This window comes from Diabrotica undecimpunctata, chromosome 7 (assembly GCF_040954645.1).
Source record: "Diabrotica undecimpunctata isolate CICGRU chromosome 7, icDiaUnde3, whole genome shotgun sequence".
NCBI lineage: Eukaryota > Metazoa > Arthropoda > Insecta > Coleoptera > Chrysomelidae > Diabrotica > Diabrotica undecimpunctata.
In genome coordinates, this window is record NC_092809.1 from 147,781,609 (window position 1) to 147,925,787 (window position 144,179).

Below are 144,179 nucleotides of genomic sequence, written 5' to 3' on the forward strand. Positions count from 1 at the left end.
TCCCTCTTTTGCCTTTTTGCTCGATGGGAATGTCACTGTTGTAGACTGTGTACAATATTGGAGCTGAAATTGAGCGCTGGGATCTTCAGCTTATGGAGTAAATGGTGTGGATAGCGTGTTCGCAACTTTAATCTGGGTAGTTCGATTTGGGAGATAAGAATGTATTATTTTAACAAAACTTTTGGGCAGTCCAGGAAGGTGGAGTTATTCAATCAGACCTGTATGCCAGACCTAATCGGAAGCTTTCTGGAGGTCTATAAAGGTGTTTATGACGTATCTGTTTTCGTTAATTGGTTGTGATATAAAAGTTGCTGCTTTAATGAATGCATTATGAGTGGAATATTCAGCCCTGAATCTGAATTGAAAGTTTGGAATGTTGAAATGAGCGTCTAGGAATTCTATGAGTCTCTCCTTAAGAATCCTCTCGTATACTTTACCTAGGGTGCTTATTAGCGAAATAGGTCAATATGATTCAGGGTTGGTTAGGGTTTTCCCTGGTTTGGGAATCATGACTGTGCTGACCACCTTCCATGAAGTTGAAAAGTAGCTCAGCTTGAGACATGCATAGATTATATTAGTGAGCAGCGGGATTATTATTATCAACGTTTTTTGAGGAATCTTCTGTGGATGCCATCTGAGCCAGGAGATGTGTTTTACCTGAGTTTCACATCTGTTTGACTTGGTCCTCTATCACAGAAGCTACCTCGTATGAGGATGGGGACCTATGTGAGCTTGAGGGTAGTGGAATATATCTTCTACTCTCCATTTGACTACCCTTTTGAATCTTTCGTTAAAGTTTGGGTTATTTGCGGAAATAAGTGCAGCCTGAAGTGTATTTTTAAAAATTTCGGCCTTATCTTACGGATTGTTTATAATGATATCGTTGACTTTGAGATGTGCATGTAGTTGACTTTATTGTTTAGTTAGGATTTTGAATTGGTTCCAGAATCTGGTTCTGCTACAATCTGGTTCCAGAAATTGGTTCCTCTAATCCTCGTCTACTCTTTTTTTTAGCATAACACCTATGACAAATCGGTCTATTAGTAGGTCAGCTTTACGTGGTAAACAACGATTGAATTTTTTGCTAGTATGCAAACTCAAGTATTTTGTTAAACATGACACACTACGTGTGTCCCCGATTCTGATTGAAAACAGTTCCCATTAAAACAATAACGCAATGTAAAATATTAGTAATATTATTTTTTAATTCTAATATTTTATCAATTATTAAATATTTTCAATTCTACTTACAATATTTACATATATATAAATTGTCCTAAAATTTATCGCCTTAATTTTACCCGTCTTAATTATAAAAATGATTATCACTAAGTCTCTTATCTCTTTTCGCCTACTTATACAGTGATGAGTGTCTTACCACCCAGCAAAATAGCGGAAAGGATAGAAGACAGATTAAGTTGTCAGATAATATGAGATAAAGCTAGTTCTTGACGTGGCTATTTCACTTCAATCATAATTATACGGATGAACTCAAAAATATTTTATTTTAATAATTTCTGATGTTAGAATAAATGATTGAATAAATTAAGATATATTATAGTAAAAAACATTAATTATTAGCGATTTTAAATTATAAATCTTTAAGTTTATTTAATAATAAAAATAACTTAACTGAAATATTTGATTAAACTAAAGGTAGGTATGTTCAATCCGAAAACAATTATTGTATGTGGAATTGGCGTAATAGTTAGAGACGTGGTCTAGTGACAAGAAGATTGAGGTTCAATTCACACCAAGGATGAAATTTTTGTTTTACTCAATCAAAAAATAATAGAAAATATGATACATATTAGGTAAAAAGTTTTCGAAAAACTCATTATTTACAATTTATTCTTATTCCAATGTTAAAAAATAGAAATACAAAATAATTCAAATTCAATTTCAGTTTTACAGTCTTCAGTTGTGATTGCAAAATCATCCGGTTAAGACTGGTTAATGCCAAATCCATCACTAAATTGTCAGTGTTAATATCAATTCCTCTGTACAGGTAATGATTTTCAAAACAATTAACAATATTGTAATGGATGCGCGCGAACAGCTGCCTGCTTTACAGCTAACCAAATCATCAAGCCATCAAAAATAATAACATACCGAGAATTGTTTTTGCACGGTAAACAGAAACTTTTTATTGAAAAAACAATTCGTGAAAATGGTTTTAACGGTCGAGGAAAAAGTGCAAATTGTTGTCTGGCATGTGAATGGATTATCAGACAACATGATTAGACAACAATTTGTAAATATGTTTCCAAATAGGCCGGGTCCAGCACGATCAACAATTCAGTCTATTATACGTAATTTTTTTACTTATGGATCCGTGTTCACTCCAAGAGGAGTTCGTAGACGAAGGGAGGTAAATCCAGATTTGGAACTAAGGGACACTTTGATTTGTGCAAGTATTGAGCAAAATCCTACCCAATCAACATCTCGTCTCGGAGAACAATATGGAATTTTAAGATTTAGAGTAGGTAAAATTTTGAAAAGACATGGATACCGTCCCTATAAATTTCATAAATCCAACGAACAATTCCCTGGGGATCAATATAGACGTTTAGAATTTTGTCAAACTGCAATGGAAATGTCACATCAAGATGAACATTTTTTAGAGAACGTTTTGTTCACCGATGAATGTACGTTTTCATTGCAGGGCCGTCACAATTCAATGAATGCTCGGTATTGGTCTCGAGGAAATCCTCGTCAGATTTATGTCGCTCGTAGCCAGCATCCTCGAAAAGTAAATGTTTGGGGAGGCATAATAGGGAATCATGTCATTGGTTTATTTTTTATAAACGGTATGTTGACTGGGCGGAAATACTTGGAACTTCTGCAAAATCAAATTGTCCCAGCCCTTCGTAATTTACCAATACCTTTTGATTCCATATGGTTTCAACACGATGGTTGTCCCGCACATAATTCTCGCATCGTCAGTGAATATCTCAATGCGACTTTTCCTAATCGATTGATTAGTGGTCACGGAGATATTTTTTGGCCTGCAAGATCACCTGATCTTGAACCTTGTGATTTTTTTATGTGGGGATATATCAAGTCCAAGCTATATGGAATTGAAGACGATAGGCCTAATTCTCTCCAAGAATTAAGAGAAAAGATCTCTGATTCAATGAGAGGTATTAGTCCAGAAACATTAACTAATGTTAGACGAAACTTTTATAATAGATTATAAATTGGGTTATTGTTCTGCTGCTAATAGAGGCTTATTCGAACATTTATTGTAAATACATTTCATTAGAATAATTTTTTTTTATTTTTATAGAATTTCTACCTATTTAAATATTTTTGGAAGTACATTTATTTAGAACGTTCTTTTATGTATGAAGAATTATTACTTTATTTTCGAAAGTACGACATTGTTTTTTCAATAAGATTTTCATGTTTTACTATAAACACTTCTAATAAAAACTGAAATAAATGTCTAGTGATTTAATGCAAAACGATATAATATCTGCATAATTTCAAATTTTTAAAAAAGTAAAATCTTCATGTGGGATTTGAACCCTGAGCGCCTGCATGAGAACATCGTGACTTGAACTCTGATCCATCAAACTTTTATATTTCTTTAGTGACAGTTTGGGTTATTGTTCTGTTGCTAATGAAGGCTTATTTGAACATATTGTAAATACGTTTATTTACAATATTTTTTTTATTTTTGTAGAATTTTTACTTATTTAAACATTCTTTAAACGTTCTTTTAATTTTGAAGAGTTTTACTTTATTTTCGAAAGTACGACGATACTTTTTTTTTCAATAGGATATTTGTGTTTAACTTTAAACACTTCTAATACTAGTAACGACTGACATAAATGTTTAGCGATTCAAAGCAAAACGATCTCTGCATAATTTAAAATTATTAAAAAAAAAGAAAACCACATGTGGGTTTTGAACTCTAATCGTCTGCGACGTCTGTGTCGAATTCTTACCACTAATCCACGAAGGATAGTGATTATTCCGTGACAAGAGTGTATGAAACTCCTCACATCATAGTAGAAATTATTCTTGGTTAATAATTTAAAACTTTAGATTAAATAATTACTATTAATTAAATTATTTTATTCACATTTTTGCTTTATTGTGGTCAATCAGTTTTTACTTTATGTGAAATTAAAAAATGGAAATACGTCACACATACGTTACACATAATAATTATGACCGAGGTGATTTAGCTCGAAGCTATCGTCTAAAGGTGTGAGACTATCGATAATGGTAATGTAAATTATAGGTTTCTACCGATTATTTCCCACCTCTACGAGTTTCATCTCTTTTTATTTCACAAGGTAACTGTGTTTTCTATCTCTTACGTTAAAAAGCCGGGTGGTAAGACACTCATCACTGTATACAGTTTGTGAGTATAATATCTAAAAATGTGTTGCTTTATTTTGCTGAATATTTTCCGTAAATGTTCTACATATAAATTTGAAATTTAAATGTAAAACATTGACTTATATATTTTTTTTCAAACCACCATGTACTAGGGAAAAAAATGAAAAACAATTACAACAATCAGGATTTTATTGATCAACATAAAGTTTTCTACAGAAAATAATATCGAAAAAGTATATACATGTAATTAAAAACGTGGAAATAAACTATAACATTTTGACAAATATATATTTTATTGTTTATTCTTATTGGATATATCGTGGAAAAGTTTCAATAAATCATCGAAGTATATAGGGCAAAATTTTTTTGTAAAATGCGTTTTGCTTTTTATGATAAAGAAAAAGTGTATTATTTATGAAGAATATTTTTAATTCAACTTTGTTATCATGAACTCCAAATATTAACGCCAAATTATTTTTTTAATTTCAAAATTTTACTTATACATATTATAAGTAATCTTGTTCTTATTATGGAAATATTCATAAAATTGTTTTATGTATTCGCATTTTTATATTTTGAACAGTCCTATAAATAGATCACTGGGCGGTATCGTAATTGCAAGTATGTATAAAGGTATTTAATAAAAATATTGTAAACATATTTAATAATGTAATATTAAAAATAAGTTTATATTTTATGATGTTATATAAAACAATCTTCACATTAAATTGTAACTGTATATTTTCTATAATATTTTAGTCGTTTGATTTTACAGTTTTCTCCTGAACATCGTCTCTGCTCTTCACGTTTCTCTATGAATTGTTCTTTCCCATCGAATTTTATGCCCGCAAATACTTGATGTTCTCGATCTTTCTACTATATTTCTTGTACTAAGACTCAAGTTTAGGTAGGAAACTGCTACAGATGAACGAAAACCTAATAAATATTTCACTTATTGGCTCGTTTTTACAGAAGTGACCAATTTACTAATGCCACATCAATCATCCTTTAGCCAAGTACTATTCTTGATCATCATCATCATCTTTCTGGCTTTAAATCCTTGCGTATGTCCTAGCCTCCTCAAAAATGTCTCTCCAGCCGTCCCTATCCATCGCCTTCTTTCACCAAACACGTATTCCCATATTTCTCATGTCTTTATCGATATTATCAAGGAATCTTGTTCTATGGCTTCATCTTTTTATCTGGCCAATGTGTCTATCAAGAAGCGTTTTTCTAGCTGGGTCATTTTGTTCCATTCGCATTACATGCCCTATCCACCTCAGACGTCCTATCTTAATATGTCTTACGATATCTAGTTACTGGTATATTTTATAAAGTTCGAAGCTGTATCGTCTTCTTCACACTCCACTGGGATTCACTGCTCCATAAATTCACCTTAATACTTTTCTTTCGAAACATCCCAATATGTTTTCATTACTTTTTGTTAGAGTCCAGGTCTCTGAACCATAGGTTCAGATCGTATTGCTGGTCGTATTATTGTTTTGTAGATTTTTATTTTTGTATTTTTCGATATAATCGTGGATTTAAGCGGGAGATTGAGCCAAACTCTGTTGTCCATGAAAATTCTGTGGTTTATCTCTGCGGTACTATTATTTTGAGTGTTAATGATCGCTCCCAAGAATACAAATTTGTTCACTGCTTCGATGACGTCGTTTTCTATAGCAAGTGGTCGTAGGATTTGTGGTTGCGTGCTTATTTTCATATACTTAGTGTTGTTGGTGTTTATTATTAAACCCGTTTTTGTAGCTGGTTCTTTAATGCTACATACGCGTCTTGTACAGCGTTTTCCGTTCTCCCAACTATATTGATATCATCAGCATAGGCAAGGATTTTTATTGATTTTTATTGATTTATTATATGCGTATTATATGCGTATTGATTTGCGACATGCGTATTACTTTTTCCAGAGCCAGATTAAACAATATACAGGAGAGAAAGTCTCCCTGGCTCAGCCCGTTATTTGTTTTAAAAGGTTCAGACAGTTCCCACTGAATTCGTATTCCACATTCAACTTTTTTAATGATTAGTTTTGTTAAATTTAACAAACTGATTTTCTATTCCTAGCTCTTTCATTGCTTTGAACATTTCTCTTCTATTCACAGAGTCGTAGGCTGCTTTGTAGTCTATAAATATGTGATGAGTATTTATACCATATTCCAGTGTTTTTTCTAAAATTTGTCTCATGGTTTCTTCTTCTTATTCCTTGAGCCCTTGCCAGGGCGTGGTGAAACTAAATATTATTAGCTTGTTGCCTTCATTGCCTGCAATCCTCTACTATATGGACGGCTTTATGTAGGGATTTTCCCACCAGAATTTTTATTTGGTCTGCCCATAGTGTTGGAGATCTTCCGTTTTGGTCTTCGGCCTTACTGACATAGTACTGAGGAAACAGTCACATAATACTGAGGAAAATATTTTATGCCCTGCATTTAACAGCTTTATTCCTCTGTGGTTGGAGTATTCAATGATGTCTTCTTTTTGTGTATAGTGCAAAGTATTCCAATATTTCAATCATTATGGAGGGATTTCTGTGTGCATATTTCTTGTATGAGCTGCTGTAATGCTATTATGGTATCGTAGCCACCTTTTTTTATATAGATAGAGTATTTACACTTGTACCCGTAGCTTCTAGCAACTCATTTTATAGCATTCGAGCCATATTTTGACGATCTCTAATGGCTCATAGTTGTAAAAGTCGATTCTCTCTAGCTGTAGTCGTCCTTGCACGATGTGTATAAGGTTGTCTTTTAATCACTGCATACATGATACATTTAATGTCTATTACAGGCTCTATTTACCATTAACATTTAACATTTTTGCTGTACGGTGTCTTGAGTAAACTTCTTGAGTTAAAGTTATTGTCCTAGCAATTTAAATCTATGTGAAATACACTCTGCACCTCTGGTCCTTCCAAACCCATCAAAATCCATCATAAATTCTTAACAACTGTAACGTAAATATCGACAGAAATTCGATAATGGAATAAATGTGATTCCGAACTGTTATCAAGTTTTGCTTTGTTATTAAATACTAGATAAATGAAGATAAGAAACTTTTTTTTTTGTCAGTTCCTACCTTATGCAATTTACAATTTACATGCAATTAAGTTAGTGACTCGTCTTCGTTTTGGTCAGTAGAACAGTCTTTGTATGCCGTTTTCACTATATGCTGCTACCACAAGAATAATATTAATTCTATTTTGTACCCATTTAACTTCTTTTCGTCAGTTATATTTTGCCGTTTACCAAATTAAGCATGAGTGGGCTTTGGCTGTCATTAAGTATTATCTTTGTACTTATCAGTATTTGTTCAGTTAATTTTCCGTCACCTTTTATTTTAGTAAGGCAGTCAGAATTAAACTTTTCCATACTGGTTATCATGTTCATCATCATCATCATCAATCTCAGCATATTCTACCGATTATGGTGCAGCCTCTCTCACATATTCATTCTTCATTTCTGCACACAATTGTCTAAAATTCGCTTTTCTGTGCCATGTTGTTTGTTTTCGGGCTTGTTTCCGTCATAGTCCGATCTTAAATTTGGACATCTTCTGGGTCTCTTTACGCCACTTGGATACCACTGTAATTCTAGCGGACCACCTATTGTCAGTTCTTCTCGCTAAATGTTCCGCCCACTGCCATTTTAAGGAGTTAATTTTATGGATTACATCAGTAAACTTGGTTTTCTGTCTGATCCATTCTATTCTTTTAGATCCATTTGTTATACCTAGCATGCATCGCTCCATTGACCTTTGAGCGACTTTGAGTTTCGATATTATCTCTTTCTTTAGTGTCCAAGTTTCGCAGCCGTATGTCATGATTGGTAATATACACTGATCGAATGTTTTTTTCTTCAAATGGATTCGATTTGCATAAAACTGCATTTCTACCAAAAGATGCCCAAGCTAGTTTCATTCTTCTGTTGATTTCTGGAAGTAAAGAGCCATATTTAAACTTCATTCACTATACATATTCCCAATTGTCAACAGAAGTACGTAAAAGCCAAACAGGGTCGTACTACTATTAGTGTAAGAATTTCTTGAAATTTAATCATTAAATCACAATTAAACTTAACTCTAAAAAATAACACGACCAGTAAATAACTTAACAATAACTATAACATAAATATAACACAATATATTAACTTAAAAATCAACACGATACAATTTGAATTTAAACATGCTGGCAAGTTTGGATCTGTAACATGAGAATCTGTCTGGGTTAAGGCAATAAATTATATTTAATAGCCTCTTGACGAATGAGACGGCGAATATCAACACGTGCTCATGTTTACAGATGAGAATTTGCTAAACGAATGAACTTTATGTATTAAATGTCCCAGTTATACATACTCGTCTACTGTCTCAAGTGCAGTGTTGTTTATTCTTACATCTTAGAGATCCACTAGCTCGTTGTACATGGTTTTTCCTTTTTTTTGTCAAGTTCATTTTTAGGTCAACTACATTGCTAGCTGCATTTAGGTCGCTAATCAAGTTATTGTAGTTCTGCAGAATAATTAGCAATCAAAACGATGTCGTCTGCAAATCTTAGATGGCTGAAGTATTCTCCATCAAAGAATATTCCTTTGTTCTGCCAGTTCATTTTGCTGAATATATTTTCTAGAGTTGCAGTGAAGAGCTTTGTTGATATTGTGCCTCCTTGTCGGACGCCTCTGGTAGTGAAAAATTCTGGAGTGTTTTCATAAATTTTTAGCTTAGCTTTTGCTTGTCTGAATATATTTGCTAAAGTTTCTATGTACGTCATGTCAATGCTTTGGTTGGTCAAAGCTTCTGTTACTACCTTGAGATATACAGAATCAAAAGGCTTCTCGAAATCTATGAAGGTTAATGCTAGCGATATTTCATATTCTTTTTATTAGTTCTCGAAGTGTATGAATATGATCCATGGTACTGAATCCACTTCTGAAGCCAGCTTGTTCTCTCGGCTGTGCAGCATCTAATGCGTTTGTTAATCTGTTCTTGATGATGTTTGTGAATATTGCTACTTACATTCATTTCCCTCTTTTGTTTTAGCATTATTTTAGTTTTATCAGACAGTTTACTATGTTTATTATGTTGTTGCGGGCCTCCGATTTCTTTGGTCCTATCAAGGATGATTTCCATTCATTGAGAGCTGTCGATTTGGCCATGTAATCTTTCACCAATTGTCCTTTGGTAGTGATCTGAGTTTTCGTTTAGATTGTTAATGTTTATACTGGTTACTCTTGGTCTTGTGATTCATTTTATTCTTTCTAGTTTCAGTTGTAGAACAATTTTTGCTCTGATTAGTCTACGGTCGCTGCCTGTTTGAATTTTGGCTTTGATTAGTCTATGGTCGCTGCCTGGTTATCAAGTATTTCTTTAAATATCCTTACTGTCTTCTTTTTTGTTAAATATTCGATAATATGAAATCTAAGCTGTTTTATTCAGTGAACATTATTCGATGAATTATAAAGATGAAGTTTGTTATCGATCTGTTTTACTAAATCCCAGAAATCATTTTAAGTTTTTAATTATGATTTTGATGAAAATTTTTCATATTGTTTTTAGCAGTGGTATTCCCTTATAGCTTGCAGGGTTTTCATCGCTTTTATTGAATATGAATGTAAAAATGCTTGTTTTTCATTCTATTGGTACTTTCCCTTCTGTAATTATTCTATTTTATACTTTTGTTATCTTTCTTCGCGTCTTATTCTTACACTTTTCGGTTTTTCAGCTCCCGTATTAAATTTTCAACTTAATTCTGTTCTATTATCCACTTTTAGTGAAAAAAAAAGAAATATACAAGCTAGAAGATAAAGACGGAAAGGCAACAACAGATAAACAAAACATTCTGAAAATAACTAGAGAGTTTTATAAAGACCTCTATACCAGCCAAAGATCACAAGAAAATTTACCGACACGAGTAAAGACTCTCATAAATCAGGGATCGGAAATACTTTTACCCATTACTGTGTCAGAAGTAAGATCAGCTTTAAAGGAAATGAAGAACCATCGATCGCCTGGTGACGATGGACTCGTTATTGAGGCAATAAAAGCAGGAGGAGAAATTCTATTAAAATCAGTAAGCGAACTGTTTAATAAATGCTTACATGCGGGTACGATTCCTAAAGACTGGAACAATGCAGTGATAGTCTTGTTACACAAAAAAGGTGATATTACTAAATTAGAAAATTATAGGCCCATCAGCCTCTTGACACATATGAATAAACTCTTTATGAAAATCTTAACAAAGAGACTAACACCTAAACTAGATTTCTATCAGCCCAAAAAACAGGCAGGCTTTAGGAGAGGATATGGCACAAATGACCATTTGCACACCATAAAGATCTTAATTGAAAAATGCATCGAGTACAACATACCACTGGTTCTTGCATTTGTCGATTACGAGAAGGCTTTTGATACTGTAGAGTTTGAAACCGTACTGGAAGCCCTAAATCAAAGGCGAATAGATTACAGGTACACGTCACTAATCAAAAACATCTACGAGAACGCTACATCAAGTATACGACTACACGAAGACACAGAAAAATTCAGCTTAGGTCGAGGAGTAAGACAAGGAGACAATATTTCACCAAAATTGTTCACGGCAGCTCTAGAGTCAATATTTAAGAACACCCAATGGCAAGATATGGGCATCAATATAGATGGAGAAAGATTAAATCATCTGAGGTTTGCAGATGATGTCGTATTAATCGCAGATAACTTACAGGATACGGTTTCTATGCTACATTCGCTTAAAAGTCTGTCTGAAAGAGCAGGATTAAAGATAAACTTTGAGAAAACTAAACTTATGACAAATCTCGTAATGAGTGGAAATATAACTATCGACAATAATACCATACAACAAACAGACACTTACAAATATCTGGGACACGAGATCAAAATAAACAGAGACAATCAAACAAATGAAATACAGAGGCGAATAGGCCTGACATGGGCAGCATTTGGCAAACTAAGCCATATTCTAAAAAGTTTAATTCCCATGTGTCTCAAGCGAAAAGTTTATAACCAATGTGTTTTGCCTGTACAAACTTATGGAGCAGAGACTTTAACACTCACGCAGAAATCTGCGAATAAACTAAGAGTTACACAACGAGCCATGGAACGTGCAATGCTGAATGTGAGCCTCCGAGACCACATAACAAACCGACAAATCAGGCAAAGATCAGGAGTTCAAGACGTCATCGAAAGAACCACGAGACTTAAGTGGAACTGGGCAGGACACTTAGCCAGAACACAAGATGGACGATGGACAAGACGAATTATGGAATGGAGGCCCAGAAATTATAAAAGAAGCCGAGGACGACCACCGACTAGATGGACCGACGACATAAAAAGAGTAGCGGGAAACTGGCTACAAGCGGCCCAGTGTAGAGAACACTGGAAAGAACTGAGGGAGGCCTATGTCCAGCAGTGGACGGGATTGGCTGATTGATGATCCACTTTTATCCTTAAAGTCTTGCTTTTCTATGTACGTTTTGACATACCCATTTTTTAAATATTAATGACTTTATCAGTTTGTATTCTTGTATAGGTCTTTTTTGGGTCATAAATCGTGTATAGTCTGGTATAGTAAGCAGATTACGAGGTAAAAACTGAGACGGTCTTTCTTCTTCTTCTTCATGTGCCATCTCCTCTAAGAAGGCTGGCAACTATCATGGCAATTCGCACTTTCGATACCGCTAAAGAGGTCAGCAGAAGTGCAGTTAAACCAAGGTCTCAAATTGTTTAACCAGGAGATGCGTCTTCACCTACGACTCCTTCTACCCTGTATTCTTCCTTGTATTATTAATTGCAGCAAGTTATAACGCTCGCTGCTCATGACATGTTCCAGATATTGCAGTTTTCTGACTTTAATTGTATTTAAAACCTCTTTATCTTTTCCCATTCTTCTCAACGCCTCGACATTCGTGACTCTATCCACCCAACTTATTCTTAATCTCGAAGGCTTCTAATCTGTCCAAGACATCTTTCTTTAATATCCAAGCCTCCAACCCATAATATAATACGGAGAACACGTAGCATCGGAGCACACGGAGCACACGTAGACTCTCTTTAGGTCAAGTAAAAAAATTTAAAAAAAAATTTAAGCATAATATGTAATATCTGTTATTTCAAATGTCAACCTGCTAGAGAAAGAGTTAATAACCTTCGAATGATGGTCGAAAAAGTCTAATTGTCAAGTTCATTTATTTTTTCTAGTTTTTCTTTGTAATACTTTAATAAAAATTAAATAAAATATTTCCTAAAGATTAGAAAAAAACAGATATTTTTTTAACAATTGCTCTGAATTATGTATATAGGAATAATATTCATTAAAAAATAATGCCCTATAAAATGATTTCAAGAAAACACGATCCGTAACAAAAATTATCGCAAAACATTTTGTTGTATTATCGTAAAATAATATGAAGACTACAAATATTATAATGCTCATATGTGTGAAAATAAAATCTCCAAAATAGACCCTAAAAATGGCAAAAATTAAAGTTAGGCAGAGGAAAATAGAACGATCCATTTGGGGATGTCTTCGAGACAAATTTCTGAACTACGCCTTGAACACAAAGTTAAAAGCTATATCTAGTGTGTTATCACATCATCAGTTGTTTTGAGTACACTGCTGAACATATAGTTTCGAGATGTGGTCCTACCGTCGAATGCTGAAGATAAGTTGGGTTGAAAGAGTTACAAATTTTGAAGTAATGCGAAGGATAGGAAAAGACCCAGAAATTTTGTCAACGATCAAACGAAGAAAACTCGAATATCTGGGTCGCCTGATGAGAGGACATAAATACGCATTACTTCAAAATATAATGCAAGGAAAAATAGAAGGAAAACGGAATACAGGCCGTAGAAGAATGTCATGGCTGCGTAATTTGAGAGAGTGGTTTGGCTGTACCACTAATGAACTCTTTAGGTCAGCTGTAAACAAGGTCAGGATAGCCTTGATGATTTCCAATCTCCGATAGGAGTGGCACAAGAAGAAGAAGAAGCTGAACATGGGCCTCCCGTTAATAATTATATTGCATCAGATCTTGAAAACCTTGAATCCAGTTGTGCTGGATGTGCTTGATGCCGTCTTGTTCGAGGACGTCCTCGATTTTCTTGGTATATCTTCCATATGTGACTCTGGCAACATGTCCTGCCCAGTTCCATTTCTGCGTTGTAATTCTTTTAACTGCGCCTATAGCACTAGTTTTTTTCCTAATTATTTAATTTGAATTTCTGTCTCTAAGGGATATATTCAACATTGACATCTATATTGCACTTTGTGCCACTTATATCTTATTTACTAATTTTCTGGTAAGGGTGAATGTTTCTTCTTTATACGTTGGAACTGGGAGTACATATTGATCCCAGACCTTCCATTTCAAGCAGATGGGAATATCTGATCTAAAGACTTTCCTCAGTTTTCCGTAAGCTGCTCATGTTGGTCCTATTGTTCTGTTTAACTCTGTTATTTGATTGTCTCTTCCAATTTAATTTCGTGTCCCACATACTTATGGGTATACACAAGTTGCGTGCCATTAGTTAAAATGTTTGTGGCCAGTACAAGGTTGGTTATGTATTGTGTTTTGAAAAGTGAATTTTAAGGCCAACTTGTTTATAAAAACTCTGAAGGCCTTGAAAAAGTTAGCAGGCATGATCTACTAGGTCTGTAATGAGGACTGTGTCCTTTGCAAACCCCAAGTTATTCAGAAACTTCCCATTTTTGTTCACTTTAATATTTCCAAATTATTGTTTCTGGTAGCACTGCAATAAAGCAGTGAATAGTTTAGGAAATATGGTGTCTCCTTGTCCAATACCCTTCTCCAAGGAAAATGTGTTTGTGTGGCCATAGTATATTCTCACTGCTGCTGTTGCGCTAGTATATGTATTCAGAAAAAGAATCTGTAAAAGCTCTTAACTTGGCGCCATACTGGACTGGGTCAAATGCTTTTTTAAAGTCTACAAATATTAATATCATTGGCTTTTTGTATTTTATTACTTTCTCTATTAAATTTTTTATTACTTGTAGGCAGTCATTTGTACCAAAGCCACTCCTTTATCCGTCTTGTTCTAATGGTTGATAAACATCTAGCTTAGGTCCCAGTATATATATACAAGGATTTCCATAGTTTTCACTGTATTCCTTCTCTCAACCGTTTTCTCCAATTTTTCCTGTTTAGCCAGTCCCCTTCCTGTAGGTTTCTTCTACTCATTGCTTCGTCCATTTCATCTCTGAAAGATCTTCAGGGTCTGCCTCTCCTTGTTCTTCCTATCGGGCTCCACTCTGTTATTCTATTTATCCACCGATTTTGTAGTCTATTATGTCGGAGTTCATTCCCATTCTCCTTTTAATCTCCATGTTATTTATTCTATCTCTTCTTCTTGTTACTCTGCAGCTTCTCCTTAGGAATTCCATCTCTGTTGCTCTTATTTTGTTTTTGGTTTTCTTATTTATTGTCCAATTTTCACACCCATAAGTGAGGATACTTCTTGTCATGGTAGTATATATTTTTTTCTTTGTTTTCATGCTGATGTTCTTATCCCATAGTACCGGGTTCAATTTTCGTATGCAGTCTCTTGTTTGTCCTAGTCTATTTTTTATATCTTCCTCCGTTGTTCCTTTGTTTGATATTATGAAACCTAGATACTTATACTTGTCTGTTCCTTTGATTTGTTTACCTTCGTCTTCCTTACTGGTATACCCATTACTTTGCACTTTCTTTTCCATGGTTTCAGGGTTTTTTCCAAGAATATTTTGAACAGGGTGGGGGATGTGGAGCAGCCCTGTAGTAGTCCCTTTGTCGTCTTAAATGGACTGCATATTCTATTGGTCGTTTTGATAGCTACTTCGTTATTCTTGTAGAGTGCTTTTACCGCGTTTATTAATCTTCGTGGAACTTCGATGTCTTCCATTGCTTCCCATAGCTTGGTTCTAGATATTGAGTCATATGCCTTCTTAAGATCAACAAAAGCCAGATGGACGGATCTATTTTTGGCCATTCTTTTTTCTAATAGTTGTTCGACCGTGTAAATGTGATCTAAGCATGCTTTCCCCGCTGTGAAACCTGCCCGGTCTTCTCCGATTTTATCTTGTATAATATATTTCTAATTTTTCCTTTATGGTATTTCCATACAGTCTGCCTATAGACGATATAATGCTGATTCCCCGGGCTTCTTTCACTGCAAAACTGCCCCCCCCCCCCCGTATCCAATGGGGCTCCCTCCTTCAGAGGTGTGGGTTATCGCCCGGGGATTAATCTTTGTTTTTTTTCATTTTGCCCTTTGTTTTTCAGTCCTTGAGGTTTTTTCTATGTGCCAGGTTGCTAACGCCTGATAGGTCCCAGTCTGATAGTAATTATTCTCGTAAAGAGCTTATATTAATGAGATAACAAGCTGATAGATCTGTAGTTTCCAATTTCTGTTACACCTCCTGTTTTATTCAATATTAACATAATACCACTACCCCATTTTTCTGGTGTAATTCGTTCAAAGAGGCAGGTTTTATAAAGAGTTTTTAAATCCTTTATGAGCATTTGGCTCCTAGTTTTATGATTTTACTTACAATGCCATGATTACTGGAGATGTTTTGTTATTCTTCACACCATTTAACGCTGATTTAATTTCTTCTTCGGTTATATTTGTAAGTTTCTCTGATCCTTGATTTTGTATTGCTAGGATTTCTACGTGTAATATCTAAGCATCTCGACTATATAATGTTATATAGTACTCTTCGTTTATTTTCAGGATCTTTTGTTGTTCATATATGGTGCTCTCTCTTGTGGTTTCCCCTTTACTGAAGATCGTGATTTCTTCCAATATTCCTAACAATTTTTCTTCATTAGTCTCTATCTTCAGCTGCTCTGGAAGCTTTACAGAATAAGTTTCTAGCTGAATTCTTAATTTGGTCAAACCATCTAGTCGGTAATCGGCTTTTGATCTTCTCTCCGGAACATTTCCAGAAACAATTAATCTTTCCAAACTATCGTTACCTCTGCGAATCACGTGACTTAAAAATTACAGAATACGTTGAAGACATATTACGTACAGCTTTTTTTTTTAATCTCGAGTTGGTTTAAAATGGAAACGTTTATCCTTTGAGCTGTCCAAGGTATACGCAGCATTCTTCTCCAGCACCACATCTCAAAGGCATAAATGTTTTACTCTTGCGTCCGCGATTAGTCCAAGTCTCTGTTTCGTTTAAAAATACTGAGAATACAAGGGCATTCACCAGTCTCATCTTGATATTTTAAGAGATAGGTCTATCTGTCCAAACTTTAGTTAGGCGACTCTACGTCTCCCAACTTCTGCTTTACAGTTACCATCGTTAGGTATACTAGACTCGAGATAGACAAAACTTTCCACTATCTGGTATTCTGTAACATGTTAGTTAGTTGGATAGTGTGGAATCTGTCGACAATCATTATTTTTGTCTTGGCTTTATTGATTTTTAGACCAACTTTATTCCTTTCGTACTCAACTCTTCGCAGGAGATTAAAATTTTTTGATCATTTGCTGCTATAAGTGTAGTGTCATCAGCAAATCTTAAATTGGAGATTTTTCTACCAGCTACTATTACTTCACCGGCTCAGCCATCTAGAGCCATCCTCATGACATGTTTACCATAAATGTTAAATAAGTCAGGTGACAACACGCATCCCTGTCTAACACCTCTCTCTCATATATGGCATGCCCTTGTTTATCTTTTAACTTAAAAAGATATCTCGTTTGTGTCGTCAACTTTCGTCTGAGAAATTTTAGGTTTTGTTTTTTTTTGGTATTAGTTGTTTCTTTAGGTTAAAGTTTTTATGTCGTTCCTAGTGGCTTTTGAAATAGTTTTGTTTAAATTTCTTAGCTCTACAATGTTCGTTGTGTGCTTATCTTCCATTTTCCTTCTTTTTTCATTTTTGTTTCTTGTGTCTTCTGTGGTTTTTTTATTTTTCTTTGTTTGCTGGTCTTGGCACTTCTTCTGTGCCTTCTTTAGGGCATCCACCAATGTCTCGTTAAACTGTCCAATATTGGCTTCATCTTGCACTTTTTTCTGCAGGTTACTCTGTATTTCTTTTTGGTATGCTCTTGTGTTAGTAATCGCAGTAAATGGATATTTTTGGTCTTTATATGCTATATTTCTTCTTTGTGTATAATACTATCTTCGCTTTAACTATCCTATGGTCACTCCCGGTTGAAAATTGATTTAATACGGTTACATCTTGAACAGCGTCTTTTTGTGTTATATTACAACGAATTGTAATAAAAAATACGAACAAGAAAGGCAAATGTTAAACGGAAAAATACTAATTGGCGATTATCCACTTCTTCTTTTTTAAGTTCCATCTTCTATCGAAGGTTGGAAATTATCATGGATATGCGGACTCTGTTTATGTTTATGTATTTTTGCCATCTCATCACATGTCCTAAGTACTCAAGTTTTCGTCTTTTGATAGTTAATATTATTTCCGCCTCATTTCCTATCCTTCTAGTTACTTCCACGTTTGACATTCTTTGAATCCATGATATTCGCAGGATTCTTCTGTAACACCAAAATTCAAAGGCGGCCAACTTATTCAGATGGATTTCTTTTAGTGTCCACGCTTCCAAGGCATAAAGAATAGTAGAGAACACATAACATCGAAGCATTCTCAGGCGTAGTTCTAACCTTATATCCCGACAACAAAGAAACTTTTTAAATTTAATGAATGATGTACGTGCTATTTCAATGCGTGTCCTAATTTCTTTGGTTTGGTCTACATCACTGATGTTATCCATGTTCCTAAGTATTTATAGTTATTAACACTCTCACTTGCAGTATCTTCAATAGACAGTTGGATATTTGCATGTGCCGATTTAGTCCTGATCATGCATTAGTTCCATGATCATCCACTAGATTAAGTGAATACCTTGAATATTACATAAGAGACATTGATCAAAAAATTTATTGTTGTGTATGCCGAACATTAAAGGAGAAAAAAAACTATTTCAATAGCTTCAGAACAATATTAAAGGAGAAGATTAAAACCGATTTATGAAACTGTATAAGACAACAGCCTCATTTATTGATTGATTTGGTTATGATCGGCAGAAGATAGGATATCTAGAAAATTAATTCAAACTAAAGCAGGTAGGTATTTTCAAATATTTCAGCTTGTTCGTCGTTCAAAAGCAGAAAGTGGTATGGCCATGATTATTAACAAGATACATGTTTCTATTCCCCAGCTTTGTTTTCAATTCTAGTAATCTCTTATAGTATGACTGAAGACAGACCTTTAGAGAAAAAGCCGCCTAATACTCAGATCTATATGAAACAAATTACAGGAATTTCTTTTTAGAAGGTAGAGATAATATTTTTAAACATATATATATATATATATATATATATATATATATATATATATATATATATATTCAATTAATCAATTGTTTGTTTAAAAAAATCTAGAAAATTTACTAAAGTTTGTTCACGGACCAAGTTTTCCCAAAGAGTTATCGGTATTTGTTTTTTTATTAATTTAATAACATAACTAAATATCAAGATAACAAATTTTGTTAAAAATAAACTATGTACAATAATACTATATTCATATTAATACGGTCTCCATACATGCCTATTATTTTCCTTAGAACACTTAGTATTATCCCTATTACTAGAACTCACTTCGTCTTTATGTTTCACGAGAGTAACCGTAGCTTTCCGAACTTTACCACTCAAATTTACACCTTCACAAAGTTTATTTTCTTTAGGCGTGTCTTTGTTACCGTTTTTACTTACGTCACTTTCGATATCGTCCGAAAACTCTTTTATGGGTTCTTTAATGTCTTTATCTTCTGTTTCTTCTTCTATTTCTGTTACGTCCAGTTTCTCACTAGAACTATCTGGGTTTTGGAACGAGTCTTCCTGAATAGATATCCTAGACATCAGTTGGTTGTTTCTAAAACTCATCCAACTCCAATCGTGAGGATACAGCTGCGAGTAAAACCACTGGCCTGTAAATAAAAAAAACTTATGTTAGTTTCTTATATTTAAGTTTTACATATAAAAATTACATTAGAGAGTGATAAATTTATTTTACCCATAAATTTTTAAAGTATACAAACCTGGAGGAGGAATCAAGGGGGTGTTCAAAAATAGGCTGGCCGCCAAAGCATTGTTAAACAACTGGTTGTTCTGAATTTGTGGAGCAGGTATACCAGGAAATGCAGTTTGTGGCGGCGGAGAAGGGTTGGGAGAAGCAGTAACGGATATGTCGTCTTCTTGAGGTGATTGCGGTTCTCTCGCTGTCGTGAGAAGTCCTACTTGGGTGTTCGGCGAGGTTTTCGGTGAAGTTGTACTGTGTGCGCTGCTGCAGTTTATCGATATAGGCCCCAACGATGTTGAAGATGGTTCTGTAAGTTTAAAATATTTATATTAAATTTTATTTACTATTGAGAGAAAGTATAAATCTTAATTAAGTGGCTATTCTTTATTACAGTTTATTATATAATTTTTTACTACGAACTGTAACCGCAGGAATAAATAATAATGTGAATAAAATAATCAGAATGTATAAGAAATAGCCTACCAATACAGATCATATAATTTAAAACAATTGGAGCAATACACTAACTATTATCCTCATTTGGTAAGCAAACTTCAGAATTAGTCGATTAAAATCTTTAAAGGGGATGCATACATTCCTCCTAGTGATGGGATATGAGCAACAATGCATTGTCTTAAATTGCATCACACTAAAGACCCAGCGATATATATGGCGTAGAGGGCTGGACACTCAAAACGAGGGATATAAATAGATTAGAAGCTTTTAAAATGTGGCTCTATCGCCGCATCCTAAAAATACCATGGACAGCGAAAATCACAAATATAGATGTCCTTAAAAGAATAAACCAAGAACGCCAACTTTTCGAAACCATCAAGAAAAGGAAAACGGCGTATCTAGGTCACATCATGCGAAATGAAAAATACCAGTTCCTCCAACTTATAATCGGGTGGTAAAATTGAAGGCAAGAGAGGAGTGGGACGCAAGAAAATGTCCTGGCTCCGAAACATAAGGCAATGGACAGGGATTAACGACATACAATCTCTGATACATATTGCAGGAAATAGAGAATTAATGGAAAATGTGATCGCTAACATCCATTAGTGGATTTGCATCTGAAGAAGAAGAGATCCAGCCCTATATAGTATATTCTATAATATAATAACAATTATACTGAAATAATGCCCTCTCTTGAGGTTACATGTTACATGGATGGAATATACAATTTTTATTATGTAGAGAGAAGTAACACTAAGAATGGAGTTAGTATATTTAGTGGATATTACTATTTTATGGCTCGTTCTTACAACTTACTAAGAAATTGTAGTAAAGACACATAGAGTAATTGTCAGCCCTCTAAATGCCATGACGAAACCAGATCGCTACCCAATACCGCATATCTAGGATTTTGCTAATCAACTTTATGGCAAGAAAATTTTCTCATTTATTGATTTGACATGTGCTTTGTACCAACTTCCAGTCGACCCGGAGTATGTATAAAAGACGACTATTATAACACCCTTTGGCCTGTACGAGTTTCTTCGAATACTGTTCAGTTTGCGAAATGCTGCCCAGACATTCCAGAGATACCTCGACCACCTTTTTAGAGAGTGCTCGTATGTTATCATATATATTGACGATGTTTTGGTTGGCTCGAAAACTTGGACCAAGCATGAACAACACCTGGCATTAGTACTTTGAATTCTGGAAGCAAAGATAATGCCACCAACAGAGCTACTGTCTCAGCAAAAGAAGAGCAGCAAGAACTGACATTGACACCAATGGTGACAGCAACTTTCACCAAAGTTAAAGAACTTCTGGGTACTTTGACTGAATTGGTTTTCCCAGACAGTGTGTTGCAACACCTCGTAGGTGAACATCTACAGTCTATTTGTCTATCTATCTTTCTTGTCTCGAAAGCTTTCTACGAGAACGAAACACTTAAAACCCAGAGCTACTTGCCATATTCAGTGGCATACATCAGTTCCGACATTTGCTCGAGGGCATGCCGTTTACCATTTATACTGATCACAAGCCTTTACCATTTGCCTTTCAACATCGATATGAGTGACAGTCTCCTCGACAGATACGTCAACTAGAATTTATTGGCTAATTCTCGAAAGATATTTAGGGTGCAGACAATATCATTGCCGATTGTCTCTAAAGGCCTGAAGTAGTCACAACATCCATTATCATTGACTATGACCGGCTATGCGAAGCTCAGGCAACAGATGAGGGTCTTCAACAGACCCTGCCAGTTTCATACAAATTTAGAGCATAGATCTACTAGACAGCTAGCTATCCATTTTTGGTTCAGTCCAAGATGGTCGTATACGAGTTTGTGTGTCAGCTCTGTTCCAGAGAGATGTTTTCCTGAAGTTTCATACGATACGCAGTCCCACCCATGGTACGCTACTACATTATGAATGATTGCAGAACGATTTTTGTGTGGCATAACATAAATCGCAAGTCAAGTAATCCAATTCATCCAATGTCAGCGTGCCAAAATTGGACGTCACACTTTTACACCTGTGACACCTCTAGGAATGCCTGAAGATTGATTCGCATATACACATATCGAGATCGTGGGCCCACTTCTAGCAAGTCAGAGCTTTCGATACATACTTACAATCATCAATCGTTTCACGGGATGGCCAGAGGCCATACCTATCCCAGAGATTACAACCGAAGTAGTTGCACAGAAGCTTCTTGATGGATGGATATCCCGGTTTGGCGTGCCAGCGACTATAACTACAGACAGAGGTAGACAATTTGAGAGTCAGTTGTTTTGCCAGCTCAATACAATACTAGGAGTACATCATATTAAGACATGTACCTACCAACCACAGTCAAACGGGTGTATTGAACGTTATCACTGAATACTCAAAACTGCGCAGATAGCCGCTGACACAGTATCGTAGGTTGAATTTCTCCTTTTGGTCATGATGGGTTTTTAAAATACTTTCAAGAAGGACATTTCGTGTACAGCCTTTGAGTTAGTGTATGGTACCCCAGTGTGCCTCCCTGGACAGCTGCTTGTCCCTAGTGCTGGTACACCTGATGAATATAGTTTTGTCCGACTGCGTGAAACCAACCAGCCGGCTATACCAACAACCAACCACTCAGCTTTCGCTGCCTTTATTCATTTGGATCTGTAGACCTCGACTCATGTGTTTATTCGGGCTGATAAAGTGAAGCCTCTACTTAAACTATCCTTTACCAGCCTGTTTAGAGTTTTGAAACGTAGTTACAAGTTTCTCACATTAGATGTTCAAAATGTTTCTTAACGAATTTCTATGGACCGACTCAAACAAGCATATATTCCAGCGGCCCAACAGGTGCAGGAAGAACATGCATATGCCAACCGTCAGCTCCGCAACGCAGGTCAACAGAGCCGTTCGAAACCAGCAGGTTCCTGACTGGAGGAGTGCCCTGTGGCGGATTGACGCTTAATCGCCTGCCACATATGAATTGACTGCTGCTGAAGCAAGGGAACGCCGGCCTTCGCCAAAAGAGAGGCTGGCAAGAAAACAGAAGAAGACAGTCTCAGTTAGCTTATTTCCGCCAGAACACGATTTCAACTCCAAAAAAGAATTCTCATTGTTTTTTTACCTGTGTTAGTCTGTAGTTTATTGTTAATAAACTATTAAAGTAATTTAAAGTATTGCCTTCCCGTAAACAGGAATCCACAGATCGCTACAGGAGCAATGCGGTTAATTTGTGGCAACATAGTTAGAACACCCTGATGGTTTACAAGGCAACATATAAAATATATACATATATATATATATATATATATATATATATATATATATATATATATATATATATATATATATATATGCTTTCTTTGATTTATTATTATCTTAACTATGTTTAACAAACATTTAAACAAATTTATATCAATATAGTGTACATTACCATTTGCTATCCTTGGAGAAGAAACTGGACGGTCCAAAGCGGCAAACATATGATGGGGAAAGTGGGGGTGATGGTGACTCATGAACGGACCATGAGGATAGGAATGCCTTCCTCCTAGTAATGCCCATTCCGAAGGAGGACCCGGTAGACCTGCTAAATGGTGGGCAATGCCTGAAATAAATTATTAATATTAAATGAAAATTATATAAGTACTTAAATAGTTTATTTTATCTGTTAGTTTATCCAACGCCATTTTGTGGCGCTAAATTAGGGAAAACTTATAAGAAAAAGTAATGAGAAATTTATAGATAAGTGGTTTGTGTTTGAGATCTTTGGATTAAAATTGTGAATTAATCAGTTATAACTAATAACAATATCCTGTAAACAAAAAAATTGTTAGTTTTTATTCTTGATAGAAAACAAATTCAGTATTTTACAACTAAAGTATACTAAGTTACTACAAACTAGGACAGAAAATTGCGTAAGTGGTCCAAAATATACATATTGGAAATATGTTAAAGTTTAGAAAAATTGGTAAATAGCTTAGGCAATGTTTAAAAAAATAGACGGTAAAGTAAAACCAATAGAAATAGTAGATAATAGAATAGAATAGAATAAAACAATAAGGCATCATAGAAATAACATCAGTAATTAAGAAGTCACAGCACAAAACTCCTACAATAGCCAGCAAACAATTCTCAGCATTAAGAAATTCAGATGGCTCATGGGCTAGAACAGATCAAGAGAAAACAGAGACATTTGGAAAATAGCTTGAAGAAGTTTTTTAACCTCTACCCTCTATCAGTGCTGAAGAAGATGAAGCTACAGTATACTCCCTCTATAACGAACACGGTTATTACGAGGTTTCGCTTATAACGAGCTACATTAGATGTCCCGTGAAATTTCCATTGAACTATAACCGTCTATAGCGAGGCAAATTTGGTTATAACGAGAGAACATAAGATCCAAAAACGTGTTTTTTACGTTTTTGGTCAGGTCATGGCTATAAATAAATACCTTTTCAAACAGACCCTCAATAAACTTAACTGCAGCCCGCAATAAACTTCTTTACACTGAATAAATACAACTGTTTCACATCTTTAGAAAATATGAGGGAATGATACTGGACCATTTAAAGCAGTTAAAAATGACAGAGTTCTTAAAATTGCAGAAGCAATAGTTTATGATATCCTTGAAAATACGCTTTATACATTATGTAGTTGGAAAAAAATATAAGTACAGATTTTTTATTTTAACGTATATCATTGATAATAAAAGTAAACAACTCTTTTATGTTTTAATATATTTCATTGACGATAAAAGTAAATAACTTTTTTTCAAAAACGCCATTCAAACAATATTTATTAGCATCTTATATTGCTCCGAATGGCTTCACTATAGGAAGTTAATGGTTTAGAAAACTACAGATTCATATGTATGTACAGTATTATTATTGTCTGATATAACGAGATCAGCTTATAGAGGGAGTCTACTGTATTTACAAAAGTCTAGCAACTATCCAACATCCAGGTAAGCAAATTAAACCAGTATTAAACGGAGAAGTAAAAAGTGATATTAAATATAGATTAACAACCAAAAAAGCTCAAGGTTGCCCATGCAACATATGTCAAAGCTCAGCTCTTCCAACAAATAGCTTAGGTTAATTAGCTCGGCCCAAGTAGCCTGAACGCATGGGTGTGCTCCGAGATAAATATAAATGTCAAATTACTACGATGTGCTCACATCAGCAACCTTTTCATCATCCAACAGTTTTATTAATTGTTTGACTGGATCTAACTGTAATATTAAGTGGCCTCGGAGATTGGGAGATCTAGCTTCAAACTATTATTTTATCCAGGGTATCTAAATAAAAAAAATGATGAAATTAGATGTGAATTTTAAAATCAATTGGGATATAATGGCGGATTACTTGAGCATTTAAGTTTTATGCTTTGAAATTATCATAAATTATTTTTTATTTGTTTTTTAAATAATAAAAATATACAGCTACAATTGGGAATTACGGTCACAGTATTTTCATTTTTGTTTATGCTTTGAATTGTTGTATAACCTGAAATTGGTCTTTTAGGATACTGTAACGTTATAAACGTTACATCTTTATTAATTTAGATTTCAATAATTATTTTATTTTAATTTGTTTATTAATTTATTATTGCCTTTAACTTCAGCTTCGTTTTTACTATTTTTTCTTCAAAAAGTAGTTGGCGCACTCTGTCTTTCTTTTCTCTCTCTTTCTGTCCCGTAGAATAAATATTCGCCCTCTCTCTCTCTCTGTCCGGTAGACTAAATATTCTGTTCTATGTTGACAGAAAAGCTAATTCCATCATAGGCATACGTCTTATGCCATCTGTGCTAACTTCATTTTAGTCTCCCTACTTTCTGTCAATCAACTTTTTTAAACGTAGTGGGAATATAATTTTTTGCCTGTTTTTGAAATTTATAAAAGAAGGCAAAAATTATTATAAACTTTATTTCATGGTCTGCAGAATTCTTTTATGGTGAGTACTTTCATTGTAATCTATATTCTATAATTCTGACAGCATTTTCAATATTCGTAACCTCACTTCTTATAAAGTCACGTTTTTCGATTATATTTATGTAGTAATCGTAACAAAATTTAGTATTCATTCGTCGTAAATTCAATAGTAATTATTATTATTCTATCCTTGCCATCTGCTATTTGTTTCATTGTTATTTTGAAAAATGACAAGGGAGTTAAACCCCCTTTGACGTGTCTCTAATACAAGCTGTTCCTTATATTTTAGTTTATTGGCTGTATTATTAGTTTTATTGGCTTTATTGAAGAATTTATGGAATAACTGCAGCTGTCAGGAGGACCTAATCACCTAATTGGGACCAATTGGAACCACACAAGTATAATATGGAACACCTGCAGCTCAGGAGGACCTAACCATCTAATTGAAAGGCCACATAATCACCCATCGAAACCATAAGTATCTCCAAATTTATTTATTGTAAAGCATTGGCAGGGTTGATTGTTTTTATTTTTATTTTTAATAAATATGTCTAGTTAAATAATTGTTTTATTTGCTATCAGCTAGGGTTTCATGGTTTAATTCCTAGTTTAAGACAAGACGAATTCACACTTGAGATAAGATACTGAGCTAGGCGAAGCATAGACGATAAGCTCCCATGGTTGAATAAGGTATTATTGTTATAATAGTATTTCAATTCTCTTTGGTAGTCTTATTGCTACAATATCTTACGTAAATGAAGATCTTGTTGTGCTCGCACCATTGTCTGAATAAGACATTATTGCTAATTTTGCTTTAACTGAGTACATTTTATTAACTTAATTGCTTATTTAATAAAATAATAAATGAAATCAATCAAAATTAAAACAATAAATCATAAAAAAACTGTTTCAAATATGGTTAATATTTAACTTCATTGTGACCGAAAGCAACCCGTTGTACATATTCTGCACTACGTGTAGCTTACAGTTTACAACAATATTTTGGCAAATGTATTATATTTTTGCAAAATTTTATAATGTGTTTAATTCATAGAATAATGTTAACATAAGATAATTACTTTTGATGAAAAATAATTAGGGAAGCAACAATTCAACAGTTTTGAATTTATCATATCATTGAATTTAACAGTTTTGAGTTTACTAGGGCTGGTTTGACGATTCACCACTTTGTATAGATAACCTTACTGTTAAAAACTTTGTTTTTTTCAAAACCAGAATTTCAATTAAATAAATTAACATGATCCATAAGAAATATAGATCTACATAAATCATTTCAAAAACTTATAATTCTTTTTAATATCAACTTACAAAACACTCAAGAACACGACAAGAAACAATATATGTAGTTATAAAACTTTATGGGAAAATGTCCACACATTCTGTTTGTCTAATTATTTGTCAGGAATCTTTAATATCAAAAAATGCAACAAAGTCTATCTAAGTAAACCTCATTTATCTTCTGTCTGTTCTGAGTTTATGTAACCCATATTAAATCTTCAATTAGTGTTATGATTTTTCTTGTACATTTAAATAATTAATTTCTATTAAAAGTGATTTCTTTTTAATCGCATGAAATAAATGTTTAATTAATAACGTTAGTCGTATGACCGTTATACCAAAAACTTAAAAATACTGTGTCTATTAATGTATTTTAAATAATAACCCAGAAATTTGTTTCCGACGGCAAGTTCAAAATTAATTTATTTTCCTGTAAACTTCTGAAAGCGTAGCAGGAAGATAAAGAAACAGCGTCATGTGAGACCTGAAACGATATTCCAGCGGTCCTATTAAATATATCACGCTGTTTTCCTTCTAATGCCTCAGTTAGGTAAAGGGTTGACCTTAAGATGCTTCATTGGTTATGGTGGGGATACCTCAATCCTCATTGGCGGGCCACAGACTGTTGTGCAAACCTGCACTATCAAGATCTATACTTCAGCCGAGGACACGACGGTTTTCCTGCGAACTTCGCTTCGGAATGGATAATAGTACGGTTCAAGTTTAGAAAGAAATTACTTTTAATTTACGTCAACTTTATATAAATACAGGTAACTAAGAAATTGTTATTTTTATCAGACAAAACCGCTTTTGCAATTTTTCGTGGAGAATCTGTTATTATAAATATCTGTTCACGTAAATCAATAAATTCATTTTTACGGAATAAATTACTGGTAGCGATCATTTTAGTATTGTTGGTATTTTTTTTGTGTATATCTGCCCATCATAATTAATGCTGATTTAACGCTGGATTTTTGAAGCGAAGCTTCTATACTGGCGTTTTATTACTTTTTTCTTTATAATAAAATGCTGAGGCGATCGTCACGGCACTAGCGTTACAAGATGGCGTTGTCACGAGTATCGTTACGGAACTAGTGCTACAAAATGACGTCGTCGCGAGTAGCGAGTTACAGTACAATGACCGCTACCATCCAGTAAGTTCCACCACGTAGATTCCAACACGGGGCTACCGCTTGAACATTCTGGACTAAATTGCGACGTATTGAACAGCAAGATCAGCAATTAATAAATTATAAAAACACCATGTTAAAATCAATATTTTTTAGTCTGATTAATTAAAAGTCTGATTTAAAATATAGTCTGATTAATTAAAAGTCTGATTTAAATATAGTCTGATTTAAATTATTATTGTTGTTACTAAAATCTTTGTAAGTCGAAATAAAAGTTTTAATTGTGAAGTTCAGTTTTTAAAAAAGTGTTTTCCCAAGAACATTCATAATTGGCGCAGTCAGTAGAATAGTGGAAGAGTCTTTATAGATCTTCGTCACTTTCAAGTGTTTGTCCACTGTTCCAAGAACCAGCCCCAGGGAAACCGTCTGCAGAGTTCACCCGAGGGAATTAGAAGTTAGAAGAAGCCTTCAGGAGCAAAGGAATGCACATCGGCATCGTCTTTATCCTGTAAGCGATTTTATTATTACTTAGAATTAAGAAGATTAAATTTTGAAAGAATTCTTAATAAAACAGACTTCCTCCCAAACCAAAATTTATGGTTACACCAACTCCCACTAAACCACTGGAAATAGTTCACATTGATTTATTCCAGGCTGATGGACAGAAGTTTCTAACCATAATAGACGCATTTTCGAAATATGGGCAAGCCTACCCAATAAATGGAGGAAACGCAATCAATGTACTCAACGCCCTATTGATTTTTAAAACACATCATGGACTCCCAACAATGATAGTAGCCGATAATGGTACGGAATTTAAAAATGGAGTAATACAAGAATTTGTAGACTCTCATAAAATCTCAATCCACTATACAACACCAGAGAATCCGCAATCCAACGGGATGATTGAGAGATTTCATTCTACGTTAATCGAACATCTTCGAATCCTAAGGAACACCAAAGCAAAGCTCTCGATTAAAGAACAAATGCTATACGCTATAATTGGGTACAATAATTCCATACATTCAGCAACGAAGTTAAGACCCATCGACATATTAAACGGACATATCGACGCAAAAGATCCCTTTGACGTTGACATACAGAAAGTAATACTGAACAATTATATCCAAAATCATAGAGAGATAACAAAGGAATTATACAAGGAAGTAAACCAGCAAATACAAGAGAATAAAAATAAAGTCATTGAAAATAGAAATAAATCGAGACAAGACCCTATTACGTATAAACCAAGCACAAAAATCTATACACGAAAAACAGTTACCAGAAATAAATTACTTCCGCGATATTCCGCAAAACATATAAAAAGAAATAACGAAGTGACTGTAAAAACATCAAAAACTACAGTTCACAAGAAAAACATAAAACATCAACCTAAATCAAAAACTAATTCTAAACCGTCCGCACAGGATCACCCTGACGATGAGAGAAGTAGAGAAGATCAAGGACCTGAAAGACAACCCAGGATTAATTCCCCTCAACCTGGGACAAGCCAAGATTCATACTAGTATACACGATTTCATATACTTTTTCAAACTACTACCAATAAAAGAAGAATTTGACAGAATTGAAACCAGTATGACGCAAAGACCACAACAGTTTAAAATGGACTTAGCCATTACCTTTTTCGTGTAAATTGATTGAAAATGAAAATTTATCCTTCATTTTCTTGTCCTATCTTATTAATCTTAACTTATCCGTCCAAACTTATCTCATCAATCTTCCGCCCAGATACAAATTCAAAACCCCAATCCAGAGTTACATAAATTCGAGAACAACTATCTCAGAGCAACCGCTAATGCTTCCCAAAATAAGGACCATAGATATTCAAACAGCGATTAAATTCAAATCATTAAGGATTTGAATCATCAATTCTCTAAGGAAGATGAACATCTAGAGACAATTAATCCGAAATTATGGAACCATAGCCATAACCATTTTTGGATGACTCCTTTATATATCTTTATTACAATAATCTGCCTCTACATATGTTACAGGTATAAAACAAATAACAAAAAAACCCAACTCTAGCGACGAAACTCCAGAAGAGGCCAACTCAACAGTTCTGTTCGTCCCTCACAAAACTTCTTCAGGGGATAGAGTAGTTACAGTACAATGACCGCTACCATCCAGTAAGTTCCACCACGTGGATTCCAACACGGGGCTACCGCTTGAACATTCTGGACTAAATTGCGACGTATTGAACAGCAAGATCAGCAATTAATAAATTATAAAAACACCATGTTAAAATCAATATTTTTTAGTCTGATTAATTAAAAGTCTGATTTAAAATATAGTCTGATTTAAATATGGTCTGATTTAAATTATTATTGTTGTTACTAAAATCTTTGTAAGTCGAAATAAAAATTTTAATTGTGAAGTTCAGTTTTTAAAAAAGTGTTTTTCCCAAGAACATTCATAATTTTCACAAAATAGCGGTTCTTCATATCGATTTACTACTCTCGATCACACACACACACACACACACACACACACACACACACACACACACACACACACACACACACACACACACACACACACACACACACACAAAATTCAACCACTTGACAAGACATTCATGGCACCTCTAAAAACCATGTACAGCGAAGAAATTCGACAATAGTTACGATATAGTAATCGGCCTGTTAGTGCTTATGATGTAATGGAGCTTTTTTGAAGAGCCTACATTAAATGTCAGAAGGCTGAGATAGCTATCGATGACTTCAGAGTTACTGAAATTTTTCTATTAACCGAAACATATTCACAGAATATGAATACTTCGTGGAGGTACGTAAGAATCAACAGCTTGCTTCAAATTTTACCATTTCTCAGGAACTAGACGAGCAGGAAGAATTAAATCCCAGTGAAATTGAATTGAATGGTGTTGAAGTTGACCTGACTGTACCATCAACATCAAGATCATCTGAGTTGATTGGTGTTGAAGTTGACCTGGCTGTATTATCAACATCACGAGCATCTGATTTAGTTGTTCCGCCAAAGTCATCTGGATCCTGTCAAGCTTACCTGTTATCCCCAGAGATAACAAAATTCTACTCAGAGCCAACTTCAAAATGAACATGAAACACAGCAAAATTCTTTCCATACAAGCCCATTTCGTATCAATATTATACCAAAAATTAAGAAAGGAGCTTCTACTAGAGGACGTAAAGCAACCAGTTTAGCACTTATAACTTCTTCTCCTTACAATTAGAAGAGGCTGCAACAATTAGAGAGAAGAAAGAAGCTAAGGCCAGTAAATAACCGACACGTAGTAAAGGTCGTGGTTCAAAATGTCTCCCGTTGCAAAGAAAAGAGAAAGCTAAGAGAAGTCTTAAGTTTAAGTGAGAATCAAGCTCCGGAGCAGACTTAGACGACACCATATCCTCAAGTTCTTCTGAGTCAGAAATTTCACCAGGTGTATCTTCCGTCACATCTGAAGAGGACGCGGAGTGTTTCTTTTGTTGTGTTAAATTTTGAGATGACTGTAAAGGAGAGCGTTGGGTTAAATGCCTTATGTGTTCCCTCTGGGCTCACGTTGAGTGTGCAGGCAAGTTTTTCTTAAAATTTTCTCTATTTTTTTAGGGGCCCGGATTAGGAAATATTTCTCAAACAAACAAAAATGCAATGTTCAAAAAAAAATTGCACGCCAAAACTTAATAAAAAAATATAATAAAATAAACACCTATGTAAAACATATATTGAAAAACGTTTTATTATTTTTTTTTTTTCAAATTTTAATTTTTTAAAATTTAAAAACAAAGTGGGCGCCCGGGTTTAGGCAGCTTCCTTTACTGTTTCCGTTTTCTTTGCAAAGGTTTACAGTATACTTTTTCCAGTAGTAAACGATATCATTTTTAGAGAAAAGAGCATAACAAGATAAGGGAAATAAGTCTCCGAAAGGAAACCATAAGATATTTTAAAAATTTTAGAAGCTTTTATACCAGTTTTTGAGATTAATATTGTTACTTCATATACATTACATAAATCTTACGTATGTTACTTGAAATTTGAAGATACTTTTCTTTGTTGATTGGAGTTTTTGATATCGTGTATAGGAAATTTTAACAGAGAGTTAATAATTTTAGATGTCTATAATGCCTTCGATAGGAATACCCAGATGGATGGATGAAACTACCAAGATTGGAACACCAACGAACTACCAAGTTTGGAACAAAAAAAGGGTATATATAGTCTTTGATAGATAGTCTTTGAAGCTGATTCCTCGTTTCTAAATATTTGTAGAACAAAATATAATTTATATGTTTTTTAATTGAATGTTCGTCAGTATCTTAAGGGGAAAATTGACCATAATAATTATGCAAATAATAACTAAACCAGATTTTATTAATAACTTTTTTAACAGTACTGAATAATATAAGATCCACGATCTTTTTGTGACCCAGCTATCGCTAAAAACAGTTATCAGTCTTGAGCTTTTTTTGTCTCCTTTTCCCCTTTTGTATATAATATAATTATTATTGCTTAGAGCTAGTTAGGGTGCTTTTTGTAATATTTTATTAAAAAAGTTGCAAAGAATTTTTCTCGGTTCCCAAACATATCCAAGGTCACTTCATATTTTTCATATATTTATTTGTCATTTCGATTCCAATTTTTTATTTAATACATTTTTTACTGTTTAATTATGGTAAAGTATCAAATAACTTAACAAATATCTTTGGTTTATTAAACACTTTTTTTTATTGTTATCGTAGTAATAAATTAATAATCGTGAGCAAAAGTAGTCTCATTAGCGATATTCAATTAAAATGTTAAAGCATTTGGTGAAGGCGAGGAAATGCCTCAGATTTTACCCTTTTAAAGATAAACGTCATCCCACGGGTGATTGCCCAAACAATCAGTCCCTAAAATCTATCTTAAGACTTCGTAAAACTGCGAAAAATCCAACGGCTCATCGTTTACACCAAATTCAAGTCGCTGGCTGGCTGGTTAACGAAGTTTCCTGGCCGGGATTTTCTAACGAAGTATTTTACTTGTAAAAGGGATGTTTTTTACGCCCTCCCGGCTTATCTTTAAGGGCTACTTTAATTGTGAGCACATCTTAGGGAGCATTGGTGGAGAAAACTTTTTTCAAAAAAAAGTAATAACTTTAAATCTAATAGTAAATTGTAAATTGTAAAAGTAGTGTTCGTCAAAAGGCAAGCGTATTATTTGAAGTTAAATAAAATATTTGTTAGAAAGATTGTTCCATCAAATGGAAATAAGCAAATCCAATAAATTATCTTTATTTATTAAATATAATTATGTCAAACGGGCATTTTTATGCCAAAAATTTGAAATATCTGATATTTGATATTGTTATTATTATTATCTGATATTTGATATATTACCGTTCGTATTGTTATTTTTACAGGAACTCACGCAGTCCTCTTCCACCCAAAAGATACTTTATATTAGATAAAAAATTACCTTCTTCTTAATCTTAATATTTAATAACCCAAATATTTTTCTCTGGTGTTTCTTGGAAACAAAAATTTGATAATAAATGTTTTGAATATTCAGTTATACCTTTTAGAATCTTTAGTCTGTCATATTTACTTCTTCCGGGGGCTTTATCAGTCGATAATTTACGCTTACGTAATATTTTTTTTGTTTAAAATAATACAATTATTAAATCTTTTACGGTTATAGTTTATTATCAGGCCATGGATTTGTGGTATTTATATTGTAAAAATTACGTACACTCTATGCTATGGCATACTGGACGAGCCATAAAGGCTGTCTTGTGAAACACACCTTCACATTTTACTCTTTTTAAACTTGTCCTGAGTAAAATGTCTTTAATCTGTTAAATTAGGTTTCCAAGGACAGATTGGTGACTATATATGCTTCTACTACATACTCTAGGATCGGGAAACCACCTAGAGCCTAACTTTCCCAAGAAACAATCATGAAAATGGATGATGAATACAACGGCCCCAACTACGGGCGCTTCTTAAATAACACAAGCGTGCTGAGAGTTTAATGATAGCTAGAAGCCTAAATACATTTTCTACAGAAAGAAAAATAGATACATGGAATGTAAGAAGCATGTACAAACCTGTAAAGGTTTACAACATCATAAACGAAATGAAGCGCCTAAATATAAGTATCCTTAAAATAAGTGAAATGAGATGGAATTAGTCTGACAATGTAACTATAGACAATCGCATTATATACTATTTAGGAGAAGACAGTTCAACGAACAAAAAAAGGTATAGCAATAACTGTGACGAAGGAATTAGATAAAGTTGTAAAATAGTTGTATTTTATCCATGAATGTTTGTATCCTTGGAATAAGTAATAATAATAAAAAAATAAAATCATTAACCTCAAAAAATCTAATCTTGCCTATAAAAAAGATAAATTTCCATACTTCAGCTTCTATAAAAATAAGTCTCGGGTTAAATGTGCACAGACTGGTCTTACAAAAAGAGATTATTGGCGACAAAAGCATCCCTTGGTAAACAGTTACTATTTAATAAAATTAACTTTGATTATTATTAAAAAAAATAATTACCTTGAGAAAGAAAACTTAAATATTTTTAAATATACCACAAAAAATTATTATTATACAAACAAAAAAACAAAAATATTGAGATCCTACAGCAGTTTCAGTATACCTAAAGGGTCTCTTAAATGCGATAGCAGTGGAGGACCTTTCAACTTAACTCTAGTTATTGGTGAACTAAATCGAACCAATTGTTGGTGGAAAAAAAAGAATCAAATTTGGATAAGTATTCTTCTTCAAGGAGTAGTGGTGGGTGACTAAACAATATATCCTATTATTTATTATTATTTACCGTCCTCGTTATATAGCGAACAAGAGAGAGCACAAACAAAGGTTTTTAAACTAGTAGATAAGGATTTTCAAAAAAAATTATTTAGTGCAGAAAAAGGTCGTACCTAGCTATTGGCTTGTTGAAAATGCTGTAACCGTGGACACAATATAACAATTTTATGGTTTTTGGAATCAGTTACATAAATACAAATGCGTAGAAGACAGAAATAATAATTAGCAATGAAGCGATAGAAAAATATGACATAATCATTTAATTTTTTGGCAGGTGCATAGATTTTAAATTTACATATATTTTGTATAAAACCTAGTACATATATGTTTACCAACGAACATCTAACTTATTTATATATTCTATCGACTCTGGGGTCGCCATTAGGAAATCACCTGACCTGCCTTGATAGAATCTTGTGGTCGTTAAGTTGAACTCATTTTTCACAGCAATCTGTGCTGTTTTTATTGGTGGTCGTCTGGAGCGTAAACGGTTACCGTTGACAGAATGTATATTTTGATGAAGTGGCAGGATCTCGTTACTAAGTATCTTTTTGTACTCACTAGTGAGGGAGCGTATGCGCCGTAGTTTGGGTGGTGGAATGTGGCTCAATACTGGAAGCCATTGGGTAGGGATGGATTTGATAACACCAGCAATCATTCTCACTGTACTGTTCAATTGGGCATCTACTTTGTGTATATGTGGGCTGTTAAGCCAGGCTAAAGAGCAGTATTCCGCGGTTGAGAAGACAAGGCCCAGGGCAGATGATCGCAAGGTGAAAGCTGATGCTCCCTATGTTGTGCCGCGCAGCTTCTGGATGATATTGTTTCTGGATTTAAGTTTTTCCGCTGTTTTTGACAGATGTTACTTGAAAGACAGGGTTCTGTCAAGAGTCACCCCAAGGTACTTTGGTGTTTTAATGTAGGCGAGTGTAGTGATTTCGAATTGGATGTTCAGTGTTCTTCCTGCAAGCTTGTTATTTAGATGAAAACTGGAAGCCTCTGTTTTGGTAGGGTTTAGTTGGAGCCTCCATTTACGGAAATACTTTCCCACTATGTGTAAGTCTGCCGTAAGGATTTCCTCTGTTTGTTCAAATGACTTACACCTTGTTCCAAGGACCCAGTCATCGGTGTAATCAAACTTCCTTGATCTGGTTTCTGGTATATCAGCGATGTACAGGCTAAAGAGAAGAGGAGCTAGGACAGATCTCTGAGGCAGTCCATTCTTCAGTTTTCTTGGGGTCCTAATGTCGGTTCCCATGACTACTTGAATCGTTTGGTCGGCTAGCATGCTGTTGATTATTTGAGCGGTGGATTTACAGGAGATTGTACGGAGGAGCTTGTATATCATGCCTTCTCTCCAGACTGTATCGTAGGCCTGTTAGGTCTATGAATGCGGCTGCAGTTTTAAGTTTTCTCTGGAACCCTGCCTCAATAAATGTGGTAAGTGAAAGAACCTCATCTGCGCAGCTTCTTTGCGGTCGGAAACCTACCTGATCAACTGGTATTGATTCAAGTAGCTTTGGACTAATTCTGTTATAGATAAGTCGTTCTAGTAGCTTGAACGTTGCCGATAGTAGGGCTATTGATCTGTAGTTTTTAGGGTTGTTATGATCTTTGAGCGTTTCAGTTGCTGTGGTATGGTACCAGTCTTCATAATATCTGTGAAAAAGTGGGCCATCCATTCTCTGGCATATTTGCTGCTGTTAATTAAGAATTCGGGATGAATATTGTCAAAACCTGGGGCTTTACTTGGCTTTACATCCCTGAGAGCTATAGTGACTTTTTCGCAAGTGAAAGGGCGAGAGTATTCGGTTTCTGCAGATTGGAATTTTAAAGTTTTGAACTCTTGTTTTACCTTGATTGTATGTGGCTTGTCTTTTGGGGCCCTAGATATCGATACCAGATGTGAGGCAAATAGTGTTTGGGTTAATTGTTTTTTGTTCCTTGTTATGAGAGTTCCGCTTTCTAATTTTCTTAGTAGAGTACATGCTTGCCTACTTGATGTTTGAAAACTAAGACTTTCTACAGTTTCCGTCCATTTTTGTTGTCTCGCTGCATAGATTTTATAAAAAGAACATAGCAAAATGGCTGGCTAAGGAATGAACATTTTGGCTTACTGGGAAATTATGGATAAAACACCAACAAAACCACCAAATTTTAACAAACCGGTTTTAGCATCGCTGAATGTCAAATCTCACAAGTCGCGACAAAGCAAAGCCATAGTTGGAACACTTACTACCAACTTCAGTTACCTTAAGAATTTTCAGTTACCTATTCGGTAGGTGATAGGAATTGCCTATCCCTTAGTTATTATAAAGATTGAGAGTACGCGTTATTATTGGGGATTCTTATGGCAACAAACGTTTTAATAATTTATGAACATGACGGAACGTTACATATTCGCATTGACTGTTTATATCATAAAAGTTTTTTGGATTCTATTTTATCTGGGGTGTTGGTACTCCTTCCTGTTCTTCTTTTTGTTTCGTCATTTGAGATGCGATTAAGTCTGAAACTCCGAGATTATCTTCTTAGATAGTCTACTTCTACCACTTCCAGTTTTTACTTTTCTTTCATCGTCATTTGCCAACATTCACATCCGTACGTTAAACTTGGTTCTTTAACCGGCTTATAAATTGTGATTCTTGTTCGTAAACCAATTTTAGGGGATCATAGTATAGTAATATAAGTTTAGTGTCATCCCATTTTGGACCTGTTGTATTTTCTGCTAAATGTCCCATTTTGGTGTTTCTTTCTTTACTGTTACTGTCCTTAGGTAAACTAATTCTTCGCATTTTTTATGTATTTAATAGTTTTTCTTTGTCCTTATTCTTAGATATTCCGTGTTGTTAATGTTGATGGTGAGAATCTAATTTTATCGTTTGTCATAATCACCTGATCGTATGTAAAGAAAAAGTTTTTTATTTACTTGTTCTTACGTTTCATTCCCATTCACTGAAGTAAAGACTTGTAGTGTATAATGGTATATTTTATTAAAAATATATTTAAAAATTTTATCCAACAGGATTACAACTCAATTCAGTCCACTTGGACCATCATCAGTGAAACATTATAAAATTAATTGAAACTAGCTACGAGAATAAGAGTAAAAACCTTTGAATTAGGTACATGACAATCATGGTTAATTGTGACAATTATAATAATACGCGGTCTATGTTATAAGGTTTTACATGAAGGGAACCTACATCTTCCCTGTTCGAAAGGAGGACAATTTTGTCCAACGGTTAGAGCCAGCCAACAATTATAACACGTTTTATTAGTCTTTTACAGCATAACTAATAAACCAAATATAAAACTTATACTCAGAATAAATCAGGTATAGGCAAAATCACTAACAATAAACATGGAATAACTTAGATATAGGTTATACTTGATATAAGAATTTATTCCAAGATTATACCGACGCATACCCTTGTTTAAGTCTAGTATAACCGTGGTATAACTTATTTTATGAATGTCAAAGTCATCAGTGACAAGAATATATTATTTTTTGTATTGTTTTGTGAGTACTTATAGCTATATAAAACAAATGTGTTTAAGAGGTGTTGCGGCTGTCGACGAAGTTGATAATTTAATTAACATGATGGAAAATACACGAAAAAGAAAAACTTTCATAGAAAGAATAAATCCATTTTCAAAATACACTGGCAATTTTTGCAATTTTTTGCAATTTTAAAATACTCAAACTCAACATATAAGATAACAAATAAAAAAAAAGATATATTTGGTGTCAATTGTCAGTTTCAAAGAAAAATCAAAATTTACATATTTCACTCAATATGTCGTTGTTCTATGTATTTGTGTACAAGATTGCGACATTGCCAAACTATTGTTTAAATAAATAAAGTGTTTATTTATTTACATACCGAGTTTATTTGTAACAAATTATTTTAGTATTATATTTATCTTATACTTAGGATAACTATTCTAGATATAAATACGGAATAACCTTAGAATACGAGTGTTTTAGTAGTAAGACAGTTATATTATAACTTTATCAATAATAACAGAAAATAAAACACAATACAAAATAGAACATTTTAAAACATTCCTCAGAATATAAATATTTTCATGAGAATAACAAACTAACGACCTATTTTGTTAATTTTGAGGAAGAGGTTGTATAAAAAACTAGATAAAATCCAATAATATCTTTACTAACATCTAATTTAGTTACTTCTACAGTTCTCTCTTACTTTCTAACAGTTTTTAAAATATTTAAATCTACATCACGCACGCCTCTGCCGAATCTATTGAATTTTCTTTTCTTCGCAGCCTCGTGCCGTCCCTAAATTACCGTATTTATTTTAGACTAAGCTCTTTTCTTTTGAATTAGTCCTTTTGCAGCCGTTGATTATTTTCTGTATGGGGTTGGAGCCAATATTCTTCAATCAGCCTAAAGTATTTAGCAGGAATTACAATCTGAAACATAACAGAATATCCTGGTTCCTGGTTTAATTTTTTTAAAGACTCTCTAGTGGTGTGTTATGTGCATGAGAATTTTCATAGACTTAGTTTGCTATTAAAAACTAAAGATTTTGCTGCGGCTATTGTTATCCAACCTATAACTTTAAGATGCACGTTTAAATTAAATTTTAACAATTCTTTGATAGTATTATATCGACAAGCTAATTACGAATTAAATTTTTGTATTCAAAAATTAAATAAAACAATCTCATATTAAAATTTACATTTTCGAAAATGTTTTATATACATAAAAAATAGAAATGTGTTTTTTCAATATGTTTATTTACTACATATATTAGATATGCTCGACACTTTAATTATACATTTTAAATACGTTGTATTTATGGGAAACGAGATTAATATAACGACCAGCCCTATAATAAAAGTTTATGGCCTGGCTTTAAAAAAAAAGAACGCGTGTTCTGTGTTGAGTTTTAGTTTTTAGTAATCATTGAGACACAATTTGGATCGGTCCGTGATACATACAATTCCTTAGAGAATTATTTACGCTTTATGGTAATAAATATTATTAACAACTTTTTTCTACGTTTTATTCAATTTTATTTTTGTTTCCGTGTTAAATAAGTTTATCACACGCATCCACTCGCTCAGCCCATTGTTATTCAATATGGTAATGAATCAAATAATTCGCGAAGTAAGAAAACGACACAGATACCACATGGGAGCGCAAAAAATCACGATACTATGCTATGCCGATGATGCAGCACTAATTGCTGATAACGAAGATGACCTACAACGGCAGCTCCACACCTTCAATATCACAGCAAACAAACTTAATATGAGAATATCAGTAGAAAAAACTAAATGTATAGTGATCAGTAAAGAGCCGCGTAGATGCAAACTAGAAATAGACGGCAAAATATGCAATAGAACAAGTAATGAAATTCAATTACCAAGGAGTAGAGATCACTAGTGACAGGGATGTAAGAACAGAGATCACAAGGCAAGCATCAAAAGCGGCAAGAATAAGTGGTTGTCTCCGAGAAACCATATGGAGAAACAATTATCTGACTACGGAAAGCAAAATGAAAGTATACAAGACAACAGTAAGACCAATCCTAACATATGCAGCGGAGACAGGGACCAATACAAGAAAGACGAAACAACAAATCAACAATATCGAAATGAAAGTATTAAGATCAATAGCGGGCATATCATTAAGAGGCAGACAAACCAACAGAAGTATACGCGAACAATGCAAAATTCAAACTATTAACAGGTGGATAAAAACAAGAAAAAAAACTGGAACGAACATGTAAACCGAATGGGGCCAGATAGATTAGCGAACATCTGTAAAAATAACAAGCCGTATAGCAGAAGACCCGTTGGAAGGCCGCCAAAAAGGTGGAAAGATAATGTACAGTCAACAACGACTGAAACAGAATAAGAGGCAGACAAACAGGAGTAATCCTAGTCGCAAGAAGAAGAAGAAGAAGACACGCATCCACACAACCACGGAACAGTATTATTGATAGATAAAAAAGGTGATACAAAGACGAGATGAACAGAAACCAAAATATAACAACTTAGACTTAAAGGCGCATGTTATAGGCGCATCTTACGTATATCCTGGGTTGACAGAGTTACTAATGTGGAGGTCCTGCGTAGAATGGGGAAAGAATGTGAAATTCTCATGACCGTCAAAACTAAAAAGTTGGAATATCTAGGTCATGTAATGAGAAATCAAGAACGTTACGGCCTTCTCCAGCTGATTCTCCAAGGGAAAGTAAATGGTAAGAGAGGACCGGGAAGAAGACGCATTTCCTGGCTTCAAAATTTGCGAAAGTGGTATAACACGACTACCACTGAACTGTTCCGCGCTGCAATAAGCAAAGTAAAGATAGCCGTGATGATCGCCAACGTCCGGAACGGATAGGCACTTTAAGAAGAAGAAGACTTAAAGGCCATGATTAACATCTAAGCATACTTAGATAAGAACATTAAAATCACTACTTTTCTTGCGTCCACACATTAACGGAATCCCAACTTGATGTCATTAATGTCTAAGTTTTTAAGGTTTTACTTATCTTCAGTTTTGAGGCCGCCAGCTATTTTGTTTTAGTTTTACTTAGTTTAGTCTGTAGTTTAGTGCAATTACTAAAATGTTGTATATAGAGCCATAAGTGACAGCTGATGTCTTCTGAAGACTAGTTGTCTAAAATAATTTGCAGTCTGTGGAACTACATACGAACATGTTAAATAAAAATGCTATTGATAGTTAGATTTAATTAAAATTAGAATTAGAAATAAAGAGTTATAAATGTGGATTTATAGCGGGATGTTGCAAATATCTTGAAGGACAAAGAAAATTATCTAGAAAGTACTAAGAAAAGTCATCAAAGACAGAGAATTACCAAACACCGGAAAATATTTTATCTGGAACATATCGAGAAGCCTTCGTAATTGCAAATGTGGAATAATTTTCATATGACACGTAAAAAAGAAGAAGTTAGATTTAGATACTTAAGTTTATTTTGTAAATATGCAGTTCTATAAATTCAAGTGAAAGACCAACTTAAAGAAGAAGTTGCAATAAAGAGAGGAGTACGACAGGGCTGCATACTCTCTCCCCTATTATTTAACGTCTATTCGGAACACGTCATGAGTCAGGCCTTAGAGCATATCGAAGAGGGTATTCTCATAAATGGTGAGCGCCTGAATAACATCAGATATGCAGACGACATCATCCTCTTTGCAGACAGTTTAGAAGGTTTACAGACAGTAGTAACGCGATTGTGAAGAATCAGTCAAGAATACGGGCTTGATTTTAACGTCAATAAATTAAAGTACATGGTCATCAGTAAGAAGCATATTCCACCTAGTCAATTACTGGTAGATCAGCAACAAATACTACAAGCGCCCCGTTACTACTATTTAGAAACCACCATATACCACCAATGGGACCACTCAGTTGAGATTAAACAAAGAATTAAAAAGCCAGGTCAGCATTTGTCAGAATGAGCAAGATATTTAAGAGCCACGACCTACCCTTAAAAACGAAAATCCGTTTATTGAGATGCTACTTGTTTACAGTGCTGCTCTATGGGGTTGAATCATGGACACTAACCATAAAGGCATCCATGGGAAAACTCGAGGCGTTTGAGATGTGGTGTTATAGACGGATACTGAGAATCTCCTGGGTGGACCAAATAACAAACATTGAAGTTCTTCGTCGGATGGATAAAACATATGAAATTATATCCACAGTAAAACAGCGCAAGCTAGAATATCTTGGACATATAATACGAAACGATCATAGATATAACCTGCTGCAACTTATATTACGGGGAAAGGTATACGGAAAGAGGGGACCAGGAAGAACTTACGAAAATGGTTTTCCTTGACCACTTCAGGACTATTTCAAGCTGCGGTCAATAAAGTTAGAATTGCCATGCTAGTAGCCAACATCCGTAACGGATAGGCACCACAAGAAGAAGAAGAAGATAAATTCAAGATCTTACTGTACACAAAATGAATATCATATTAAATATATACAGATTTTGCATTGTTTTTATCGATTTTAAGGCCAATTAATATTTTTGAAAGCTGCATTTTAATCGAAGTATTAATATATTAGAAGAAGCATTGTATAAGTAGTCGAAAATGTTAATTAAGCCTAATCCATTCGAGTAAACTGAAGTTTACGTCTTAAAGATCCTTCAAACTCTCTAAAGATCCATCCAAGAAAATAATTTATGGCCCCAATGAAAGGGTATTATTGTTTTAATAGCCAGGTTTATTCCGCATTCAGCCTACACCTCCTCATTCTTATGGGATGAAGTGTATATAATTCTAGGAATTTATCCGTACACAGAACCGTACTGTCAGATTTGTAAATCCATAATTTGAGATGAAAATATTTACTTATTTGAACTTGATCATCATCAATATCAATGGGGTTACATTCTTATCTTTATTGTTAGAGTATTATTTTAGGATTAAACACTTTGAGCTGAAAAAATATTTAGATGTCAAAAATTTATAACTGTTTTTTCCGTCGACCGTTAATTTATGATCAATTTTAACACCCTCAAAATCATTGATTAATGACCCCTATTAATGAATGATTTTCTATTAATGGACGATTTTATTATAGGCAACACAACATACATTGCTTGCATAAATTAATTAAACGCTCTGTGATCGGCAGTGACCTGTGGTTTAGGCAACTAAACATATACCTATTTATATTACCACTAAAAAATTAATTTAAAATGAAGTAGCCGCTGTTAGTACTATCTGTCATTGTATGTCATTATTTACTTTATTGTTTAAAATACTGTGTATTTGAAAAATCAAAGGATGGATATTTACGAAGAGTTTAATTTAACTCTACCATAATTTAACTTCTTCTTTCACAGAAGTTACAGAGTTCCAAGAAGACTTAAATATAAAAGGTAAAAGAAATAATAAGTTAGACTTACTCACAATCAATTTAATTTAACTAATCGGACGACCGGTTTCGCTTTCTATAATATGCAAAGCATCTTCAGGTCACGATACAAAGTTAAAATGCTGAAAATAATAATCCCATATTAGGGTGTTGTCTAATAAAGATAAAAACAAAGATAAAAACATAGGTAGGTGATATAAATTATATAAATTACAGTAATTATGCCAATATTACATGTCTGTGGTTTTATAAATGAATAAAATGTTTAAGCAGACAAGGTACGACCCACAAATTGTGGGTCGTACCTTGTCTGCTTAAACATTTTATTCATTTATAAAACCACAGACATGTAATATTGGCATAATTACTGTAATTTATATAATTTATATCACCTACCTATGTTTTTATCTTTGTTTTTATCTTTATTAGACAACACCCTAATATGGGATTATTATTTTCAGCATTTTAACTTTGTATCGTGACCTGAAGATGCTTTGCATATTATAGAAAGCGAAACCGGTCGTCCGATTAGTTAAATTAAATTGATTGTGAGTAAGTCTAACTTATTATTTCTTTTACCTTTTGAAATGGACTCACACAAGCAACACATTCATGACTTAAATATAAATTTGTCAAAATGCTATACAGCAGATAATCATTTATCAATATCTTCTTTTAATTTCAGTAATTGCACCATTTCGAATATTAATGTTGACTATAATAAAACTACCACTAAGGAAACTTTGAATAAAGTCAATGAAAGCTGAAAAAATTGTTGTTTATCGTTAAGTAAATAAATATTTAAACTAAAATATCTTTATTTCTGAAAAGTACGGTCGACGGAAAAGTTTTAAAATGGCGATTAACAATCTCGAACATTAACGCGCTCAATTGTTAATCGCCTTTATTAATCCACTTGTTGGTTAAATAAGTTTTTTTATGAAATGATATTTGGATCTAAAATTTATATTTTCTTCATTCAAGCCACATAATCTTAATCTTAAAACGTGTTTACGCTTTGTTCATTTTTTATTTTCTCCTAATTTTTTCTTTAGTTTCTCTTTGTAATTACATACTACATTTTTAACTGTTTGTACTCTCTTATTATTTCTGCTTTTATTAGACTCATTTTTATTGCAGTTTTCGTCTATTTTTTCACTTTATTTCTTTTTATTTCAGTTTATTCTTGCATTCCATTATCTCGCACATATCCGTTTTATATTTTTATTGTTTCATTTTTTTTTTTATCTGTTAAGTTAAAATGATAAACTTAATTTTTGACGTTGTAACATTATAGAGCAGCACAAAAAGCTAGTAAGGAAAATATTGTTAAAAAAAGTATTCATATACTAGCAGCAACAAAAGAAGAAAAAAAAAACTAGGAATATTTTTCCTGCTTCTTCATTCCAGCTTTATAGGCCAATAAATGAACGTGAAATACTGCGAAACCTTGTAATTTTCCGTGTCACCAACATTAAATTGCAGGATAATTTGGGATTAGATTCTACTTACCCTCCACTTCACTCTTGGAGTTGTGCTATTGGTTGCTTTCTATTTTTTAGGGATAAAAACTACCCCTAACAGAAAAAAATCTTCTTCTTCTTAAGGTGCCTTCTCCATTACTAAAGGTTGGCTATAACTACAACAAATTGCTCTCTATCTTGAGCTGTTCTTAGTATCGAATGTGGGTCCATGCCTGTCCAGTCTCTTACATTCTTCAACCAGGAGCATTTTCTTCTTCCTGGACCTCTTCTTCCTTCCACTTTCCTTTTCATTATAAGTCGTAGGAAGTTGTATTTTTCTCCTCTGTAAATATGTCCTAGATAACTCGTTTTTCTGTTTTTTACAATATTTAGGAGTTCTCTTTCAGTACCCATTCTTCTTAGCACCTCGTTGTTGGTTAAGTACTCTGTCCAAGAGATCTTCAGCATCCTTCGAAAAACACACATCTTAAAGGCTAAAAAAATCTTATAATTATAAAAATTAAAGCGGGTAATTGATCCAAATCATCCTTTTAATGAAGTGAATGAATGTCAATTAACAATAAAGAATAAAATTTAAGATTTTATCATAATTTAACCCGTAAATCCTCCTATGGGCGTCGCGGCAACCAAACTGGTGTGTTGGGATCACTAAATAAATTTCGATGTCTTGTGATATTCTTTGTAGCAGAAGTCTTTCCAAGATTTTTGACATTATTGGAAGTAAGCTGATTGATCTATATAAAATAGTAATATTTGGTGGTTTATTTGGTTTACTAATCATAATTATTTGTGCGAACTTCCAATTAATCGGGTAGTGGGCTAATCTTATGATACTATTATATATCATTGTTAGTAGAGCAATTTCTTTCCTCGGTAATTTTTTTAATATTAGTCCGGTGATCATGTCGAAGTCTGGTGCTTTGTAGTTATTGCATCTAAAAATTTGTTCTATCACATTATTAGGAGTAAAGCATTTGATTAGTAGCATCATTATTCATGGAGTGTCTAAGAAGTTTCTAACTTGTTCTTCGTTATTATTGTTATTAAGTTCAGGTGCACCAAAAACGTGTGAGGAATGTGCAGCCAAAATGGATGCCTTTTCTTGTTTAGTTTTTCCCCAGCTTTCATCGGCTTTCCTTAGAGGTGGTATGTGCTGTATAGGCCTCATAAGTGATTTCGTTGTTTTCCAGATGCTGTGGTTTTTTTTGATAGGCTGTTGATGAATAGTTCAAATGTATATTTTCCCGCGTCTTGTAGAGCAGTTTTAAGTTGCTGTGTTAATCTATTGTATGTATTTTTATCTATAGGATTGCGACTTCTTTGCCATACGCGCCTGGCTTTTCTTTTTTGTGCAAAAAGACGTTCTATATATACGGGTATGTTGGTGTCACTTGGTTCTTTGTCATTCTGAGGGGTGTAGCTATTTCAGAGGCTGCATGTATAGTTTGGGTGAGAAGAAGCACAGAATTATCGATATGGTCTGCTTGCTTTAATCTTATATTTAAATTTAAATTTTCATTTATGTAAGACTCGAATACATTCCAGTTGGTCTTTGATGTTGTCAACTTTGGGATATTCAGACGTTTTATAATTTGCGTAGATAGTGTGACAATTATGGGAGTATGGTCGGTGGAGAGATCCCATAATGCTTGTATGTCAAAATAATTTAAGGCCATGCTATGGAAGATAAAGAAGTCAAATATATCTGGTATTGTGTTTGGATCTGTTGGCCAGTAGGTGGGTTACCCTGTAGATAAGTAAAAGCTGTTTGTGTTAGCTATGGCTTGTCTGGGATTTTTCCCTTTGTCGTACATAGTCTCGACCCCCAGTCTGTATGCTTGACATTCCAGTCACCTCCAATTAAGAATTTGTTTGATAGATGTTTTTGAAGAAGTCTTCATATTCTGCTGTGGTGATATTTTACCTTGGAGGGCTGTACATTGTCACAATGTCAAAAGACCATGACTGAGAACTGATACAGATTACTGAGCTTGTATTTTTTCCGTCTGATACATTGTTTCCTCATAGTGTGGTATAGTGTTACGTACAATAATAGCAGCGCCACCGTGTGCTGTTCCATCAGGATGGTTGATGTTGTAAATAGAATAATGAGGGAATAATTTTAATTTAATTAAATTTGTGTTACTAATAGTGTAAACTTTTTAGTTAAAATTTACCACAATTTTATTTCTCCGATGCTATTCCCCAATGTCACAAACTAGTAAAAGTTTTGTCTTTGCTTTTTGTTTCTCTTCTTTTTTTAACCCATCCCACCATTTACATTATACATTATTTTAAGTTTGTTTGATTATCTTAATTATTAAAATTAAAACGTTTTATTAAATGGTATTTACACTAATAATTCCATAATTTATTTAAATTACTTGACAATAAATAACAAAATGTTCACCTAATATTGACCGATTTGCTAATACGGTCCTTTTTCGCAGACACATGCAGCCGACGTGGAGTTGTTAATGCGGGATATCCATCTACGTCTTAAGAAGGGTAAAGGACTAAAGGACTAGGAAGTAGGCCATCTTCGAAGACTTATCCCTTACTATTCTCTTAATGTATTCCTTCTGTGTCAGAAGGATTTTGTCTTGGAGCACCAGGGATATGACTTTTCGGGTCTTATTAGCAGTGTTGGATTATTTATGAGGAGATCGGAGGTCAAGTGACAGAATAGGCAAGAACAAGGGGAGTAGATTTTGTTTTGTAATGAATAAGTAAAGGTTGAAATATAAACCAAAGAAATGATTTGAATCCTGAAACAATATTAAATATTGATGATCTTATAATATTAAAAACAGAATCAGTTATGTAAAGTTGACTAGACGTTAACAGATCTGTGATTTGTATTAACTCCTCATGGCTTATTATTTGTATGCCAAACGTCAAAAATTCCCTGGCGCATTCAGCAAATTTTTGACTCTTCTTAAATTCAAAATGTGTGAATTTTTGCATAGATTAAATCACAATTATAGTTTTTGACGTTTAGATTTCCAATTCGGAAATCGGTTTCAAAAGTTCCCAAATACAAGTTGATCTTAAACCTATAAAAATTGTTTGTAATTCATAATTTTTGATTGTAAATAAAATCGTCAAAAAGAAAATGAAAAATGTAATAGGCATTACAATAAGTTTTTGATTTTGTGTTAAACATGCCACAAGAAAATAGCTTTGAGAAGTATTTTAAATCATGTATTTTGTAATTGTTCATATTCACACATTAACAGTCTTGTATTATTAATGGGGAATTGGGGGTCAAAAGACTAAACTTAAAAGAGGAAAGATCAGTTATCCAAAGCCATTAATTGAATAAAAAAAAGAGGAAAGAATTAAATCATAAATTCAAAAAATAAAATTAAATGGTACGAATATACTAAGTAACATAGAAATCCGAACACCCAGTTTAAATGATTTTATTTTAATAAAATTTTGTATAAGTATTTAATGAAGCATAATAAGTAAATGATTAAAATTTCAAAATGATTGCATCGCTTTAAAGCCCTTTTACCTTTAATAATGTGTGGATGTACCCCGATGTGTTACGCGCCTAGGCATGCTTCTGATCAGGTGGTCAATGTCCTCTTGTGGTATCTCATTCTAGGCATCCACCAACTCCTCTCGAAGTGCTTGTAGAGTCTGAGGAGGACGTTGCAAATTGAGTAATCTCCTACCCATCATATCCCACACGTGCTCAATTGGTGATAAGTCGGGAGATCTTGGGGGCCATGCTAACAATGTGATATCATTATGTTGAAAGAAGTATATTGTGACTCTTGCAACATGTGGTCGGGCATTATCTTGTTGGAAAGTTGGATTTACCAGGGTGTCAAGATAGGGTAAAAGGTGGGGTTCTAGAACTTCTTGGATATAACGCTGCACGTTCATGTTACCTCTGATGAAGATTAAAGGTGACCTGGAACCATAAGCTATAGCACCTCAAACCATAATTCCAACAGTGTGATGAATATGTCATTCAACAAAAAACTGTGGATTCCTCCTTTCACCACGTCACCTTCTAACCCTCGCTCGACCATCGTGCATGCCTATACAAAATCGAGACTCGTCACTAAAGACAATACTGTTCCATTCCTGATTCCAGAGTGACCGTTCTCTGCACCACAAAAGGCGATTACGGCGGTGTTCTGGAGTTAAAGGGAGGACCCAGTGTGGTCGGTATGAAAACAAGCCAAAACTTCTCATTCGTCGGTAAACACTTCCCATGCCAATAGGTCTTCCGTGTTCTGCAAACCATTTATTTGCAATGGAGCTGGTAGTGGAGAAACGGTCTCTTAAGGCCAATAATCTTAGGCGGCGATCTTCACGGTCTGTTGTTCTACGGCGGCGTCCAGTGCTACTTGCTCTTTGTGTACGGCCTTCTTGAAGCCATGCCTGACAACACCTAACCACGGTGTCTACACTTCTTTGCACTCTAACTGCAACTTCCCGAAAAGAAAATCCAGCTTTCCGAAGTCCCATTATACGGCCCCTATCAAACTCACTAAGTTGACGAAATCGTACAGGTCTCCGTACTCTAGGCATCGTAACCAATCGTTAAGAATGTCAAGAACCACAATCCGCCAAATTTGGATCTTTACTGCGGCTGAAATATTCATTTTTAGATTGTTAGTGAATTTAAAAATAAAAAGTATAAAAACCGGAATCTCCCACTGATAAGGCTAAAAACTTTATCACTTGTTTTTTTTAGTAAGATAAATAAATTACACCAAATTTTATTGAAATAAAATCATTTAAAATGGGTGTTTGGATTTCTATGTCACTTAGTATATTTAATCATCTTTTTTTACTTAATAAACGGTTTTATTTTTATATCCAAGAAATTTATTTATTATATTTTTTTCTTTGTTGTGAGCTATACCGATTTCTACTAACTTTATCTCGCATTAATCTTTTCTGTAATTTCTGTAGAACTGTAGTTTCCAAAAAAGAGGGGTTCTAAATTGAGTAGGGGCTCTTCAGTACTTTTTCGAAACCACATTCAGAGAGGGTAGTTTTCAAGCTCAACACGGCGCGTCCCAATATCTGATCGGGAACGTTCTACAGATTTGTAAGACAGGTGTAAATAAGGCTTTGCCAAATAAACAAACGCGGATCAACTGAGAGCATAGCATAGGGCAGCAGCTAGGTTATTACAGGATCGGAGCGGTAGAGAAAAATCTCTTTACCGGTCAGATACTGAATAATCACAGGCGTTAATTATGATTTAACTAGTTGTGATACTGCGAAGTAAAGGAACGATTACCGGTAAAAGTAATCCCCCATTTTAAGCCCAACAGCTACGTGTGTAAGAACTGTGTGGTAGTCTACTTCATTGCCCTGGAGCTGAGAAATTTACTCCAAAGGCTGAAGAGCTAAATAAGGCAACGTCATTGAGATGCGGAAAGCCACGGGATGACTACCATATTAAAGATTCGTAAGGATATCCCCAAGACACCATAATGGCTGAAAATTCAAAAGTAACGGCCCTCAATACTGAAAACCTCTTATGTGGGAAGAGGGTGCTAAGAATCTTCCGGTCAGCCAATAATGTCCCAAAAGTTGAAATGATCGGTACTTGGAACATTCGAAGCATGTACTAAGCAGGCAAAGCCGCAAATAGTATTCAAGAAATGACTCGCCTGAACATAGATATTTTAGGATGCAGCGAAGTTCTATGGCCAAATTCTGGAATAAGAATTATAGATGAACATCATATGTATTATTCTGGAAACGACACAATAGAAAACACAATAGAAAAATCATTGAGGTCTACGCACCGACATCATAATCCACTGAAGAAGAAATAGAAAATTTCTATCAGACTCTAGAAGACTCTCTAAAACTGACCAAAAAATATGAACTTACTATTACCATAGGCGATTTCAATGCTAAAGTAGGACAAGGTACAGTTAAATAAGAAACGAAAGAGGAGAAAGACTGATCCAATTCTGCCAAGAGAATGGATACGGTTAAAACGAATACACTTTTTAAATTACCCTTAAGAAGGCTTTACACATGTAAAGCACTCGGTGATACTCCAGGGAAAATCATAAAAAAACCAAATTGATTTTATCAACATAATCAAAAGGTTTACAAATTCTATCACCTCAACAAAAACATATCCAGGCGCATTGGTTGCAAATATCAACATACGACTCAAAAGAATTTATAAGAAAATGAGGCCCAAGATAGATGTAATACTACTAAAGGAAAATGACATCCAGAAAAAAGTAAAAACAGAGATTTTTAGGAATTTTGCGAAAATAGTTGAAGACACTACTAGAGGCATAAAAAAGAGTGGAATGAAATGAAGACATATATTACCACAATTTTGCATGAATATCTAAAATCAAAAAGAGGAAAGAAGCAAAAATGGATGACAGATAAAATATTGCACATGATGGAAGAGCGAAGAAAATTAAAAGGTAGAAATGACAACGAATACAAAAAGTTGCATAAGACTAGATTAACCTTTAACTACGGGCGCCCAACCATGAATCTCAAATACGGGCGCGGTGTACTCTATACACCAGTTACAAATAGCTACAGAAACAAAATTTCTTTATTAATTAGAACTATATTAAATTGCACAACTTGTGTTTAATCAATAAGTAGTTATTATATAATAAAAAAATAAAACTAAAAAATAATTCAAAATGGTAAACCAGTGAGAAAAAAACGAAAACAGTAATTTATTACATATTGAAACACCAACCTAAAAAAATATGCGAAAATTTTTAAATTTTTAACTAGGTAGAAAAATAAACACATACGAGTATTTATTCACTTTGGTCTTATTCCTGCTTATTTGAGTTAATACACTCAGGATAAATAATGGTGGAATGTTCTTTGCAAACCATTCTCCTGCATGTCTGACACGAAATGGTTGTCACTCTATCTTTACGCCTTCCGCAGCAATAGCACCTTCCTCGTATTTTTGCTGGTGGTTCTTCTTCTTCTTGTTCCACTACAGTAGCTTTATATTTCTTCAGGAATAGTTTTAAATCTAAGGGTAAACTCTGTATTTCAGCTAGTTCTGAAAGGTGTGGTCTCAACAAAGATAAAGATAATTCCTTTAAAAATATCCTTCTATATTTTTGAGGATTGTTTATATTTGCAGTATTATACAGGATTTGGCTGTTAATTCCTGCGATGTTTAGGAGCTGAAAAAATATAATCATCGGTCACCTTTGCGTTTTCCTTGATACCGAGTACGTACAGTACAGTTTATCTATTGTGTTGACACACCTTTGTGAGAATTATAATCTAAAATTATATTTGGCTTTTTTTTCTCCGGATCTACTGCAAAATCATTATGCATGGTTGATATCAAAGGCACAGCTTTATTTTTTGCAGGGACATATGACACTATAGTTACCTCTTTTTGAAATCCGAAAAGGGACGATCCAACTTCTCTTTCTTTATGTGGTAGGAACTCCAAACGGCAGCTTCCGTTTATTTTTCTTTAGTGTGCCAACCATTGTTACTTTATCTTTCAAAAGATCATTGGCCAATGAGTAACTTGTGTACCAATTATCACATGTCAAGTTCCGGTTTTTGCCTTTCCAGTCTTAAAGTAAACGATGTACAATATCAGCAGGTTTATTTGATTTGTTGTAAGGTCCTTGTGGCTGATTGCCACAATACACCTCTAAATTTGTAACATAAAACGTCTGGGCATCACGCAATACAAATACTTTTAACCCATACTTTGCAGGCTTGGACGGGATATATTGAATAAAACTGCATCTACCTCTGAAAGGTATTAACATTTTGTCAATTGTTACTTCTTCTCCTAAACAGTAGTTATTGTTGCAGTACTCCACAAAACGATCCAGTGTAACTCGAATAGCAGCAAGCTTATCAGTTTTCTTGCGTATTCCTCTACTATTTTTGTCATCAAATCTTAGAGCAGCAAGCAAAAATAAAACTCGTTCAGCACTCATGCACGCTCTAAATATTTCTGAGCCGGTTCCGTGTTGAGTCCACAATTCAAGAAAATGTGTATGGTTTTGCTTTTTAGTTCCTGCAAGAAGTAGTAGTCGGATAAATGCCATAATTTCTGTTTTTGTTGTGTCTTTAGCCCGTCTTGGCCGGTTATACTTTATTCGCATATTTGTAATTTTCAAGTTTGTACACTCAACTATATTTTCAAATGTCATCACTAAAAATTTTTTCGAAAGCACTTCTCTCATTGGTAATATCTCTAGCACTTGGCCCAGGAAGTATTTTTACAATATTTTTGCTGGAAGTTTTGCTACATTTGCTTACCACTGAATATTTATACCACTTTGTTTGTTTATCTTTCGCTATAAAATACTCATCTTCATCACTTTCTAAACTCTCACCATCGTTTTCGTTATCTGAATCAGAAGACTCTTTATCATTTAGTTCTATCTCCGACTCAGTGTTATAATCGTTGTCTTCCGTAATTTCTTCCTCTTCTTCTGACGAACTAGCATCCTCTTCTCCACTAACTTCTTCCTCAGGTTCTTCTTCGAACAATGCTTCAGCCATAGCTCTAAGCTCATCTTGTGTGAGACTTTTAGGGTTTCTAACACGCAGTCGATCCCTATAAAAAATATTTCTCATTTTCTCAGTTTCCATTTCACATTTTTGTAAAAAAAGTACAATGTAACATTTATTACACAGCAAATAACTCGTTTGCAGGTAATTTAAAGTTTAACATTCGTTAAATTTACTTACATAACTATGTGCGTGGTGTACTGAAGGCACCGTTCGGGAACTCACTTTGATATTTTTTATCACAACTCAACTATTCGATCAAAAATTACGTATCGACTGTAACAGACAATGGTTGATACTATACTGATAGGTTACGTCGAGCGCCGTAAACTCAGAAAATAGTTTTAAGAAACGGCAACCAACTTAACACGCATGGTGTACTGTTACACCGTAGCCCGTAGTTAAAGGTTAAAGAAGATAAAAGGAGGAAAAGAAGCATGGCTGTCAATTTGGACTGGTTAATGTGGTCGCCAACATCTCTAGAAGATAGGAACATTTAGAAGAAGAAAGAAAAAGAACTGATATTGATAAATAAAGGAGAGAGGAGATATTCACCACTTATTGACAGGATAAATAGAAACTAAACTAAAAGACGTAGGAACAGAAATTGTAAAAATAAAAGGGTGAACACAATGTCAGATATGAGAGAAGGAGAAGTCTTATTGAGCAAAATTGTCAAAAATAGATAAATAAATGAAGAAGTGGACCATTTTGGTTTAAAGCTAGAATATCTATTTGCCTAGAGACCCATGTTTTTACATAGGCAATAGGCATTTCAGTCCTCCGCCAAATATTAAACTCCTATATATGTAGTAATCATCATAAACTGAAAATTTTGGCGTAGCTTTGAAAACAAAAAATAGTTACAATCCTGCAGTACTATAGACAAATTAACTCAATCGCAATTATAAAAAGATAAAGAAAAAAAACATTGAAATTTTGATGAAGGATAGAAAAATTAACTATTTCTATAATATTAAAATTAAGTTATTTCACCATTTATTTATTTTATTATGTCTTGATTACGTATTTTATAAAATACGTAATTAAATTTATAACAACATTTAACAATTATATAGTAAAAAAATATTTATTATTCTCAAAAATATTTTTAAAATTCAAACCACTCGGGTAAAATCAAAGTTTGTCCAGTGTTTCTAAGTTATAAATAAGCAAGCAAACCCAAGATTATTATACAGCTCGGGGTGAGACTGGTGACGTGTCTTGTAAAGTGTGTAATTGAGTTATATCCTCGCCTGCTGTTGTTGCTGATATCCCAGACGCGTCTTAGGAATAACAGCAGGAATAGAGTGAGAACAGGAATAGCAGGGTTGCCAATACCAATGACGGGGTGTTTTCGTGTTACTGACACTCGACAAATTCCCGAATTGACGTCGTTGAGGGGTAAACATATTAACCGAACTATATAAAGTGACTTTACTATTTTAAAAATGTAACTACCTCTTGCTAATTGTGTATTTGTATTGCATATAATACTCACATAATATAAGGTACCTACTTTGTTTAGCAAATTTCATTATTATTAATTAGAAATTTTGTAATACTTACCGAAACAACATTCTTAGCAAGAAAATAAACAATCGACATTTTTTTGAGTGAATAGAAAATAAATGTTATTAAAATATCTCTTTTAAACTTCCAGTAATCGCATAGATTTTCAGGACATGGACAGTGGCGTCAGTCCAAGAGACTGGTATTTATTGAACATTGTGTTTGGAAAAAAATATGATACCTTCTCATTATTGTACGTACACTTAGGCTTTTAACATTATTAATACACACACAGTACAAGAAACATATAGTAATTTTTATATTGAAATGTATATAAGACTATAATTATTAAACAATTGAGAAAAATGCCATTACTTCTGATGGATATTTTCATGACAAGATAGACAAATAAATGTAAGGTGTCGCAAACACATGTATTTATTTACTACAATTTACAACGGCATAAATTCTGGATAACATTACTTACTGAACAACGTAATAATTACGTATGCTTACATCTTGATTTCAATTACCGACTTGCTAAACTAAATTGTGATTATCAAATAATTGAATGACTGAACGAATAAACCCCGATTGCTTGTCTGTTTACTATATTTATAACATATTCACCCATGACGAACCAACACCATTTACTAGGCCAAATAATGTTTATATAAAAATGCTGAATCTTCAGGGTTAAGCTTAAAGGTGAAACAAAGGTATTTTGAAACTTGACACGCATATTATCAATATGTGTGCCTTAGATTTCTGATTGAAAACAATTTACGTTATTTATAATAAGTATTAGGTACTTATCTTTCGTGTTTTTTAAAAATCTTAATATCTCTAGAATATGTCTTTTTATATATTCCACTGGTAATTCGTTTTGAAGAAGGAAAAATGTTTTTATTGTTATTTGTTCTGGTTCTTTATATTCTTATGAACTGATGAGCGTTTTCTCCAATCTGTATGGAGCTTCGTCACTGTCCGTCATCTCCTCACATCAAATTTTTTTAAACTCTCCTGTTGTTTTTGTAATAATTCATGTCTGTTATCTATCTATAAAAAAGCTATGATAACAAGTCACACTGTTTGTCCAGTAAACTAACGACGCCATCTAGAAAAGAAATCTGAACTACCATTGACATTTCAATCATATTTTGTTTTTGAAACTGATTGAAATTAATAATACTGTATTAGTTACATATTAATATAATTAATAATTAATTTTAATAATATTTTTAAGGTAGAATTTACTACAAAATAATTTAAAGCTTTATGTTGGTATAAATTTAAAATCCTAACACCATCTGAACAAAGAAATCTGAACTATTGACATTTCAACCTATGAGTCGATTATATTTTGTTTTTGAAACGATACGTTAATTAATAATACAAATAAATAATACTGAACAGATAAACTGAAAGATAAAATAAATTAAAATTTTCTGACATATAAAATATAAAATATTTATTTGCCAAATAAAGTACTGAATAAAAATTTATCGGAAAAATAAATTATGTTTATTTTAGTTCATTATTATGTTGTAGGTTGTGGCGAAATCAAAAATATAACCTAAATATTGTTGTTTAGTGTAGGTTAGAGACATGGACATTAAAAGTTTTAATGAAATTACAAAATAATCAGTATCATCAGTTTAATGTGTATAAACTTAGTGCAAGAATATTCTGAGAAAATATTGTAAATAGTTGTTAATAAATGATTATAAAAGTAGTTGTATACATATTTTCATTTACTTAGTTTAGGGATTCAATATTTCATGATCATGATAATTAAAAAATGGATTAATTAACTTTTTCAAGAGATATTGGAGCTATTGATTCAATAATAGTAGTATCGGATTCCAAAATAAAAAATATGCACATCGTACCTAGGTTGTCAGATTCTTTTAATAATTATAAAATACATTTTAATTATATATAAAAAAGACTTAGAATAAGTATACAAAATATCCAGAGTGTAGTAGGAAATTTTCAAAACTTTCAATAAATCTTCTGTATAATATATGGAATATTGATTTTAAATTCTGGAAATTTCGTGTTACATCTTGGATATGTTTTTCTAGGTACCTACCAGGTAAGAATAAATAATTCTGTATTCTTGATACAAAGTTTAAATGGAGAAAATGGAAATGGGTTCTTACATAGAGATTCTGATTATAAAGCAAGGTCATTTTTAAGAAGTCCACTAAACAATTCAATTTGTATAATGAATTTCATATTAAAACCAGATAAGCAACATAACTTAGTTTCAAAATAAAAATTTTTTTTGCATTATCTCCTAAATTACTTGACATTTTGTAATAAAAATAAACATAAAGCACATGGTGTTCGTGTGTATTAAGGTATAAAAAATTCTTATGAAAAACTGTTAGCCCTAGATTCCAGCAGTTAGCCCTAGACTCCAGCACAGATCAGAGGTAATGTAAGTCGATAAAACCTCACCAGCTACAGGGGGTCATGTAAGATGCCCCCATTTTCAGTTTTTATTAATCAACAAGTTAATAGTCTATTGCATTTACCTTTATAAATACTATGAGGATTGTTTTTTAATACTGATGTCCTTCCAATGTTTTTATGTGGCCATACAATGTTTTTAACAACTTTTTATTAAACTGATGATGGAATGATTCAATTCCGAAAAGATCTTCTTTAAAATAAAAATTTTAAGCTTTTCATAAGCATTTTTTATACCTTAATACACACGAACACCACGTGCTTTGTATTCAACAGGTATACTAGCCACTCCTGGATATCTCCACTTCATGGTTTGTTCCAGTTTCCCTTTTAATTTTAAAAATGAACATGTTGCTTTCTTGTTCTGCAAGCATTTTTCATAAAAAAGGAACAACAAAATCTAAGCGCACAGAAAAATTTAAAGGGAGATGTGCTGCCCTAATTCCCCCCAAACTTTTGGGTACGTTTAAATCTTATAAATCTTGTGGCATCATTAGTTTAACACATTATTTTTTAAATTTTTTTGCCTCCTATCACTCAATAAAAACTGTTTTTCAAAAAACAGTTTTTATTGAGTTACGGCCCTTTTCATTTACCTCTAAAAAATTACGTGCAACTAAATAAAAGGCTTAAATGAATTAACACATACAAAAAATGTCTACAACCTCTATAAATATGATAAATAAATTACAATAAATGTTCAAAATGACCCCCATTTTCTTCAATACACATTAGGTATCGTTTTAATAAGGAAAACCGAATGAGCTGAAAAATCATATTCTTCTGACGAAATTGATTTGCAGCTTAAATTATTCCAACCCTCAATTGTTATTCGTCCTCTATTGTTACAGAATACACTTTCTCTTTTATAAACCCCCAAAAGCAAAAGTCCATGGGATTAAAACCTGGACTTCTTGGTGGCCAAGAAATAGGTTCGTCACGACCCCTTCCAATCCACCGACCAGGATACTGCCTGCAAAGGTATTCCCGGACTTCATTACTTTAATGCGGTGTAGCGCCATCTTGTAGCAACCACATATTTTGCCTTATTGCAATATTCACTTTTTTCAAATAGTCTTGTAAATCGTTTGCCAAGGACTGCAAAAAATTATAACCATTTAAATCGTTGGGAAGAAATACTGGGCCTATTAAATTGTTATCCACAATTCCTGCCCAAACATTAACTTTGAAAGTCGTTTGGTGATGAGTTGTTTTTTTGGCGTGAGGATTTTCGTCGGCCCAAATGTTCTTATTATGATGGTTTGTTATTCTATTTCTACTGAAGGTAGCCTCGTCGGTAAACAAAATATTTCTAATAAAATTAACATTTCGAGTGTTTTTCATTAACAACCAATCGCAAAATCCAATCCTTTTAGAATAATCTTCAACCAATAACTCTTGAACCGTTGTTAAGTAATAGGGTTTAAGCAGCTGATCCTTCAAACGCCTCCAAACCCTTACGTGAGGAACATTTAGTTGAGCAGCTATTACCCTTGTACTTATTTCAGGGACTTCTTCAGTGATTTCTAAAATGTCTTCATCACTTGCATCCATTATTGGACGACCACTATTTCAGCAACTTGCGGTTGGAATATACCCGTTTCCCGTAAACGAAGATCAATGGTCAGAAATAATCGTCTATCGGGTGTATTCCGATTGGGGTATTTTACTGCATAACGCCTTGCGGCTGCTGCACTATTTCCTTGACATTCACCTACGATATTCCCGATAAATTCATTTGATTTAAACGTACTCAAAAGTTTGGGTTTGCACACAAAAGATTTAGGGTTGCACACCCCCCTTAAAATTTTTTTGTGCTGTTAGATTTTGTTGTTTCTTTTGTATGAAAAATGTTTTTAGAACAGGAAAGTAACGTGTCCATTTTTATTACAAAATGTCAAGTAGTTTAGGAGATAAAAAAAATTTATTTTGTAACTTCAAAGGGCTGTAACTTTTTTTGTGTACACTTTTGTACTAAGGTAAGTTGGATTTAATCAATTTATTTTTGTCCCCGGAATGCGTGATTTAATTTATGACATACCTTTTTGAAACACACTGTATAAGGTGAAATCATTTAAAACAGGTATTTTAATTAAACTGCAATTATAAAAATATAAAAACAGTTAACAAAATGGTATCAATATAACGCAAATTACGATAGGGATGCAAATAATCCTCTCTTTTCTCTAATAAATACTCCGAACAAATTTTTAAACATGCCATAGAAGACTGGAGGGGCAAATTCTGACAAACGAAAAAAGACTCAACAAACTCAGAGATACAGACGATACAGTAGTTGTATTTGTAGATAGTGTAGAAGGGCTACAAACCAATAATGACTATATATCAATATGTACCAGTAAATCAACTATACGGTTTAGACTTGACTATAAAATCGACCAAATTTTCTTCACAGAATGGCAAAAGAAGTGCTTGTCACAATAACAAAAATAGTTATGAGAGTACTTTGGATATATTATAAGAAACATCTGGTACGGTTAGACATCACAAGAAAAAATGAATATTGCAGATATAATTTATGCAGCCTATAAAAAGTACACCGTGTTCTATTTCGTGAATTTTTAAGATGTTTAAACTATAAGTTTATGGAAAAATGGTAAAGATATCAATACATTAAATATCAAAAAAGCATTGGTCTCTACATACATGTTTAACAAACATTAAACAATATCTATGGCGCCACCTTTTGGCGAGTGGTAGAGTTACATCATATGTATACAAATTTCCACAACTCTATAGAAACGTGTAGAAAGGGTTGATGTGTCAGATGTGAGAGTAATCAATATTATCACAGAGCCGAATCAGTGACAGTGTGATTTAATGTCAAGAGTTACAGTTAAGTAATAGGAGCAATTAATAAAATAAAAATGTCGTTGTTTCATCCAACCATCAAAAAGTATTTCTAGATAAAGAAATGGATAATAAAAGTTACTCTAATTTTTCTTTAAATTAACCATAGTGATTTTATCTTGAGATGTTTGGTATTTTTTATTGATGGAAAATTGAGTGCAAATAAGAATTTAAACATGCTGGAAAATAATGTTTACTTTTGTTAAATTTATATACTTATGCAGCCAACGGATAGCTTTCGGAGAATACAATATGGATTCAAAAAGACAATACATTGCTATTTGCTATATTAAGTAATTAATGTCTGGCAGTACTTCGACCGAATATTTTCAAATTGGTGTATAGGGCTATGGTGTAGAGCTTACACTATTGGACCTCTTCTTATAGGCATATGTAAAAAGTGCCGTAAGTATACAAAACTAAACCAACACATTAAGTTTATTAAAAAGAAGAATAATAGGCTACGTTTAGGTCCAACCACAGCTATTATATAGCAATTAAAATTCAGTTTTATTTAAGATTAGAATGGTGCCAAATCACCTAAGGTCATCTTTTTGAATATCTGCGAATAGATAGTTGTATTATTTTTCTATTAATTTTTTTATTAGATTTAAAAACGATAACATTTTTGAATAGACAACAAAGTGATCTATTAACTGATGTGGCACAATTCCTTTCTCGCCATTTCAAAATTTAGAGATTTCAAATATCACCTTCAAGGTGGCTTGTTAACATCTTCTACTTCCTGTCAGTTTCTAATTTAGTATATTGTTTATTACACATATATAGTACTGTTTTGAAGCTATTTCCTTGTGGCATTTTAAAGTAATTACTATTTTAATGGGAATAAGCCACAATTTAAGGTGAAAATAAGTTTATTGGCGTTTTAATTTTCGCTTCGAAAATCGTTCTTAAAATACAAACTAATGTTTGTATTTATACGTCTTTATATACGTATATGTCTTTATATACACTTTAAATACATTCTTTATTTGATAGCAAGATTGGCAAAATGACTCAAAGATCAATAATCAAAGGATATGGTTATACTTCATAGATTAGAACTTGCTCTTTCTGTAAAGCTAAAGGGATGCGGCATCGGCACATTTTCTACGACTTTCTTTTTTTTTTTAGCCCTTCTCTCTGTTCGGATTGCCGAACATAGCCTCTCCTAATTCTCGACATTCATCTTTGTTGTTTGTAAGACATTTTCACATTGGTCCTACAGTTCTTTTAATATCGTCGCTCTAGCGCATTTGCGGCCTTCCTGGCGGTCTTTTGGCTTCATATGGTCGCCAATTACCGATTTCTTTATTCCATCAGCCATCCTTAAGACGTTCGTTATGTCCAGCCCATTTCCATTTCAGTTTAACTGCCTGTTCGACAGCATCTTTACTTTTGTTCTGTTACCAATGTTTTTATTGTTTTATGGTCTTTGAGTGAGATACCCAGCATCTTCGTTTCATAGCTCTCTGAGTTTTTCTGATCTTCTCCATGTTTATTTTAGTGAATGTCCAGGTTTGAGCTCCATATGTAAGTACAGGTAGGATACAGGAATTAAACATATTGGTTCGCAGTCTTTGAGCTATATTTTTATTTTTTAAGTACGTATGAAAGTCTTCCAATAGCTGCTCATCCCATTTTTACACGTCTGCTTATTTCGGTAGTTATTTTCTTTACTTACCTAGACAATTTGACCGACCCAAATATGTATATTTATCTACGTGTTCTATTTCTGTCCCTTGGATGTTTATCATAGATTTGTCATCTTTGTTTGACATTAGTTTAATTTTGCTGAAATTCATTTTCAGTCATTTTTTTTAGGGATTTTGTGTCTAGCTTCTCAATCATCGTATTCAGTGCATTCCAAGTGTCGGCTTTTAGTACTACATCATCTGTGTATCAAAAATGGTTCAAGTATCTTCCGTTCATATAGATTTCCTTATTTTCCCAGTATATTGACTTAAAGATATCGTCTAGGGCAGCTGTAAATAATTTTGGAGATATTGTGTCTCCTTGTTTTACGCCTTGGTTGATTTTTACTGGTCTTGTTTCGATTCCATTACCCAACGTCACTATCGTTTCACCGTGTTCGTAAATATTATGTATTAATATTCTGTACCTCCAGTCGACCCGGTTGTTGACTAATGCTTCTTCTATTGCCCACAGTTCTACGCTATCAAAAGCTTTTTCATAATCTATAAAAGCCAGACATAATGGGAGATTGTATTCGTTAATCTTTTCCGTTAGGATTTTTAAAGTATATAGATGGTCACAGGTGCTGTACCCTTTTTTAAATCCGGCTTGTTCTATTGGTTCATATCCATCAAATTTAATTGTTATTCTATTTGTAATAATCTTTTTAAGGGTTTTGTAAAGTTGTGAAAGAAGTGAAATTGGTCGATAATTTTTCAGGTCTGTAGGGTCTCCCTTTTTGTGTATTAGTATTGTTTTAACAGTATTCCATTGTTCGGGTATGTTGCTTTCGAATAGACATTTATTAAATAGTATTTTTTAGATATGTGATGGCTTCCTCTCTGCCTTCCCTCAGCATTTCTGCTATGATTCCTTCGCTTCCAGGAGGTTTATTCCTTTTTATTTTTTTTACTGCTCTTTTTATTTCTTCGTGGCTTATTTCGGGCATCACTTCTAAGTTGACATTCGTTATCTGTCTTTTCAATTTCTGCTTTGAGGAGTTAGGGAAATCGTTTCTGAAACGATACAGATCGGCGTAGGACTTTTCAATTGAGTTTGCTATATCAGATTTACTTTTTTCTAGTTGTCCTTATTCAGTTTTAATGGTTATTATGTTTTTCTTTCCTAGTTTCGGTTTAATGCATTTGAGACTTCAGTTTTTCTCTATGACTTGTTCTATACGGTCTTTTTGATGATTTTTAATGTCCTCTTTTATCTGTTTTCTTAATACTCGATTAAGTTCCTTAAATTTTGCAGTGTTTCTTTTGTTTTGTCTTAGTTTTGTCTAGTACCTAACTAATGTTTCTAATTTGAGAACGATTTCCGAAGTGGAAATTGAAACGTCAATAAACTTACTTTATCCTTTAATTGTGGCTTATTCCCATTTAAATAGTTATTACTTTAAAATGCTTTCGTTAGATTTATCTGCAAATCTAAAGTAATTGAACATTTTTTATTTTGTAAAGACCTCATTATCATCATCATCAATCAGCCCTGAGTTGTCCATTGTTGAACATAGGCCTCCTCTAGACTTTTCCATCTGCCTCTGTTCTGCGCCTCTGCTATCCAATTGGTCACGATTCTTTTGAGGTCGTCGGTCCATCGCGTTGGGGGTCTTCCTCGGCTTCGCTTGTCAGCCCGTGGTCTCCACTCAAGCAATTTTTTTTTGTTAAACTGTCGTCTTTCATTCTTGCAACATGTCCTGCGCATCTCCATTTTTGCCATGTAATATGTTCGATAATGTCTTCCACTCCTTCCACTCCGGTGCGTCTACGAACTTCCTCGTTTCTTATTCTATTTCTTAAGCTTATTCCAAGCATTGATCTCTTCATCTTTCGTTGTGTCCTTCTCAATTTTTCGGCTGATGTTTTTGTGAGAGTTAAGGTTTCTGCTCCGTATGTGAGAACTGGTAGAACGCACTGGTCAAAAGCTTTTCTTTTTAAATGGATCGGTATATTTATTTTAAATACGTCTCTCATTTTTCCGAATGCAGCCCAACCCAGACTTATTCTTCTGAGTAGCTCGCATGTTTGGTTATCTCGCGTTAACCTTATTTCATGACCCAAATACACATTTTTTCCAAAGTTCTATGGGCGACTTTTCGATTTCTATTAGCTCATTGGGGACGAGATTGGTCATCATTTTTGTTTTTCCATAGTTTTTGTAAAGACCTACCTACCTGAGAATACAACAGGACTAGACATTCTTCAGTTAGTGGACAGTTATTTTATCACTGCTGGTTTGTCTTGGCTGTCTTGTTTGAGTGTTTTCATAGACGGTTGCCCTGCGATGGTAGAACACAACACGGTTTCTGGCTTTATTCCAAAAGGAAAATCCAGATAAATTATTTTCACACATTGTTTTTTATACAGAGAAGCACTTGTTGCAAACAACTGAATGACGTTTTGCAAACTGTTGTGAATATGGTAAACTACATCAAAAGTAGGCCTTTAAAAACGAGATTATTTAACAGTTTGTGCTCTGCTATGGATTCTGAGCATACGCAGCTATTGTTGCATATAAAAGTGAGATGGTTATCCCGCGGACGTATCCTTTAAAGATTCTATGAACTTAAAGAGGAGGTGTTAGTATTTTTTACTTGTGAACAGTCTGAATATGCCAATTTCCTTAGTGATGACACCTGGTGCACCCAAGTTGCGTTTTTGGCAGATACTTTTGGAAAATTGTATGTTTTAAATAAATGAATGCAGGAAAAGCAAGAAAATATCCTCACCTCTACTGATAAAATAAGTTCCTTCCAGCAAAAGCTTTTACTGTGGATGAAGAAAGTTGAAAATCAAGCCACGTGGGCTATGTTTCAGATAACGAACAATTGCAATGTAGAACTGTAGAACCAAATCTGTCAGGCCTTTCTTTGAAAAGTAAGTTGAATGACAATATCAAAAAGTATTTTCCCTCCCTCGATACGTCATCGATGGACTGGGTGCGAAATCCATACATATAATATGAATATTTATAAAAATTTAAATATTTATATTGTATTTAAATTTTTACACATATTTTTATGTATTTTTATGTAAGTATAAAGAGTTTGTTCCTCCCGTTTTTTAATTGTGAATAAAACGTGATTCATCATTATATAAATTGACGAGTTTGTTCTCTTAATTACAAAAATTAATATTACTAATAACGGTAACATAGTAGACTTTTTATATTGCCAATTTAGGTCTATCGATATATTTACGCAGCGACTTGTTTAAAATAGTCGGTCATTAAATTTGAAAATTTACACGTCGCAACAGTAGCTTTGTATAGATAATATAGATAATGTGGACCTATCTGTTTCATGGTTTTAATTAGATTATTTTTGTTAATTAAATTTGCCTATCATTTTTTAGCCGGAAAAATCATTTTACGTTACGAGCATGTGAAGTATTAGAGAGATATTTTTGGTTTTTGTGCCTTTGAAGGATACAGTTTTTAATTAGAGTTCCAATCAAAGTGGAACGGGTGGTTAATTAAATCAGTTAATACTCAGCGACGAGAACTGCTTTTTGACACGTTTAGTTTTTATTTTATATTATTATATCAAAATAAAAATTGTATCAAATAGTTTAAATTGAAAGTATAACAAGATATGTTTTGGTTAGTTATTATCTTTGTATTTATTCCTTGAAATCAGCATAACTAATTATTTTTTTATACTTTTATCTTGACTCAATCCAGTTCAATCTTGTTCAAAGACATGTCTTGTCTAATGGTCCTTCTTTCCTTTTTCTGTCCCTCCTAGAAATTTGATACGCTTTGTTGTAATTCGACAGCAATGTTGATATTATGCTTATGAGGGGATAAGCGACAATTAATTGCAATTAAAATTAATTTTGAAATAACATTTGACGTTTCGATTTCCGAAATTTACATAATCGGCGCAGTTGGAAAAGTCTATCAAGTACTAGCAACACACAAAAAGGAAAAATATAGAGTGCTATGCAACAAGAAACTTAACAAAAGCTGAGGATTAAAAGCAAAAGTTGGTGAAGAGGAACTCAAAAATTTCAAAGCTCTAAAAGAAGATGATTCCATGATAATATTAACCGACAAGAATAACACAACCGTGGTTATGGAAAAAAGTAAATATTAGAAGAAAATTCAGGAATTGGTTACAAATTGAACTTACATCAAACTTAACCTACTGACTGACTACCAAAGAAAAGCATTAACACCACACTACAGCAGGATCGAGTACAGCACGCCAAGATGATGCAAATACTAAAAGAAACAGGAATTAACAACCACAATCTGAAAATAGTTAGAAATCTTTACTGGAATCAGACAGCAAATCTCAGAGTTAAAGGTGAACACACTGACTATGTGAAAATCATGCGTGGATTGAGGTAAGGCTGTATTTTGTCTCCTCTAATTTTCAATCTGTACTCTGAAAGAATATTTATCGAAGCTTTGCACGAAACTGAAAAAGGTATTCTACTAAATGGTTACCGGCTAAACAACATCAGATATGCACATGACACCATAGTATTTGCGGACAACTTAGAAGACCTATAAGTTCTTATGAACAAAATCACGTATTACAGTCAACGATATGGACTCAATGTAAACGTTAAGAAGCCAAAGCTTATGATAATTACCAAGAAAAGGATAACAGAAGGTCAACTCTACGTCAACTAATCCTTTGTAGAAAGAGTGACGCACTACTACTACCTTGGCACCATAATAAATGAAGAATGGACCAACAACCAGGAGATTAGACCACGCACGCATCGGAAAAGCTAGACCCACCTTCAATCGGATGGGGACCTTCTTCAAGAGTCACGGAGTCAAGAATCGTGGACTTTGAACGAAGAGATGTGCAGAAAACTGGAAGCATTTGAGATGTGGCTATATCGGAGAATGCTTAAGATCCCATGGACTGACCGAGTCACAAATAAGGAGGTCCTCAGAAGAATGAATAAGAGCCGAGAGGTACTGACCGCCATCAAATCTCGAAAGTTACAGTTCTTCGGACATACTATGCGAAATGAATACAGATATGCTCTCCTTCAAGCCATTTTGCAAGGAAAAATATTTGGAAAACGAGGTCCAGGAAGAAGAAGAACATCTTGGTTAAAGAACCTCAGAATCTGGTTCAATACAACATATGTGCAGCTTTTCCTCGCTGGTGCAGATAAGATAAAGGTTGCCATGATGATCGCCAACATTCGTAACGGATAGGCATATCAAGAAGAAGAAGAACAGCAGAACACCACACCTATAAGGAGTTCTAACTCGCAAAACGAATGTACCACTCAGACCAATTTGGTGTACTTAGTTCTCCTTGTAGCAGACTGTAAAAATTCCTTCTAGACATAATACAGGCTTTAGCACACAACTGGCATAGGGCGCTTTCGGCAAACTAGCATATATCTTGAAAATTACCTCCATTCCTGAAAACTTAAAGAAAAAGGTGTATAACACATGCACACTACCAGTTTGTACCTACGGCTTGGCGACAGTAGCCCTTACCAAAAAATCTGCTAAAAATTTAGAAACAACGCAAAGAGTAATGGAACGAATCATGCTTGGAATATCACTGAAAGACAAGATTAGAAACACCGAGATAAGACGTAGAACGAAGATTATTGTGAAAGAAATTACAAAAATGAAATGACGCTGGGCAGGTCACGTATATATAATGACAACAGGACGGAGAATTCTAGAATGGAGACCAACGAAGACAACAAGAAGCATGGGAAGAACTCAAAAAAGGCAGGCAAACAGTGGATTAGATTGGAGCAAGAAAGAGAAAGATGGAAGCAATTGGGAGATACTTACATTCAGGAGTTGATCGAAAATGGTTGACAAAGAGAGATTCGTCCATTATTCATAATATACATGTCCAGATAGTCGTAAATTGTTTTATTTCTTGTTGATAAACCTTAGGTACCGTGCTTTGTTATTCTCCGCCGACACACATGTATTCCATTTTGTCCATGTTTACCTCTAAGCTCCACTTTTTGTATTCTTCTATTCATTTTTGCATCAATATTTAGCATCTTCATAATACTGTGTAAGTACTACCTAGTCATCTACAAAGCATAATGTGAACATGGAAGAGACTCTTTTGATTTCATATTGGCGGTACTATTTTGGTACAGTTTCTGGGTGGCATTTATATTTATTTTTCTAGAGATTCCAAAGGTTTTTGTTGAGAATTGCTTCTACTTACGTTTTTGAGATACACATATGCAACGTGAGTTTCCTGGCTCTATTTATCTATTATTAGGGAGATCTATTGTGGATCGTCTCACTCTAAAGCTTACTCGTTCCTCTACTTCCTTTTTTTTTAATTTACCATTTATATGTTTATTTAAAAACTTTCGATATATTCAGAATTGTACTGACTGCAATTTCTCTATAATTATAACAGTTCTCTTTACTTTCCTTCTTATCAATTGTAGTTGCGTAGGAAATCTGCCACTATGAAAAAGAATGAAAAAAAAGACCATACCAGGAGTTTTTCTTTCTTTTATTTGTAAAAGTTTTATCAGACGTTCCAGTTTTTTAACTGGTTACATGTAATATGGTAGGTCAAATATTCAGCCATATAGGAAAAACAGTGAAAAAATAATCATAGCAGAAGTTATCTTTCTTTTATTTGTAAAAAGTTCATCGAACGTAGCAGTATTTTAACTGGTTACATATAATATTGTGGGATGATATACGGCGACCGTTAAGCAGACTAGTCACTATGGCAACCACACCACTAGACAAAATATTCCAATCGTGAAAACTGATCCGGAATCCGCTTAGCTCCAGATTAAATAGAATAATGGCCTCAATATAAACACAAATGAAAAATTTTCAAACCGACGAACGGCTGACGCTGAAATCGTAGTCAACTATGAAAATTAAAATCACTTTATTCCAATCACACACGTTTTTTCCGAAAATGCATGCACCTGAAATATGATTAGCTGCAATTTGGAATAAATTTTATAAAAATAACAATAACAAAAATCGGATAGAGAAGAATTTTATTCATACAAGAGATACAAAACATGTTTAACAATATGTTATGTATTATATAAATTTATATATATATATATATATATATATATATATATATATATACATATATATATATATATATATATATATATATATATGTACATATACGAATATATATATATATATATATATATATATATATATATATATATATATATATATATATATATATATATATATGTGTGTGTGTTCGGAAAGATTTCCGCGGTTAGTACAATTAAACCTAGAGCTAAGATTAATACTATTATAAAAATTAATATTAAACTCACCAGTCTTCCGGTTTGAACCGCGTCGATATCCATTGGGCCGAGCTTTCGACATCCTCTCTGATGTCGACCGTTTCTCGATGTTTTCTTAAAGAAAAACCAATCCCAAGGTTTTCATTACTCTGTCTATCGAAAACCCACACATACCAATCGTTACTTGCATGCCAACTCTCACCCACTTACCTTCACAAATTAATTCAGTCATTAATACCCTTGTCTCCAAATCAATACGCCTTTCCGATGATGCAAGTAAATACGCTGAGCTCTCTTGTTTAAAACAAGCCCTCATCCAAAACGGTTACCGAGAAAATCACATCAATAGGAGCATCCACAGACATCAATCTCCCACTCAATCTCAATCCAAAGACTAAGACCCTTATCATACGAAAGCTTTTCTTCCTTACATCAAAGGTGTCACTGACAAAATCGACAAAATTCTTAAACCAAGAGAAATAAAAACAATATTTACCCCCCAACAAAAACTTTCATCTCTTGTCCGATCAATCAAAGACAATATTCCAAATGAACAGCAAGGATTTTATCAAATTCCTTGTGCAGACTATTCCCGATCCTATATAGGCCAAACAAATCGTCAAATTCAAAATAGAATTTATGAACATTCTATTTCTGTTCGCAATTCCGATTCACGTTCAGCTCTCGGTCAACACTATCTTAATACAGGTCACAAAATTGATTTTGAAAACTCCAGAACCATAGCCCCCATCCGCTTCTATAAACCAAGAATTATCCGAGAAGCCATAGAAATAGAAAACAGACCAAATTGCCTTAATAAAAGAGATGATCCCATACGGTTACCTTCTACATGGAGACCTCTCACAAAGAAAATATCGCCCCCTCCATCCTTGAATCAAAATCTCACTGTCGGAAATGTTAGCGCCAACTCTCGCGCCAATCCCCACCCCAACCCCCACCTAGGCCACGTCAACATCAACGGTATAAATGAACCGTCCCCTGGTCCCAGTCGTAGTAGTGAAGTGACTAGTGAGTGCAGTAGTTTCAGGGGGCTCGTGAGACTGAGACCTCGGAAGCTCTAAAGAAGACGTCAGAGAGGATGTCGAAAGCTCGGCCCAATGGATATCGACGCAGTTCAACCCGAAAGACTGGTGAGTTTAATATTAATTTTTATAATATTATTAATCTTAGCTCTAGGTTTAATACACACACACATATATATATATATATATATATATATATATATATATATATATATATATATATATATATATATATATATATATATATATAAAAATACTGGATATCATTGACTGTCGATATAAACAAACAACACAGTTTATTAGGGCTGCAGTCAGTAGGTTTGGCCGGGATGTTATAGAAACACTCTTTTGACTTTTGGTCGAGCTTTCGGAATTCTTTTATTCCTTCTTCAAGACACTGTAATTAGAAGAAAGTGTAAATATTTACAACATATCTCAAATTGTCATTACAACTTACTAGTCGTTGAGATTATTTTTCTAATGCTACGACACTCAACATTAAAAACACACATATAAAATATAACATTTAAAATAATGGACAATATACATTTTAAAATTTAGTTGGAAAGGTAAAATTTTGTTAGTGACATCTTTTCATGGTGTGTTTTGACTGATCCATAGAGAACAGAAAAAAAACAAAAATAGTGTAATTAAAAAGTAATTAGGAGTTCCTGCTATTATATTAATGGAAGTAGTATCTTAAACCTGTCTTGATAGTATGCCACATGTTTTGTATGCAGGTGTATTACGGTGTGTATATGTAAAAGTAAATCTTTATATTATTTTTGATGTTTTGTCAGTAAGTAACAATAAATGTTGCCCAATTTATCTATGTCTGACTTTTTATTTATACAAGACGTATTAGATTTTATGAAACACATTAGAAAACACGTTTCAAAAATGTTAGTGGCTTAAAAATTGCAACTAAGAATGTAAAAACGGTATTGAAGTTGTACACAAAGACAAAGCATCCTTTCACAATACAGGAGTCATCGAATGTTGTTTATTCTATACCGTGTGCCAACTGTAAAAACGTGTATATCGGAGAATCATCTCGTAATTTTCACAATAGAGTAATATCACATCGCAGCGACATAAAAACCAAAAAGATAAACGCATGTGCGCTCACAAAACATGCATTAACTTTAAAACATGAATTTAATTTTGAGGATTCCTGTATTCTGGCTAAAGAAAAAAACCATTCAAAACGTGTTTTCTTGGAAATGTGTTTCATAAAATCTAATACGTCTTGTATAAATAAAAAGTCAGACATAGATAAATTGAGCAACATTTATTGTTACTTACTGACAAAACATCAAAAATAAAATAAAGATTTACTTTTACATATACACACCGTAATACACCAGCATACAAAACATGTTGCATACTATCAAGACAGGTTTAAGATACTACTTCCATTAATATAATAGCAGGAACTCCTAATTACTTTTTAATCACACTATTTTTGTTTTTTTTTTCTGTTTTCTATGGATCAGTCAAAACACACCATGAAAAGATGTCACTAACAAAATTTTAACTTTCCAACTAAATTTTAAAATCTATATGGTCCATTATTTTAAATGTTATATTTTATATGTGTGTTTTTAATGTTGAGTGTCGTAGCTTTAGAAAAATAATCTCAACGACTAGTAAGTTGTAATGACAATTTGGGATATGTTGTAAATATTTACACTTTCTTCTAATTACAGTGTCTTGAAGAAGGAATAAAAGAATTCCGAAAGCTCGACCAAAAGTCAAAAGAGTGTTTCTATAACATCCCGGCCAAACCTACTGACTGCAGCCCTAATAAACTGTGTTGTTTGTATATATATATATATATATATATATATATATATATATATATATATATATATATATATATATATATATATATATATATATATTGTTATGATTCTCGATATGATACAACTGATCATTCAAGGGAAAATAGACAGCAGAAGGGGTCCAGGGAGGAGAAGACACTCGTGGCTCCAAAACTTGCGGCAATGGTTCGGATTGTCATCTGCTGAACTATTCAGATCTGCCGTAAACAAAGTCAGAATAGCCATGTTGATTGCCAACGTTCGGAACGGACAAGGCACATGAAGAAGAAGATGATTCTCGATTTATAAATTTTAAAAAATCTTAAAAATTTAATATACAGGCATCTGTTTAAGATTTAAAATATATAAATAAGGATATTTTTGTACTTCGGTGAAAATTGAGTCATAGTATTTAAAGTGATTTCAGGAACTGGTAATCCTTTATAGATTTGAGATTAGAGAAAATTAAAATACGGTTTCGGATTTTTCCTAATATTAAAATTTATTTGTAGGCGATTGTACCTAGAGATAAGTAGTAAAAATTGGGATTTTAAGCAGTAATTTACATTTGTTTAGAAATAATAAAGATAAATTGATTTCTAGGACCTCCGACAGCAATAGTGTTTGACTTCCAAGTATTCCAAATGATTGTATGAGGTAGATTTGATTGTCAAGCCAGAAGGGTATGTTGGGTGTATAATAAAACGAAAGGAGGAGACACAGGAAGAGAATTGGACGAAAGAAATAGTGGGAAAGATATGTTTTTGATTGAAGTGTGCTGATTGGTTAAGGAAAAGATTTTAGGAAATGGTATGAAAGAAAACGAGAGGTGCAGCAGTGCAAAGTAGATAATTTCAAGCAAATTGTAAGTTTTTTTTTATTAAATACAACAAACTGTCTGAGACGAGACTGTCGATGTCTTTTTGAAAAGCCCCCAGATTTGCAGAGTTGTAAGCAGCACTTGATTGACAATATTTTATTTTGATCAGAACTAATTTATTTGGGCAACTATCGACCCAGGAGGAGAGTATCTTAAACAAGGAGAAGCAGGATTTTAAGAAGAGGAAACCTTGTTAATTTGCAGATTAAATTTTGATATGAAATTTTCAAAAGACAGTCAGAGGGAGATAGAGCCGTTTTTAAAAGTTATCGGTTTGTGAAGACAGTCAGAGGGAGATAGAGCCGTTTTTAAAAGGTATCGGTTTGAAAATAGAGACAGTTTTTCTTATCTGATTCCTAGAATTAACAAACGTTATGTTTTTGGATTTTTACAATTTAGATGTCATAATTTTGATCTGTTAGAACATTTTATTTATTTTATATAGCAGGTATATGAGTTTTGTATTGATCTTATTTGCGATATAATATATTGATGAAATTTACATTTGATACAGAGATACTGAGCCACGAGAATACAGCCTGAGACAAATTGAATTATAGGTTGTTGAAGTAATATATTATAAATAGATAAAAAGAAATAAAATAAGACTTACTCACAATCAATTTAATTTTACCACCAAAACGACCGGTTTCGCTAACTACAATTTGCTAAGCATCTTCAGGTCTAACGGTACCAGGTAAATGAAATGATGCCGGTACAAGAATTATTAATTAATGATTCGGAAAACTTAGTTCAAACTATTCTGGATGCTGGTGATGGGTAATCATTGGTACTATTTTGACAATTACTATTTTGACTATTTGACCTCGATTTCAATATTCTGATTCCCCATTCGAGTAATATTTCAAATAACGAAAAATGCGAGAAAACGAGAACGAGGTAAAAGGGCCGTAATTTAAAGTACACACACCAGTATATCTTTAATAATTTGTTATATTGCCTATCTTTACTTGTCTTGGTTGCTGTAAAGTTTGACTGTTCTCTCTATACACTATCGAGTCTCATTTGTTACTAATCTTACTTATTTAGTTTATTGTAAAATATGATTTCTCTTTCTATATAATATTCAGTCTTATAGTGGGTTACTTAGCTTTAGTCGGTTTACAACACATCATAAATTTTTCCGATCCACTAATCTTCGCATTTTAGCTTCGGTCCTTCCATTACTTTTAATAATTTATATATGGTTGTATACTATTTTTTGAATAGTACTAGCTAATTACCCTTTTATAAGATACTAACAATGTATTCAAGATAAACCGTAGACAAAATGTAATAATATTTGAAAAACTTAAATTCATTCTACGTAAAAGTAATTAATTTAATGATTTGGATGTGATTGTTCCGAAATAAACTAAAATCCTGTGTCAGAGATTAAACCCTAAAACTGTTATTTCATGTAACTTGCACAAACGGCAATCTACTCCTTAAAATTTATGACTCATTAATGCTTTTAAGGCAACAAGGTCATATGAAAACAGTAGCTGTACGAGTATGGGACATGGCTTTAAAATGCGTTTAAAAATGAGTTTCAATAAATTTTAGTGTTTAAGAACAAACTATTCAATATTTTGTTCTTGATCTAGATAAAAAATCAGAATGTTTTTATTTTTTTATTTTTTTTAAGATGATAGATATTATTCTAAAAGATTTCTACAAATTTCGTAGTGATTGATGAACGGTAGAATCTGGACGGGGACTAAAAAATGGAACACAAATCCAACGTCCCAACTAAGTGGTGTTGTGGAACATTTTAACCTGTCTCGGATCGTGATTTCGCGATTGTGGCTTCGATATAAACAATTTACTCACTAAAAGACATGGAGGTCGTAGACGTGCAACTACTCCTCGACAGGATCGGTATGTGGTAGGATTAGCTCATCGAAATGTGCATATAACTGCACCTGAACTCTGTGGGGCCTTAAAAAATGCCCACAACATTACTGTATGTAACCAAACTTTGAGGAATAGATTACATGAAGCTCGCCAGACGTCTATTAAAGGTACCCATGTTACGTCATGGAAATCGTGCACTCAGATTAAGGTGGACACAAAAACATGTGCATTGGGGCTTACAAGAATAAAGTTCTGTGTTATTCACAGATTAAGGCTAGGTTTTTCTCTATCCTGATACAAAAAAGGTGAGAGTTTCGAGAGCACCTGGTCTACAAGAGTGACTTAGGCATCTGCCACTGTTGCAGGTCCTGATTTGTTATATGCAGGGGAAAACAAGGCCACATACTGCAGCAACAGGAAGATATTGTTTTCATAATAAGGGTATTATATTTCTACTATAGCCAACACAATCGCCAGATATTAATCCTATCTATCATGTAGAAGATATGTTTTAGAGACAAATTGCTCTTCATTTGGACAATGTTTATACTAGACAAGTATTTTAAGATCTTCTAACATAGGAATGGATCTTATTGCCTCAAAACGAAATTGACAATTTAATTTTTAGCATGCCAAGGTGGTATCAAGCTGTACTTAACGCTACTGAAGGAAACACAGACAATTAAACACATTTTTTGTTAGATTTTTTTGTTTTACACTGTCTTCTTTCTTAAAAACTTAAATACTGCACTGCACTATAAATTACTGCTTTTCTTAACTTTTATTTAATTATTTCAAGATAGGGAAATCATATTACACCAAAATTAATATGAGTTCATTGCTGACTAATTAGACATTATAGCGATGTCACTTTTTAGAATCCAATTAAAATTTATGTATATATTGTTATAATTTGTTGTTCCCCAATTATGGTAATTAAGAGTTAGCGGTGAATTATTTATATACTTTTTTTTATTTAGAAAAAACATATAATCCACATCAACCACGCAGGTTATTAGTAAAGTAACATACACAAGAGTTCAGTTTATTTACATTAAATAGATGTATATAAACGTAAATCTTTTAAATAATTAATTACATGGTCAGTGTTTATTGTTAAAGTGGTTTTGATGTCATCTGAGATTCCATATTTTCTTCTTGTTTCATCGTGGTATTGGCAGTCAATCAGAATATGCTTCACCGTCAATGGGAGGGAACAGTTTCTGCAGGTTGGAGAAGATTCTTTGTTGATTAAGAATTTATGGGTCAGTGCAGTGTGTCCAATTCTTAATCGGTTAGTTATTACTTGGTCCCTTCTATTGGGTGGATTATTCGAGATGGTCTTCACAAGGGGATAAATCTCATATAGTTTGGTTTCTGAATCTTTCCAGTAGTCTTGCCATATGTTCATACAGTGGTCTTTAATTAGGTGTTTGAGATCGGAGTATGGGTAATTTCTTGATTTGGTTGTGTATTGTGAGTTTATTCGACGTATGTTTGCTAGGTTGCCAATTTTCTCATTTCCAGCTATTCCAGTTTATCTTATTTTTTATAGCCCGAAATATTGGATTTGTAGGGTATATTTGTTTTACACCTAATAGAGCATTTAATGTGTCAGTGATGATGACACATTTATTCTCACTACGCGTTGTGAAGAAAATTAAGGCTTCCAAAATGGCTGTGGTCTCGCCTGTGAGGATGCAGCAGTTTGTAGGTATGGATATAGTGTGAGTAGTGTATTTACAGTAGTATGCAGCAGCGTGTCCGTCATTAGCTTTAGAGGCATCACTGAAAATTTAAATACTTTATTCTAGAGAATAACTAAAACTAAACATGTGCTACATTCTAAAAAATAGGATTAAAATTGACAGTTGACAACCTTATTCACTACTGACATTGTGAACCAGTGTTGCCAGTTACAAAATTCCAATACTCCTCGATTTAAAATGTTGAAACATGAAAATCGCAACTACTATATTTAACAATATAATATTACAATTCATATAGCATAAATTTTATTTCTTAGATTTATGAAAGTCTCGGTACCTAAAGATTTATTCACAATACCAGCTTAATTTTGCTCAGTTGATATATAATCCATTACAACTTCTTTCTTAGAAATTAAGCCTTTTAAAAAATGATTTTTTATATCTATGTACATTTTTTGCTCTTTTGGAATTTTCATTACAGTTAGACATTAAAATCGTGCTTTTATTGTCACAGTATAAAATTGTTTTGACAATTACATGAAAATTTCCCGGTATACCCTTGACATTGATTAAGTCTTGAGCAGTTTGTGCTGCTGTAATATACTTCTGTATATCCTATCATTATGCAAGGTTGTGTCCTTCTTTCTAATTTGCTTTGATTTGGTAAGACTACACCTCATGCCAAACTGAATTTGATACAAGTTCATCCTTCTGCGGCGAATGCCGACGAAGAAGAAGTGGAATTATTTTACCGAGATATCGAAGAGGCACTTAAAATAACGAAAAGAAGAGAAATCACGATAGTCCTAGGTGATCTCAATGCAAAGATTGGAAAGGGACAAAGCGGAAAGTGTATAGGAAACTATGGTCTGGTAAATCGAAACGAGAGAGGAGATCGTCTGTTACAATTCTGTCAAGAGCATAACTTAATTATTTTAAACACATTTTTCAAGTTATGAAACAGACGACTGTATACATGGCGATCTCCAACAGATACATCGGAGAAGGTAGTCAGGAACCAGAGAGACTACATTATGATCAATTAAAGATACCGTAATACTGTTAAAGCCGTGAAAGCATATCCTGGATCAGACGTGGCCTCAGATCACAATTCACTTACTGCCAAGATTACACTCACCCTTAAAAATATTAAAAGACATCAAAGAATCCCTACAATAGACACAAAAAAACTTAAATAACCTAAAGCAAAAGAACGCCTCCAACATGAACTGTATGTGAACTGCAGCAAATTGAACACAAACATCAATGATATTGACGAGTACTGGGATCGACTAAAACATTGTCTACTTGAACCCTGTAAAGAAATACTAAAGACTTCCGCAAGGAGAAAAGAAGAATGTATGGATGATACTCAATATGATGGAATAACGGAGACAATTTATAAACAAAGACAACAATAAATACCTACAGAGAGATAAACCATGAGATCAGGAAGATGATAAAGCAGGCAAAAGAAAAATACTTTGAAGAGAAATGCAAAGAGATCGAAGACCTTCAAAATAAATATGATCTGTTTCACCTACATAAGAAAGTTAAAGAACTGTCAGGACTAAGAAAACAAAATCCCACTCGTGCAATTCTGGATAGACACGGGACTACTATAACACATACGGACGAGAAAGTACAAATATGGGCAGAATATATCGACGAATTGTTCGATGATGAAAGAGAAGATCTGGAACACATAGAACTTACGTCAGAAGAAATAGGTCCATATATTACAAAAGAAGAAATATTGGACGCATAAAAGTCGGTTTTCAGTTTCAATGTTAACAATTTACGTTTCAATGTTAATATTGTAAATACACTTTTTCTTTCGAATATGTTTTATAGAGCTTTAACCATTTCTTTTGTATTTATTGAATCCTTAACTAACTCCAAGTATTTGTCTGTTAAACGTTGTACTATGATGCTTTTACTTTTGGAATCTTGTAGTTTAAACTCTGCTTATTTTTTTGTTTCACTGTAATCTTACTCTGTTTTCTTCACTACATCTGATAATTTATTTTTTGTCTGCCTGGGCGTTCATAACCTGTTAGAATTTGTTGTTCCCCAGTTATGGTAATTAAAAGTTAGCAGTGAATTATTTAACTACTTTATTTTACAGAATAATTAAAGCTAAACATGTGCTATATATATATATATATATTTGCGTTATGTAGCTATATATATAAAACGTTATGCATTTTTTATGGGTAAAGGACCTACTTAACTTATGATTAAATTGGATTTTCATACAAGTCTGAAACTTTATCTAGTCTAACTAATAATACACACTGTACATAAACCCCCCAATTTAGTTGACAGTACGTCACTGTGTTCAATATAGCAGTTTCATTATCGCTGTAATCTTAGACGAGATAATGTAATAACCTACTGATACTCGCCTCCCACTACACAACCATTGCTCATTAATTTTATTTGCTAATTATCAATTAAAACACTAGAGTGAATCACTTTAATGACTCTGCAATTACTGTTCTCCATTTCTACGCTATCATCTTAGTTACTTGGTGACTACTCTGTCTCAACGAGGAGTAATGCAGATTCTTTGCGAAGACTGATAAGTAAAAAAAACAAAAATATGTAGCGTTTTTCAAGCTAAATTCTCCATTTCTTACACGTTATTATGCATCAAGCAATCAGTATCATGAACATTTCAATGTATAGCATTTTTTATATAAAAATGCGTGCACGTCACAATTTATATAAAGCGACGTCACTCATATTTAAAATTTCCAAAACGTCTTAGACAAAAACCAAAACCTTAGAGTTTAAATTTTCCTAATACAGCTAATAATACGAAACCCATACGGAACTTTCATAGGCGTCAACATGATATAATAATCAGAAAAATAAAATCATCATTATATTGGAAATTTTTGAATTATATTGATTAAATAACCAAAAACATTTATTATTATTAATAATATAAATTTTATGAAATAACTCTGTAAGTCTAATATTCCACAAAATAATAATTATAATTAAATATATTAGCTAATTGTACGCGACTGATACGGGAATACTTCAAATTTTATTGACATTTTAGCGTGTGGCAAAAGTGTATAAAGTGTTGCCGCTTGTTAGAGTAAGAATTTTGTTTATGTTTTGATTTCTTACACAATTTGATCATAATTTAATGTATATTAATAAATTGTATTTATAAATACATATTAAATTTAGATTAATAGCTTTAAAAACTAATTATTGTTGTGTATTGTGATTGTGCTATGCCAAAACAAATAAATAGTCTGTAGAAAGCTGATAAGCTTTCATATAAAATAGATTATTTTGAACAAGAAATAATGACGGGACGTTTTTACTATTAAAGCCCTAAAAGAGGTAAGTTTAAAATTTAGAATATATAATCTTGTATTAAAATGTTTTCTAATGGATTTTAGTGTGTTGCAGTAGTCTTAAAACTAAGTGTATTTACTGTTAATATAATAGTTTGACAAATAGTTGACATTTTAAAAATTTCTAACTTACTAACTATTCTGATGTTTTGGCAACGCTGTGGGGTTCTGACTTCGTAAATCTTGAATGACGTGCAAGCATTTTTATATGAAAAATGCTATATATGTTGTTAAAATGGTATTGTATGTATTTTTGAGTTGTATTTCTGCGGCTTCTGTAATTGAGGATAGTTCGTTTTATTACATGAAATCAACATTTGCTCAAGACAAATATTCATAGAATGTGATTAGTTTTTGTCATTATTCAACATTTTATTATATTCTATCATTATAGAAACAATATGTCAATGTGCCATTACAAATTATGAGAAAAATAAAATCTATTGTTCTATTAATATTTTTAGGCATTAGTAAATACACGCTATTTGGTTTAAAATTTGATTAACTGTCAATACAGATACCAAATAGTATTTTATTTAATTTTGGTTTTACCAAAAGAGATTAAAAGATCTCTAGAAAAGAAAGATTAAGAGATTAAAATAATCTCTTATAGTTTTCATCCATTTGCATCCAGCTACAACGTTTAACCCATATTCGTCAGATGTGGGAGTGCTTCTTTAGACATTTCCACTAGTACACAAACTAAAATAGAATTGGGGAGAAAGAAAAGAAAAGAACACAAGATAATAGCTACTAGAGCAAAACCATAAATATTGAATGAACAGAATGAACGGAACAAAAAAACAAATACAGATACAACAAGCTATGCGCTCCCGAAGAAGCTAAAGCTTTTTTCACTTAAAGATTCTTTTTGTTTGGAGATCATCCCTTTCTGGGTTTGGTTTTATGGTTTCTGGTGTCTTTCTTTATATCTAAGTTATTAAAACATAGATATTAAATATAATTATACTTACAGCGAAACAAGTACATACTAAAAAAACAAACTATTTGCGTAGAGATTTAATAGAATTATTACCTTTTACCTTTTTTTTTTTCGTTTTTATAGAGAGGGGTCTGGAATCTTCAAAAGACATCTCAGTCCAGGACGCCGCCTGACTGACCTTAGTGCAGGATTCGTTTTTCTTACTCCTGGCGATAGTTTCCGCGGTACTTTAAATGCCCTCTCGTCGCCGAGTCTACGCTGAACCCCTACCTGCTAAACCAGACCCTCCTCTGTCATACAATGATCTGGAAGCGGAATGGCCACTGTAAAGCAGGCATCGCTTCCGAAGCACTACCTTTATTCATTCATCCTCCATTCATACACACTCCATTCATCAGCAAGCAGGCTCATTGTCTCGTTCCAGGTAGCGCGTAGAAGACCCTCATCGCTCCTGGTACGGCATCATTCCCAGATGGGCATTTCCTCCTTCCCAACAGTCTGACTCACGCATTCTAACTCATACAGTCTGACCCACATTTCTAGCTTCAACTTTCAGCGTTTTTCACTCTTGCCTTTCCTCTTCTTCCTTTTTCTTAATCACTACACGGATATAGCTGTGTATGTTAGTGCAACCTGATTTATTTTCAATCGGTCTCTCAATCATTTCTCTCACTGTAACAAAATTCAGAGCTGTCTCTCTCTCCATTCTGTTCCTTTCTACTATCCATCTGCTGCAATCTAACATCTTATGTGTCACAGTGTCTGAGTATCCACTGTATAGGCATTCATCCCTGTCAGCCTTTCCGAACTTAGAGAGGTAGGCCCTAAAACATCCGTATCCTGTGAGCACCTGCGTCAGGAAATAAATCATTCTCCTATGGCCACGATTCACCCAATCTCTTATGTTCGGGATCAGCATTTTCGTCCACTGTGCCACATCCTCCGTGTTGTTCCATTCTTCTTTATATCTTTCAATTGAATTTTCCCTTTCCTGTCTTCTCTCGGCCACAGTTAGGTTTGGGCCTATTATCTTATAGAGCTCTTTTCTTTCCACCGCCAAAACATGCAACGGAACACATCCAGTGATGGTCCACAAGGCTGCCGCAGACACAGTCCTGTAGGCGCATGCCACGCGCAACAAACTTGTTCTGTCCACGTGTGTCATGAGCCTCCTATAGGCCGTTAGTAAAAGTAGTAACATTTCAAATTGTAATTCAATTTTTTTTATCTATTATCATTTTAAAATAACAAAATAAGCATTCATGAAGATTTAAATCCTCCTACTCCTAAGTGCCTTCTCTGTTGAGGTTGGCGATCAATATTTCGGAATATTAATTATATCCATGTCTTAAGTATGACTTACGTACATAACAAGGGTATTTCAATTACCAAACAAGGCAGCGAAATATTTAAAGATGTTTATTGGGACTGTAAGTGTTTCTTTTAGACTAAAAGACCGATAATATGATAAGATCTAAACAAATATTAAAAAAACGTACCTGGTGGATTTTATCGGAAAACCCAACAATAGTTAGCCACTCATAGCTTGGCTAATATAAAGTGAAGCCGTGATTCTCATTGACTGGCTTTCTGTCGTTATTATGAGAAATGTGCTCATCGTTCGATTGAGTTAGCTTATTTAGAGAAAAAGTTTTATGAGATACTTATGTCATCCTTTGATAATCGTTTAAACAAAACAATCTTAATTACCCATATCTTCCAAGTCGCAATAAATTATAAAGAGTTGCATAAAAGTTACTACTTTCTGAATTAAATGGATTTCTAAAAAGAAATAATCTCTCTAATGAAATTATTTTGAATCGTAACTTGTCGAATCTAATTTTGTTATTCTGCATTTTATATTAAAACAAGCACGTACCTATACCTGAGACAGCTAGTGGAAGCCATTAGCTCTCTTTGAAAAGCCACTTGGAAGAGTTCTCTTATTACAAATTCTAAGGCCTGTCAATTTTGTAATAGATGACTGCATATTATGGAATATTTATTGATATAATATATAGACAAAATTTAATTTCAAACTTACCAGTTAGTTTAAAGGGCAAATTTCCAGTTAGAGGGTCCTGTCCAAAAGGCCTTGGTCCAAAGGGAAAATGGTGAAATCCTTGTTGTCGAGTCTTCGACCTTGGTTCCCTTGGCCCATCCACCGTAACTTTGATCGCTTTGCTGTAGGTTGCTACTTGGGGCGGTGATGTCGAGACGATTATCGTTAAGGTGAAACTTTTTCCTACAAAAAATATAGAAACATTGAAGAATTTTGATTTTTTTTACATTTGGTTAATAATGATTGGCAAGTTATACATTTTTTTATTAAATTAAACTTTTTTTGATGTTTTGAAAGCCAGAGATTGGTTAGGTGTATGTATATATTCTTCAAATTTAATGACAATTTCAAACTCAAAGACCTACAAGGTATATATTCATGCAGATACATATTTCTTTACTTTAATGACACAAAATGACGTCCTCTATTTTGACGACCTTATGAGTATTCTGTATTTCATTTTCCAAAAACCGAAAGGTAAAACAAAGATTCTTTTATAATAGTCAACAAAATACAAAGAAATGAAAAAATATTTAAGAAAGGAGATAGAAAACGATAAAAAACGATGCGAAAACTACAGAGGAATAAGCGTAATATCATCAATAGGAAGATTAAATGGGAAGATACTACGCGAAAAGATAGAGCAAGCGATAAAAGGCAAAATCGGGGAGGATCAGGCAGGCTTCACGGCAGGAAGATCATGCATAGATCACATATACACGCTGGAACAACTGTTGGAAAAGAAAAATGCAAAAAATAGAGATATACACTTGGCATTTGTGGACCTGAGAAAGGCGTATGACTCTGTTAATTCCATTAAAATGGAAACAAGAATCATAGGAGTCTTCACCACAATAAAAAGACTCCTGCAGGGTTGTTAGACATCTCCAACCCTATTCAAAATATACTTAGAGAAAGCCTCGACTACATGGAAAAGAATGCGAAGGCATGAGAGTACCGGTACGGAACGAATACCTATATACGTTAAGCTTTGCAGACGATCAAGTAGTGATTGCACAAGACCAAGACGACCTCAACTACATGATATTAACCTCTATTGGGGTTTATAATCACGAAAAAGGCAACAACAGAGGAAGAAATTACACAAAGATTAGGACAAACAAGAACAGCAAACCGACAACTTAACTCAGTGTGGTGGGATAGACACCTAAATATGAAGACAAAAATACAGATTTATAAAACATCAGTATTATGACATATGGGGCTGGACCATAAACAAGAAAAACAGCAGTAAGATAGTAGCAACAGAGATGGAATGTCTGCGAAGATGCTGCAGAGTAACAAGAATGGATAGGAGAAGTAATGACAAAATAAAGCAAAGAACATCAATAGAAACAGACATAGTAACATTATATAGAACGAAAAAGATTAAAGTGTTATGGACATGTAAGAAGAACTAGCGACAGCAGATAGATAAAGAAAATAACTGAATGGAGCCCCATAGGAAGGAGGAAAAGAAGACGACCCCTAAAGTCCTGGAGGAGCGAAGTAGACGACGCCATGGGTAAGAGAGGCCTAAACGATGGAGAATGGAACAACAGAGAGAGATGGAAACGGTTGAGCGAGGGAAGGCAGTGAATACTGTAGAATCCCTAAATACATAAATATATATATATATATATATATATATATATACATATATATATATATATATATATATATATATATATATATATATATAGGTGAAAATATATATATGAAAAAATAGTGTTACTTGGATTATCTTAATATAAGAGTATTATATAAATGTAACATCCAGAATATTGTATGGTGGAGAAGACAGAAAAGACGGATGAGGAACCAGATTGTTACATGAATAAATAGTACTATGTGACTATCAGCAGATGGCAGATTCTTTTGAAGAAAGAATCTTTAAAAGATAGCGAGATAAAGGTAATTTGAAATCGCAGATACGACTGGTTTAAGATGGGACAAAAATGTAGCTAAGACGTAATATACAGTGTGTAAAAGACAAATGGAATAAATTCATTATTTAGGTTACTGTACATATTTATAAAAAATCCCGAAACACGTCAAATTTAAATTATAACTTGACATTCTTTAACGTGAAAATGCAACCCCTACCTTCAACCCCTTAGAATGACAGGAACAACCAATTTTTAAAATAGGAAGTATAGGCTTGTGATATATCGTTTGAAAGGTCTTTTCATTCTCCATTCAAAAATGTTGTCGCTTTCAAGTTTATTAAGATTAATTAAGATAAAATCAATTAAAATCATGTGGTTACCGAAATTCGCTAAAATATACTCAAAACTTATTTCCCGTTTAGGTCTTGATAATGAGAAAGTGAACAAAAACCATAGCAATGTGGTTTTTAGATATTAACCATTAAAAAACTTAGAAGAATTTCCGTATCAACGTTATTTTAACACGCATTAGTAAATTGTTTTATTTAAGTTGTCAGTATTTTAATTTAAGTAAAAAGTTCGTTCAATTCAATTCTGAAAAATGGGTAGATTAACGAAAATGGATAAAATAACAGTTACAAATGATTGGTTACGGAGATAACACCCGAACACAACAGGAAGTAACTCGCCTATTTCATGAGAAATTTCCTAATTTACCGCCTATATCCCAAGGAACAATAAGTAAAATAGAGAAGCAGTTTCGCGAGTTTGGTCATGTAAGGCAGATAAAAAAAGCAGCTGCCAATGCACTGAGTGATGAACTCAAATTAGATGTGTTGCTTGAGTTTCAGGAAAATCCACATACATCGAGTAGAGAGGCATCCACTACATTCAATGCTAGCCATACCTCTATAGTAAACATAATATTTAAAGAAAATAAATTGCATCCCTATAAGATGATACCTATTCAGGAGCTCATGGAAGACGATTTTGATAGGAGAACTTTTTTTGTGAGCAAATGATGGACATCTTGGATAACAAAATTATCCAATTAGAAGACGTTATGTTTTCTGATAAGTGTACTTTTTTACTTAACGGTCATGCTAATCAGCAAAATTGCCGCTACTGGGCCACGGAAAATCCTCACTGGATGAGAGAAGAACACACTCAATACCCTCAAAAGGTTAATGTTTGGCAGGGATTGTAGGAAACAATATCATTGGTCCCTTTTTCGTTGAGGGCAACTTGAATGGCAACAATTATTTGGCACTACTTTAAAATGATGGCACTCCAACGTTGGCACATTTATATCCTAATCCAGGAAACCCTCAAGTTCCAGCGAATACGATATGGTTTCAGCAGGATGGAGCACCACCACATTACCAACTTAATGTCCGGCAGTACCTCGATACAATATTTCCCAATCGGTGGATAGGGAGGCGAGGATTGATTGAATGGCCAGCGCGATCACCTGATCTTACATTATTAGATTTTTTATGGGGATATGTGAAGAGCCATGTGTACAAAACTAAACCTTCTGATTTAAATGACTTAAAAAAACGAATAACGCTTGCGATTAGGTCGATCACGCCTATTATGTTAAATAATGTTAGAAGACAGTTTTATTTGAGATTAGGATGTTGCCAAGACGTTCGTGGTGAACATTTTGAACATCTACTTCATTAACATTCATAGTTCTTTTTCGTGTTCTACATTTTATTACGTTTTGCATTACATTTTAGTTTTTGATTGTATTGTAGCGAATTTCGGTAACCACATGATTTTAATTTATTTTATCTTAATTAATCTTAATAAACTTGAAAGCGACAACATTTTTGAATGGAGAATGAAAAGACCTTTCAAACGATATATCACAAGCCTATACTTCCTATTTTAAAAATTGGGGGTTGTACCTGTCATTCTAAGGGGGTTGAAGGTAGGGGTTGCATTTTCACGTTAAATAATGTCAAGTTATAATTTAAATTTGACGTGTTTAGGGATTTTTTATAAATATGTACAATAACCTAAATAATGAATTTATTACATTTGGCTTTTACACACTGTATAAACATGAAAGCACATTCCAAGTAATTCAAATAAACTCTTTAGTTTGTATTATTTAATTTCTAATATTCGCAGTATTTTCTCATATTTTATTTTACTTTAATTTTGAAAGTTTCTTCTTTTAACCACATGTTCTAGAACATCTACATTCATCCAAGCTTAATGTCCTTCCCGTTGAAATTGTAGATATTTATTTGCCCAAACACGTAAACATGCACAAATTATAAGTCTTAAATTATTAGAAAGTTTTCTACCTTCCCCAAAAACCGAGGTGCATCACCGAAGTTATTAAATTTTTCCAAGGGTGGAAAGAAAAGTCGACGCAAAAAAGAAAAGTGCCCAAATAATATTTTAATGCTCCACGTGAAATAATGTTGTGGCGTCCCGAATGTATATGTTTCCCTAGTCGATGGAAAAGCCGTAAAAAGGCAAAAATTACAAATGGAAATATTAATGGCTTCTCAGGTTTCTCTCTTCTTACATTCATATTTGGCTTTTAAATATACATGGCAGCTTCTTTTCGTGTTTATTTTAAAATTCCATTTGAAATTTAGAACTCTCCAAACACAAGGGGACAAAACGGCTTTATACATATGGATATATAACCTTTAAAGTTTTTTTGGGACGGTATTACAAGAAGCAAAAATCCAATATATTTTTAATAAAAAAACAAACTAAGCCAATAGGCAAATAAAAAAATTCTCATATTGGATTTATGGACCAAATTTCTTTATATTTCCAATGCAAAGCATGCAATTTTGTTTATAATTTTTTGTCCTTATTATTTTTGAAGTTATACTTCTATACGCACGGTCGGCGTTGGAAATTTGCATGAGAGTGAATCTGTGAAACCATTACATATGTAAGATAATGAGTAAGAGAGAGACACAAGATATATTCTCTCTTCCTTTCTCGAGAATAAAAATGTTCCTTTTGTATATATTATATACATAATATTGTATATATATATATAATATTATATATATATATTATATATAATATTATATATAATATGATATGTATTAATATTATTATTTATGTGATATGTTTTGTATTATTTAAAATTAAACGTTTATAATTATTTTAGGCTTTTGTATTTCAAAATAATCACTGTTTTACCGAGAACTGTCAATTTTGAAATCCGTTAGTGTCATGTCTAATTGGCAAATCCTTTACGTGTTTCGTTCATACGCTGGTGATTGTGAGTTCGAATCCCAATTATGAATTTCCTTTTTTATTTTTGAAATATTTAAAAACCTCACGTTAATCTTATTAAATATATGTAATATACGCAAAAAACAAATTTTAAAATAAAATAAAAATTTGCAACATAATCCGAGTTGTTGGTTTTTTATTTTTATCTTCGTAAAGTAAGTTATGTATATTAACAGTTTTAAATACTTATGAATATTACATTTTAATTTATATTGTATTATTATATTGAATTATGTTGCAGTGTATTTATTGTATTGTAATTTTTATATTAATAACAAAATACACAATGAATTTTACTGCAGAGTAAGTGTAAATTTTTTTTTGCATTCAACTCCTTTTATAGATATATAAAAATAAAAATGTATATTTTCATTAAAATATTGATACAATCCTTCATTTACTATACTCCTATTACAGGTCAAATGTTTATATACAGCAAACGATGCACCATATGCCTATATAACTAATTATTTTTCTCTTTCTGCTCTCTCTTACCTATAGCATTACATATGTAATGATTGTGCAGATTGACTCCTATATAAATTTTTAACGGCGAACGCGTGTATAGAAGTATAACTTATACCGGCAGTCCCACTGGACTGCCACACCCGTTTTTTATATTGTAGTCTTCACATTCCTACCTAACAACTCTAACCTAACCTAACCTAACCTAACCTACCTTTTTAAAATATTTTGTATGCCGATGTTTTCGTAGGTCCCTTTTTAATTTTTTTTATTTGGTTTGTTTGATATAATAATGCTTTGCCGGCAATTTTGCAGATGTATCTACATGTTCGGTTTTTTTTATCTAATGATTTTAAAATGGTAGTATCAATATTTTTGAAATGCTTTATTTGGACGATTTTTTGGAGAAAAATTCATTTTTGATTCTATGTAATCAACATTAACTTGAAAATGCCAATCAAAAAAATTATAGCAACTAATTATCATGAGTAACTTAGAGATAAATGGAATAAGCACTCTTAGGAACAAAAGTCATCGAAATAATAAAGCAAATTGCTAATGTTAAACGGAAAGACCCAAAGCTTTTGCTAGTTTTAAGTGGAAAGTAACAAGCAGAACACGAACGGATGGGTAATCAAGTTAATGGAATTGGAGACTGCGTATGACAAAGAGAAATATCGGAACACGCGTGTCCGATATTTGACAATAACTGAAAAGAAAAAAATAGCATGGAAAAACGGGACAATATTTGCAGAAAATAAAGAGATATGAAAAAGCCAGGTTAAAGACTATATCCTGATATAGATTGTCGAAACTAGAAGAGTAAAATTAGTGGAAAAAAGGAGTGGAAGAAAATAAGAGAAAATTATTTTGAAAAAAATAAAAAAATAGCATACAATCAGAATGATTGGTATGAATAGGATAGGTCATAGAATCACTAAAAAAATAAAATTGGATAATACATAACATAAATCTATAGGCAGAAAGACAAACTGATAATTCCTTAATACCTTTTTCGTATAGAACAAAAAGGAGCATGAATTTTAATACGATCTTTGAAAAATGTTAATCCCCCAGTTTACCTCCAAAATATGAATTTCCCTCGACAATCGTAATGGATTTGCTGATGTATGGCTATATTAGCCATAGATTCAGGCATTACGATATCGCATTAAAATCCCATAAAACGACACGGCAACAGCCATTTTGAATACCTGCATCTCCTCGCACTATTCATATCCTATTACATGGTTTTACTTGATTGATGCCCTTAAAAATATTTTTTACTACAGAAAAACGAGTTTTAAAACTTTATGGATCCGATTTTTATTTATGGCAAAGATCAGTGACGTGCGGTAGAGAACAAATGCACGAAAATTTGAAATAAAATAACTTATAATGGAGTGTGAAACGTCTTATGTAATTGGTATAATAATTTATAAAATTAATAAAATTATGAAAATATCCAAAATTATTACAAAATTGCTCAAAACGTTTTTGCTCCTATCCGACCATCATTAGTGATACTTGAAGCACTTGCAAAAAGCCACTTTCAAAACGGTATAAAAAAAAAACTATATTATAAATGTTAAAACTAAACGACATAGTTTTGATGATTATGGATTTATAAAAAAGGGAATATACTAAGCCCTTAATCGAAATGGCGACTGCGTTAGCCAAAGTTACCGGCCAACTTTGGCTCGTCTCAGACATTCAGACATGGTCATGAATATAGAATATATATATATATATATATATATATATATATATATATATATATATATATATATATATATATATATATATATATATATATATATATATATATATATATTAACAAAATATGGTGGAACGAAGAAATCGAATATATGGTAAAACAGAAAAAAGAACAGCATCTAAAATGGCTAAATACAAAAAATACTGAAGACCATCAAGCTTACAAAGAAGCCAATAGACAACTACGAAAAATGATAAAACAAGAAAAGAATAAAACATGGGATCAGAAATGTCAAGAAATCAATACATACATCGGAGGGAAGCAATGTACAGAGGTATGGAATTTTATACAATCAGTAAAAAATACAGGAAAAGACAAAGCACACATACACACCATAAAACCAAGACAATGGAAAGATCACTATGAAAGCTTGCTGACAGAGACAAGACAAGAATACCTAGCGAACTCCCCAACACAGTCAGTACATATACAAGGAGAGGAAGCGAGGGTAGACATCGAAACAGTAAGGAAGGCTGTAATGACCCTAAAGAATGGTAAATCCGCTGGACCTGAGGGAATCTATGCTGAAATGCTTAAGAATGGAACTCATAAACTATTTTAAATATTAACTTATGTGATCAATCAGTGTCTAAATGGACACCCAGTACCAGAACAATGGAGAACGGCATACATGTCCTCAATACACAAAAAGGGGGACAAAAGGAATTGTAATAATTATAGAGGTATATCGGTAACCAGCACCCTGAGCAGACTGTATGGACGAATTTTGAGAAATATGATCGAGGAAGAATATAAGCACAATGAAGAGGAAGAACAAAACGGGTTCCGTGCAGGAAGATCGTGCACCGATAACGTATTTTGTCTTAAACAAATAATAGAAAAAAGATCGGCTAAGAATCTAGAAACTCATATTACTTTTGTAGACCTGCAAAAAGCATATGACAACATCCCCTTAAAAAAACTGTGGACAACGTTGAAAAGATCTAACATCAACCACACATTGATAAATGCTGTACAAGAACTATATAGAGACTCTAAGGCACAGATAAAAACAGGAAAATATCTAACGGAAGAATTCCTGGTTACAAAAGGCTTGCGGCAGGGATGCTGTATCTCACCAACCTTATTCAAGATATATGTTGCAGCGGCATTGGAAAGATGGAAAAGAAAGGTACATAGGATGGGTATAGAGCTTAGCAATGAATGTATATATACACTCCAGTTTGCTGATGACCAGGTAGTGCTAGCGACCGACAGGGAAGACATGCAGTACATGCTAAGAAAACTGATAGAAGAATATAACGACTGGGGAATGAATGTCAATACAACAAAAACCAAATATCTTTGTATTGGAAACGAGTCAGATAACATAGACCTCGAAAACGGACAACATATTTCCTGCTGTCAGAGCTATGACTACTTGGGTGTTGCCTTTGACAATACAGGAACTGATACACGGGAAATAGAAAAACGAATCACTCAAGCAAAGAAAGTCTTAGGATGTCTCAATAGTATACTGTGGAGTAAAGAGATAACGAAAGAAAGGAAATTTAATATATATGAGACCATGATTAAAACTACTCTTCTTTATGGCGCTGAAACATGGAGAATTAGTGAAAAGAACAAAAAGCGAATAGAAGCAGTAGAGATGGATGCAATGAGAAATCTTTAGGTATTTCCAGACGAGACCGAATCAGAAATGATGTAATAAAACAACGTATGGGAATAGAAGGAAATATAACTCAAGATATAGAGAAGAAACAATTAAGGTGGTATGGGCATGGTCAACGGATGCCAGCATCAAGACTCCCCAAAAAAGTAATAGAATGGCAACCGATAGGTCGACGGAAAAGAGGAAGACCCAGGTTAGAATGGCAACACGGCGTAAACAAGTCCATGAGCGAAAGAAATTTAACAACAAACGACTACGAAGATAGGAAGAGATGGTGTTTAGGTATCGGACAACGTCGAAAGACGTTCTAAACCGATGTATATATATATATAAGGAAATAAAAAAAAAGGTTAATGCGAATTAATAGCAAAATTCAGTAAGTAGGTATGGTATCGGCATAGCTCGCAACAAAGGAAAAAAATATAATAACATATTAACCTAAGAAAAGATTACTACAGGTGCAATGCTACCAATTTGTGGCAATAATGTTAGAGAACTTTTATTTATTATCAATATTTCTTTCACACAAGATATCATGCGTCTCTTTCCAATTCATGTATCCCATTCTACCGTTACTGCTAGCATCTCAACTTTTTTCTTCTAATACACTTCATAAGAAAAAAATACGAGACCTCTTCAATCTCTGCTTGTATAATCAAAAAATTCCTATAGCTTGGAATAACTCCATTACAATTCTTCTGCATAAAAAAGGGTGACAACATGAACCTAGAGAATTACAGGCCAATTTCTCTACTCAACCATTTATACAAACTGTACACCAGAATAATAACCAATTGATTGGAAGCAAAATTTGAGCTATATCAGCCAAGAGAACAGGCTGGTTTTCGCCCCAATTACGGTACAAATGACCACCTACATTGCATAAAAGTTTTAATTGAAAAATCAATTGAATACAATAGACCTCTAGTTCTAACATTTATAGACTTCCATAAAGCGTTTGATACTATCGAACTACCCGCACTTCTAAAGGCATTGGAAGAGTGTCGAATTGATCATAGGTACACCAATATTATAGAAAATATATACAGAAATGCTACAACAACTATAAATCTGCACGGTCCTACCAATAAGATACATATCAGGAGAGGTATTCGACAGGGAGATCCTATGTCGCCTAAGTTGTTCATTACTGTGCTTGAACATGCTGGAATGGGAAAGTAAAGGAATAAATATTGATGGTGAGATGCTTAGTCATCTACGATTCGCAGATGATATTGTTCTGATTTCAGAGGACCTAAAGGCTGCCAGTAATATGTTGAATGAACTCAGCGATGCAGCACGTAAAGTAGGTCTAAATATTAAGTAGCAAAAGACAAAAATTATGACTAATTTAGTTCCGAGCCATCCTTTAAGGATAGAAGACGTCGAAATTGAAATTGTTGACAGCTACATATACCTTGGATATACGGTAAAAATTAACAGAGACAATCAAACTGCTGAGCTGCTAAGAAGAATAACACTGGAATGTGCAGTATATGGAAGAATGCGTGATATTTTTAAAGGTGATATACCTATCAGCTTAAAAAGAAGAGCCTTTAATCAGTGTGTCCTGCCTGTCCTTACATATGACACTTACCCTAACAAGGACATCTACACGAAAACTACAAGTGACGCAACATAGAATGGAAAGATCATTGTTAGGCATAACGTTGCGAGATGAGGAGGCCTATGTTTAGCATTGGACGACTATGGGTTTATGATGACACTCCAATACTAGACTTTTGCGATCGCTACATCTGAATATTCTCTATTCTACGCCAACCTTAGTAATTGTTGAACATTCATGTCTGTCGAAGCTCTGACGTTGCGAAGCCATAACATTGCTCCTCTTGCTACAGCTATTTATCTACATTTCTACCTATTTACCCAGTATTCTGCAATACCAATCCTAAGTACACAAAACTATTAGTTTTCATAATTATTTCAAGACTCAAACATATCAATTTTGTCGTAGTAAATTCATTTATAAAATAAACATTCTAGATAATCTGCTTTTGTTCTACTAAGTAGTTACAGAGAAATTAATTTAATAAACACAACACTAAAATTAACAACCAAAGTAGTAATAGATAAACTGATTGTAATTATAACACTAACACAAGAAGAACAAGGTTTTAGGTCGGAAAGATCATATACCAACGCTATATTTATAATGAGACAAGTACAAGAGAAATCATATAAATACAGTAAACCGGCATATCTATTTTTCGTGGACCTTAAGAAGGCATTTGACCGAGTTAAATTAAATGACGTTATTCACTTATTCAACGCTAAGATCGAACAATAACTTGAAAAACCCGAAAACTATATAGGACAATTCGGCTCTGGAGTTAGAAATGAAAGGGGATAAACCTTGGTTAACTACCTACAAGCCCACAAATACTATGCAATGAACACATTCTATAAGAAAAAACCTCAAATAAAGTGGACGTGGCTATCCCCAGACGGAAAAACTCGGAACGAAATTGATTACATACTGTGTAACAAAACAGATATCATACAGGACGTAACAGTAATAAATACGGCGTCAGTAAGTAGCGATCACCCAATGGTTAGAGCCAAATTAGAGATAAAACATAATAAAAATAGAAATAAATTTAGAAAAACTTGGAATATACATACAGATTAACTAAAATCTCATAGAGAACAATATAAAAGCAAGTTAAAACCCGCGAAAGTATTAAATCTAGATAAACTTAGCTTAAATAAAATCAATGAAATTAAAATCAATGAAGTCATAACAAAAGAACTATTAAATGTAAGCTCAGAAGTGGCAACCGTTAACAAAAACAAAAATCCAAAATAAGTGTAGAATTACAAGACATGCTGAAACAAAGAAAAGATCTTCTGAGACAAAACAAAAGAGACAATGCAGAATTTAAGAAACTTAATCGAGTAATAAGAAAACAGATAAAAGAGGACATTAAAAAACATCAAGAAGACCGTATAGAACAAGTCATCGAGAAAAACCGAAGTTTCGAATGCATCTAACCGACTCTAAAAGAAATAAAAACATAATAACCATTATAAATGAACAAGAACAACTAGAAAAAAGTTAATCTGATATAGAAAACTCAATTGAAAAGTTCTACGCAGATCTGTATCATTCCAGAAACGATCCTCCTAACTCCTCAAAGCAGAACTTGAAAAGGCAGATAACAAATGTCAACTAAGAAGTAATGCCCGAAATAAGCCACGAAGAAATAGAAAGAGCAGTAAAAGAAATAAAAGGAATAAATCTCCTGGAAGCGATGAAATCCTAGCAGAAATGCTAAAGGAAGGCGGAGAAGAAGCCATAACATATCTAAAAATACTATTTAAGAAATGTCTCTTCGAAGGCAACATATCCGAACAATGGAATACTGCTAAAACAATACTAATTAACACAAAAAGGGAGACACCACAGACCTGAAAAATTATCGACCAATTTCACTTCTTTCACAACTTTACAAGACCTTTACAAAGATTATTACAAACGGGTTAATAATTAAATTTGACAGATATCAACCAGTAGAACAAGCCGGATTAAGAAAAGGGTACACCACCTGTGACCATCTATATACTTTGAAAATCCTAATAGAAAAGACTAACGAATACAATCTCCCATTATGTCTGGCTTTTATAGATTATGAAAAAGTTTTTGATAGCGTAGAACTGTGGGCAATAGAAAAAGTATTAGTCGACAACCGGATCGACTCCAGGTACAGAATATTAATACATAATATTTACGATCAAGCTGAAATGATCGTGACGTTGACGTTGGGTAATGAAATCTAAACAAGATCAGTAAAAATCTATTAACGGAAGATACTTGAACTATCTCAGATACGCAGATGATGTAATACTAATAGTCGACAAGTGGAATGCACTGAATACGATGTTTGAGGAGCTACACACAGAATCCCTATAAAAAGGACTGAAAATGAATTTTAGCAAAACTAAACTAATGTCAAACAAAGATGACAAACCTATGATAAACATCCAAGGGACAGAGATGGAACACGTAGTTGAATATATATATCTGGGTCAAAATGTCAAGGGAAGCAAAGATAATGAGACCACCGAAATAAGCAGACGTGTAAAAATGGGATGGGCAGCCTTTGGAAGACTCTCATACGTACTTAAAAATAAAAATATACCTCAAAGACTGCGAAACAAAGTGTTTAATTTCTACCTGTACTTACATATGGAGCTCAAACCTGGACATTCACTAAAATAAACATGGAGAAGATTAGAAAAACTCAGAGAGCTATGGAACGACAGATGCTGGATATCTCACTCAAAGACCATAAAACCAATGAAGATATTCGTAATAGAACAAAAGTAAAAGATGCTGTTGTGGTGGAATAAAGAAATCGGAAATTGGCGGCCATATAAAGCCATATTAAGCCAAAAGACCACGAGAAAGACCGCAAATGCGCTGGAGCGACGATATTAAAAGGACTGCAGGACCAATGGAGAAACGTCTTACAAACAACAGAGATGAATGGCGAGAATTAGGAGAGGCTTATATTCGGCAATCCGAATAGAGAGAAGAGCTTTAAAAATATCCACTTATTGTGGAAGAGAGATACCTCTAGGAATAATCAAAACGATCGAAAATATCTACCAAAACAACACAACAACAATAAAAGTAATAGTAGAAGAAGAACTAACCGGCCGTGGGAGAAAAACAATTTAAAATAATCTGCTATGCAGGCGACGCAATACTACTCTCTCAAACTGAAGATGATCTACAACTTATGCTACATTTAATATAACCGCTAGAAAATGGAATATGCTAATTTACCCAAAAAAGACAAAATGCATGGTCCTAACAGCAAATTTACTAAGATGTAAATTGGTTTCTCTCTAACGGTTTACCCTCCAATGTCAGATGTATGCTGTCAACAGGGGTTTTCGAGATCTCATGTATTTGGTTTTATTTATATTCATTGTTAGTTCCATCTATTTGCTTTCTCTGTTAATGATTTCTATAAGAATTTGTAAATTTTCTATATTTTCTGTCATGATTGGGGTATCGTCTGCAAATCTTATGTTAATAGTGATGCTCCCTCCAATCCTTACACCTTCAGATCTTTCTCATAATGCCTCCTAAAGTATTGGTTGGGAGTGCACATTAAACAATTGAGGCGACGGCACATATCCCTGTCTAACTCCTCTTTAAAGTTCTACTTGGTTAGTATCACTATCTTGCACTCTTACGACCGCTGTTTGATAGTAGTATTAATTTTTGAATAAATTAATATCCTTGAGATCTAGGTGTATGTGTTTCAATGCATGTATAAGTTTACCATGTTGAACTCTGTCAAACGCTTTTTGAAAATCCATATAACACTTGAATACGTTTTTATTATATTCCCTGCATGTTTGTAATAATACTGTCATTGCGCACAATGCCTCTCTTGTTCCCATTTCACCTGTAAATCGTAACTGTGTGTTGTCTAAAATTGTTCTTCACATTTTGTAAATATACGCTATTAAATAACTGAGTAGTATTTTTAAAGTGTGACTCAGGAGGTTAATTAATCGGTATTCATCGCAAAATTTAGGATTATTTTTCTTGAGTAAGGGCAAAAAGATAAATTTTAACCATTCTTTATGAATTTGACCGTCGTTGTAGATTGTATTAAATAATTTAGTTAGACACTCAGTATTTTCGTCATTCAGGATTTTTAATATATCTACTGGAATTTCATCAGGACCTGGCGCTTTACCACTTTTTGAGTTTTTAATTGCCTGTAAAATGTATATAAGATAAAGAAATTTTTATGGCACTACAATTATTTTCATTTGGTAGTGATTGAAAGAAACAGAAAACTTCGCCAAGAAAAAACCATGTTTTTTGAGTATACTGGACTTATACATAACGTTGAATCTGAAGAAAGTGTAAGACAGATAATATTTTAGGGGAAAATTAAAGTTCCTTTTATTCAGAGAAAACAGATTCTTAAATAAATATCACATCACATAATTAAATTATCTTTTGCAGGTATTTTATTATTATTCATTTCTCTCAACAAACTATTTCTTATATAGTTCAGCTTAACAGGACTTATAGGCCCAAGCATTCAATAGATTTCTCCCATGTCGTTCTGTAGAGATATTGAACTTTTCTAAAAACGTCCGGATTATTTTAAACCATTCTGATCAATATAGTGCAAACTTTACGTAAGTTACCTTGTAATAATATTCCCCTGTAGTTTTTATATTCTGCAACGTCTCCGTTTTTATGTATTGGGATGCTATTCATTAATTCGCTGATTTTTTCTTCTTGGCTTTTACACCTTTTTTTAGAAACTCAGCGATCATACTATTTTCACCAGGTGTCGTACTTTTTTCAAGTATTTTTAGTATATTTTTCATTTCTTTCTTAGTAGATGATACTATATTGTTGATGCTATATATTCTGGCTCTATTTCGGTTATCAACTGCTCTGTAAGACCAATAATGACATATGCCTCAGAAACAAGACCCGACACAGCCACAACACGAGGACTACTGGAAACGGCGGAGATGAGAGTACTGAGAAGAATCACAGGAAATACGCTGAGAGATTGAAAGAGAAGTGAAGATATTAGAAGAAAATGTAGCTTACAGCGTATACACGAATGGTCACTAAATTTAAAAAAGAATAGAATAATCACATAAGCAGAAACGGGGAGACCCGTGTCGTCAAAATAGCAAGAGATAAATCGGCAGAAGAAGTATCGGACGCCCGCGCAAAAGATGGAGTGACAACAGTGCAAATGATAGAAGTATTAATCCGCCAATGAACAAGCAGAATTGCTTATAAAAAGGAGGAAGAAGAAGAATTAACTGCTCTGTTATAATGTTCAGCATGCGAGTCTTTGTTTCTCTTTTGTCTATTTCTTGGAAATACACATGCTGCTACGTTGTAATATTCCCTACCGTTGTCTGGCTTACAAATTACTCTTCAAATTTCTCTATGAATTTGTTTCCGTATTTCATATACACTTATTTATTTCTGATATAATCTCGGAATTACTAAGATACGGAACATTAAATTATACGGAAAATATATATAAAACCATAAAAATAGCTAACAGAATAGATCGTACCCCATTGCTACGCCCGTAGATAAGATCTGAAAAATTTTGTTTATCCGCTTTTTATTTATTGCCTCAACGCGTATGGCGATTTTTGATATTTATTAAACATTTTTGTTTGGACAGTTGCATAAATAGAAATAAATAACGGGATCGGATGGTTTTTTGTTTTCGATATTTTAAATTAATAAATTCCGTAGCCCATTTTATTAGGGTAGTAATTGTAAAAATAATTTGTACTCTGTGTTAGAATATGTTTATTCATGAGTGATACCACGCCGATTCATATTTATTAAGTTAATTTTACATAAAAAATTAGGCCAGTAAAGTCGTCAATTCGGAAAGGAATGAGGGACTATAAAAAAAATAGTGCTGATATTCTAGATAGAAATTACTTAAATTTAGACATGTAATCGCATCGCTAGATATTGCAACGGGATCTTTAGATACTGTTTCCTGAAACATCGTTGAACGAAGAAATAAGTTGAATCGTTAAATGAAGAAGAAATCCGAAATCTCTGAACCGAATCTACTGAAATTTTGTAAAAGCGTATTTTTAGTCCAACTTCACTAGATCCAACGTCACTAAAACAGTGGCTATCTTCGGGTCTATTTATTTTTTACGTTGCACTTGGAGGACCGTGGTTCAATTCCGCTAAAGCAAAACTTTTTGTTTTGTTTCCACATCTAATTCATATTTACCGTTCAGAAATTAAATATTAAGCATGGAAAAAAGACTATGGAATATTAAAAGACCCGTGGAATGGAAATTAAATTGTTTGATTTGTCATTTACTCTTTAATTTTATTTATAAGACAATTGATGAACGCACAATTAATGATTGACAGTAACAAATATGTTATTAAATTGATATAAGGTTAAATGCTCGAATAAATGAACTTTGATCAAATAAAAGGCAGATATCGAGCACAGTTTTATGAATAAAATCTTACCCAGATATTTTGGCTCCCTAGAGCATCTTCAGGGGCATTTCGTCAATTTTGGCCTATCCAACAAACTGTTGAGAATATCATAAACATAAAATTGTACATCACACTATACTACACAAGGACAATCTTCTTCTTTAAGTGCCGTCTACCGATCGGAGGTTGGATATCATCATCACTATCTTTACTCTATCTACTGCTGCTCTGAAGAGTTCTATAGAACTGCAGTTAAACCAGTCCCTTAAATTCTTCAACCATGACACTCCCTTCTTCCTATACTCCTTCCTCGTCTTATCTTTCCCTCTATTATCAGCCTAAGCAGTTCATATCGCTGTCCCCTCATTACGTGTCCCAAATATTGTAACTTTCTTATTTTTATTGTGGTTATTATTAGGCATTCTTTGCCCATTTCTCGCAATAGTTCCGTGTTAGGCTTCTTCTGTGTCCATGCTATTCTAAGCATCCTCCTGTAAAACCACATTTCAAAGGACTGTAACTTATTTATGTGTTCTTGCTTTATTGTCCAGCTTTCAAGACCATATTGCAATATCGAAAACACGTAGCATCTAAGTGCTCTTACTCTCAGTTCTAATCTAAGGTCTTTGTTGCAGAGAATTATTTTCATTTTTACAAACGCATTTCTTGCTATTTCTATCCTCGCTCTTATTTCGGTTGTTTGATCATTATTGTCTGAAATCCAGGTTCCTAAGTATTTGTATTTATCAACCCTTTCTATCGGTACATTTCTCAAATATATGTTTGTTGTTTGTTTTCTTTGTTATTATCATGTATTTGGTCTTTTTATATTCATTTTTAGTCCTTATTTTTCACAGAAACTGTTTGTTTTGTTTATCAGTAATTGGAGTTGTTCAGCAGAGCTTGCCATAATTACGGTGTCATCTGCATATCTCATGTTGTTAATAGATCTTCCGTTAATTATTATTCCTTCACTTTGAGATAGTAATGCTTCTTCAAAAATGGCTTAACTATATACATTAAATAGTAATGGGGACATAATACATCCCTGCCTAACTCCTCTCCTGATTTCAATTTCTGGACTGGGTTCGTTATCTATTACGATTTGTGCTCTTTGATTTGATTGAAATTTGGACTAATTTTTCATGTCTTACTTTGTCAAATATGCTTTTTCAAAATCAACGTAACAAACATGCACATCAACATTTATATCCATGCATTTTTGAGCTAACACATTAAAAGCAAATAACGCTTTTCTGGTTCCTAGTCCATTTTTGAACCCAAACTGACTATCATCTCATCCTTCTTCTATCTAATATGATTAATTAAATATATTATAAGAATGATTCTCTCTCCTGATGCCGACCATAATGTATTTTCGCGTATTTTAAAAAAATTTAAAGTGTTTTAAAAGAAAAAGGGCTAACCAAAGACCAAATGGATATATTGAATAAATGAAATTATACAAAAAAGAGGAAATGCGATTGAAGAAATGAGTTCAGACCGGAAAAATAAATAGATAAAAAGAAACATAATACTACAAAATGAGCTCCGAAAAAATTCTTTCGCATGATATTCATCATTATCTCTTAATACTAGTTGTTACCCTGCTATCCATATTTTTTACTGCACACCACATAAACTCAAAAAGAAATATTTCTTGTTTAATTTAAATTGTAAAGTTCGTTTTGAATTATTCATTTTTTTTTCACCGACGGAAAAAATATTTATGCATTTAAAATTGTTTTGCATGCAAAAATTCAAAACAACTGTAAGATTTAAGACATGCCATCATATTAAAGTATTCATAATAAATTTTCAAAATTTAGTCAGAAGAGTCGATAAATTCCAGCCTTATTTGAATGCTAATGGTCTAGAAAAACTTCTGAGTAATGTCAACTCACAAAGAAAATCTATTCCGGCGCCACCAAAATAAAAATATACAAAGAATATGGAGGAGTTTGTACGATGTCTCTTTTGAACCAGTTTAAATAAGAAATTCTTAAAAAATAATTGAGCATTTTAAAAAGAAGTCACAAATATGAGATACGATTTATAATAATCACAAAGAAAACAGTATTAACAATATTATTAACTATATCTTCTTCTGCAAGTGCCATCTCTGCGACGGAGGTTGGCAATCATCATAGCAATTCGGACTTTAGAGAACGCTGGTCTGAAAAGTTTATTTGATGTACATCCGTACCAGTCTCTCAGATTGCGCAGCCCTGACATACTACCTACGTCTTCCTACGCTTCTCCTTTCTTAGATCTTTCAAAAATAATAAGATATAGATTAAGAATAACACAGAGGGCCATCAAATGAGGTATGTTAGGAGTTTCTCTGAGAGAACATATACGAAATGAGGACGTGCGAAGCAGGACGAAGGTGGAAGATGTAATTGGAAGAATTGCACAAACGAAATGAAGTTGAGTAGGTCACGTGGTACGACAAAACAACGAAAGATTGACAAGAAACGTTGTATATTGGACACCACGCGAGCTGTGGCACATCCAGGGGGGTATGTGGATAAAAACCATCCCTCCAGGTCATATAAAGTTAAATATATATATAAAAAATAGTAGGAAAATGTAACTAATCTTTCACACACAATATAAAAAATCCAAAACGCTAGTTTAGTAATTAAATTACAACTTTAAATATGTAGAATACAATATTTATTGTATAAATACACAATAATTAATAATATTTTTCATTATATTTAGATATAGATACCTAATATTAGGCTCATGATAAAACTAGACAGAACGAGTCTGTTGCGAGTAGCATGCGCCTACAGGACTGTATCTGCGGCGGCCTTGTGGACTATCACGGGTTGTGTTCCTATGTATTTGTTAGCAGTAGAAAGGAATATCTCCTTGATGAGAGAATTTGACAACAGTCATAAAAAAAGAAGAAAGGGAAAGATCAATGGAAGGATGGTAAGAAGAGTAGAACAACACGGAAGATGTTGCCCAGTGGACCAAGATGCTTATCCCGAGCCTAACGGACGGGCTAGATTATCTGTTTTAAGCTGGATTTATAGTTTGACGGACTGTAGACTTAGACGCACTGGAGACGTAACAAACGGATAAATATTATGTCAATTTATAAATCCTGGCTAATTGGCTATGCCAAAGGCATTATACAATAAAAAAAAAAAAAAAAAAAAATTAATAAATCGACAAAGTGGAATTTTTGCGAATAAGTAGAAACAGTGGCTAGTGTTAATGACCATGAATGAGTGACATTTACTGACATTTAACATAACCTATAAATTATACGAGTCATAAACAAACTGTGTTTGTTTATTTGTACTATTTGTACTATTGTTTATTATAACATTGTAACAAATAATCCACAAAATTCGAATATTTTTATAAAGAACTTTACAAAATGGAAGACGGTCCGGACAGTTCACTTTTGTTGACTGCACAAAATTCTTCCTTTTAATTGGTCAGACGCAAGTAACACACTGTAAAAGATGAAAGTTGGCCAACTCTTCCTTTCCAATATCGTCAGACTTACAGCGGCGATCCCACTTTCGGAAGTACGGTACGTTCAACTGCGCACAATTAGTAGAGGGTGGTTTTAGTTGGTAGGCAGGATAACAGATACCTGAATCTTTGGCACTGTCCTTACTACTTTAAATTAAACTAAAACCCAAGTGGTGGCCAAGGTGGCTAGATGACATGAAATCAAAAGAAAACAGCATCAAATAGTACAAAACAGAGAAGAGTGGAGAACTCATCGGTAGGCCTTTGCGCAAAAGGGGATGCTAACAGGCTAAAGGAAAACAAGACTCAATATATTATTAACAATATAATAAAAAATATTATATATATATATATATATATATATATATATATATATATATTATATCAATGGTATTCCGGGTTTGACTCCCCGTTAAATGTTGTTGGTTTTAATAAAAACCATTTTGACGACGTTTCGGCAAGATCTCACTTGCCATTTTCAAGTCTCTCTGGATGGTCTGCTTCTTGTCGATATTCGAGTGGAAGTGATACCATTGATATAATATACAGCTTCCGCGGAAATATCAAAACTAACATATATATATATATATATATATATATATATATATATATTCAGGGATTCTACAGTATTCACTGACTTCTCTCGCTCAACCGTTTCCATCTCTCTCTGTTGTCCCATTCTCCATCGTTTAGGCCTCTCTTACTCATGGCGTACTTACTTAGGAATTGGATGCAAGAGGCACAAGATCGAAATAGATGGAAAATTATGAGGGAGATCTACGTCCAGCAGTGGATAAGCGAAGATTGAATGATGATGACTCATGGCGTCGTCTACTTGGTTCCTCCAGGATTTCCATATAATAATGTAGGGAACTCCGCTTGGAGTTAGTTTGTGGGTAAATTGAGTAACTTTTAAACTATTTTAGTTAGTCCTAAGCCCCGAATAAAAAGATAGGTTGAGCAACAAGCCGACGACCTGTTCTCGTAAGAAGAACCATTGTCAGAACAATCGATATTTAGCCTCGTATTGGAACTGAAAACCGAAGATAAATAATGCAAAGCAAACAAATCATAAATATAGTTATATTATAAGTACAAGATATATTAAAAAAACTAAATGAGATTATCCAAGAAACTGAACAATAGAAAATGGATCTAATAGTAACAGTGAAAACCAAGACAAAAGAACAAGGCTCAAAAAACCAAGGAAATACGATCATTTATGTATGTAATAAGGCTAACTGGTGACATGAAGTTATTGAAAAGACACAGAGGATAGAAAGAAGAAATACAAACATTTCTAGGTTCAAAACAAATCGAACAAGAAATACACTTTAACGAAGCACAGTCGAAAGTTCGCAGCATTGGAAAAAAACTGCGCGAACATAAACAACTAACCAGCAGGAAAAACGAAGTATCGAGACTAGGTGACTTGTAAAAATATCCCCACGACAAAACCAAAAGATATTTTATTCACAAATGCACTTAATATATGGAAAAAAATTTTAAAGATCTATTAACTAAGCAGAGAATACAGTTTAGAGAGGAGAGTAGACGATACGAGCGAAAAGTTTGCCAATACGAATGTGAAAAGTAGTGAAAAAATAGTAAATTCTTAAAAATTGGAGAGTTTCTGGATCAGGAGATATATACGGAAAACTATTAAAATGTGGGAGTAACAGTTTTACGAACAACTGACAATATTATATTAATCATGTCTTAACAAGACTGAAATGTCAACTGAGTGGAAAAAAGCTACCTATCAACTATATTTAAAAAAGGAAACAAAACTAAATGTGAAAACTATCGAAGAAATGCAGTGACAAATACACTAAGTAAACCATATGGAAATATCTTTAAATTTAAGATAGAAAATGAGTACAGAGATTAAAAGGCAGCAGCCGCCTTTTCCCCCTGAACTAGGTTATAAAAAGGAATAACCCTATAATCAAGAACTACTTATATTTGTAGACTTAAATAAAAAGCCTTTTATTGTGTCCCTCTTATTAAACTATGGAAAGCGATGGAAAAAAACAACATAAATGTAGAACTAATAAAAGCTGCTAAGACAATTTACCACGACGCAAAAATAAAAAGCAAATAGGGAAAAATGTTATCAAAGGATATAAAGCAACAAATGGGGTTAAATAAAGGTTTTTCCTATCTATTACAATGTTTAAAATACTTTTAGAACAAATATAATGTAATAAATGATATAATAAATAATATAATAATAATAACTAAAAATGTCTTTATTAACAACAAATTAAATTTTCTTTACAATGAAATATAATATCAGTAGGGCGAGATTCAGTTTGTGTACCACTGTGCAACAGCGGCACACAACTGCTCTTCCACCTAACCCCCCCAAAAATAGGATAGATAGACTATATCTAAATAATGAAATTGTATTTACAATAAAACATAAAAATATTAAGTACATATTAAATTTATAAATTATAAACTATTTATCTTTTTTTAATTCTTAAATTTTTAAATTACTGTTCAGCTAACAACTGCTCATAAATTAATCTCTTGAACTTGACTCTAGACAGATTTTTAATATTGTAGGAAAAACTGTTAATATTGCAAGCAATTGAATATGAAAATGAACGTTTAAAAAAGGATGTTGTATGTTTAGGTAAAGTGAGGGTATTCTTGTGTCTAAGATTAAGATTATGAACGTCTGTCCTATAAGTTATTCGATTGTACAGGTATGGTGGAACTCTCTCTTGAATGATTTTATGGTAAAAACATAAAGCATGGAGTTTCCGACGATTTTTCATATTTAGCCACTTGACTACAGTGAAAACATGACTTATTCTTTGAAATTTCCTGATGCCAAAAATCAAACGCAAACAAGAATTTTGCAATTTCTGTATTCTCCATAAATCAAATTCAGTGACACACGCATTGTAAAGCACGTCACAATAATTTAATTTTGATAATACCAGAGCATTACATAATAATGACTTTGTGGCCCTACTTAATAAATTGTGGCTTTGATACATTAATTTTAAAACGGCGTAAGCTCGTTGTAAACAAATACTTACATGATATGTAAACCTTAAATCTTCGTCGAACCAAACCCCAAGGCTTTTAATCTTTTTGCTAAAAATTAAATTGTCATTTCCTAAGATAATTCGATTGGCATAATTCTTTAAAAATATTTTCCTATGGAGATTCCTCCCAAAAATGATACCCTGAGTTTTTAATGTATTCAATTTTAAACAATGATTTTGAGAAAAAATCTTCAGCTGAAGAAGGTCATGATTTATTGCATTTACCGCTTGATCACACTCATTTGGATAAAATGACATATAGAGTTGGATATCGTCTGCATAATAATGTTGTGAACAGGACAAAAACACAGAAGAAAATTAGATGTGTATATAGAGAATAAAATTGGACCTAATATAGATCCTTGAGGCACACCAGTATTAAGATCTAGAAATGAAGAAATATTTTGATTAAGTTTTACTGCTTGACATCTATTAGAAAAATAGGATTTCATTAGATCAACTGCTCTCGCTTCTAGACCAATATATTTTAAAATAGAGAATAACAAATTATGGTTAATTGTATCAAAAGCTTTTGAGTAGTCTAGAAGAATTAGAATTGATATTTTGTTTTGGTCATAGACTCTAAAAATATCATCTGTAATATTTAGTAAAGCAGAAAGACAGCTATATCTGGACCTTAAACCGGACTGCATCATAGGTATTATGTTGTTATTTTTTAAATGCGTTTGTAACTGAATATTAATCACCTTTTCCAAATTAGATAATGTAGGCAGTACACTTACTGGTCTTAATTCCTTCATGCTTTCTGTATTTTTAGTCTTCGGTAACGGAATAACATGTGCCCGTTTTCATTTAGTGGGAAAAATTGAATTTGTTAAGCAAAAGTTAATGATATGTGTGATATACGGTAGAAGAAAGGGAATACACAGTTGAAGCGTTAATATGTTAATACCATCATCACCAATAGCTTTACTTTTAATATTATTAATAATATGTAAAATATTAATTTCAGATACTGTTTTAAAGGTAAGAGAAGAACTGAGGGAATACTTAAAGTTATTTTCATAGAATATTTGTGTATCAATGTCTGCTTTCATGTTTGGTATGACTTCAATAAAGTGTTTATTTATCTCATTTGCATTCCATACGTTTTTAATTTCAAAGTTATTTTTGATTTTGCAATTATTTACCAAATGTTTTAAGTTATTCCACATATCTTTAGAAGATTGATCATGTATGTTTTTAAAATATGATTTTTTCTCCCTTATAGTCATGGCTGTTACTAAGTTACGCAATACTTTGTAGTCATTCCATTGATTTATATTTCTAGTTAACTTGTAAGCAGTAAGTGCTTTATCCCTATCTAACATTAATTGCCTGATGGTATTAGTTAACCATGGAGCATATTTCTTTGAGATTCTAAAAGTCTGATATGGAACATGTATGTCAAGTAAAGTAATGATATTATTAGAAAGAAAATCGACTTTACTGTCTATATCTGGCAATTCATATATTATTCTCCATGGTATAGATTCCAGATCAGATTTAAATTGACTGTAATTTAAATTTTTGAAAGTAGTAATAAATTTATTTGTATTAGATTTGACATCACAACCAAATTTTAAAATAACCAATTCATGATCGCTTATTTCTGGGATATGTTTTACTTCAATAGACAAGATTTTATCCTCAGTAGATGTGATTACATAATCAAGCAGAGTCGATGTGAACTGGGTGATTCTAGTTGCTTGATTTATCATCTGCTTTAGTCCAAGACCATCTAATACATCTGAAATGAACTGTGTGGAATAATTATTGGTATTTAACAGATCAACATTAAAATCGCCCAAACAGAGTAAATGATCTACACTTGGCAGTACTGATGATAAAGTTGTTTCCAAAACTCCAAAGAAAGTTTTATAAAATGCTCCATAAGGATTATATAAAACACCAATAGCTAGTGTTTCATAACGAAGAGAGAGTTTTAACCATATCTGTTCAATTTCATTTGATGACTCAATCAGCACATAATTTATATTACATTTTATGTAAATACCTACACCTCCACATGTGTCATTTTTATATAATAATATATAATAAATAAAAAAATGCAGAAATATAGGATTTTTACTTCTGCTTCACCCTATATATATTTGGTTTTGTACACATTCAGGTAATAAGAGCACAAGATCATGATGATGAAATATATGACAAGAAATTTTATTATTATTTTATTAAAAAATTATTTTCCTTATATCACCAACTGTTCTCAATCATTCTCAAACTAATTGGTTTAGTCGAAAACATCTTATAATAAGTTTTATATAGTTGTGTATTAGATACTACTAGTACTATCTAAATATTTTTTAAATGTCAAAACTCACCTCTTCCACTTCTGCCAACGAACCTCAAATCGTTAAACTTGGCTACTTGGTTCTTCATAACAGCAGTACAATTTCGTAGTTCCGCACAATAGTTTTCATCATTTCCCGCTTTCACAGTCACTACAGTCCCATCCCCGACATCTCCCAAAGCCACAACCTTAAAAGCCACCGGCAGAGTCTTATTGGATCGCCAATGAGGTGGCAAAACAGTACAAACCACATGCGGAGACCCCGTTCTCACTAACTCTCCTGGATGCTCAGCAAGGAGACCGTCGATAGTTCTTTCCGCGAGCATTTCTGCTGTCAAATTTCCGTAACTGCGGTCGTAGTGACCGGTTGTTGAAGAAACTTCACTGCCCAGATGCATTGTCTTGGATTAGCAATTCCAGACATCCACTGACATCGCACAAGTATATAGTTTTTGTTGTCGGTTGGTTTTAGAATATGTTTAAGTGATAAGTATGTAAAAAGTAATAAAAAGTTAGGGATAGTTTATGTTGTCACAGCAGTTTTGTACTCCGTCTTTTAGATCATATGTTGATATGTACTTATTTTTAAAATGTTGACTTCTGTCATTACTAAACTTCTTTCACTAAATTGGTGTTTATAAATGTTTCGCTCATATTAAAAATTTATTTTCAGACTTTTCTGTTAAAATTTTTTTTATTGTCACTTATTTATATATTTGTTATAATATTGACATCAATATTTAAATTGTGCACTCTATTACTGCTAGTCCTTAGTTGTTAAAAAATAGTGGCTACTTACTTTGTCCACAAATGTTTATATGTTTATTTTAAAACCAACCGGTAACTTCCCGAATAAAAAATATACGATAAAAACACTTACGAAGCTGTTTATTCTGTATTTTTCACTACACACAAGTGTCATTCGTCAACGTCTTTTGCAATCCGTACGATTCGCCAGTGTATCTTGTTGTTTAGGTGATTTTGAGTGATCCACAACGTTTAAACCGTTCGTGTGACTCTTTGAGTGTGGCGATTTTGATAAATTGATACGCGCCGAGTGAAAAAAGCGTGCACCTCGGTTTTTCCAAGTTGAGTGCGCGCTGAAAATGCAAAATATGATGAAAAATCACAGTCAGTCGGTCCGCTGGCATGCCGCAGATGTGCGCCTGTGAATACTTTCCACATTTTCCATATTTCCCGTCCTGTGCTTTCTTTCTGCAACTTGTTTTTCTAATTATCTGTTCTGGTCTCTCTCTTTCATTGGTGATTCGATTTTAATTGGGTGTCCTATCTCGCTTCCTTCGGTGACGTGTGACAATATTTATTTTTAGATTAAAACTTTAACGAACGTTTCTTGAAAAAAGTCAGCGATACTGTTCTGCATTTGCAAAAATAGGGGACAGTTGCGCAGTGGTAGTTGGATGTTGTAGACGATTGAACAGCCAGCAAGAGGAAGTCTGGAAAAAAATTGAAATATTTTAATTCATGTTCCAATAAATATAAACAATAACTTTAATTTTTATATTTTTGTAGAAAATAATATATTTTTCAATTAAATAATATGCTTGTTAATTTTACATAGATGGATTTTGCGACATGGTTTGCGTATGTCGGAAAATCTAGATCGTTTGAATTTAATATTTTAATGAATCTGAAAATTATTTTTTAGCTCTTTTTTGTAAATATAAAAATATACATGCAAAGTAATAGTTATTTATTTACAAAGTCGCTAAAGTAACTCTTTATTGAACGAGTCTGATATTACGAGCAGAGCAAGCGAATCGAGTAACAGTCGAGTTCGATAAAGAGTGTTTACTGACGTGGTACATACAAAATTTTATTGACAACCCTAAAAACATTAGCAAATCTTTATTTATAATGTAATCTTTTTATTGTAGAAACATACAAAAATATATAGTCATAAATACAACACTTTTCTGAAAGGAAAGGTCATAAAAATTAATTCCTGAAGTGGATGGTGCTTGAATGGACGGACAATTTTTAATCAACGTAAAATCGTTTTTGTAATTTTAGTTTTATTATAAACATATTCTTCGATGAAATTTTCTGCGATCATGTCAGTCCTCCAGATTCCATTCCAGTCTTTTTAATTTTTTCTTGCTGCCTCCTGCATTCGCAAAAATATTTGCAGAATTCTTCTACAGGAAATTTACTGTATATAGATGTGGTTGGTAGTTGTGCTCTTGCCCAGCATGCTAGGAACTCTAAGCACAAAGTGAACTTTAATGAAGTTAAGATTCTTGGTAATGAACGCAATCTCGTCAAAAGACAGTTTTTGGAAATGTGTTCAATACTAAAACACGCTAATGCTCTTATTAAGAGAACTGACATTAGTAACTTGAGCCAAATTTATCATGCATTGATTTTACAGAATTAGGCTTAATATGTTGTTTACTTTAAATTGTCCCTCAAGGTGTTTTTTATCATGTTTTCATAATTAATAATTTCAAATAATAAATAAAATAAAATAACTTTTTCTTTCTTTATTTAACTTAGATTCATTCAACTTACATTTTAATAATTATTTTGTCAATATTACATTTACATATACTAAGTAATTGTTTTTTGATTGACTTGTTTAGTAAAATTTTTTAATTGAAACTGATTCATAGAATCTTTTTCATTCACAGTTCCAAATGCTATGAACCTTGGACTGTGTAAGTTGAATCAATCTTCATCTGTTGGCTGGCTAACCAGTCACAACGTAGATTTTATAATATATGATATTTTGGATTGACCTCGCTTGCTTTGTTCATTGGTTTTCTCAACCATTCACGGGGGGGGGGGGAATGGTGATCCTAACCACCATTTCCGGTCAAGTTGTCACCCAAATTTATCATATTCTTTAAATGTACCGCTCTATTGCACTAGAAATTGGTATTTCGCCTTGCTGTTCTGTCATATTTTGACCTCAAGGCCGCTGTCTTTTCACGTTGTTGGCGTGGGTGTTACACCTGTTGCTTTCATTTACCTGCGGCACCTAGTAAGCTAAAGACTGGTAACTTCATTTTACTTTTAAATATTATATTTCAATCTTAATCTATTCAATAATGTTACCTAAAGTCAAAATTAAATTTAACTAATATTATACTGTTGGAAGTGCATCTTATGATCTTTCTAGTTCTCTACATATTAATATTAACGTTTTTTACAAAAATTTTTTATATACATGTATGATTATCACATGTTCTTTTGCTGTGCTAAGTTTGTTAATTTGTAAACTGTACCTAATTTCAATTAATTGTTTATACAAATTGATCTCAAAATGTCCATTTTCGTAAGCTTTTTCACACATTTAATATCATTGACTGCTACATGTCTTTTTAAGGTAACACACATGTAATAACTTTTCTATGGATGTTTGGTTTTTCATATTATTTTTTTTAGATGAACTGATGATGCTTTCTGAGTAGAAAGCGAAACGTCTTCAATAAATAAATGAAGTAGCCACCTTCTTTGTCTTTTATTTCTCCACTTTGACCAAAAAACCCACCACTCTTCGAGTGTTCCTTAATTTATATATATATATATATATATATATATATATATATTGTTATGTTTCTTCTTTCCCAACCAAAGAAAAATAAATAAAAAAAAATCCATCGAAATAAAATTTTAAGATATCAATATAAACAAATTGTATATAGTAATTTAAGATAAGATTTAGTGTAGATAAGAATAGAAATTTTTCCGTTTCAAACAAAATTATCAAAAAACCTTTGTTTAGATATAGAAGACATTTTACCTGTAAGTTAATCTTTTCATTGTTTGTATAATCGAGTATTAAATGACCATATTCTAATCTTTTGAAATATGTATAAATTGTGTATTGACAAAACCAATTTTAAAGTAAGCTATTTAGTTTTTCTCTGAAACCGAAATTAGGCTTTTCCAAAATCATGGTAAACACAATTTGAGCTTTTGATTGGACGGTCATTTTTAAATGGGAATTTGTGAGCCGATCATGAGAACCGGAGAGGTCAGTTATAATTTGGTCATCGAAGGAAACAGTCGTTTGTCTCAAGATAGGGTGTGGTTCGTGAGTTGGATACCGGCATTGTGAAAATAACTGAATAGTTTTTGCAGAAGGAGATAGCAAGTAGATTGAAAGAGGTCCTTGTATCTACCGTTGGCATTTTGTGAAGATTTGTGAAAGTAGTTTTACGGCATCAAGTTGACAAAAGGAGGTCCTTGTGTCATTAATAAGTAGTTGAGTTTTTGGAGAAGTGCATCAGGTGTTTTTGGTTAGTGCAGCAGGTTTGCAGAGACGTTAGGAAGGAGCCTAGGTGCCAAAAAGGAGAGATCACACCGTTGAGGAAACTGGATTTTTCTGGGTATGTTCCAACATACAACTCAATAAGAAAATAAGCTGTAAGTGTTTTGTACAATTGAATTTTATATCTGTGAAGGATCGGTTTGACATCGTGGTCATTAGCATTCAAATTTAAGAACTGAGGTTTTGTTAGGCTAATCAAAAGTTTAAAGTTTTGTTGTTTCTTGTTTCAAGTAACAAAAAATTTAAGTAAAATTGGTTATCACCTAATATAAATGTATGTAGATTTAAAATCTTAATATTATAAAAATTTGATTTATTTTCTTGTATGCTGATTGATAAGATAACGACAGAATTTGATAATTGTTTTATTCGTTCATATAAAATAAAGAAACGTAAATTTTTGTAATATAATATATTTTTTATTCTTATCCTTTCTTCTCTCCCGATAAAAGACAACTAAAAAATCTTTGAATCCATCGAACACAGGTAATATAAGGAGTTTATTTTACTTTTGATAACAAATAAGATATATTTTTTTATTGGCTCAATAAACTAAGATTAAAGTCAAAATAAACAATCATAACAATATATATATATATATATATATATATATATATTAGAAATGATTATTTTGACCAAAAAATAATTTATAAATACGTCAAATTATCGGGTAAAGTGGTCTGTAATAAAAATCTTTCTTTTTTCTTAATTACTCAATATTTCGCCATTTATTTAACAGCTTCTTCAGGAGTAAACTAAAACAATGTGAACATTACAAAAAATGGCGTACAAATACATTTTAAAACACTTACAGAATTTAAAAGATTTCACAAATAAAAATGACATTGAAGTATTTGAAAAACTGAATGACAAGATTAAATTGTCTTAAGCACGTTCGTTACAGCTATGCGATAAAAAATTAAAATTATTTCAAATGTAAAAATAAAAATAACAATAAAAGAAAAGTAAGAAGAATAATATTTCTTTGATGAATTATTAAGGTTAGTTGTTATTAAGATGAATGTTGGCTATTTTGAATGTTTATAAATTTTGTTCAATATGTTACAATATATGTTACTTAAAACAACGCATCACACAACATAAAAGTGATTGCCGCTTGAGAAAAAATACTTGCGCAGTGGTTGAGCACTATGAAAACACTGGTCATATGCTAGACTATAACAAAGCTCAAATTTTGGCACAGGCTGATAACTACAAAAGTAGATTATTTCTTGAGATGTATTACATTAACAAAAATAAAAACAATTTAAATTATAAAACGGACACTGGACAGTTAAGTAACATACTTATATTGTAACATATTGAACAAAATTTATAAACATTCAAAATAGCCAACATTCATCTTAATAACAACTAACCTTAATAATTCATCAAAGAAATATTATTCTTCTTACTTTTCTTTTATTGTTATTTTTATTTTTACATTTGAAATAATTTTAATTTTTTATCGCATAGCTGTAACGAACGTGCTTAAGACAATTTAATCTTGACATTCAGTTTTTCAAATACTTCAATGTCATTTTTATTTATGAAATCTTTTAAATTCTGTAAGTGTTTTAAAATGTATTTGTACGCCATTTTTTGTAATGTTCACATTGTTTTAGTTTACTCCTGAACAAGCTGTTAAATAAATGGCGAAATATTGAGTAATTAAGAAAAAAGAAAGATTTTTATTACAGACCACTTTATCCGATAATTTGACGTATTTATATATATATATATATATATATATATATATATATATATATATATATATATATATATATATATATATATACATATATATATAAATAATATAAAAAATAAAGCAAGAAAAATCAGAAATAAATACGAGTAGGTCCAAAATTAAAGTATGAAACATATTTTAAACCATTATTTAAAATATATTCCATACATCAATCAACAAAACTGTGAAAACTCGTAGTATAGCATATATGCAAAATTAATAAATAATTTCGAGTCTCATGCAGGAGATTCCAATTTTAATAAATTCTCGTTGAAGCCAAACTATTCCTACATTATCATTAATCAGGCTAGATGTAGTAACGTCTCAGACAAGTGTTACATAATATTCTTCTATCACATAATTAGTTTTTTTATGACACTGCCACGCCGCCCTAACTTCCAAAAGGTCTTTTCCCTCAACTTGTGAACTAGGGTAGGTTCCTAAAACAGGACGGGACTCTGGTTTAACTTATTATCCTTTATGATAGTAAAATGTATGTTAACAATTCAATTATTATATTCATTTCAAATATTAAATTTGATTCGACTCTGAACATAGTAGCTAATACGTGTTTTAAATCGAGCTCTCATAATTAATTTAAAAACTAGTGAAATACTAAAAATATTTTCGTTAATTAGTGATCCAGCAGTGAAATAACAAAAATAAACACAACAGAGATAGTAAGTGACTTTAAACATAACAGTTTTTACTATTATCAAATATTATTTTGGATAACCTACAAAATCTAGGACAGGTATTTATACCAAACCTGTTCCACTGCAGACTAAGAAGGTTGTTTGCCAGGACCGTACTCCAGTTACAAATGATAATTAAAAATGGATAGTTCTATTCAATCTGAAATTCCTACAACTAACAATACACCAAACAGCTCCTCATCATATCAATTTAATGGATCACCTACATATTCTTCCGTAACCAATCAAACACAACAATCCAATATATTTCCATCAAGAAAACAAGCAATTATTTTTGATTCAATTGAAAATACCAAACTAGATGATTACTTGTCCGCTTTGAGGCATCTGATACAACCAACCCAGATATCCTTCTGTTCAAAATTATCAAATAATAGAGTATGTATTTATTTAGCAAACGAAAAACTAGCTGAGGATTTCATAAACAGAAATGAAAAAATTCAAATAAACCATCAACTCCTACAAGCTCGTAGACTAATTAGCCCCAGTCAGCGATTAGTATTGTCCAATGTCTGTCCCTCAATCCCACACTCAGTCCTAATATCCGCATTGAAATCACATGGATTAAATCTTCTGTCACCTATAACATTCCTAAGAATAGGCACATCAACACCACAATTCCAACATATTTTGAGTTTCAGACGCCAAACATACATATCTCCACTAAATAACCAGCCCTTACCTGATTCTTTTCTTATCACATATGAGGAAACGACATACAGAATTTTCCTTTCATTAGATAACCAAGCTTGTCAAACATGTAAACAAACCAACCACTTAACAAAAAATTGTCCAATGTCTACTGCGATTACAACAGATAATTCAACATCAAATAATCCAGTTCCAAATATAAACCCAATTGAAAATACAACTAATCTATCAACTCAAAAAACCCAGACAAACACTAAACAACAACAATCAAAAGAAGAAAGCACACAACAAGAAACCCAACCACAAAATAGCCAACAAGAAAAACCACACATGCAGCTAACCAAAGAAGATTCAGAAACAACAAACTACCCAAAAATAGATATAGAAAATAAGGCAACGCATATAAACACAGGGAAAGCACAAAACAAACGCACAATCTCCCAAGTCTCTCCACCAGCTACTACATCTACAGAGGAACCTACTTTTATTACACCAAAAAATAAAGAGAAGAAAGTAAAATCAGATCAAAATGTCAAACCACAAAAAACACTAGAAGAAATGCTAAGATACTGTAAACCTTTATTTGAGAACCCAAATTCCAACTACCCTATAACTTACAAACAGTTATTAGACTTTTTTGAAAACTGTGAGAAATCTCCAGACCCGTTAAGTGTCACCAAAATGTATACAGAAGAAACAGCAGAGGTCACAGATCTATTAACTAATATATACCCTTACCTAAAGGACCGAAAAATTAAAGTCAAATGCACTCGAATAAAAAATAAAATATTAAAGCAAATCAACTTAGACCTTCAAACAGACTTAGAAAGCGACGCATCAATAGAAAATTAATAACACATCATTTTCAACTCTCTAATTCAATGGAACATAAATGGGTATTACACCCATTTAGAAATGTTAAAATTATTAATTTCAAAACATAAACCTAGTCTGATATGTTTACAAGAAACCCACTTCAAAAACAACAAAGCTCATGACTTGAAGAATTTCAATTGTTTTTTTAGAAATCGAGAAAATTCGAAAATTACAAGCGGAGGGGTAGCAATCTACATAAAAGATAGCTTTGACGCTAAACTGATAAAACTCACAACAACTATTGAAGCAATTGGAATTAGAGTCACAGACACAATTTCTTTTTCAATTTGCAATATTTACATTCCCCCCAATAAAGAACCCGATTCAAAAGAAATTTCAAACTTATTAAATCAACTACCTGCTCCAAGGATAATAATTGGAGATTTCAATGCACATAATCCGTTATGGGGTTCAGCAAAACTAACATCTCTAGGTCGAAAAATAGAAAAAATAATAGAAGAAGTCAACCTAAATATTCTTAACGACGGACAACATACGCGCTTTGACACAAGAACAGATGAAGGCTCTTGTATAGATCTATGTATTTGCGAACCATCAATTACACATACTCTTACGTGGGATGTGTTACCAGATCTATATGATAGTGATCACTACCCTATCATAATAAGCAATGAACTACAATCAACTACCCCGCAACAACTAAAATGGAATTTAAAAGGCGCAAATTGGACAGAATTTCAAAGTTACGTTGAAAACAACCTGCAAAACCTAAATGACAATGTAGATATAGACAAAACAATATACTCTCTGACAAACGTAATTACAGAATCAGCAAAAAAGTACGTTGGAATAATTAAGTACGATCACAAACATCAGTCGGTACCTTGGTGGAATCATGACTGCAAAGAAGCATTAAAACAATCGAAACAAGCTTTTAATAAATTCAAACGACAAAAAACTCAAGAAAATTCTATAGAATTCAAAAAATTAAGGGCAGTCGCTAGGTATACCATTAAAAAAGCCAAACGTGACTCTTGGAGAGAATATGTCACCACAATACATAGTTCAACTCCTATAACAGCTATATGGAAAAAAGTCAACAAAATGTCTTGTTCCAAACCCCATAAATCAATAAACTTCTTAACTCAAAATAACACTATTTATAAAAGCCCAGAAGAAATATCCAATATACTAGCATCTACTTATGAATATAACTCAAGTAACTTAAATTATACTTCCAGTTTCTTAAAAATCAAAATAAAAGAAGAAAAAAATCCTATAGAATATTACGATCAAAACAATAACGATCTCAATATACAAATAACAAAGGAAGAATTAGAAAATGTATTTCAGAATTGTAAGAACACTTGTCCTGGACCCGACAATATACCGTTTATATTTCTTAAAAATTTAGGCCCTCAATCTAAAGAACACCTACTCAAAATCTACAATATAATCTTATCCAGAAACGTATTTCCTAAATCATGGAAAAATTCAGTCATAATACCTATTCAAAAACCAACTAAACCAAAATCAGATCCACAAACATATCGACCGATATCACTCACATGTAGCATAGGTAAAATATTAGAAAAGATAATAAACAATAGGCTTATGTGGTATTTAGAAGCAAACAAATTAATTATTCCAGAACAATGTGGTTTCCGAAAACATCGCTCAACTTTAGACAATCTCGTTGACTTAGAATCAGAAATCCACGAAGCATTTGCAATAAAACAGCATTGTGTTGGAATATTTTTTGATATAAGCAAAGCATATGATACAGTTTGGAAATATTCAATCATTAAAACACTCAGCAGCTGGTTAATAAGGGGTAACATATTAAAATACATTTCAAATTTTCTTGAAAACAGACAATTTCAAGTTCGAGTTGACGGAACATATTCTCAAACAAAAATTCAACAAAATAGTATACCACAAGGATCAAATTTAAGCACAACTTTATTCTTAGTAGCAATAAATTCGATATTAACACAAATTGAAAACCCCGTCAAAGCTAGATTATACGCTGACGATCTAGTTATTTTCTGTAGAAGAAAAAACATAGCAACGATTCACAATCACATTCAAAAAGCGTTAACACACATTGAGAAATGGTCAGCTACAAGTGGACTTCAGTTTAACACTACAAAAACGAAAGCAATATGTTTCTCAAAGAGAAATCAAATCCAAACAAAAGAATTATATCTACACGAACAAAAACTAGATTATGTAGAAGAAATCCGATTTTTGGGTATGACGTTTGATAAAAAATTAACTTGGAAGACACATATTCAACAGCTGAAAAAATCCTGTCTACCTGGTATAAATTTACTACGATCCCTTGCCTTTAAAAACTGGGGTGCCGATTATTCAAGTTTAATACTTATTTACAAATCCATAATTCGATCAAAACTTGACTATGGAGCCATCGTCTACAACTCCTCCAAAAAAACACATTTGAAGTCACTGGATATTATCCAAAATAGATGTCTACGTATTTCTTTAGGTGCTCACTACACAAGTCCCATTCAAAGTCTTTATTGGGAAAGTGGAGAACTTCCTCTTTCTTTCAGAAGACAATATCTAAGCCTAACATATGCAGCGGCAGTGTCATCAAACCGAAATAATCCAGTACTGCATAACGTTTTTGCTGATCGATTTACAAATAAATTCCAACAAACAAATCAAATTGATCATCCTTTTTACTTTCGTATAAAATCATACTTATCCAAATTAAATTTTCAATTTCCAAAAACCTATGATACCTCTTCAATCCACAACCCAGCACCATGGACAATATCTATTCCTGATATCGACATCAGTCTAACAAGCCTAAGAAAATCAGAGATATCATCAACCGTCATTAAACAGAAGTTTTATACACTATTAAACAGATATGGCAATACCTACAACGTATACACCGATGCGTCAAAAAATGAAGACAGAGTTGGAGCAGCAATTTATTCGGAAGACTCCTCAGTTAGTTTCAAATTGCCATCAATTACAACCATCTTTTCGGCTGAATTATTTGCAATCCTAAAAGCACTACTGTTAATACAAAACAAAAACAAAGAAAGATATATAATAATCACAGATTCTTTAAGTTCATTATCCTCACTGACTCAATTGTACTGTGACAACCCCCTTCTACTTCTAATTAAAAAAGAACTTAAAAACATTGCAAATAAGAACAGCCAAGTTCACTTTTTATGGGTGCCTTCTCATATAGGAATTGAAGGTAACGAAGTTGTAGATAAACTGGCTAAGAACGCACCAACTAACCCGATGTCCGAAGAAAGTAATATATTGGTACAAAACGATTTAAAGCCATACCTAAAACAAAAAATAATTCAAAAATGGCAAGAATCTTGGAACAACACTCCATCAAGGCTATACGAAGTCAACAAACATTCACATCTTTGGAAACCAAAAATAAAAGACAGGAGAGAGCAAGTGATACTTACCCGTCTCCGTATCGGCCATACACGACTTACTCATGACTATTTATTCCAGCGCAAAAATAAACCAGTGTGTGAAGTGTGCAACAGTGCTCTAACGGTTAAACATTTTTTAATACAGTGTCCCTAGAAGAAAATACAGACACCCGAAAAATATTTTCCTATCTTAAAGACTGCCAACTCCTTCAAAAGATCTAAAATGAACATTGTAACATACAAAGATATTATTATTATTATTATTATTATTGTAAACTAATGTATATTTTACTTATTGTATCTATATTGTATTAATCTAAATACGCTAATGACCCTGCGTGGTTGATGCGTTAATATAATAAAAAAAAAAAAAAAAAAATATTAAATTTTCTAACACATATGTATTCTTTATAGGACTATATTTTATATCAATCTAAGTGACAACTTATTTACATATATATTTATTTAAATTCATCACCATTCCTCAAAGACAAAGTTTCAAATCAAATAGTTACAGTTAAAAAAATACAACGCTAAAATGGATTTGGGCCTGCCATGTTGCCAGATTTAGAAATGGAAGATGGACCAAGAAAATTTTAGAATGGAGACACAGATACGATGCTGATAGTAATCGAGGACGTCCTCCAACTAGGTGGTCGGACAACATCAAGCGTATCCAGCACAACTGGATTCAATGGAATTATTTACAGGAAGTCTATGTCCAAAAGCTAAATAGAATGATGATCACCATTTATATTATAGAGCTTTCATATAGTCTTACTACTAGTGAGTTTAGTTGACTTGGAATGACCCTTTTCCTACTATTTTTTGCACTATATGGAAGTTCCAGTTATTTATATTTTTTTGGTTATATTATTATTTTTCCTTCTATTGTTATTGTTACATTTCTTTCTAATTACTTGTATTAAAATAGCAAAATATTACTGTACTTAATAACAACTTTAAATGAACGACAGAACTACTACAACTACTTAAACTGTTTGTTAGCTTCATCTTTATATACATTTTCTGACATTCCAGATCTTACTCGCCCCTTTATAGCTATTGGCCTCGAATAATTGGTCTATCAGGAACCGAGTGAAGCCAACAGGGTGAATCAGGTCCATGCTATGGACCTAATCTCTCAATATGGGTTTACTTTTAGCCAAAAACTGGATGAGGTAGATTAGATCGTTTATTTTCTACACGACAGTGTACTAGCCCTCCAAGTTTGTTGAAATTTCTGATAAAGTCCTTTCTTAAGTTTGGAATCGTATAACTACACTGGGTTACCTCTTTCGAAATTGGTCCCGGTAGCATGCATGCTGGGCCTGTTCTTGGATTTATTACTTTAAAGCTTCAAACTTTTGCTACAAAATTCTTAAACTTTTTTTTCTTTCAATTCAATTCAATTTTTTGATCTACGTCAGCTCTTCTTCGCGGGGAGGCAATCTTTCAAAAAAAAATTGAAAAGGAGCTTCATTTTTTTTCGATGATCATCATCTATGAAGAAGAACCGGTCGCTGCATGTTTAAAATTTCTATAGGCTAGCAGGAACAGAGGAATTAAAGTATCCCAATATTTTTGATTATCACCGACGAAGATTGAAATATATTGACAAACAGTTGTATTGTGTCTTTCGACCATTCCGTCTGATTGCGGATAGAGATTAGCAGTGCGAGTATTTTTGTAGTACCCAAAATTTTCATTAATTCTAACCATAATTCTAACATAATTTTGTCCTTGATCAGAATATATCTCTAAAGGAACTCCATTCCTTGATAATACGACGTGTGTTATGAATGTTTCTCTACTATTTGGAAACATATTGTGCCATTTTACGGCTTCTTGTTCTAGGACCTTTTCTGCCGTTATATAAATCGCATTTCTTACACCAATCGGCAACAAGTGTTTTTTTGAGTCCAAAATTTCCTTAACAAAAGCTGCTATGAAGTTTTTGCAACATAATTTTAATGTGTTGCACATTAAAATGTAATGTGATGTTTTCACATCCATACAGTCATACAGGATACACATAACATTTTAGGAACTTATTTTCTCAGCTGTATCTTTTACTATAAGTAATCAAATCCTACATTTGACGATGGAAGTTATAAATTAAGTAAAATGGCTTATTTAATCTTTATTTTCTTTTTTACTGTAAAATTTAGGAGCTTTAAATGGTTGATAACTTTTTAACACTACTTCCTATTTTCATTCTTCCGAGCATAGTATTAAAGTGTTCTAATAAATTCAATTTTGTAATATTATATTTATGTTAATTTTGAAAAGAAAGTCGTTGATTTGGTCAAGGAAAATATTTAAATGTTTATAGGCTCTTTTTTTAATTAATATAATGAATAATCGGTCCTAAATGGGTTGATCCAGCTCTGCCGTCTGGTATGTTATAAACTAGGGTGCAAAAGAGGAATATTTGACAGTCAACGCACGTTTTAGTCCAGTTAACAGTAGAAGTTTGAACAGCCGAACAAATCAGCTGATTTGTGATTCATCTTTTACAACCCTAGTGTTCTTTTAATATTCGATACGCTTTTACGACATCTCAGAGCTGATGTCAAACTGATTTAATTGTGCAAGTGATGATTTTTTGAGCATAAGTAATTTTTGTAGAAAGTTTCTTAAAAATAAAAAAAAATAAATCTAAAGGATATTAAAATATTACTTACATATTATCTTTAAAAAAATGTGTCTAGTGAAATCCAGTAAAGAAAACCTCACAGAAACAGTGTAAAGATCGGTTTTCTCGAAACTACTGGCAAGATGATCGTTTAACAATATTTGGCGGACACTAAATACACATAATTAATAAATACTTTAATAATTGTGTACTTTTACCCAGTGAACTTATTTTAAATTCACACAAACACAATTATATACTTTGATAAAATGAAAGGCAGATATCGAGCACACTTTTCTTAATTTAATCTTGCCCAAGTAATTTCGCTATCTAAAGCATCATCAGGGGCATCTGAAATAAGCCAAAAAACGTTTTTTTTAATGAAAAAGTTGATTAACTTCGATAAAAAACTCTTATTAATATTCGAAGTTAATGGATGATAAAGGTTTTTTTGTGATTAACGTTTTAGACTTATTTTGTCAATTTTGAGCTATCCAACAAGTGCAGAATGTAATAAACATAACATTAAACATAAAACTGTACAAACACTACATTAAACAAAGACAAACAGTTTAAAATTATTTAAAAATTTGTCGAAGCTACATTCTTGTCGGCAACAGGAGAGAGAATGGTATAAACGGAAATGTTAAGGTGACATGTGACATATGACAGCTTGTATGGGCAGTCACAATCATAGACGTGTGATCTTTGCATTGACCAAAGGTCCAACTGACACTACTATAGGAAATCAACTGATGAAATATGACATATAGAATATTTTAACTAGATTGCATAATTCAGATCTCACACTTACACCAGTCTATAATAAGTAGGTTGTTAGTTTGAGAGCAAATGAAGTGGACATAAAGTGTGAATGCAAGAAATAGACTAAACAATCTATTAGACAGTGGGTGGTTGACTACAATAAAATGGTCTACCAAGCACTATCAATACTGTAAAAAAGAGAAGAAATCTGACTATGAAATTAAAATACTAAAAATTAAAACAAAATTGAAAGCAGTATATAAATGGGGTATAATTCAAGTAGTTCAGTTAAACCTCCAGTCAATGGGAGAACTATAAAACTAATATGTAAAAACGTTCTGACCAACAGTGGGAGATGTTGAAATATACAACTGTGGAGATGGTATATCTAAATTACGCAGAGATATGGAGAGTGTAATTAATGCCAACTATAGATCAATTGAACCTGAGCAAGCTAGTTTTGTAAATTGTTGAAGAATAAAATAGTAATGTTGATCAAAGTATGACATTCTTAATGAGTATACTCAGTGCAAGAAGTCTAAACAGCCGAGCTGGGTCCACTACGAGGTGAAGCTGCAATAAAGTTTTACAAAATAGGTTTAAACTTAGTACAATTTAAATTAATTTGAGTATTAAGACAATGAGAGTTTCCATTTGTTTCCTTTGTGATCTCCAAATCTTCCAATAAATCCAACTCCAAAAACACTATTTTTTCCAAGATTTCTCCAAAATTTTCTCCAACATTTTATCAAAGTCCATTTATTCGCGCATTCAACCTTATATAAAAAAATATATATACAGTAACCAAATATAAAAACAAATGCAACAGAAGGATAGCATGCAAATAGAGTTATAATCGTGCAGGTATCAATGAATCTCATACACTGCTGAGAAAATGGTACCCATTAGCTAGCGATCATGGTTACTCACATTCTGAGAAAATAGGGCATAAATATGTTTAAAATGAATTTGTATGTATAAGACAAATGTCTTTTTATTGCGCAACTACTAAAATTGTTCTTTTTGAATTTTAGATAATATACTGAAAAGCTTCAAAATTTGGGATGGTATCAGCTTAACTTTGAGCCCCTTCCCAGGTAATATCAGTTACTCCATCTATGGAATTTGCCGTTTATAGCGATTAGCACAGAAAAATCATAATCTACATGTTTTTATTAGTTTACAGTTTAATTAATACGGCATTTTCATTATTATTTGATAAAGATATTACCCTTCTGGTTAACTTATTTTCAACAATAAGAAAAACATTTTTCGCTAAATCGTGGATTTTCATTCAATTGTATCAACATAGGTTAATTTTTTCATAATTACCTTAAAACCAGAGGTAGCTATAGAAAAAAGACATCAAAACAATTGTCAATTAATGTCAAATTGTGTGAGATTGTAAATTGCCGTTTGTGCGTCCTAAAATGAGTGGAGGTAAAGTTAGCGATGTGAAAATTTGTTAATTATCTTTAAATTTTTTAATTCTGAAAAAATCAATTCGGAAAACGCAAATATGTTGTAATTGCCACGGTAAGAAGTATAGTGAGAAGATACAAAACTACAGGTTCGGTACAAAACGGATTAAGATGCATTACAGTGAAAAATCGGTTATAAGTTATCTAGAGATGTCTAGAGATAAGTTATCTATGGTATTATATAGAGTATTTTGTGAAGTGACGTTGTTAAAAAACATTTCTAGATCAACATGTCACCGAGAGGCGCACAAATTAGGATTTGGTACATACAAAGTTAGTGTTATAGTTGAAAAAATCAGTACAAATTGTTTTTGAAAAATTTCATTTGTTTCAGGCTAAAGAAAGGCCACTTTTAACATTACAACAAAAGAAAATTAGATTAAAATGGTCAAAAGGGCATAACGATTGGACACAATTATGTGTCCACGATTAGATGCATTACAATGGAGTGATAAATCCAGATTTGTGTGTGTTGGAAACAGTAGGAATCGCCTAATGGGACTTTTCATCAGCCGCCATGTTTTTCGAATAGACAGATTTGATAATGATGTATAATATATACCTATTATAAGTCATACGTACTGGTTTATAAATTTATAAAGAAATCTTTACTAAATAAATATAAAGAATTACATTTCCTACAACAACACCGCTTCGTTGTTCCTTTATTATTTGTCTATATTATTTATATTAACAATCTAACCTATTTGTTTACAAAATGTCTGTCCGAAAAAAATGGCTGACACTATTTTTTGATAAAAAGTCCTGTTCGTGAGAAAAGTAAAGCTTTTCATCCCGACTGTGTAAAGAGACAAGTCAAATTTCCTTTTTATGTAGTGTATGTCGTCTAAAGGTGTGGGTTCTATTTTATCGATGGGATTATAAATGCGGAAAAATATTTGAAGAATTTTAATCTCTTTTACCGATTATGGAACAAAGTTTAACATCACCGGAAGATTTTCTCTTTCAACAGGACGGCGTAAGTGGCTATATCTAAAAAAAGAGTTTAAAATAGACTGAAGACTATGGTGTACCATTTCTGGAATATGTCTTTAACAGTCCCGACTTAACACCGACAAAAACTTGGTGGCGCAAAATTAAAAGTATTGAGAAAAGAACCTGCAAATTCCGTCAAAGAATTGAAGCAAAAATTGCAAGAAATGTGGGATTTATATATACAAGAAGTTTGCCAAAACTTGGCAAAAACTATGACTCGTAAATTTTTTTCAAAATGTTTTTAAAAGCCGTTATAATAAATGAAATATATATTAAGAAATAAAATCATTCGTGAAACATCTTAAATAAATTAGATATTATGTATCCTCCGGTGCATTTAGATACAACGAGGATGTTTTACTTAAAATAATACAGAACTTAAAGTTTTATTGTTACTAAACAAACTCAAACGTGAGTATTTTGACCACATTTTATAAAGTGATAAGTAATAACTATTAAAAATGATAGTAGATGCAAAGAAAACATGGATTGTAGACGTTTTTTCTGATTGAAGAGTCTTCGTCAATGGTTATGGTAACATTCCAACGACACTAACAACAGATGATATTCAAACTAGGCTGATTATTTCCAATGTTTAATTTTTTCGAACAACAACGTTTTCCAAACAGGAAATTACTATCTTGACTTTTATTCAATTGACAAACAACTTGTTTTTGACGCTGATTTAAACCCAATCAGCGTTCCTCTAGTACTGTTTACTTTAGAATTTTAAACTTCTTAGGTTATATCCATCAAAGTAATCACAAAATAGAGCGGTTAGTGGTCCAAGGAAGGTCTTAGAGTCAATGCCAACGCGGTAGATCTCTACAGCGAAGGACAGACATCACGAAAAAGCTTCTCAACAAGCAGCATACTGAGGCAGTACATGTAACAGATGACCGCGACCAATGGAAAAGTATCATTGATCAGACTATCCGAGTTTCTGAAGCTCAATGATGAACCACAACATATCTTCAAAGATGTTAATGACTATGATGATGAAACACATTAACTTTCGTTAGTTAGTAGTGCGAAACTCCCACAAATACGAAAAATAAAATAAAGTCTCCATTATTGCTTATCTAGGATCTTTAGCGTAAATCTTGACATAGTAAGAAACTTAAGCATAATATTTAATAGAATTTAGAGAATATTGTTTGGACACGGTCTAGTTATGAAGACGTAAAAAGAGAAATTAGAGATCAAGTACAAAAAGAAAATAGACTGCCAGTATGTTTTAATACCACTACATGGCAAAACTGTTATTAATAGTGAGATAAAACCAAGAATTTATGAAGTCAGTATATGACCAATACGTCAGCCAAAACCCAAACGGTAATAAAAATGGCGGAGATGCAATTACTGAGAAGAATTACAGGAAATATGATGAGACTAAAAAAAGCAGTAAATACATCAGAAGAATTTATAAAATATGAGTATAAACAAGTGGATACTCAATAGGAAAAAGAATAAAATAATCACAGTAGAATAAAGAGACTTAGGTGGTCAAAGTAGCAGACGATATATCACCAAACGGTAAAAAAATATCGGTAGAAAGACGCAAAAAATGAAATAACAACCGTCCATAGATATGGACCTGAAATTATTTTCTTATGTCATTTATATGTTATCTGCTATATTTACTTTTAATTAATAATTCTCATTACATATATCTCATTTAACAATCAGAATTTAAAACATTTTTGATACACTTGGGGCTAGGTTTATTTATGGCGGACACTACAATTCAAAACAGCTCTAGACTTAATAATACCAAAACCCGTAAACTGCAAAAAGAAATATTAATAACCCAAACATAGTATCCAAAAGAGAGCCAACATACTGGCTTCAATAATAAAACAAATTGGAGTTATTTTAGATATCAAGTAAGCAATCAAATCAATTTACACATCCCACTAAAGACGGATAAACAGATCGAACATGCAATAGAACATTTTAACACAGTTGCACAGGACGCAGCATGGAACTCAACACCATTACCTACAAACCTACGTACAAATAAAAACTATTTCAATACAATATACGAAAAAATAATGGAGAAAAGAAGGTTCAGAAAACAATGACAAATAACAAGATCACCTCAGGGTAAAACAGACCTCAACAAAGCACAAAAAAACTGATAAGAGCAAGAAAAAATGCAACTTTTGAGAAATATTTACAAAAACTAGATACAACTCAAGCCACTAATTACTCGTTATGAAAGGTTACAAAGGCCTTACGAAGGCAAAACCAATCCAACCACTAAGAACAAAAACAGGAAAATGGGCGAAAAGTTTACTAGAAAAAGCATTTGCGACACAGGTTAAAAAAGTTTTTACGCCAAATGAAGGAAAATACTACAAACTGAAGAAGAGATTATTTCAGTACTCGCAAAAACTTATCAACTAAAATTTCCTGAAAAAAGATTCACAAAAAAATACACAAAGTATCAAAAAACATAATATGGATCCAAAAAAGACCCCAGGACACGACCTTATTACTGGATAGACTCTCCAGCAACTCCCAGAGAAAGGTTTCAAATTTCCATCATATTCATTTAACTCTATAATGAGATTTGGTCATTTCTCACTACACTGGAAATTAGTTTCGATAACAATGGTACTAAAGCCAGGAAAAGAACCAGAAAATGTACAAACTCTGCAGCAAGTCTCAGAGAAAAAATATTCGTGAAAAAAAATTCACAAACAATAAAGTAAAAAATATTATACAACGTAATATCGATCCAAAAAAGACCCCAAGACACGGCCTTATTACTGGATAGACTCTGCATTAACTTCCAGAGAAAGGCTTCCAATTTCCAACACATTAATTTAACTTTATAATGAGATTAGGTCATTTCTCACTACACTGGAAATTTGCTCAGATAACAACGGTACTAAAGCCAGTAAAAGAACCAGAAAATCTACAGTCTTATTGTCTTATTAATCTTCTTCCAGTGGTTTGCAAATTTTTTGAAAAGCTGACACTTACTATGCTATTGCCTATACTAGAAAACAAAAAACTAATAGCATCACACCAATTTAGGTTCATAAATCAGCATTCAACAATACAACAGGTACCTAAATTTATAGAAAGAATCAATAAAGACTTTATAAATAATAGGTACTGCTCAGTGGTATTCCTGGACATAAAACAGGCATTTGATAAAGTATGGCATAATGGTCTCTTATGTAAGCCAAAAAAAAGAATTTATCAACAAATTACTATAGTTTATATCACCAACAGTCTATATCACCAACAGAAAGTATGGAAATGAATACTCAAGCATTCAACAAATTCTCGCTGGAGTGCCCCAAGGAAGCGTCCTGAGATATATATTATACCGTGTTGTCACTGTTAACCTACCAACAGATACAAACATCATCACAGCCACTTTTGCGAATGATATGGCAATACTAGCATCTAACAAAAATCCCAAAATAGCCTCAGAAATTCTTCAAAATAGCAAATAAAATACAACACTGGATGACAAAATGGAGTCAAGTTAACTGAAAACAAATCACTACACTTAACATTTACCACTTGTAGGGAAACACGAATGACTATATACTTAAACGGTAAAGGTGATGAAGTCAAAAAATGAAGGATGGAATTATGGACTAGAATTATAGGGAACCGATGCACATTCCAATATTGAAATAATACAAAGATTTTAATCCAAACTGTTAAGGAAAATACTAAGAGTATCATGGTTCATAACCAATGAAGCCATGTATCAAGATGCCGGACTAACATACGTCAAAGATACATACAGAGAAACTTAAATGCATCCGAATGTGTTCGCAAAAAGTTTAATGAATAAACCGCATACATGTCGAAGGTTAAAACGAAAAGTTTCGTTAGAGTTAATTAAATAATACTAAATATATATGTATTCTGCATAAATAGGTGTCAAAGATAGTCAATATTGAGTACTAAGACTAAGTTTAAAACCTGTGCGGATGCACCACTGGATGCCTCCCTGCATGCCATAATACATTAATTGGCAGTCCCATTACTTGTTGTCTATTATCTACCTAAATATTTAGGTTGAGATTGTATAGATAGATTGTAATAAAAGTCTAGTTAATAAAAAAATTAAATATATAACGATAGAACACTTTTAATTGAAAATAATGTGGAACTTCTATGAAAATTGTGGAATTAATTCCATGAAATTTATAACCTTCATGAAGTTCAATCAGCCAATGAATAAGCAGAAATGCAGCGAAAGAAGAAGATGCTGATTCAAACAGAGATGCGTGTATGCTCTCGGGTGATACAAAATGTCTAAAGATAATTTAAAAAAAGTAAGGAAAATAATTTTAATCATATTGGGATAATCTACTTAATGATTTAACCATTTAAACGCACTATTTATCTTTCAAAAAAATATATTTAAAACAAATTTAAGCATTAAATAAATATAAAAACTTAGTGAGCGTAAAGGACTCCCAAAAATAATTAAGAAAATTTAAATATAGAAACCTAAATCGCGGAAACAAACTAAAGGAATGACATTACAAAAAATATTTTAACCCAGAAAGTGGGCTGTAAAAGAGAAGATTACGGCCATCCATTAGGGCTAAAGAAATAGCTAAAGGGCAATGAAGAGTATATAAAAAAAAAGTGGGAATAAATGAGTTAAAAGATCGCAGAAGAAAAATAATAGGATTGACACAATATAATTAAGAATATATGTTTATATAATATATATATATATATATATATATATATATATATATATATATATATATATGAGGTTTACAAAGTTTCACTATTTTTTGTTTAATATACCTCTAATAAAATCCACGCAAAGTCCGCTCAAAACACCAACTGAGCACCTCTGATTTTCAGCACACTCGGTATTTGCGAAAATGACAGCGAGTGACCTTATCGGTCGTTCTTTTCGCGACGGAAGTTATTCTGACATTAAGAAAGTATAAAAGTAGTGAGGGGGCCGCATCGGCCCCCGTGAGGCGGTGGGTGAGAGGCGGAGCGTGTTGAGGTGAACCGCCACCGCTGCTCTTGCCGCCAACCAGGAAAGACGCCGGATTTTTACCCTCAAACCAGAGTCGTTTCTTAGAGGTTTACCAGGGTGGGACGCAAGCGCGCAACCCTTATAAAGGTCTTTTCGTCTTTTTACGATCTTTTCTTCTTTTTCAACCGGCGTCTACTGCGATAAGCGGCTCTCGCTCGCTTTCTTAGGAACTTTGTTACGGCGTCTTTTTATGTCCGTCTTTCTTGGCCTCTCTGCGTCGTCAGGTGTTTTTTTTGTGTGGGGGTAATTGAAACGGTACGGACAGCCTCATTATTGATGGACAGAAAACTTCAATGATGATTACATTAAATGTACGAATAGAAGCAATACAAAATATAATGTATAATATATATATATATATATATATATATATATATATATATATATATATATATATATCGGAAAGTTTCAATACCAAATGTAGTTCACTGTGATAGTGGAAGGTTATCTGTCAAAAGGTAGAGAATAAACAGAAATTATACTTACTACTTCATCTTATTTGAAGACGTTTCGTGTTTTAATCCATACACATCATCAGTTCATCTAAAATTAGTTAAATGAGTATACATCCATAGAGAAAACATCACGAGATTTACCTTACAAAGATATGTGGCTCAAAAAAGATGGAAGTGGAGTGAAAGCCTAACTAAATCAGTTTTTGTAAGTACAAACTATGCAAAGAACGGAAATATATAAAAAAGAGAATGTCAGTTCTCTTATAATAGATATAAATTATTAAATAAATCAATGATTATATAATAAATAAATAATTAAATATTAAATAGTAAATAGGTATCTACACTTTGATTTTAACATTCATAGTCACTGATTTGAAAAAAAAAGGCGATGCTACCGACCTCAGAACAGAAACTACAGGTCCGTAAGTATATTTTCCCATATTGATAGAATATTTACAAAAATAATCACGAAACGATTAGAAAAAAATTTTTTCAGCCCGTAGAACAGGCGGGTTTTAGAAAAGGCTACGGAACAACCGATCACCTATTGGTAATAAAAAATCTTATAGAAAAATTTATTAAATATAATAAACCACTAGCTTTAATATTTGTAAATTATGAAAGGGCCTTTAACACCATAAATCAACAAAAAATGTTAAAAGCCTTGACAGAGTACCAGATTGACAAGATTGGTATATAAATGTAATTAAACACATACACCAAAACGTAACAGCTAGTGTTAGAGTGAGTGATCATCAAACTCAGAAATTCCCGATACAACGTGGAGTACGTCGGGGGGATACCATATCACCAAAACTGTTTACTGCGCCTTTGGAATAAAAAAGCTTAGCCACTTGAGGTTTGCAAATTATATTGCGATAATAGCTGCTAGAATGGACGAGGACAAAGAACTTTTAAATCAGAACTTCTACCTTTCCTTGCTAGAAGGGGGATTGAAAATAAATACATCTAAAGCCCAGATGATGACAAATCTTGTAGTCGGCAAAAATATATGCTTAGGAACAAGATCCATAGACCAGGTCTTCTTCTTTGAGTATCGTGCCAAGTTTTAGGCATAGGTAGCTTCCATGACGATTTGCCGATATCTTTTTCTTCCTACGAATTCCTCTTTTTCCGTCGATCTTTCCGTTGAGTATCAACTGAATTATCCTGTATCTGCTTCCTCTCATTATATGCCCCAGATATTTGAGTTTTCTTCACCTTACTCTGTTCAAGACTTCTGTGTTTGAAATGTGTTGAACCCATGATACTCTGAGCATTCTACGATATAGCCACATTTCGAAGGCTTCTAATTTGTTCATCATGTTAACCTTCATAATCCAGGTTTCAAATCCATACAGTAATACAGGATATACATAACATTTTAGGAACTTAATTCTCAGCTGTAATACAGGATATACATAACATTTTAGGAACTTAATTCTCAGCTGTAAGTTCAGCTGAGAATTGCTCAGAATAGATCCAAGTTTCATAAATGCTCCTCTTGCAATTTCTATACGAGTTTTAATTTCTCTATCCGGATTTAGTGTCTTGTTTATCCAACATCCTAGGTATTTAAAATGGTTAATTTTGTTATCGGTTCATTATTGACAATTAGTTGTATAGCGCTAAGGACTTGTTTACTAACCACAAGTAACTTTGTCTTTGTTGTATTTATGCTTAGTCCGTTATTAGAGCATTTTCTAGTGACTGGATCTACAAGGAATTGAAGATCTTTGATGTTTTCAGCCATGATCGAGGTCTCATCTGCATATCTGATGTTGTTAATAGTTTCTCCCCCAATTCGAACTCCCCATTGCCCTTCCAAGGCTTCGTTAAAAATTATTTCTGAGTAAACGTTAAACAAAATTGGGGACAACACACAACCCTGTCTAACACCTCTTTGAATACAAATTTTGTCTGTTTCTTTGCCGTCTACCAGAATAGAAGCTTCTTGATTCCAATATAGATGTTGTAAAAGTCTATACAGCGTTCCACGTTAAGAAAATAACATTAGGCTTATGGAGATCAGTGTTGCCAAAACTCTCAGGCATGCGGTTTACTAGATTGTCGATATATTTTTCGAATTTCCATTTTCAATTAACATTTAACTGTAAAGTGAGAATAACAACTGAAGAACCACAAAGCCTGATTATCATTATGTAGTCTCAGTGAACGACATAAAATCGCTGACATACGTACACCGTATTATTTTAAGTTGCAATTAGTAATTAGATATATGCATTCCAAGCGGTCCGTTTATTTGCTTTTAAACCTTTAATAGCCGGCAAAGTGGATGATTTAACTAAGCAATATTTTCTACTGATTTCTATGATTCATGGTATATGATATTCTTACCGAAAAACAAATAAACTGTCGTTACTATAATTAAAATAAGATAAAATAAAATTATCTTTTGTAAATACTATTTATTTAATTAAAATCATTTTCCCTACTTTTCATCTCTTGTTTCGAATGGGCACTTTTGGTCAATTACGTTAAAAAACATTAATTTAATTCATGTCTGTGAAAACGAAAATACAAATTATAAGCAACCTTGAATCGTGCTTGTGTTCGTTCATCGTAGCATCGCTGCGCTTCTATCGTCCATAAGAAATACATGGCCCTATCTCCGCAATGTTATTTTCTTAACGTGAAACGCTCTATAGTCTACTTTTTTGTGTATATTAAACTCTTCGTGTTTTCTTTGTAGTTCTTCCATCTCACGACATCTCTGTTCCATCCAGGCCTCTTTTGCTCGCTTTACCTCGTATCTTATTTGTCGATATATTTCTCTATATCGAGTCTCATCTTTATTTTTACAATTTTTTCTTTGCTGTATAAGGTAATAGACCAGGTAATGGCCTAGAAATACTTAGGTCACGAGATCCGCATAGAAAAAGATAACTAAACAGTTGAGTTTCTCCGTTATATAAGGCTGACTTGGGCAACCTTCAGCAAGTTAAACCAAATTTTTAAATCGTTTGACGTACCAATATGTCTTAAAAGAAAAACTTTGAATCATTGTGTTTTGCAAGTGTTGACTTAAGGAGCGAAAACGTTGAATATGACAAGGAGAACAGTGGTCCGTGTGGCTCAAGGGAAGATGCTATTTTGAGCGTTTCAATACAAGACAAGATCCCAAACCGAAGATCAGGAGTGGCTGATGCTGTAGAGTGAACAGCAACACTGTAGTGGAACTGGGCCAAGTCACGTAGCTCGAATGACAAATAATAGATGAATAAAGCGGATACTGGAATGGGAACCAACAGATCATCCCTACCGAAGCAGAGGTTGTCCACCAACACGTTGGACTGACGATTTAAAACGTTGCCAGAAGAATTTGATGCAAGAGTTACAAGATCACTAGATCAAAATAGATGGAAAATTATGAGTGAGATCTATGTTTAGCAGTGGACAAGCGAAGATTGAGTGATGATGATTATGAGTCCCTGATTTGATTGGTGTAGTAAACCTTATATTAATAACTGTGGTTTTTTCTTATTAATCTTAGTGCTTCATGTTAGCCCAAATAGTGTCCTCACTGAGTATTGTTACGTTGAGATCAATATTAATGACAAAGATGAATGAAGCCTTGCATACTTCATTGATGATGTCAACTCACACTAACAGTAGCAACATCCCGGTTTGTTTACTTTTTGAAATTACTGCTCTGGCTGTATGAGCCTAACCAAACGTCATTCTTAATTTTGGTGTATTCGGGTGTATTGCTATATACGTAGATTGAAATTAAAAACTTGTTGCGCCTCTTTCACGTCAGACGAATAAAGTGTTCACTTGGTATTTCGCTGGTAATATTAAATAAATTTCGCTTTTACTTTTTTAGTAACAACATGGTCTAATAATCGTCGGCAAGCATCATAGCTATTCGAACTTTAGAGACGGCTTAGCTAAAGACCTTTTTTTATTTGGATTTGGAAACACCAGCATATTATTGCAACAGGCATGCTTAGATGTGTACAAACCTACATCCATAGACTAACAAGAAGTATCTGCATTTTGCCACTTAAGTGCTAACAAAAAATGGGGGAGCAATGAAAAGAAAGAGACGAGTGTCCACAAGAACAATATAGTTGAAAGCAGTAAAGTAAGGCTTGGAAGAAATTTGTGGGATAGTTTGGAAAGAAAAAACAAGGAATTAAAAGAAATAGAAAAAATATAATCAATAATTTTGAAGATAGGAGCATACAAGCTACATGAAAATATCACTAATACAAAAATTTACCATACAGGTGAACCATAAATTTTGCTAGTCAACGTTTTCGGAGTGGTTCGCAACCTATCCAATGGAAAAATCCATTAATTGGGTGTAACAGTTAAAAAAGGAAAATGAGGATCGCTTTGCAAATCGTCTTCAATGATTGGCCAACGTACTGGAGGCCGACAGGTATTCCATCAGATTCTGCCTTCACTTACTGTCTTACCATTTTTTATACTATTTAAGGCCTCGACAAACTCATCTCTTGTTATTCCCGGTATTAGTTTCTTATTTGGTATCGCGCATCTTCTGCCTCTCGTCTAGTGCTCTTTCTTTAGCAACTTTCTGAAGTACTCATACCATCTTTCATCTGCGCTCTTAATCTGATGCACGTGAGTCAAGTCCTATGCAGATCTTTACCTCGTATGTATCCTTATCTTTCTCTCTTTAAGAACTCTCACACCTCTTTCCAGCTCTTTTTTCTCCCTAACCTTCTGTTGCACTTTATCGTTCCAACACCAAGTTTTATTGTCTGCTTTGGCTTCCCACCAGTCATTTACTGTTGAAGACTTTTGCCAAAACCTTTTCGTTTAACTTAATCACTTTACCTTCTGATGTCCTACTCGCTTTCCTTTTCGTCTCACCTTTGTCTTTACTATACACTATCACCGATCGTTGTTGACTAGCCACACACTTACCTTTTATCACTTTGCAAATCTTAGTAATCTCTTTCAGCTGGCTTCTTCTACACAACACAAAATCTATCTGACTGTCCCTTTAGATAATTAACATACTCGTCTTTAGTCTTTATAAAGAGCGTATTAATCACAGCCAAATCCCATGCCACTGCAAAAACAAAACAATCGCACTATTTCCTTTGTCGTTTCCTAATCCTATTCCCCAACATTCACAAACTATTTCTATTTCCGTTTTTATTTCGTTTCTCTACCAATATGTTTATTCAAATCACCTTCGATAAAGCACTTTTCATTACAGGAATCTCGAGCATGTTACAATCAAGGACACTCCAAAATTCTTCCTTTTCTTGTTCTTTCTTCCCATTTGAGATTTTAAAGTTGCTTTCTCCCTGTCCTAGGGGATGTCTACCCACCAAGGCCACTATAACCCAAACTTCATAATGGTACCATCGTTCATACCTTTGTTGGGTGGCTACGCTGACAAATTTTCAATCTGGGGTTCTGGGGTTCACCGACTCTTGCTCTAATACACAACACACAATATATGCACATTTTTCTTCTTCTTTTTTTATATAGACATGACATTATCTGTTTTTCAATAAGCCTCCAGTAAGTTGTCGGTCTATCGTTTTCGTGATCTTCCTACTAATCGTCTTCCTATTGGGGAACCGATCGCCGTCTTTACATATAATACGTAAATATGTCATAGACAAACGCGTAATACAGAGACAAATATTAGACTAAAAGATCGAGGACCAAGTGAATCACTCGTTGAATTTGAAAAACAAAACGGTTTAATAAACTTAAAGGATATAATAACGCTTACTATTTTTTAACATAATCTTTTTTGAAAACGATTTACAGAGTCGAGATCGAAACGTCAAAACGTCAAACAGCAGTTAAAAATGTAATTTTCATTAGAATCAGTTGTAGCTTAATCCCATATAAACATAATATTTAACTTAAATATGCAACAAGAAAACATTTTTAGAACCTTTTAAAAAAATATATTCTATATCACTAAATTACACTAGTTATCTACCGTTACCAAAAAGATATAGGGTGTAAGATTTAAAAGCCAAATAATCATTTCGTCTGCCACCCTTATGCAAATATATTTCGAGTAGTTAGTGAAATTTCTCACCCCTTTATTCCACTAAATACTCCATTTTACACCTCTTTCTTAAGTTTTGCGTCCAAGTTCTGATCCCCGGTATTCACCGTTATTTCAATATTGTACAATTTGTCACATAGTATCTCGCCTTCTGTCTTTGCGACGACGAAAGGGTGAATTTTCACCCTGTTTAAGGCGATAACACTCGTGAGTTTACTGCATGGGCGGAACAATACATATTTTTGCAAATTGCTTCGTATTTTTTTGGAATCGTAAATAAATATAATAGTGTTTGCAAATGAATTTTTTTAGAATGAACTATTTTTTTTGTAGTATTTTTTACAAGAAAAAATTGTTAACTTCTATTTTAGTAAAAATTAATTATTCATTGCGGTTTATAACGTAATAGAGAACATAAGTTCCTAAAACATTTAGCAGAAACGATTTGAGGGAAAAAATATTACCATAAGTAAATAATTACCAGAAAAGCTTTAGTTTACTTTTAGTACTTAAAAAAAAATTATGAAACTCAATTTACAAAGACCAATTTAATGCTGAACTTATTTTTTTTACAAGTCAAATGTAAGTCTTTTCAATTTCGATATGTATTATACATACTCTATCTACTTAATTTTACAGCTCTCTACTTAACTCGATAGGTGCTTTGCTAAAGTATATTCATTTAGCAAATTCCCATCTGTAAACTCACGCACGTGTTGATATTCGCCCTCTCATTCGTCAAGAGGCTATTAAATATAATTTATTGCCTTAAGCCAGACGGATTCTCATTTTACAGGTCCAAACTTGCCAGTCTGTTTAAATTCAAATTGTATTTTTAGCATGTTGGTTTTTAGGTTATTATATTGTGTGTTATATGTTATAGTTATTGTTAAGTTATTTACTGGTCGTGTTATTTTTTCGAGTTTAGTTTAAGTGTTTAGTATTAAGTTTTATAGTATGTAGGGAACTTTTAGTATCCAAAAACAAAGTATTTGTTAACCAAAAGTAAAATTAGCTTGCGGTAATCACTTTAATAAAGGTAAGAAAAACCAATATTTTAATTTATGGATGTTTCGAAAAGTTTTATTTCCTTTTTAGTCCATTTATTCACGGTTTTTGCTGTAAATATTAAATAACCGCTTGGATTGACATAAAATTTGGCATATACATAGCTAACAGCAAAGAAAAAAGTGATATTATGCCGATGTGTGCTTTTGCCATAGGGGTTGAGTTTTACCTCTTCTCGGGTGTGAAAAAACATGCGTTCAAAATAAGTCCAGAATTGAATAAATTGAATAATTCTAAGCAACTTTTATTTTATACAGTTTTTGCACAAAGTCAATACTTATCGAGTTATTTGCGAGTGAATGTGATCATTTTTCAATAAAAAACCAAGTTTTTAAATGGTATTCCGCAAATAGCTCAAAAAGTAAGTATTTTATCAGCAAAAATATAACTTATAAAAAAGTTAAAAAAAATGATGTACTTATACCTATATGAAGTCTGTAGACTCAGTAAAAGCAGAGTTGTAGCTAATGAAAAGTAATTCAAATTTCAAATCGAATATTTCAACGAGAAATATCAAAAAAATGAAGCACTTTTCGGGGAAAACTCGCTGTCGGGGAAAATAAAGTGCTTGATTTTTTTTTATTCTTTCTCGTTGAAATATTCGATTTGGAATTTGACGAATAACAACCTACTTTTCATTAGCTACAAATGTGCTTCTGGCTTTATAAGCACACCATTTTTTTTTGCTATTTTATAAGCTATATTTTTGCTAAGAATATTTTTTCGATAAAATACTTACTTTTTGAGTTATTTGCAAAAACCGTCTAAAAACCTTGTGTTTTGATGTTGAAAAATGAACATATTCACTCGCAAGTAACTCGAAAAATATTGACTCAGTGAAAAAACTCTATAAAAAAAAGGTTACTTAGAATTAGTCAGTTTATCCAATTCCTGACTTATTTTAAAAGTATGTTTTTTTCACTCCTGAGAATGGGTGAAACTTACCCCTGGGTCGAAAACACACATCGGCACAATATAGCTTTTTTTATTTAACATGTTAGCTATGTGTATGCCAATTGTCATGTCAATGCAAGCTGTTCTTTGGGTTTTATCGTGAGTGAATGGAATATTTCTGGACTTGAAAAAGTATACAGAATGCAGTTTCATAACTTTACTGATATTTTCGATAATGCTGGTTTTATTACAATACATATTATTTTTCCCTAGGCTATTTTGACATTCTCTCAATCAACTAAGTACATTAAGTTATTGAAGATAAATAGAATAACAAAAATGTTAAGCACTGATACAGCCGATGAACTCCTTGAGATTGATTTAACCCTCACTCCACCTAAAAAAAAGACCAGTTAAGGGACATTTTGACGTTAAAACGAAGGAAATGATTATAAATGTATTTAAAACGGAAATGCAGGAGAACCCTATAATGTCGAAAAGTGCGATTTCTATTAGAGTAGCAGATAAAACAGGTACTGATATTGTTTCTCCATTATTTATTTTAGAGTGCGCATTTTCACTGTATTTAACAAATACTGTTACTTTTTATCTATTTTAGGCGTGTGTAGCCGTAGTGTACGCAATGTGGTTCATGAATACGAAATTACGGGAACATTGTCGACACCAAAATCAGTTGAGCATCGTAAAAGTATTGTTAACTCGCTGAATGAATTTGACAGGGAAGCAATAAAGAAAAATAATTAATCAATGATTTTTTCGAAATGAAATACCCACAATAGACAAAGTTCTGAGGGTTAATGAAGATCCGGTTTTGCCTAACCTCAAAAAAACTACTGTTACGATAAATAATGACGTATCATATGACTCAAAACTGTAAACATATTTATTGCTAATATCTTTTCTTTTCTAGTCATTTCGGCGAGACTTGTTTACCTGCCGGCAGAAACCTCTAGTCCCTTCGCTGAAAAACCAGTTTCAGCCGTCGACCGACCTCTCGTCTATTCGATGGGATCCCGTTCTAATGGAGAAGGTCATCGATCCTTCTAGATAACGGCATTTTATATATAAATGGGACATTTTATTTAAGGAGAACAGTTAATTTCTGAAGATCGCGTGCCGCCTTTTAAAATGTAACGTCCGTTGTATAATTGTTCGTGTAAGATAAATTAGTAATAAAGACTTTAATAAATTTGTAAGTGTTATAAATAGAACCTTTAATAAATAAATGAAAACAATAAATTAGACTTATAATAACCTAACACTACGTTTTTTAAATTATTGAAAGAAATAAATTTTAAGTTTCAACGTCGTCAGCGAAACAGCATTTTGATGGACCGGGACGAAATTGTCTTGTGAAGACGAGAATTTCTGATAAAAATTAAGTCCTACAGAAATGAAAACCGCAAAATTTACAACTTAGACGAGACTTGGCTAAACGCTGGTCACACCAAATCTAAAGTATGGGTCGACAATTCGGTGACGTGTTATAAACAAGCGTTTTTAGATGAACTTTCTACGGGGTTAAAAAATCTTGCAGGTAAATGTTTATGTGCTTTTTCATTCAAGTAATTTTTAAAATAATAAAATTTTCAGAAAAAGAAAAAAGACTAATAATCTGTCACATTGGCAGTGAAAATGGGTTTATTCGATAAGGATTGTGCGTGTTTGAATAAAAAAAAAGTGGGGACTACCATCAAGAGATGGACGGAAAGTCTTTCGAAAATTGGTTCAAAAATATACTACCCCGATTAGAAGACAACTCCATCATCGTATTGAACAACGCGTCTTATCATTCCAGAAAATTGGAAAAACTTCTAACTACTGCTTCTAGAAAAGCTGACATCTAAGCGTGGCTGAAATCAAAAAATATAGGGTTTGAGGACTCCATGTTAAAAGTGCTTTTGCTGGCTATCGTTAAGAAACATAAGGGACAATATAATAAATATATCATTAATGAGATATCAAAGAGGCAAAACAAAATAGTGTTAAGGCTGCCCGCATACCATTGTGAGCTCAATCCAATTGAGCTATCATAGGCTTTGATAGTTATTTGACGTTGAATGCATGGTATATATTATAATATTTAAAATATAAGGTAATGTTTTATTAATGAAATAAAAGTTTAATTTTTTTTAACCCTTTACGTTTTATCGAGCTACGATAGTGCCGTTATTTACCTAAATCATCTGCACCACTGTGCATATTGTCCTTATTCTTCCGTATTCTTAATACTTCGTAACACTGCAGCTATCCTTCTCCGACGTTAATCCTTTTCTTTCTAATCTCAGCTTAAAAGCTCTTTTGTTTTGTTTTAACCCCTTCGCTGCTCTCCTCGGCGTAACCTTTTAAGAAGAATACGTAGCGACACCCTCCACCCCCGTGTCCTATGTCGTTCTTTTTTAGCATTTGTTACTGGCGCGTTACTTCCTTATTCAGTGTAAAAAAGGGAAGGATGTAGGCTTTAAAGTTCTATTCTCATATTTGTATGTGTTTGTTGCGAAATTACAATCGATAAGAAATTGTTAGTGTAAATGTTAGGATGGATATGTCATAATAACAAATTTGTTAATATACAATCAAAAATCATATATTCGAAATTATTCATCAGCAGCATATTTGTTTATATCATGTATGTATTATGTATGTAATATACGCACATTAATTTTTTAATAATAAAATAATATTAATTAATTTTTAATACCAACTTTTTAGTGGTTGCATTTTTTATTTTGTTCACAGTTTCAACCTTGTAGGATAGTAGTGGGAATACAATAAGTTAGCTACTTTTTTAAACTTAAAAAGTTTTTCCTGTTATATGTTATAGGTTTGTCTGTAAATTTAAGATGCACGACAATCTATCAATATATTTGTTACGGATAAATCACAATTACAGTTTGAACAATGAGTACTCATGCGTAATTTTAGTGTGTCCAATAAGATCTTGACATTATTACCTGATCAAATTTAATTCTTGATACAATATACTATGGTTTAATTTCTCTTTTCACCTCTTTGAGTTTCCAATTTTACATTGCCACTATTCTTGAATATTGAATATATATTTGTTTTACCACTAGTCACTATTTTGCTTTCGATTATTGCGATTATCACTTTTTATTGCTTTCTTTGTATACCTGTCACCTTGGTGGCTACCTTCTATTCCAATATATGATGGAATCAATAGAAATTGGATATTTCTATTATCTTCTTTAATTTCATATATGTAGAAGTATTCTTCTTTGAAGGGCTAATTCATGACTAATTTAAGAGCTTAAACTATAGCATATATTCACCTGTACATCTTCTGTTTCGTGTGCCTCATCCTTTAAGAACGTTGGCGATCATCATGGCTCATTTTAGTCTATTTAGAGTAGAACTACAAACTTAACTAGATGCAATAAATAATGAATGAATTCAAATGGGACTTGACATCAACACAGATAAGACCAAATTTATGATAGTATCAAGGAGTCCAATAAATAATGAACAACTAACTCTTGAACTCTTGGTGGACAGCAAATAGAGAGAGTGACAAAATATAAATATCTGGGAGCTTACATCAACACAGAATTAGATCCAGACCAAGAGATCAGGGTACGAATAGAAATGGCAAGGGCAGCGTTCTTAAAATTCAAGCAATTGTTCTGTGACAAAAATCTGAATACTGCGCTGAGACTGA

The 144,179-nt window shown here is 32.9% G+C and overlaps 1 protein-coding gene across 1 annotated transcript; it reads right to left on the reverse strand.

Moving 5' to 3' along the window:
* Nucleotides 1-18,832: 18,832 nt before the first annotated feature.
* LOC140447030 (uncharacterized) lies at nucleotides 18,833-110,251 on the reverse strand. Its single transcript, XM_072539618.1, has 5 exons — nucleotides 109,454-110,251; nucleotides 83,474-83,674; nucleotides 23,316-23,486; nucleotides 19,456-19,743; nucleotides 18,833-19,344 (listed from the first exon to the last, which is right to left on the reverse strand). The coding sequence occupies exons 1-5, from the start codon at nucleotides 109,818-109,820 to the stop codon at nucleotides 18,944-18,946; spliced, it is 1,428 nt and encodes a 475-aa protein (XP_072395719.1). The 5' UTR covers nucleotides 109,821-110,251; the 3' UTR covers nucleotides 18,833-18,943.
* Nucleotides 110,252-144,179: the final 33,928 nt, after the last annotated feature.

Bases quoted from the DNA above. Each gene is read 5' to 3' on its own strand.
- LOC140447030 (XM_072539618.1), bottom strand. From the start codon at position 109,820: ATGCATCTGGGCAGTGAAGTTTCTTCAACAACCGGTCACTACGACCGC. The intron at 83,675-109,453 runs GTGAGTTTTGAC...TATTTTTTGTAG, and splicing joins CGTTGGCAGAAGTGGAAGAG to GAAAAAGTTTCACCTTAACG. The intron at 19,744-23,315 runs GTAATGTACACT...TTAAACTTACAG, and splicing joins TTCTCCAAGGATAGCAAATG to AACCATCTTCAACATCGTTG.